The sequence below is a fragment of the Platalea leucorodia genome (assembly GCF_965183815.1).
Source record: "Platalea leucorodia genome assembly, chromosome: 14".
Classification (NCBI taxonomy): Eukaryota; Metazoa; Chordata; class Aves; order Pelecaniformes; family Threskiornithidae; genus Platalea; species Platalea leucorodia.
The window spans coordinates 7,227,464-7,349,359 of record NC_138836.1 but is presented as its reverse complement, the minus strand read 5'-3'; the positions used below and the strand labels follow the sequence as shown (position 1 = coordinate 7,349,359).

The following is a 121,896-nucleotide window of genomic DNA, read 5'->3' as shown; positions in this document are numbered from 1 at the left end:
AATAATGCCCTTTAGTTTTGCCTAGTAAAGACTGAGTAAATACAATGGCATAACTTGAGCTTCAATAAAAAACCCCCAAATGTCTTATCCTCATCCATCTAGCATTAAATACAATAGAAACAGTCTGGGGCTGAATTCTTCTGGTCACTTTGATGTTTGTTGTGGTCTCTTTATACTTAAAGAGTTTTAACTACTCATATTCATGCTCTACCTGCACAGTTTTGAACTCCTTGCACTTTTGGGTATTTTAGCACAACAACCCCTCCTTAACAGGCTCACACCTCTGCTCACCTCAAGCCCTGTCCTGCCAGGGAAGAGCTCAGAGTGGGGGCCCACAGCAGTAACCCACCCCAGCAGAGTCCGTAGCAAGGAAGAGCCAATGGTCTGCACGAAGCATGGGAGCGCTTTCACACGCGGCTGCTCCGGAACATTGGGCTGTGTCATATGGGAAGATAACATCACCTAAAGTACGTTTTACTGTCAGACGGGTGAGACACCCACGGTAGCGGGTGCTGCTGCAGCCGGAGAGCCACCGAGCACACGCGCGGCAGCACCAGCGCGAGAGTCCAAACCAACCCACGCAACGGGCAGAGCGCCTCCAGAGAGTAAGCATCACCTCAAGTACTGCAATGCTTTTCATCTTCAAAGCACATTAAAACCATCACCTAATTAATTTTTACAACAGCCCTGTACGCTCAGGTGCCTTAAACATAATCTCCATTTAGAGATACAAAAAGCCAAGGGCGATGTAATTTGTTGAAGGCCAAAAGGAGTTTGCATCTGAGGTGGGGATGGGTACTGCTTATTGCAAACAGCGGGCACCAGAAACCTCTCCAACTTCTGAGCAAAAAACTTGAAAGACCAAAGAAAGCAATTTCATCTCTTTCACTGGAACAAAGATCTAAGCAACTACACCCAGGTAGCGGCACCCAACGCAACAAAGCTGCGGGAACGGTTGCACAAAGCTTTGGTAGGTACAGCCGATCCGATGTTCTTCATGGAAACTGGTTTCTGCTTATGATGGTGAGGCTTCCACATCTGCTGCGGGGTCTCTGCATCGGCATCAAAGCCAGGAGCAAACAAACCTGGCACCTGGCAAAACAGCTCAGCACAGGGAGCAGGCTGTAACGTTTACACGTTTATCTGAAGGTTTGGGATGTTTCTTCCCGCTGCTCGGGAGGTCGGTGTAAACACGCCAGGGTTGAAAGAGTTGTTGCTTAAACTAAATTACGTGAGTTTGACAACAAAAGGTAAAATAACAAAGCATTCAGGAAAAGTAAGTCTGACTTGAAACTCTCTTAAAAACCGGGGGAATTAATGAGGGGGAGCTTGGAGACCAGCGGGGTGACGTGACAGTCCCAGTCCAACAAACGGAGCGGCTGCTGGCGACAGGGGCCGGGGACTCCCACGCCAGACGGCAGACGCTGTCCCCCAGCCGCGGGGCAGCCCCCCGCCTGCCTTTGCACCAGTGGCTGCTCTGGCTGCGCGTCCAGGGCCCCAGCGCCTACGGAGGTGACGCTAGTGCCAGGGTCGTCCTGGCTCCTCAGCTCCTCCTTTGCACGCTGTTTCTGCTCCACGTATGCAACTAAGCAGAGCTCGAGTTTGGAACATAGAATGCAAAACTTGAAAGAAATCTTGAGCATTTGAACTCTGTATTTTGCTGGTGCTTATGCTAGTAAGTCTCCAGTTTGTTTTCGGTACCCAAATAACTGACAGCTCATGCCGAGGCGGTGGGAATTTTTTCCAGTTCTCATTGCTTTGGGCTGATGGACTCCCTGCATCGCGTCGGGAGCTCTGAAGCCGCAGCGGCACATGCAGAATGGCACTTCTTCCCTGCCGGACTGTGGACGGCCGTTTCTTTTTGAAGGATCTCCTTACAGAAGTATTTTGTTGAAAAAGAAAGTTGTGCGCAGGCGCTCACCTAAGGAATTCAGTGAACAGGATATTATGGAAATGGCAGTTCATGCACTGATCCATCGTGTTTCAGAAAGGAAACATGAAGTAACTGAATTTCCTTTCTTTAAGAAGGTAGTGACTCAGCCTTTAATGTAAAAAGAAAAAAAAAAGTGAGCATTAAAATCACAAAGGACCATTTCCAAATTCTCTGGTAGCATCCCTGCTCATCCTGCTGGTGAAAGGACGGTGCAAAACCTGCTACACCTGGACGTGGAACAGAGCAAGGGGGAGATGCCTACATCAGAGCAGGCTCTATTTCTTGCAATCAAATATGGGAGGTTCTGCCCATCCTTTCTTGTGCTGTGTTGAGAGGGGAGAACAAGTTCAGCATCAGGATAACAAATAAATGGCCAGAGCTGGAACATCATTCTCGAATTTCAGTTTGGTGGCTGTGGCCCTTCCGTCCCCTACGGCTTTTATGTCGCAGCTGGAAAGAGTGCGCCTGCTCTGATTGCTCTTCATGTTCAGCAGAGTTTGCAAAAAGCCCAGGAATGCTGCAATGATTTTGTCCAGCGATGCAGAAGCTTCAGGTAAGCAGCTGCTCTTTCGCTGTTCCTCTTTTTGCAGAGCCCTTTGAGAACCAGAGGCCCGCCATATAAATTGCTCAGATTCAAATACAGATAAAACCACATTATTTTACATTTTCCTTTGGATTTACCATCTGCTTATTAACTGACTCAAGTTCCACTCCTGGCCCATTTCTTGTTACTCTTTAGATCCATTTTTCTCCTGCAAACAGCTGGCTCGGGACCTGGCCGTGCCTCTTCTCTGCTGCAGATGCTCTCCTGACCTCGGAGACGTCGCTGTCGCAGGGGAGACCGGGCGACCACAGCCTAAGGGCTACTTACGCTGGGAGTCCTTGGCACGCTCTTCCTTCTGCATCTAAGAGTGCCTTCGCTTTCCAGAAAGCAGAAATAAAAAAAGAAACAGCATTTATACTGTAAATCATAGATGTTCTTGTCGCACAGTCAGAGGGCACAGATGCTCTCACCTGACACAGGGCTTCTCCTGCATCCGAACCAGTGGCTGTAAGTCCTCCGAGGTCGCGATTCTCTTGAAGCCGAGCACCAGTGCCGGGATGTCTGCCTCGCGCCAGCAGCCTGCCTTCTCGCTGCTGAGGGTCTGCATTGAAGAACTGCTCTTTTCTTTCTTCGAGGGATCGTTATTAGAGACTGTGCCAGGCAGAACCAAATTACAGGCGAAAAACCGAGTTCCCCATTGTGTCCCGCTTCTATTTGGAGACAGCGTTTCCCGAGCGCCCAGCACTTCAGCAGAGCACAGGCGGGGAGAACAAAACCACAGTAATGTGCCTGTGCCTTTTTTCATTACGGTGAGTTTTGTTCGGCTGCGAGGCAGCCTGCGGCACGGTCCGTCATTAGGAGCATCAGGGGTGCCCGGCGTAGCACAAACCAAGGAGGAACCGCTGCCGCTTCCCAGCTCGCTTCACCTGCTGTGGTTTCACCTGGATCAAAACAAAATAAAGCTTTTAAAAAAAAACAGATTGTCCGGAATTTTTTAAGTTTAATTAATGAGACAAGTTGCCACCAACAGTTAAACTCATTCTCAGAAATCAGGTAGCTTTGTCTGTAAGCAATTACTCCACCCTCCGGAGCAGACGCAATGGCTTATAAGAAGACAGAACAGGCTTTAAAGAGGAAAAATACTCCACATTTACTGGAAATGGCATGTTTGCATCAATAAACCTGTATATAGCTGATGCACGTGCATCAGCTAACGCTAGAGCCCAGATTCTCTGCCAGGGAAGCCCTTCGACAGTAATTCAGAGCACCTAATTTAGAGGCCTGTCTCTTTCTGTGAGCTAGGAGGAGACTAAAATAAACTGTGCAAAACCCAACTTCCTTCAGCATTAACTGCTCAAAGTCTGCAGCTGCACCCAGCGGTGAAGGGTGCTCTGCCACTGCCCACGCCACGAGCTCTCTGCCACCAAAAACTTCCCTGATGTTCAAAAGCAGGGCATCATTTATCGAGATTATCAAACACAGACCAACACCAACAGCTATTTATACCTGTGTAGAAAGAAAAGAGGTTAAAACCGCTGTTGAGAATGGCAGCATTTTGCACTGCTATAAATGGTGATGCAAAATGCAAGTTCTTCAGAAGTCAGGTTTGCTCATAGCGTGCAAGACACAAATTTTACTCTGTGCCCTTATCCACTTTCTATAACAACATTCAAACTGGCTCAAAATAAAATTTCAGGAAAGAAATTTCAATCTTGGCCTAAGAGTTGGCACAGAGAATTTCAGCCCAGAATAGACTTATGGGTGGTTAGAAACCTCCGAAAAAAACAAGTTTTCTACCTGAAGCATCAAGAGACACTTAACAACAGCAGTGCCAGAGGTACAAGGATAATATATACATTGCACGCAATGCTATAGGATACTGTAATTACAGCCACGTCAGTACATACATATATTCGTTCTGACCATGAATGATACCTCGTGTTCGTAGAAAAAAGAACCAAAATGTCTATTTTAAATCAGCACAGTTCGGAGGGGGTAAATGTGCCCCATTGCTGCTGGGGCCGTGGCAGAACACAGGTATTCTTCATCAGCACGGCCGTCAGGCGCGGCAGCATCCCCCGATCCCGCGGCTGTGAAACGCTTGCCCACCACCAGCTGTGTTCCCTTCCCAGTGAATTTTGCTGTCCGGATTATGAAATATAATTTCCCGTTTTAAAAAAGCACCTCACTGGCTGACTTTGTATTACAGCATACTCTAGATATACATGTCATTTAAGGAAAATTATGCTTCCTGCTGCCGGCCCAATAAAAATATCCCTTCAGACAGAGGCTGCTACCTGTCCTTATTTAGCACTGCTTTTCTCAGAATCTCACTTTTGGAGCTGCTCAACCTCATTCAACCGTGTTTGAGAACATTTTTGCAGTGCATTCCTCCTCCTCCTTCCTCTCCCTGGCTGCCGGTAAGGCGTCAGCTTCTAGCCCTGAATATTTGGGCTTCTTCTTGCCTTGCACCCTCCATACCGGGCGTTTCCAGGTGGTCTCCTACCACATCCCAGGCTGGCTGGGACACCGCGTAGCATTGCATCCATGCCCAAAAGCCATCGGGCGCCCAGAGCCAAGGCAGGGCTTTGCCGACAGAGCAGCCGTGCAGGGGCGAAGCCCCCCGCAAAGCGACGCAGGGCTCCTTCGCCTTCAGCGCCTGTCCAGGCCCCCCGATGCCGATGTTTACCCTGAGCCACCCAAATTTGTATCATGCTAAACCGGAGAGCAAAAGATTACCGCAAGCTTTTGACAAACTCTTCAGATGTATTCACAAAGAAAACTGGCTCCAGTAATTAACTCCAGATCATATTACCCGGGGAGCTACATAAATATAATAAAGGTTTAATAAACCACCTTGACAAAAACACTCACGTGGTGGTGGTTGTACACACCGAGTGATAAAGACCATCCCTACCCCGGAGAGCTTACAGGCAGCCCTAGTCCGGCAGCGCGGAGCCTGCCTGCGGGAAGCCCTCGGACCCCCCCCGATGCTCAGCCCCCGCGCGGGACCCGGGACCCCGCTGCAGCCGCGCTCCTGCAGAAAGCCCCCGCGCAGGAGCATCCGCAGACATGGGTCTGCATCCAGGGGGAATGCAGAGCAACAAGACGTTTATGGCTGAACCCGTAATTGTGTTGTTGAATGAGCCTGCAACTCATTTTGCCGCCAAAAAAAAGCAGCAGAATGAAGGAGTCAAGGAAAAACAGTGAGAAACAAAGTCCAAAGTACAGAGCAGTGCCACAAGGTGAAAAAAAAAAAAACCTAAATGCCTACGTAAGCCGGGGAGTGAGGGACGCGGGGCAGGTGACTCGCAGGGACTGCCACCCGCCAGGCCAAAGGTTGTGCCGACAGCTACACCCAGCCAACGCCAACCCCGCCGCTGTCACCGAGCGCTGCCGCGGGGCTGGTGGCTCCAGCTCCTGGCTGCCCACAGTCCTGCCCCCACCTCTGCCTGCCTGGGAAGGAGGGAGAATCACTCCCCAAGCAGAGGGTAGCTGGCTGGCCTTTATTTAAGGCAGCTTAAAGGTGCCCTGATTTTAAAGGAACATTGAAGGGGTCATTCGATGACCTTAAAGATCCTTTCCAACCTAAATGACTCTATGATTCTATGATTTAAAATGCTTTCTCGGCTCTCGGTGCAGTGGGTGCGGTGCTTTACTCAGCCGTATGAAAAGGCTCGGATATTGGTGGATGGGCAGAATTTAGAAGAGTCTGGATTTGCTTTATTGCTCCTGTCCTCAGGATGAAGCCAACCTGCACTGCTGGGCGTTCACATGGTGCCTGGCGAGCGACCTGCAAATTTGACCACCATGGAGACTAAAGGGGGTGGATATGACCCCAAAAGGTATTTAACCATCCAACTCCCCCCGGCAGAGCGGAGCAGTCGCAGGGCTGCGAGCGCGGAGCCTGCGGCACAGCGTCAGGCTGGGGATGTACACGGGGGGAGAGGACCCAGAGCCAGCACTGCAAACCCAGCAAAGCACAAAAGATCTGGGACTGAAGACTGAACTAAGTGCTCACAACGTGCCTGAAGGGTGCATTTTGGTCCATTACTTCACCAAAGTAAACGCAGAACCTATTATACACGTACATGTATGCATGGAGTACAGATAGGAGGAAATCCAAACAGTAAGAAAGCAAGCAATATTTGTAGGATCAAAACCCACACCAGCAGCCCAGGAAAAAGCAGCCACAATGCTTAGCTCTGCGTCCACCATGCCAACCCTAACCCACGTGATAGAGGGATGGCACCTCTGATGGGGGCTTTCTGCATGCAGGGCATGTCTCGAGCACGGACATCTCTGTACAGCAACACAGCAAAAACGTGACCACATAAACTGTTATCTGGTAAAATTTCAGGCTTTTTTACAAGGGACAAAAACATCACCAAGAGCATGACCGCAAGTCTCAGAAGGAGGGACACACAATGTAAGATACGCCATATAAAACCACCTTTTCCCCCAGCTCCCAAGTAAATGATTTCCAGAGGTATGGGGCTGCTTTAGTTCATCTGTGCATTAGCCTCATATTTTTTAAAAAAAATTAAAAAATCCTGTCTGGCTCTTACATGTCATGGCTCTCCATCTGTCCCTCTTCTTTAGGTTAACAGACACGAGCATCACTCTCGCCCCTCCTGGAAGAGGGTGCTCAACCCATTATTATTACCTAGCTGGCTCTAAGACCTTATTATTGCTCAGGTTACTAAGTTGTAAGAAGGTTTTGATTATTGGCCTCTGCCACTTTCATGAGCCGCATGTACTTCTTGGGTCATTTTATCCTCTCTGAATTCCCCAGCTATCGGGCTAAAGCCACAAAGAGAGACTTTGCCAACTATCCCACCCTGCGTGCACCGGGGCGGCACAGTTTGTTTAACTTCAGCCAACTGCAACGTCCTCCTGGGCTTTTCATCCACCTACTCAAGATCTGAGGTGGAAAAATGTGCTATGAACTGATGGCTGCAAGAGAAAATGCTTGAGAAGGAGACAGGGGAAATTCAGACAAAAGGTAAAACGTGGCTGAACTCTCGGGGACCGTGTTTGGCTTTAAATGCTCGCAGCCAGCAATTCCCTTTAAACCGGGGAACAAAGGAATGCAGGATATTGCTCGGCACCGTTCAGGCCGGCGAAGAGCAGATGGTCTCTGCTCCCAGAAGCAGCTCATGCTCAGGACAGCTCGTTGTTTCTCACCTCCTCTCTCGTCAAGCCGTATTCTCCTCCTCAGCATCTGCACCCACCGTTTGCTTTGGCTTTTCTTCAAGCTCCTTCCCCAGACATCCCCTCGGGGGCACCCCTTTTTCCAGCTGGTCCCTCTTGTCTTGGAAAACTTCCTATCGTTTCTTTCTCGTAGCAAAGAGCTCTGCCTTGTCTGCCTGCCCCACAGCAGGCAGAGCCCTTAGCGTGCTTATTCCTACTTTTTTTCATTTTCAGCTTGGTAGTGTGAGACCACCGCACCCCGGGAGCATTAGGGAAACGGGTGGCATTCGCCTGTCCTCATGCGATCGCCTCTGCTTCTCTATGGGGGCTGACCACTACCTCAGCTGAAAAATGATGGGAAATTGCACAGGATACTGTCCAAGCGACAGAATCACCCTGAAAAGATCACTGCCTTGCCTACTGTCTCTAAAAGCCATCGTTACGCTCTCTCACAGGACAGACCAAGCCAAACCCTCGCTACGCTTGCCCCACAATATCCTTCCTTCTCCACAGCTCCCATTCCTATGAAGGGAGGTGATGGCTGGAAGCAGCATAATCCAACAAAAACGCGAAGCGGAACCAAAGGAAACTGAAATAGCCACTGGGTCCTTCTGCAGAGGTCCTGCTGGAGCCTGTCCCATCTCCTGCTCCATGGAAGTTGGCTGACCAAGCTCCTCTGCTCCGCTCGCTTTCATTTGCAAAGTCTATTGGTTTTGGAAGCTCCCACTTCCCAGGCACCGTGACTTCTGTCCGTCCCTGCACAGGGTTGTCATCCAAAATACACAACAGCTTCAGAGCAATAGCTACGGCACCTTCACACTGCGTGACACGCTGGGAAAACCGTGATTTTGAGCCCACAAACCTGGTCTTAGTGTTCAAGGATGTATGCGGAGGTACCAGAGGTGTTTTGGACACCAGTTTTGCTTCTGCTTCACACCATCTGTGCTTGTAACTGTTACAAACCACCCATGACCAGCATCTGAATTTTCTAAACAATTCTTAGTGAAGGGATATGAAGCAGGGGAAAACATATCCCTCCCCACCGAGATGTACGGCATTGAAATATATAAAGAAACTCTTTATATATTATATTTTTTAATATAAAACAATATTTTTTTTTAATATAAAACAACTCTGACAATGCTCATGCAAGAGTGAAGCAGGATGACTTTGAGAAGCTTCACCCCTCCAGCTCGCTGTTGTTTGTGGACAGAGCACTGGGATTAATTTTTGGCTTCTAGATTATCCACAAGCGATCGTTCACGCAAACACTGAAACCGAAGCCTCTAATTGTATTTTTACTGGACAAAACCAGCACATGACACGGCTTGCCTTCCAAGCGCCCCGATCAAAGCAAACGCTGGAAACGAAGTCGTGTCTAAAACAAATACATATTTCGGCGCAAATCTCCTGTTTACAAATGTGGAGAGGAGATTTTTCAATAGTGCCCTGAAACCACAGCATCTTTGTCCAATTTCTCTGCAGCAAATTCGTTTCTGAGCAATGAAGGAGCAAGCTGGAAGGAGGAATAAACAAACCGTAACATGTACAAAATTCAAACAACTGTATACAGACAGTAAGTACTAGAGAAAAAGTTATGGCCGGACCCAGACATAGAAATCAGATCTCTTCGTTCAGCCCCATGGATTCCCCCTCGCAGTAACCCCCTTCCCTCTGAGCTGCTCTCTCCCCAGGCACTGTGCAATACTGCCATATTTCACCGCCACGCATAACTTGATAATTTAGTTCCTAAAAAGTCATTGCACAGGGATGCACACGCCGTGGCACTACTTACTGACACCAGCTGATTGAAGTAATGTTCCCAGAGAATTTACTTATATGCGGTGGGAGACACGGGCTCACGTGAGGCCCCTCGCTGGTTCCTCTGTGCATCGCCCTGCAGCCTTTAGCTACGTAACCACTGAAGAAGCGATTTTTCTGTTCTGCTTCAGCATCTGCTCTCATGAACTAATTGCTGCACGGCAAATCAGAGTGTTTTACTGTAAACAAAACCGGCAACTCAAGTTTAAAAAATTACTTAACAAGTCCTCAGAAGACAAATGGCCTTTTCCGCAGCTTGGAAGCGCTACTGACTGGAGGAGAAGCTGGTTCGAACAGCAGAGATGGGGGCTTGAGCCTGTTACTAGACAGGAGGAGGGTGAATCCTACCTAGGGCAAAGGAGATCTGGTCATGTTGTCTGCAGAATTTAGACTTTAGAAGTAAAAACGTCTGCCGAGGGGAAACTAAACGCTGAGCTTAAAGCCTAGGCACTGTGCTGGAGCAATCGTGAACAATAAAGGCAATGAAGTCTTTTGGGACCACGGGACTCAAAGCTGATGGAAGCTGTTCACGGCACCGTGACGCACTGTCCGTGGAAGCCCACTCGCACTTACATCGGGCCACCCACCGACACCCCCACCCGGCTCTGGGGCAGGGCCGGGCACCCCGCGGGCGCCGGGGCAGGCGGCAGCCCTCACCGCCGCGGGGCAGCCCCCCAGCCTGGGGGCAGCGCTGCCTCAGGCCCCCACCTCCCCAGCCGCACCGCCTGGTCCCGCCGCGGCCTGCCAAGATCTGCCCGCCAGCTGAACTTCACACCCCCTCCAGCCCTCCGCACACGAACCGCTGTGCAGCACATGACAGACGGACAAGCCTTTGCAGGTCCCAGGCTCAGCCTAAACTCATTAAAGCCAGGAGAAAATTTCCCTCGGCATTAGCAGGGTGCTGTGCAAGGGTGCCTTAATTCTGAAGAAGGCAGCGCTGCAGCGGGCGCCCAGACCCGTGCACACCTTTGGAAAGGGGGAATAGGGAAAACATCAAAAAAACAATTAAAATGGACATGGTGCTGTTTGCTGGGTGCCAGCAGCGTGACACAGGTTTTGTTGGGCTGTCCCAGCTCGTGCATGTGATGAGGATGTCCCAGAGCACCTGATGGCACCTGGGACACAGCAAGGGACATGGCCAGCACCCTGGGAAACTGCGGAGAACAAGGACTCCATCCTCTGTAGGAAAAAAATGCCTTAAAACAACCAGGCTCTTCTTCTCACCCGATGGATGTTCTTCCAACGGTCATCCAAAAACTTAATAAAAAACCAAAGGAGCATCCCTCGTTTTGCACCTGTGTGCAAATTAGACCAACAAAAGTTTGTCAGAAAGATTAAAAGCAAATTAAAGCCATAGCCTCACCGCACATCTTTATCGAGACAAGGCCTCTGGGCTGCAGCCGGCTCGCTACGGCAATCCTCGAAGGCTGCCCGCGCTGCTGCTAATTTAGCTTATAGCTACTGAATTGTAACGCTGCCATTTGTAATGTGTTAGTTAAGGGTTTGTCAGCATTTCCATCGTAAACCTTTCATTTGGGGGATTTATTGCTTGGCTATAAGGATTTGCTCTAGCTGCAAGTTTGGCAAGCAGGCCCACGTACAGCAGCATACCTCCCTCGCCCCAAACAATCACGCCGAACATTAGAAAGTTACACAGACCCCTGATTGAGGGTTACAGCCTCCTTCAGGCTTTGGCCCTTGCAGCTAAAAATGGCAAAATCCCGAGCAACGCCAGCCTAGCGCGAGCTCAGCCACGCGGGGCCGGCTCGGAGACGGAGCGGCGCGAGGGCACGGTATAAAAATCAGCTACACTCCACGTTTTCCAGCCCAAGGAAAAAGGACGCTAGAAGTGGCAGCGCTGCTTACAATCCTGGACGTGCTCTCCATGCAACATTTACACTGGATTTTATACCTTTGGCATCAATATTTCGCTGGGGTGCAAACAAACATCCTTGGCACTAACTTAGCTGTAAATGTTTTTAAAGCGCACATTTCTTAACGCTTTTTTTTTTAATTATTCCAGTGTTCCGATAATGAAACATATATTTAATGTAAAGCGCTGCTTGAGGAAGGCCTATCTTTTCTTTTCCTCAGGGGCTTTTCCCAAGTGGGGTTCCCACGTACGGAAGGGGGTACCCATCTACCACTCCCCAGCGTACAGCTGCATTTCTGATCCGGACGGCGTCCCCATCTCCGAGGGACGTCACCGCATCGTGTCCCCCCAGCTCCTCATACGGGAAACCCCCGTGAGCCCGCAGGGGCCGAGCTGACCACCTCAGAAACCACTCCGTTTCAGACCTGGGATAAACTCCCTTCATCTGCTCTGCCTGCGAGGCGAAAAGAAAAAAAAGATTAAGAAATTGTTAATGTTACTGTAAGGTGGCCAAGAGCCGTGCTTAAGCCAGGGCACCACCGTGCTATGCAGAATGCATAACAACCCCGGCATCGTCTGAGCACAAAAGCAAGAGGTTCCTCTCCAACGGATCCTTAAAATATAAAACCAACAGAGGCAAAACGCAGCGTTATCTTTTTCCTTCTTTCTACTGTATTTTTCCACCCCGATCTCTCGGTTTCACCGTGGTGCACCAGGACGCCGCCATGGCCTTCCCCACGCCCGGCGCGGGGCGATGGGTGGTGGAGACTCTGGGTGCGCCCGCAGGTCGGCAGCGCCAGCCGGACCCGAGCGCGAGGCGGGGGCGATGGGGCTGGCTGCACCAAGACCCCCGTGGGCAACACCTCCACGCTCCCGCATTGCCCTGCACGCGGCCACCCCGCCACGGCCACCCTGCCACGGCCACCTCCCGCCGCAGCCCGACACCCGGAGCCTTTCCCGGCTCCCCAGGGAGCCTCGGGATCCCACCGGGGAAGTGTCCGCCTTGGGCGGCTGCCACCTTCCCCCCGCACCCGCTAACGGGAGAGGACAGCCAGCAGCCACCGCACCGCGCCGGGAGCACCGAGCGGCTGCGCAGCACGCAGGCAGGGATGCGGGCAGGGATGCGGGCAGGGGCGCAGGCAGGGACCTGCTCCGCGGCAGCCACAGTGGTTTGGGGAAAAAAGAAGAAAAAGGCGAGCGGCCGCGACCCGCGGCACCTCCGCGCAGCACCCCGAAACCGCAGCCGCGGCGCTCTGGCTGTTTGCGCGCTATTTGCGCGCCCGCCGCCTCCCTGGGCGTTTCCCCCCCTCCATCCCCGCGCAGCCTGCGCGCAGCCTGCGCGCAGCCTCCGCGGGCGCTTCCCCCCCGCCCCGGCCCCGCGCAGCCTCCGCGGGCGCTTCCCCCCTCCATCCCCGCGCAGCCTCCGCGGGAGCTTCCCCCCCCCCCCCGCCCCGCGCAGCCTCCGCGCAGCCTCCGCGGGCGCGCAGCCCCGCGCCGCCCCCTGCAGGAAGCGGCGCGCGGCGGGACTACAGCACCCAGGCGGCCGCGCGGCGGCCGTCGGCACCGCGCCTGCGCACTGCGCCCCCAGCTCCAAGTTTGGAGCTTTTAGCTGCCAGCCCTGGCCCATCATGTAGGTGCAGCAGAGCCTTCCCTACCATTGCAAGCAGGGGGGGAGGAAACCCCCCGCTCTGCAAGCTGCCCTGCAAAGTGTGCAATTGCACGGCCCCCCCCGCTGCAAGGAGAGCTGCTGCAGCAAGTCAGGAAAACTCCAGTTGCATGAAGATTGAGCGCTTGCAGTTTGCATCTTTGTTGCAAAACTAGCTCCAGAAGAGAGGCAAGGCAAAGTCTTTTGTGCTCCCCTCCCCCATCAAAGCAAAGGGGAAAATGTCTCAGTCGAGAGGTAAGGCTCCTACTTCTGTTCGTTGCAAATATGCAAAAAGTCGTGCATGCATTTTTAAGTGCATGCATGCATTTTTCGGGATGCAATTGCATTTTGAAGTTTGAGGCTTTCAATGGCTCTCAGTTGCATTTCCTGTTTAGTATGTGCCTTTTTGCAGACACACACACACTCACACACACAGTTCCTGTAAGGCAGGGCTTGCAGTTCAGCTGTGCATTGACGTTATTTGAATTCTTCTGCGGGGATTACTGAGCCCTTTTTGCCTTTTGCACAGTCAGGACAGATAAAGGGTGTTGAAGAGCAGATGCATTCGCTACTGTATGTATGCATGCAAAATGGGCACAATGCATGCGAATTGCAGCTAATTTCAAGTGCAAGATTAAATGAAACTTTTAAAGAAGTCCGTGGAGGAGATGAAAGGTGAAACTTGAGTGGAGTTACCAGGAATTAAATATATACCTATGTTTCCATGGGAAAGTATTGTTCTTGTGCCAGGACTGAGATCATTTTCCACCGATTTCTCCCCCCCCCCCCCCCTTTAATATTTGGTAACTTTTGGTCAGAGGCAGCAGTGGGGTTTGTAACACCAGATCGCTAAGAGCATGCAGAAGGGCTGCTTTATTTAGCATTTAGGAGCAGGGGCTCAGCACTTCGGATGGAGCGGGAGGGGCGCATTTGGGTAGGGGACAACACTGATTTTTTTTTTTTTTCCCCCTCCTTTTTTTCTTCTTCTTTTTTTTTTTTTTTTTTTTTTTTTTTGCCAGCGCTGTGGGGAAGGCTTGATCTTTGCTTTTTAACTTGATGATTATTCCGGAGTGGCTCTGCCTTGTGTCCTGCAAGGGGGGGTGGGAGGAGGTGGAAAATTTAATATTGCAAAAATGCTGTGGGAATGCAATAGTCTCTGCAAGACCAGGCTGAGATGTTTAAGGAGGAGTTGCTCTGACCATTCATTGTGAAAATACACGCATATATGTCAGCGACTGGCCACACGGATGCAGCTTTTGGAGCTTCTTTGAAATGTTTGGATTTGATATTGCATTTCGCAGCCCTCGCACGTATTGGGGAGTGGGGGGGTGAGAGACAGTGCATGGCCCGGTGGGAGAGCAGTTCCCAAACTGGGACTGGGGCTTTTTGTTGTTGTTGTTTTGTTGTTTGTTTTTGTTTTTTTTTTAAAAAACCCATCTGTGAAGTCAGTGGCCTTCTACTATAAGCTTTGCTGGGAGGACATAGGAAGGAGGTGCTTTCACAGCTCTTGCCACACAGTTTTCCTTTGTAAGAAAAATGTAAAGTTGTTGTATAATTTATTCCTAATTTGGGTTTGCTGCAGTCATCTTTTCCAGCCAAGCAGTGAATTGTAAAAGTTTCCAATAGAAAGAGCCAAGGAAGTTTGATAATGCAAAATTGAACCAAATGGTACCCACTGCCCGCTGCTGCTCACAGGAGGGTCCCTGCGAGACCCATGGAGGGGCAGGGGCTGGGCAGGGGAGCAGCCGCGTCCCGGGGGTCCCCGGAAAGCCTCGGGGTGGGAAAGGCTGAGCACGCGGGGCCGGTGCCGGGCAGGGACCTGTGCTGGTGGCCCTGCAGCCCACCCTCCCCGGGTGCCGCTTGGCTCCCGCGCTCGCCAGCACCGGCCTTGTCCGTCCTTCTCAGTACCAGGAAAATGGGAAAATAGAAGTGGCCAACCCACAAAGCATGATCTCAATGAATGGCATCATTCTTGAATCCATTTTCCGTCCATCTCACGCTCTGCAATACGAGTGTCTAAGTTTGAATTCCTTACACAGATAACTTTTCCAAGTTCAGCTGTTCAGGCTGAGGTTTTGCTCGGGAAAGGGTTTCAGCTCTGGGGTTTGCACCAGAGGTATCGTTCTTCAGGATGAATTAAGGGAGGCATAATCTGCATTTCAGGATCAGCTTTCATGTGTTGCACAGGAGGTTCCTCGTCAGCTTTCTAAAATACTGCACAGAGCTTCAGCCAGCTGCTGAGCTCTGGAGCCCTCTCCCTACTTTGAATTGTTTCCAAAGTTGTTCTGAGAATTTGCCAGAGATTTATTTTTTTTAACGCTGCTTGTCAGGGGGACAGTAATCGGGAGGGTTATTCTCTGATAAGACTTATTCCCGCCAAGGAATCTCACCTAGTTAAGAGGGCAGAACCGCTCTGGACCCTACCTGTGCCACGCGGAGAAGTGGAGGTGATCTGCTTTGTGCACAACCATAGCACAGGCTGTAGAAGATAAAACTGGCCTTGGAGTTTGGATGCAACAGTTTCATTCTGGCCCTTTCCACAGCAGGAACCAGCAGATGCCTCCAGCATCGCGCTTGCAGCGTTCAGCCGCGTTACCGGTGCCCTGATGGACTCCTTAAGACTTTGCGGTCAACAAAATACAGATCAAGTCAGAAAGACACCAGCGGGTGCAAACTCCCGCGTTTCACCCCGTGCTCATTTCTACCTTCATGCCCTCTTTTAAGCTGCAAAATGGTATTTTTAGTTGGATGGAGCAATCCATAGAAAATAAGATTTCCCCAAGCACAGCAGGTCCCCGCAGGCTGTTTCTCACCTTCAGAGAGGAGTCCGCTCCGGACAAGTGGGACTTGATGTTGATGGTAGTGCAGAAGTAGCTGAATCGTTGCCCAAATGTGGCCCATTTGGCTGTCATGACTAATAGGATATTATTCTGGAAGAGAAAAAAATGCGGAAGTCCATATTAATTACAAGCTAAACACAGTTTGAGGCTATAAATCTGAACTCTCGTGACAGCAGATACATTCAAGAGTCTTCCAAATTCATTGTAATGGGGGAATTATTCACTCACAAAGCCCACATCAGAGAAGCAACCTGCATATATGCAAATTTCTCCATTGAAATAAGAAAAGGGAAGGGGGAGCAGTTCCCATTAGAGCACTAATTCATAAATAGTACATTGAAATGAGCTCCATTTAACGAAATATTGCTGCCCATTGATCTCATTCCTAGTTCTTAGATGTTGTTGTTTCAAATACAGTTTTTTGTGCTCTAGCTGAAAAGGGATACTGAGATTATGAGAACCGCATGCCACGTGATGCTGGCTGAACGTGTGCCCTATGGACTTTGACCAAAGGCCCTGCACCTATTCAAAATACTACATTTTATGTTAAATGGGCTTTTTTTTTTCAAGCTAGAAGTCTCAGCGGAACAGATGTAAAGCCTAAATGGTAGCTTTTTTTTTTTTTAAATCCTAGGTAGGTGGCAGGTTTTTGCTAGTATAAAATTAACCCGTAAGCAGCATGAGGCTCCTGTTGGTTGTGCAATGTGCAGCTTGCCTCGTCAGCACCACCGCGCCGTTAACACACTCCCATGACATAGGCACTTGGCAAGGGCAGGCTTTGCAAGAGCATGGTGAGCAAAGCTGTGGCATGGTCAGTGAGGTGCAAGCCTAGCAAAGCCTAGTCTAGCAGCAAACAACCAATTTCAGTTCGAGTTGTTGATTTTTTTTTTTTTTTTTAAGGATACCATGTTGAATTAGTGTTCCACCCTGTTGCATGTGCTGCCTGCTCTGCTATACCACTTTTGTGATGGAGGTGCCTGTGTACTTGCTTTGAGTTAAGAGGGGTCAAACATTTATAAAGAGGTTTAAAAGTTTCATGCAATGCAATGCAATGCTGGAGGAATTAACCAGCATGAGAAAAAAGAAAACCAGCTAGCTGGGGTAGAAAGTATTAGGCTAGAAATGATGTCTGACATAAGCCAAATCACTGCTCTACACAGCTGAGCAAGTGGGAACCCAGACACCCAGTCGAGCCCCTCCAGTTGCTGCGTTTTGCTGCCTGCTCCCTCTGCACTGCACTAAGGAGGCATTTGCTTGCAATGCTGCTGGGCTCCGCGGGGAAGGAGCTCTCGCCCCCTCCGCCCCAGCCAGCAACACTGGGGCTGCAAACACCAGAGTGCATTTGCAGGGTGCCCTGTCCCCGTGTCCCGACACGGCACGACACGACAGCCAGCACCGCGCTGGTCAGGGCAGCAGCTCCCCGGTGCGAAGAAGGCTGCTCGGCAGGGACAGGAAGGCACAAGCATGTAAAAGCTCAAACTATAGAAGTAATTATAGCAATAAAAGTGATAAGTTGCAAGGAAAAAGGAGCAAAGATCTGTTTTCTCGTCCCAGCTGAAAAAAAGTTTAGGTTTCTCACTGCCACAGTAAGTGTTGCTCTTTTGTTACCTTAGTCACCAAAAAAATGGAGGTTCCTTTGGGGTGAATTCCCTCCCATGACACAGCCAGAAGTTGCTAAGGTGAGGCAAATGATACTCAATTAAAACCACAGGAGTAATTTAGAGAGATGAGACACTTCATTCCTCCAAGAGTATTGGCATTAATGGAACACAATTACCTTCAAAGTCACATGGCAGATTTGCAAATTCTGTGTACTGTGGTTGCAAATACGCAAGATGACTAAAAAGTTGCTTTTTTGTTCCAAACGACGCATGCATTTGATGTCACTCATCCATTTTCTCTTGCTGAGAAGAGCCGTAACAACACCTATAGAAGCCTCTCAGAAAAGGATTTTAAAACACCACATCTGAAACAAGCTCCGATCCCTTTTTTAAGTTGGAAAAAGAAGAAAAATAGCATGGGAGCTTTGATAGCACAGGAGTGGGAAGACACTTGCAGCCGTCTGTGAACACACTTGGAGGACCACAGTGTCTGTTACCCTGAGCACTGGGCATGGTCACGATGCCCAACCCTTTCCCATGGGGTTCCCTGCCTGCACCCCATGAACTTGCATTTCTAATGCTCGGCCTGCCCGCAGGTCTCCTCCAGCTCCAAAGGCAAAGCTCTGCATCTCACAGGGAGCTAAAGCACCCGCGGGCAGCGCTCGCTGGGCAGGTCCTGCTCAGGCGGGGCAGGTCACAGCTTTCCGATGGCAGCGAGCGGCACAAGTAATTCTGAGTAAGGGAAAGGGGTAAAATCCAGAGCACACAGGGGTCCCCTGCTGTGGTCACTCACATTTTGGGGGACGATAGGTGCATTGTACGAGTTGGCGGTGTGGCCACCAGCAGCGTCATTATATAAAGTGTTGAGTCAGTCTCCAGTGGCCGGATAAATTGCAGGACTGTTCTTTGAAGTTTAGACATGGCCAGAGCTATAATTAAAAAAAAAAAAGTTTCATTACCTGTAGAGTTACTTAGCTCCCTTCCTTAGGCCTGTCTGGGAATAGTTTAAGAGATTAGCATTATCAGCTAGAGCAATGTTAGCAGGAAAGCAGATCTAGGACCCTGGAGCTGTGCCACGTTAGATATTGTGCTCTGCGGCGGCAGAGTGGTGAAGGCCATTCAGTGCAATTTCCATATCTACTCATTGTGCAAAAAGTTTTTGTTGTTGTTGTTTTTTTTTTTTTTTTTTTTTTTTTAACTTTTGTCTTCCAAATCCACAATATTCTGCATGTTGATAAGTGTGAATGGAAAAATGTCTTCTGCTCAGTAATCCCGGCTCAGTAAAAAGCCATTTAGAGAGGGGAAGGCTGAGACTCTCGCTTGTAGGGCTTTCTTTTGTCTCAAAGACAAAATTAAAGCTATCCTTCCTTTCAAGCTAGAAATTCCTAACAGCCAGTTGATATTTCAGAGGGTTCATCCCACCATGAAAATCTCCGGGATGCTAAAGCATTGCTGAGTCACCTTTACTTTGGAGATGCTGCAAACAGATGCTGAACATCATTTATGGAAGCTCCAAGAAGCCACTTGTGCATCTTGGTCTGCTGGTGCTAGCAGAGCTGTGGCTGAGCATCGCTCTGGCTTGCATCCCATAGTCAAGTAAGGGTCTGAGTTTGTATGAGCATGGTAAGAGCAGCATCTGACTGCATCAGGAGAGCACTTTGGGGTAGGAGCTGCTCAGGCTACTTTCCCCGCACTGTTGCTGTAGGAGCAATGGCCATGGTTTATTAGGCTGCTGCAAAAAGCTGAGTGCAGTGAAGCCCAAGGAGCATTGTGCAAACAGCCGGAGGAAGCAGCCTCTGCAGCTGAGATAGAGTTTCATGTTTGTAAGAAAGATTGCAGAGAGAAGGCATCCCCCCGCCCCCAATTTGAGCAGGAAAACTTCACTGAGCAGATCTGATCCAGTTTCTTGCTGTTGCTGCTTTGTTAGCCTACTTAGCTTGCAATCTTATAATCGAGGCTAGATTTTCCTAGCTTGCACTCAAGCAGATGAAAAATCATTAGAAGAACTGAAGTCCAAGCAGCATCCACTTTTACTGCACTCAGATGAAACCAGTGGGGGAAAAAAAAAACCAAACCAGCAGAAGTTGCAGATGAGATGCCAAAGATAAGGCAGCAATAGAAAATAAGTACAAGAGTCAACACTTCAGTGTGTCTGCAGTAAGAGGCCTTTAATGAAGGCTGAATCAGCATAGACTTGGTAGCTGCTTTTGAAGGAGAATCTTTTTCTAAACAAAAATATGTAATTGCACTCAATGAAACAATGCTTATCAGTGCCAAATGGCCTCAGAGCATCATCTGGCTGTTCTTCTGTGGAAGTCCCAGGCAACATGCTTTTGTGCTTATTTTCATCGTGCAACAGGGTCTGATCCTGAAGTTCCTCATTCACGTGTTTTCAGCAAGGCTTATTTGACACTCAAGCAACAAGTTATATTATAAAAATTACAGCTTCACTCCATGTTATCATTCCTCTTAAGGATGTTTATTGCTTCTCCAGGAGTTCAAGGTCAGATATAGAAAATGACTCAAAGAAATCTTTTGTTGTTCTGACAGCTCTAAAGTAATGGAAGTCCCCATCTGGCAAAGACAAACCTTGCCAGAGTACCAGCATTGAAAGAAAGGGAGACAGAAAAGTTTAAAGGGAAACCCAGCATTGATTACTGCGTTTCTTTCCCTGGACTTGCTCCACTGTATCTGCTCTCATCACCTCTCAGCATCTCCCATCTCTCATACGCAGGAGCTCCAGTAAGAGCCCGCTAGACTTGCATGCTCACACAAGTACCTGCATGTAGGAGGTGAAGCGTTCACTCAAAAAAACCAGGGCACATGAGATGAGAAGGTCTTTTTGGCACCAGCTCTGTGCGGAGGGTTTGTGCAGCACCTAGCACTGCCCTTGGCACCAGCTCCTTGTTCCCGGGGCACTTCTCCAGTGCTGGCAACTGGCACCCATTTACAGGCACACTTTCCAGCTTTGATTTCAACACAGCCCTTTCTTCCTAGGGCTGCTTTCATTGCCTACAATTAGGGTCTCCAATGCTGCAAAAGTATGAAGAAATAAACCCTGAATTTGGCTTTGAATGGACTGGAATTGCTTTCTTTTTTCGAACAGCTGATGCTGTGGCCTTTTAAAAAGGAACTGTCAGCCTGTGGTCACAGCATTTATACCTGCTATTGCCCAGGGATTAAAGCACAGATATGTGACATTTATTGTAGTTTTATTCAAGGAGTGAAACACTTGTAGGAGCTGAGAACAGCTGTCCCCCTTCTTCCAGTTAGATGCATCATGAAGGAAAAGGCAGGGACTTCGCATGCTATCATCAAAATGCCAAAACCCCTTTGGGCAAAGCTACATCTTAAGTCGATTTGTTTAAGCACTGAGCCTCAGTACTTAGCAAAAATGCCTTAGCAGAAGCACAAGCCATAGCACAGGGCTTTTGGCAGCCCTGATGGGTCCCTGAAGGTGCAATGGGTCACCCCAGCCCCTGCACAAGGTGGCCAGGATCTGGCCAGCTGGGACCCTGTGCTGTTAGTGATGTGCAGAGATCTGAGCTTGATTTCCAAACCCCATGCAGGTTTTGGAGCTAGCAACAGGGCAGGGAAGCTGCAACAGTTTTCATCCTAAGCTTGACCACCACTGAAGTTTTGGAGATGTAGACTTAACCTGCACTTCCCTCTTGCAGGTTTGTTTCCCTGAATTGAAAGATGCTGATGGTTAATGCAGAAGCTCACTCCCAAGCAGACCTCAGTACTTAACCATACTAATTAAATGTTTTCAAAAACCACAAGATTGACCTTCACTGCATGCCCACAGATTTTTCTCTCATTTAACAAGCACAGGGCTGACAGAGTAGCCTATTAAAGGAGAAGAAAGGCAATGCTCTAGATACTGTTGTTTTTCAACCTGTTCCAAAGTGTTTTCTGCTTTTTAACTATAAAAGATGGACACCATAATCCTCTAATAACCTACCAGGAGAAACCAGGCTGGAGACAAAGAGTGCTTGGCTCAAATAAAGCACAAAGTCTGATAAAACAGTGAACATACTTATGACTGAAGTTTACGCAGATACCTATGCAACAAGCCACAACAGCCATTATATATACAGGTACTTATGTAACCGGGGAGCCGTTCTATGTGGCATAGAGTTGTCCTTTGGGAGAGACCCTCTAGAAAAAAATAAAGGCAATTAACATAGACTCTGACTTCCTTACCTTTCCCAAGGACACCAGTAATTTGCTCATTGCTAATACAACTTGGAACATCTCTACGGAGAACTTGAATTCCTGCCAAGGAATCAGTTTTACAAATTAACTAAAAGACCAGATCGGTGCAGTGCACTGCGTGAAAGGACATCGCAAAACAGCCCCCCGACAGAGCAGCATCTGAACTGGAGGCAGAGCCCAAAATAGTCCCTGGCAGCTGGGGAGGGTGACACAGACGCTGCATTCAAAGATGATTAGTAGTAAGTTGCTTTCTGGAAACAAGAAGGACTGAATTCCCAGCAGGCACCTTTGTGGCAGAGAGAAGGACCTCTGGGCTTGCACCTCTCCAGGTCTTTGCAGGGTGACAGTATGGGAACGTGCCCTTGCTCGTAGCCACCTGAGCTAGGCAGCACAGCAAGCTTGCTTCCACATAGCATGACTTCAGTTTCATTCATGTCATTAGGCAGCTTCCTTTATAGCTAAGCATGTGATATTTTTTTTTCTTTTTTCTTCCTCTCAAAAACATTTGGTACTTCCCCCGCAAGAAATCAGAAGCTTTATGTCTGATAAGAGGCTGGAACAGCTTCCTGCAATAGGAGAGCATTCCTCCTCTCGCTCTTCCTGCGTAGACCTCAGAACAATGCCAGCTCTTCCAGCATCAACAAGCATTTACTTTACCTTGTCACACACTTGTTTAGGGCCCATCCTGTGCAAGCATCTCCCCAGCCAGCACCTCCTGCAACGGGGGGGCCCTTTTTTCAGGAGCTTGCTTTAAAAAGGCATTGCTGCAGCTGAAATGCAAGGAGCAATCTGGGAGATTGAATCAGAGCCGATTCAGAGCAGCTGTAGCCAAGCAGGGCCCTCATTTGGACGAGTGGGGTCTGAAGAATTTTTTTCTTTCCCCTTAAAAGAGAAGCTAAATAGGATATTTTTCATACTCTGATCTTGAAACTACTTGTGCATGTGCTAAACTTGGAGCATATGAGTCCTTTTGCAGGAGTCAGTGGGACTGAATGTGCTTGGAGCTGAGCACACACATAAGAATTTACAAGGTTGCGGATGTATTTTGTCCTGGTTGCTAAGTAGGATGGACATTATGGACCTGTGTAGATGATTTATACTACCCTGCTTTCTCTTGGTTCCTTTTTTCCCATTTCTGCTTATCTGTTCTTGCAACTTAGAAAGCGGTATCGTATTTGCGAGTGCGTATGTATATAACTGAAACTACAGTCTTGAACCTTGCACAGGGAGTTCTATAGAGGCTTTGATAGAAAGGCTTATAAAGGGAGTTTTGTATTTACAGCTCCTGATTTAGAAGGCTGGGTGGAGAGATGTAACCTGACGGGGTTTGATCCACGTGGACATATGTGCATAGAAAAAAATCTGCCCAGTTGTGTCAGGGACAAAAATTGGGGAAAAAAAGGAGACGACTTGGTGTCTTCTGCCAGGGCACTATGCCATAATGCATTTCTTCAACGTGTCTTCCAAATTGAAATAAAATTGCATGATGAAACCTGGGAAAGGTTGTGTTGTTTACATACCGCTTGCTTTACTTTATTATGTGACATATAAGCAAGTGTATGCTCTTAGCAGGTGTCTGAAAGGAGAGCGAGAAGTTCATGCTCTCTGACCTCTGGCTAAAATCTGTTTGAACGTGAAAGAGCTTCCCTGGGAGCCCCGAGAGCTGCGCTGCATCCTGCAGACCTCCACGTGCGTGGCTTTGAGCTTCGGAGACTTCTTGCACGTGCAAAGATACATTGCTGAAGTGGCTGCAGGACCGAGACTTTATGTTCATGGTTGGACAGACTTGCTGTTGCCGTAGTGCTGGTGGAGCAGCTCCGGTTCTCACCCGTCTCTGCTGCCGGCAGTTTCTTGGAGCAGCTGCCGTTAATTGCTGACAGTGCAAACCGGGTGCAGTTATTCTCGTAGTGCCTCCTGTCCTGCTCGGTGTTGGGGTAGCGCCCAAAGTTGCAGTGCTGGAGACCTGGGTGGGTGCCGGGGCTCTGAGGGGACGTGGGCTTGGCTTTCCTGCGGTTGCCCTTGGCTTCTCGCTGTGAATAGGGTTCCTGTGTGTTTTTAAAGTAGGACCTACACGTTTGCTGGGAGGCATTGCCAGCAGAGGGAGCATGAGTTAGTTCCTCCCATCTGTGCTGTCCAGAACTGTCCAATACCATCTTTAATAATTTAGGTACAAAAATAAGCAAGTAAATAAGCTCATGAATGAAAAAAAGAACAGCAGAAGAGATCTGTCTAAGAGGGTGGCACAAAGGCAGATTGGTCGAAGTCTTGACCGTGTTGAAAACTTAATCACAATATTTGGCTGAGCCTTTACAAAAATTCCCCGTGACAAAATGTGAAGCAAGGAAGCAGATCCTCTCCTTCCATGCCAGCGCTGCGGGTGCCGCGGCATTGTGCTAATGCAGGAAAACCTCCGGGCGAGATTGCCACCAGATTTCTAATCAACTTATCTGTTTGGCCCGAGCCGCGAGTGAAGGATGAAGCATGAGCAGCGTATCCCTGGGCAGAAAATTAGGTGTTGATTTGAAATACTTCCGAGTGTTATTTGCACCACGGAAGAGGAAAGTGGTCCTAACATTATCTTCAATTCAACACGTTTAGTTGAAACAAACAGTTGCCAGCTGCCAAACAGAACAGCACAACTTGGGAACTGAGGAGAATTAATTCAGTCTAGAGGTGTCTTGTACAACTTTGGCACTATTTATTAAATATTTTCAACCCAGAGGTGCTCTTTTCCCCTGAGGAGCACAGCAGATGCTAGACCACGTGGATTAACGTAGCCCTCCTGTTCATCAGGGACCTTCTGCGGAGGGTGAGGATACTCGCTAAAGAAATGGCTTGTGGCACATTCCTCTATTTCCATGGATATTCCCATTTGACTGTTAAAGTTATTGATACTCTATAACTCGCAGAATGACAAAATCAATGGACAGCTTTCTCTCCATGGAACATAAATTGCCCATCTTGTCCTAAGGTGGCTTTACTCATGAGCAGAAAATTATAAACCCGAGTTTTATATGCAGCACATCAGCTGTAGAAGATGGCTGATAGCGATGTAGTTTAAATGTCCAACATTTACAATATGCTGAGCGAATTAAATCTGTGCTTGGTAAAATGAGACTGCTGTGGCTGCCTGGAGCAGCCGGTAACAGAAATAAAACCATAGCTCAGATTGCCCTGTGGTATTGATTAGATTTCATTCTGTCCTGCTGCGAGGGTGATGACACCGAGACCGGTATCTCACAGATAAGGTGTGATCCTGCTCAGCGAGCAAAGGAATCTGCAGAGAAATGGGGCTGCATTAACAGGCGGGGAGCAGCGGTTCAGAGCTGAAGGAGAAATAACTGTGCATGCTTTCCTGGGCACAGTGACACCCCAAAGGGCCAGTTTGCTGAGCTCCCCAGGGGAGTTCTTCCCGGCCCATCACACCCTCCTGATTTAGCAAAGGCCTGCTTTTCCCGTGGTTAAGCCTCCTGGCTCATTTTTGGCTGAACAAGCCTCAGCGCTTGCTCACGTAGCTTTGCCAGCGGATGCTACGGGGCAGCATCTCAGGCACGGGGAAGCCATGGCGAGGAGCCTGCAACCTGGCTGGCACCACCGCTTGCAGAGGGACTTCTGCCAGTGCCCGTGTGCAGGTTGTCCCTTTTGGAGGGTATGGCTGAGAAATGGGCTGAAGCCTGCAGCTGGGTACCCAGGGGACAGACACTTGCTGCAGCTATTGCAAAGGCTAAGACAACACTCTGGCACAGCCTTTACGTACATATTCCTGCTCAGCCTGACACTTAATGCAGCCTTAATAGAAATGTGTGCTCGCAGTAAGCACGTGCTTAAATGTAAGCACCATCAAGACATGAGTACCTTCATAGCTGGAGCCACGAGCCTGAATTGGGCTTTTGACTCTGCAGCACAGCAGAAATCAGCAAGCGGGTGGAAATGTCACCTTCATTTTCCAAAGCAATTTGCATTTCCCCAGGCTGGCAGCATATCTGACAGCTCCAGGAGGCCCTGGCTCGGAAAGTGTGGTGCCAGCGCTGCTGGGGCGGCTGCCCCTCGCCTGCTCTGCCCGGTGCACGGACTTGGCACCCTTTGGCATCCGGGCAGCTGGGGCAGATGCAGAAGCTGATCTGTTTTTTCAGGGGAAATGAAGCTCTGCTGCGGGTCCCTCGCTCTGCCAGCGATGCTTCCTTAAAAACACCTTGCAGGACCCGCTGGGGGAAAGTCCCAGCTGCACCAAGTGCATTTAAAAAAACTGAAAAGCAAAATTGAAGCTGGAGGGAGACCTCGAGCAAAAGGTCTGTGTGGTGGGGAGGCATCCTTATCGCCTCCCTGCAGCCAGCCCTAAGAAAGTTGGGCTTTGAGGCTCTGCAGAGCAGTGGGGAAAGGAGGTGGATGCTCCTTCACTGTGTCAAGTTTTCCAGGGAGCGGTGGGTTTGGGAAGTGTAGAAGTGTTTGTAGCTGGGCTGGGGCTGGTGGATTTAAGGCAAATCCTGCTCCCACCGTGGCTGAGGCAGACAGGGCACCTGCTTTTATGCTGCATATAGGGGACTTGCTGCTGCCTGCTAAATATTCGTATGGGAAGATGGTCAGAGCCCCGTAGCTGCATGTGGTCACTCACTGTTGTGTTTTGAGGTGAAATCTCAGTGGATAAGGGAAAGTAAAAAAAACAAGCGGCGTACTGGGAGTGATGCTCAGCTTGTGGCTGAACCCACAGCATCCCCACTCACACGTTGGCCGTGGGAGCTTCAGTCCCTCATCCATGGGGCTGCATCGCATGGGAGCACCCACCAGCCTGGCCCTTGGGAGACTTTTTAGGATGCTGCCGCTGCACTGAGGAGCAGAGCCCACCCTGCCTTCTGTGCGAGGGGCAGAGCCAGGGCTGAGAGCACGAGGTTTGGCCGAAAGTCTGGGGTAAGCCTTGCACGCCGCGATGCATGAAAGTTTGGAAAGCACTTGTGCCTGCAGCGCTCTGCTTCCGCTGCCTGCGGGCGTGGGAGGCGTCCGTCCTCCTGCCCGCGCGTTCCCCCCGTGTACGGGCAGCAGCCCACCTCCTCCGGCGCCGCTGGCAGGTGCTCTTTGGCAGGGAGAAAACAGAAATGAAGGTAGCGGCAATGAAAGCAGCCGCGTCCTCCAAATCCTCCTGCACAAAAGCCCTTTTGTTCCCCGGGTGAATTCCAAGAGCTTTTCTCCAGTTTTGATTCCAGCAAACTCCCACTGCAAGCAGACAGCCGAGGGTTTGAAAACAAAGCAGTAACTAAACCAAAAGTCCCTCATAAAAAATCCCCACGAGGGCTGGAGGCTCTTGACAAACAGCTTCCCCGGCCTGCAATTCCTGCGAATTTCCTAATTTGAGATAAGCAGCAAAGAAAACAGGCTCTGGGCTGGGGAGGCAGCGAAGCCAGCGGACCTTGGCAGAGGGAAAATACGGGCTTGATTTATGGTGTCCTGGTGACTGGAGGGAGTGACTGCCCCTGCCGCTCGCCGCCCCGGAGCTCCACTGCTGTGATTTCTCATGATAACGGGGGTGAGGGGAGAGGCCACGAGGCTCCCAGTGGCCTCTGTTGCTCCGTGGGGTCTCTGCCACCATCGCATCTTTCCCAGAGCAATGGGAGGTTGCAGCTGCCCGAATGCTGGAGGCACGGGAGCCCTGCAAGGGATGTGACCCACTCCAGCGACCACGAGGAGCAGAAAACAAAGTCCTGTTTGGCATTGCTTTGACCCCAGTAAGATCTCCCCGAGCCTTTGGCTCCCGTAACCTCACATCGGGCGTCCGCGAGTGATTTGCAGGATTTGAAGGCATTTGAGACGGCGTGATGTGGCAGTGGTTTTTCTCTGTGCGTGATGAGGAAGGCTTGGGTGCACCCATTAAATCGAGTTGATGGGTGGAAAAATAGATAGGCAAAGCAAAGTGAGAAGACGGAAGAGACTGGTTCCTACAGGATTTCCACCAGACTATTGGAGATGGGGTGTGGGTAGGCAAACCGTTGAATTTTGCATCTTGTGTTTTTATGCATGTGTCTCCACGACCATCTCTGGAGGATCCAGCATGTCTGGACCATCAAGACACAGTCGGCATGGACAGGTGTCTCCTTGCAGCTAAAGGGTGTCACAGAAGTCTCAATAGTCTCATGGGGACTGGAGTTGCTCTCCCATCCTTGGCTTGAACGACCTCAATGGGTTTGGGCCAAGGGGAATGGGATGGTGGTGTGAGCCCGTGCTGCCTTGTGCCCCCGTGCAATGTGGGCGGCATCCTTTGGCAGCTGCCAGCGTCCTCATCCATGGAAGTCCTTTGCTTTGGTGGATGTGAGTCAGAGCCCAAAGCATCACAGGTGGTTTTGTCTTAATTCATTATTGCAGCACACCTGTGTGCTAGGCGGAGAGGGGACACGCACACAAACAAGGCTTGTGCAACTTTGGGAGTTGGACTCGATGATCCTAATGGGTCCCTTCCAAGTCAAGATATTCTGTGATTCTGTGATTAACTTTCCTGTGGCCATCAACGGGGTTGTTAGAGCTGAAACTGGAGCGTGCGCATCCCGGTGCCCAGTCCCTTCCATCCACCACCTCCTCCCCTCTTCATCCAATGGGTCACGAGGCAGCGCCTGTCCCCGACAGAGCATCTCGCAGCTGGGGTGAATCAGCAGAGAACTGAGCATTTCCACTTTGCACCCGCCTGGGAGATCCCAGCACCGAGGAGGAAAGTGCTGGTCCCTGGAGAGCTGTGCAGGGGCAGGACTGGTGCTGGGGGTCAGCTCGGGACAGCCGAGCCCCAACCTGGGTGGAATTTCCATGACAGCGGTGCTCCCAGCTCTGCTGCATCAAGTGCCTTATCTGCTGGGGGGTGTTGCCCTATTTGCACAGAGGTGCTGCTGTTTGGGAGGAGCCGTGCCCTTTTCCCCAGGCCACTGAAGTTCAAGCAGCTGGATGCACACGCCAGATGAGTTCAGCCAAAGTGTTGTAACAGGATTTTTAATATTAAAGTCTCTTGTGCCCTATGCTGAAAGCCGTAGGCAGGCAAAACTCTCATATCTACCATCTCCCACTTACATTAGCACCTAAAGTACAGTAGATTTAGGGCTGTTTTGCATTGCATCTGTTTTCTAAAGAAAACCTGGCTAATCTAGAGGCTGCCTCGGCAGTGCAGGATGTCGGGGAGGACTCTGTCTTGCCTTGTCACGTCTGCAGATACTAACGTGGTCCTGGCACCAGCTCAACAGAAACATGATGGGTGGCCCCATGCTGTGCCTGCAGTCGCCTTGCTGGGATGGGGAGTGATGCTGCATCTGGGCTAGGAAGGGACATTATGTGGAAAAGCTGTTTGTTGTCACCTCCCCGTTTCCTCTGAACTGTTAGCATCAGATTGGAGCATGTGGGTGCTCTTTTGTTAGTCTGTGAGTGTGAAAATGGGCACAGAAGGCCCCCTTTCCTCTCTCACGTTGGCATTCCTGCAAGCAAACAACGGAGCGGGGTGCAAGGAACACATCACGGCAGAGTCCAGTTGGGAAGTGAAGTCTAAGGTCCTGGCAATGGAAGGTCCAAGCCAGTGTTGGAGCCCATGAAACAGCTCAGTGAGGTGGCAGCAACTTCCATGGGACACAAAAGATCATCCTAAACCATCACACCCTCTCCTGTGCAGCTGCGTTGTATTACCCCCTCCATCAGACGGCCAGTCTTCATCTCCAAACTGGCATTGGGTGTTGGTGTCCCACAAAACCTGCTGTGAGGTTGCTCCAGCACGTGATTACCCTGGTGCTCCCTGCGAGCTCCTATGGACTGGAGCTGCAGGGGAGCTCAGTTTGTGTGGTGGGGGATTACAGGAGGGTACAGAATTGGCCAGAGGCTCCGTCAGCTCCCTGCCCCCTTCCCAGACTCCCTGCAGCCCTGCATTCAGTGCATGTCTTAGCACAGGATCTCATGTCTAATCTCTATCAAAGTGTCTCTTCCGCTTCACACTCAGAAGGTCTTAACTCTTCTAAAATTTAGAGATGCACTCTTATCAGAGTGACAAACAGACTCTCGTAACCAAAATGTGCAGATAGATAAGAAGAAATTGCATCCCTCTGGTTTCTGTATTGACACGAATAAACACAGCAGCCTGCAGCCCTTTTGCAGGATGTGTTAAGAGGAAAATGGGCAGAGTAAGAGAGATTAGCCTGAATCAGGAAATTACCTTCAAAATTGAATTACTGAAGTACAGAGCTTATTGAAAGGCAGGCAAATGGGTTCTGATATTTGCACAGTTTGGTGACATTTCTGTATGTTTCTGCACTGCGGGATCCAAAGATTAGTCTGCTGGAGTCCTTATTGCAAAGCTTTCTGCTTCGCCTTCTTCCAGCCGTTTGTTCTTGTGCTGTTCAGAGCTTCACCACCAAACTGTCTCCTGCTGGAGGCCAATCTTGAGGCAGGCACGAAGGACTGACCTTGTGATTTTACCTTGCAGTAAAGCTGAAGATCCTTGTCTCCATTGTGTTTGTGCCCCAGCAGAGCTGACCTACGTCAGCTGCCGAGAGTTGAAAACGCAGCTCGCTCTTGCAGCAGAGACAGGCCCTGAGACGCAAATAACCCTGGCGTGATCCGAGCAGGCGTTGCACAAGCTCTGCTGTGCGGTTCATTCGGTGCACCTCCGTCGCTCCTTGCAAAAGCCCTGCTATTTTGGTTTGGGGCCTCTCCTGCGCTGGGTTTATTACAGGTTGCAGGATTGAGTCAGAGGAGCGAGCTGAGCCCTGCGACAAAGAGAGCCCGCGGCAGCCGCCGGCACAGCTGGGTGCTGGGGCACAGCCGCTGATGGGGCAGGACAGCGAATTACATTTTCAGCAATGTAATGTAGGTGCTAATGGTATCGGCAAGTAGTTTGGGATCAGCCGGTACATGGTTACTGGGTGAGCTGTGCCCAGGCTGTGGCATGCCATGCTCTTCTTATCTTCAGGAGCCTTGGGAATTAAAATGGAAGATGAATGCAGCATCATCTGCTCAGGCTTTGTGCCAGCAGTTCAGGGTTTCCTACTGTACAGGTTTCCAGATGTTGGTTTTCCAGACGGAGATGCAGGGGTTTTCTGTCTCCATATTTTCATTGCTCAGACTGACTTTGAGAAAAGAAAGTATCCGCCTCTGGGCTGTGGCTCTGAGGTCATCTCCTCTTTGCCAAAGCAAATTCGGTTGCACTTGGGGCGATGTGTTGGCTGGTTAAGTCTCTGGGAGGTGTCTTTAGGAGCAGGTTCCCCCTGCTCAGTGCGGCGTGTCTCAGCCATCAGTCAGAGCCGGAAAGGAGAGGCAGAGGGAAAGAGCAAGGAGAAGTGACTCAAGCACTCCATTTAGCCTGCTGGCATTTCCAGGTTTGGTATGAAATGAGATTTACTTATTTATTTATTTTTTGAGAAAAGCATCAAGAGGAGGAGCGGAGGACTAGGACTTCAGAGGAAATTAGGGCTGTCCTGTGGTACCTCTGTGCCTGGCGCAGTGTTTCACGTGTATCCTGATTCCAGTACGCGTTGGCAAAGTCCATCACAGTCACAAAAATGCTTTTGCCTTTCCTGCTTCCTGCCCCCAAAGGCGGTTCCTGGGGGGGGAAGGCTTCAGTTCTTGAGACATAAAGGTGTGAGTTGCAGCGTGGACACGGGGTGCAGTGATGGGGCTGGCAGCAGTGATGGTGCGCTCAGACCTGGATGTGCCAACGGCCACTAAGTGAGCCGGCATCTCTGCGGCACCAAAATGAGAGGAAGAAAGCCCAGAACTGGGAGATGTCTCAGCCCCACGACCGCGGCAGGCTCGGCTCTCTTCTCCTGAGCAGCCCTGAAATGAGTTGTTAAGGAAACAGATTTCAAGTTTGCCGTTTCCAAGGAGTCACTGCAAACAAGCGCGAGGGAAGACAGAGAGAAAGGGCGTGCAGGGAGCGTCCCTGTCCTGCGCAGAGGACGTACCGTGTTCCTCGTTGGAGCGTCTCCGTTTGCCTCCGACCGACCCAGTTGCTCATGGCAGTGATGGAGGAGCCGCCAGTGGTGCTTGGCCACTCCTACTTATTGACAGGGCTAAGGAGAGAGCAGCTGAATTATATTTCAAGGAGGCAAATAAAGCACAATATCCACTTCATCTCTTCCCTTGGCCTTTGATTGAAACTTCAACAGGTTTTAAGAATCTCTTGCACATTAAATACTTTTTCTGTGGCTTAATGAGGGGTTGGAAAACAGATTTTTCAGGCCCACTTCCACATTATTGATGCTTGCATGAACATCTAGCTTTTGGTTTTCTCCAGAAACTAGGGCTTGGCTAAAGCTCTGTATTTACAAACTGGGTGGTGGGCACAGCTCAGGCATTCGCCTGCCCTGACCCTGGCACCCTGCTTCGAGCATTGCACAATGTGGTTTTATGCAGCTTCACCAAAGGGATGCCAAGACACGCAACCCGACCATGAAGGCAGAAGCAGTGAAGGAACTTCCCTTGCGCCTTCCTCCCACAGCCACCAAACCACCGTCACCAACACCAGCCTCCCTATCACCTGCAGATCTGTCCCAATGTAAATGGAAAAGGCATGATCTGATCCCATACTTTGACTGCCTGTATGGCAAAATTCAAAGGCTTTCATGCAGCCAAAGCCCATGGAGGAAAGCAGTGATGATGCAGGAGGGACTGTGGTCACAGCCGTGGAGATGCCACAACCCATGGGAAGGCAAGCGGGGCTGCCTCTGGGAAGTGGCCGCCCAGGAAGACACGTTTGTACTACTAAAAGAACTAGAAGTGGCTAGTTCATCAATTTACACCCATTTCTGTTTGTTCTTTTTGACTGAGGACTTGATTTCCATTTCAGCTGGAACAGAGCCAGCTTCTAAAAACGAGTGCAGGTACAGCTCTGGCAGCATGGCTTCCCACTCATTTAAAATATACTTTGTTATCTACGTGTATTTTAATTTTTAAGCGCAACTATTTGGCAGGGAATCTCAGGCGTCTTTGCTCGATTACTGTTGTTTAGTCTAGAGGTGGTGAGTGTTTGACTGCGGGGATGCCAGGAATGCACCCGGCCTTCCCACTCCCTTACGCTTGACTGGGGCATGCCTACTTGTGGGATTCCTTGGTGGAGAGACCTGGGCAGAATTAAAGGCTTTTCACGTTGAGAACTGGTGAGCGGTGATGAGCTGCTGCTGGGGCAGATGACTGAGGACCAAAGGAGATGGGCAATCCATCACCAGCCCTTGAGCTGTCACGTGTGCCAAGATAGGTTTGTATCAGCTCTAACCATTACGTGTGCCTTAACCTTTAGTAATTTGCAAGCATAAATAATAAACCTGTGAGATGATCTTTAATACTTTTTAAAAAAATATTTTTTCCTCCTCTTTGCTCATCCTGTGTGAGACTGATGTTAAACATGAGGTTGCTACATCTTCTCCAGCAGCAGTTGCTCCAGGTGACCCTGCTCTGCCCTGGGTGCCATGAGCAGCTTTAAGATCTCTTAGTGTTCCTGTGCCTGGGTCCAGGCGTGTTAACGGGTGAAGTTCTCAGAGGTTTGGGTATTTCCACCTGGCCTGCAAGGCTTGAACTTCTCTTTGACAGCATCAAATCTACCATTGCTTTCTGAAATACGGGCTGGAACTGGGCTATGGGTAAGAGATGCCCTTTGCAATTGAAGACCAAGTCTTTGCATGAAGAGCTGTCTCCTGCTGGGCATTTCCAGGGCATCTGGGACAAAAAAAAGTTAATCTTAATTTCTTGGTTTTGCACGAACCATCTCAGTTTGCGGTTTTGCCCCAAAAGCCCCTAAGGCATGGTCACGGGTCCTTTCCCACGGCAAAGTGGGCGCAGTGGCACTTCGGTGTCAGGCGAGACGGTGGTTGTGCAGCCGTGCGGTACAGGCTCAGTCTTGCAGAGCCCACGAGATGCCGGTTCACTCTTGTTCCATGGAAACACACCAAGCAGTTCCATTCTGCCCTCATTTTAGGAGTGGGGGTTTTGCTTACACCATTGAGTACAGCTGAGAGGGGAAAAGCAGATCATTTGGCTTCCAAAACCTTTCAAGAAATCAGACAAAAAATCCTTAGGAAAGACAGGAATAGTAAATGACCCACTTTTATCTCTTAAAAAAGTGGGAGAAAGAGGCATTTCCCACCTGTGAAATTTTACCAGCAAATTATACGGTAAAGAGTGTTATTTGAAAGAAAATGTTGCTACATGGCTATTGAACACAGCTTTAATAATAAATTGTGGTGAAGACAGAACTGGTTAATATCCTTTGAAGGAAATAGGAGCTTTTTGTGGCAAGGAACCATTTACTTTGGATTATATCATAAAAAGTTTTTGACTGCAATGAAAAGTCTGGAGACTGGGGAATGGGATTTTCCTTCAGAAGCAAAAGTTTATTTTCTGTTACAGCGTATGTGGGTAGTGAATTCCTCTGTCTTCCCTGTCTTTATTATTCTCTGTTATGCTTCCTACCCTTTTGCTGTGAAACTTTGAAGTTTCCTTTTTCAATATTGATATTTAACGCTGCCCTAATTGAAAGAGGCTAGCAACATTAATCTCTCTGTACGCTCTGTCAGTGCTGGTGGGAAGAGGTTAACAAGCCCATTGGAAGTTGTATTTTTCTCCCCTCCCTCAGGAATTGGGTTTAAGACCTTCACAGGGAAGTATTTAATGTGTTTTCATTAAGTCAGGTTTTCTTTTTCCTATTACAATTTTGCTTTCAGAGCTCACTTCGTTCTCAGCATTGACTTTCCCGGGCTGGTCTAGCCAGTGCCCGTGCAGAAGGCAGGCGGGGTGGGGAGCTGGGCGCAGAAGGTTGCAGTAACGTTGCAGCTAACTGCTTGCATCGCTGCTGGCCTGATTGGGGCACTCGCCGAGAAGCAGAGAGGTTGTTTTTTTTAAAGATGGCAACTTCTCTAGCACCAGTCAGTTCAGTATTTACTGTGGGTAATTGCTTTGCTAAAAGAAAGTCGATTTAAGCTTGTGCTTCACGTTACAGATACCCTGGATGTTTTGCTGAATCAAAACTCGGTTCGGGAGATGTCTCTCAGCATCGCTCCAAACCAGTCTGTTTTTTCCCCTCAATTATTCTTAAAACTTGGCTTTTGACTCAAGTGCTTGTGGAAGCCTCTGTGTGGAAAATTGCAGGGAGAGCTCTCAAATGAGCTTGAGCTTGAAGGCTCAGAGACCAGAAAGTCACCAGTGGTTGTTTACACAGAAAACTCATGACTTTTTGGATGCTGGGGAGCAGATGTACGATCCCATCTGTTGATCAACAAGGACTGCAAACCTTTCTGCAGAAGGAGCCACGTTTAGACTTTATGCTTTGCATGATGGCTAATTGGGGCTCTCCTTACTGCAAATCCCAAGGAGCTGCAGTGAACCCCCCCGCGCTGGTGCTCAGGCCCTGGCTGGTTTGTGCCTCAGGATTGAGCCTCGTGCTGTTATTTTGGTGTCTGAGACACCCGGGGCTTCTGCACAGCTTGAACGTGGATGTCTGGTGTCTGCCATGGGTTGTGTTTGTGCTTCAGCCTGCCTCTGAGTTCGGGATTTCTTTATTTAGTCACCTGTTTTTATCAGATTTGCAATCTCCAAAAGCTCAATTTCTCTGGCAGATAGGGCTGAAATTGGCCAGTGGATTTAAACTTGCCACAAGGGACACAGACTGTCAAATACACACATGTGGTGATTTTCTTCAGGAAACGAAGCTAAAAATAATAATGATTCATAAAAACACTGTGGAAAATACTGGTTTTCTGGTGGATGGAACAGGTAACATCCAATTTTGTATGTTATTAAGCTGCCTCCACATTTTGAGCTCCTGTACAGATGACTTCCTCTGCAAACTGCAATTGAATACAGCATCGCCTTTCAAAGCCAATGTCTGCTATGGTGAACTGGGGGATTTTAGTTTGACAGTGAGATACTTGCTTGGCAGTTGTTATTGAAGAGAACTGATCTTGGGACTTCCAATTATTTTTTTTTCTTAAAAAAAAGCCCTCTAAGTGTCAGTGTTTGCCTTTGGGGAGAAACTCCTTCAAGCATGTGTGACCTGGACCATTGTTTATCGGATCAGCTGCAGAGCCTCAGCTCAGCTCCCCCCACGTGCAGCTGGGAGCTGGGGCGCGGGGCAAGGGGGGGACCCCAGCTCCTGCACCCCGCTGCAGCCCGCCACGGCGGCAGCCGCGGCTCTGCAGAGCGGTGCTGACCGCTGCTCCGTGCTTCTGGTTTTAAGGCAGTGTCATGTTCAGGATTGCTAATGCTTCCTGCAAGACACTTGCAGACACCGGCCCCAGAAGGCTTGGAGACAAGCATTTTGCATGTTGTAACAAAAGGAGCTCAGAAACTTTGCCTGATCCAGTTGAGAGGCATGGAATTGCCTGATCGCAGGCCGAGAGTTTCATTAAATACCCACGCGGTGAGCCGCGGTGCGGAGGTAATGGCTCTCCCCCTCTGCACCGTGAGCTAATCCCGCAGGAGCTGTTGGGGCTGCAGGTGCGAGTCCCGGCCAGGGCAACTCCCGTTTGCAATCCCTTCTGCTGGTGCTGTCGTGAAATCCGTGTTTCATTCTTGCTACTGTTGTTGCTTTCTTCTTTCTTGAAAAGAAAACCCCAAAGAACGTTAAACTGTGTCTGTGTCTTGGCAACTCGAATACGCGAACAGATTGTGCTTCAAAAAAATGGCAAAGTTTCAAAATATTGTATTCTGTGAAGAAGAGACAAGGAAAATAAACTCCCCAAAGTGCAGATTTTATTTCACCAGAAGGCGGAAGGCTTTTAATATTTATTTGGGTTTGGCATTTTGCTACCTAGTTCTTCTGCTGACACCACTTGTGAACCACGATAAGATTAAATGCTGTACAACCTGTTCTGGTTCACGTTCAAATTAGGTTAATTTCCAGTAGGTTCGTTCGCACCCTCCCAGAGCCGCCTGAGAGCAGGTTCCTGAGGTGCAAGTACGGCACATGGGATTGTGCAAGCAAATCCGCGAAGGAAAAAAAGAAAAAAGGAAAGAAGAGAGCAAATTTGTGCTTGTTTCTCTTTTGATCTTGTTTTTTGTGTGAAAGTCATTGTAGCAGCGTGGATGGATGGTCAATGTGTAGAAGTATGCCAAGAGATGTCTGGTGAGCGTTAGTGGGAAGATTTCAGCTCTAGCGCTAAAGAGGCAGTTCCTGCCTCTCTGTGGGCAAGTCAATGAATTTCTGCGTCTTGATTCCCATGTGCAAAATAAGGATGAAGGTACTGCTTTTCTTGTGCCCATGGCTGTCTTGTTTGCTTGAACTGCGAGAGGATGCAGGTGGGTTTTTGGAGGCAGAGAGGTCACTGGGATGGCAGACTTAGAAATTGCCAGCGAAACAGGGTTTTTGTTTGCCTGCGCTGCAAGAGCTGTATTTTTGAGATTCCTTTTTTAGCTAAAACATGACAACATCAAGAACACCGTTACCCATTTAGCATCCTGTTGGATCTGATGTGCACTTGGCACAGCTTGGGCAAGAAATGGTATCTAGAGCATCTCGCACAGCAGGGCTTGCTTCTCAGTTGTGCATTCTAGAGACCTTCGTGTACAACCAAGAAAACTAGAAGGAAAAGGGTCAAAGAACAGCTCTGCTAACCGCAGAAATTCCTCCACTTGTTTTTACAATGATTTTTACTTCCTTACAGACCAGCTTTTACCTCTTGGGAAAACTGAGAGCTATTCTTTATGCTTCTGAGTGACCTTGCTTCTTTTATTTTGCCTTTTCTGTGCTAGACTGGAAGCTCCTTGGAACAGACAATTGGCTTTTTTTTTTTTTTTTTTTTTTGCTTTTGTAAATTCGCAGCTCTGTAGATTTCTAATAACAATAGCGAGTGTGCACAGTGGTTTCCAAAAAATGCTTTTCCCATGAGGTGTCAGCTGGGTTGTCACAGCCTGTCCCATCCTGGAATGACTCTTTGCCAAAAGGAGTGAGCATGATCCTGTTTTTTGGAGCAGACAAGTTAAAAAAAAAAGAGATGGATGAAAAAAAAAAAAAAGGACTGGCAATCTGAATTGACTAATTGCTTCAAAAAGGTCATTTTCAGTTCTGGGTGCCTGCACTTTGATCTAGCACCCCTCCGCCACTGGGGCGCACAGACATCTATTGACATGAGTTTGGGTCAAGAGGAAGAACAAACTCAAACATGTATAGGTAAAGTTTGAAAGAGAGTGTTGGGAATAGAGAGTAAAACTCATGCTTAAAAGAAAGACAGTAATCGATATAAATTGTTAGGTTAAAAATGTTTAACACCTCAATTAGATGCTTGTGCCGTTTTTGGGGACCAGGGATTTTATTACACAGCCAAACAGCCAGATGTTTACCTTGGGGTTTTGGTGACATGACTTATGTTTTCAGGTTATTTTATCCATGAATTCAAAACCCCGTGCTGAAATGTGGCTGTATATGTTTAGTCATAAAAAGGTTCTTGTATTTCTCTAGTCTGCCTGGCTCTTGTGTCTGCCGGCTTGGACCCCCTTTACAGGAGAGCCTGCATTTGCACTACTTCAGAGCTTGAGCTTCATCCAGCTCCGAAAAGCTTGGCTGGTCAGTGTGAACAGAAACAAATGGCTTTGAAGCCTGCAAACTTAATTTTGCTTTATTTTTGCTGGGTTTGCACAACTTTAATGACCAAGAGGCGAAACATCCATTTAAACAGAATCAGAATCTGGTTCTGGACTTTCAGATTCAATTTTAAAAGGATTTTTAATCCTGCCAGGGTTTGCAGTTATGTATCTGGAATGGTTTAAAATCTAAGAAACATTTTAAGGGATCCTACGTGGGTAGGGCTGACGAAGGAGAAATACCTTTCACTTTGCATTTTCACATGGCCTGCCTTTGCCAGAGCTCTTGCCTGTTTTCTATACCAAGTTGGCAGCCAGAGCTTGCAGGTCTAAATGAAGCGTTACTGAACAAAGACACTTTATATTTTGAACTCTGTGCCCTGAGTCTACACCACCAGCCTGGCTGGGCATCTATGCTAAATAAGGTCAACAAATATAGGCAAGCTGTGTTTTGCAAATTAAAACAAAACAAAACAACAACAAAAAAAAGCCCTTCTTTAATTCTCCTTCTTTCTTGTTTCACAGGCAAAAAGAGAAACCCTGGGCTGAAAATTCCTAAAGAAGCATTTGAGCAACCACAGACAAGCTCCACGTAAGTCTGCAAACACTAAGGCAGAATAAAAAGAAAACCACGAACCCCAGCTGCCTTCCAGCCTTTGCTAGCGCCTGCGCTGCCACGGCCAGGGGCCGGCGGCCGGTCACGGCCAGCACCCGGGGCTCGTGCTTGCAGGTCTGGGATAATGGGGACCCTTCACGAGGAACAGGGGCAAAACACCTAGGTTAATTTTGGCACCATTAGGAAGGATAATAACAGCCTTGTATTTCTCTTGTAGCCCCAGGTACAACCAGGGGGTCTCAGCCCATCACCCTCTACCCATCACTGCCTGTGGTACGTCTCATGTGCTGCTTAATGATGTGCCCAGGAAAAGGAAAAAAACAGAATGGGCACCCAATTTTAACCGATCGGCACTTCTGCCACCCAGTTTGAGTAAGATGCGTTTGGTCAAGGCATAAAAATGCATCCCCTTCCCTACATATTCAGCCTTGCAAAAGAAAAGCCTGTGTTTTTAAGGCAATTTGTGCAACTCCAGCCTGCTTGGCTTTCTTTGCTTCCTTGAGGACTGACTTCTATTAGCCTGTTAACCCGTGCTGTATGACTTAGGTAATAGTTTACAGTGGTTTTAGACCTTTATGCCCATTTAATCCATTTTTCATACAGGCTGGCAGAGATTTGGTGCTTGCCACCTGGCTTGCCTTTCACAAAGAATTTCTCTGGGTTCCTGCACGGGGAAGTTGGATGTGAGAAATGCCAACTCCAGCAGCTTTCTTCCCAACCCTTTTTTGGGGTGACTGTGTGGATCTGGGCTGTATCTGTTGATCCTGCACAGCTAGGAGACTGGTTAGGCTGCTCAGGGCTATGAGGGCTGCTGGCCTGAAGGTGCGAGGGGATGGCCTGGGGGACGATGGGGCCTGTATTTACTCATTGAGGGAAAATTGATCTTTGTAAGGAACATTTCACATCTTTTCCCTTTTCTCTCCTGCAGGCCACCCAGAGATCTAGACTCCAAAGCCTGCATCTCTATTGGCGAGGAGGTAAGACTAGGAGTTACGGTGAGAAGACCTCTGGGGATAGGTGACAATCCTGGGCTGGCTGCTGTGGTGCTGGCTGCTTGTCCAGGCGGGCTGCTTGCGGGATTGCTTAACTTCAGCCCACAAAAAAAGGGCAGATTCATAAACACCAGCTATTAAAAAAATTGTAGCCCGTTTTGCTTGAAATGGAAGGCAGTTGCTGGATGAATAAAAGCTAAGAAGAGGCAGCCTGGGAGCTTGTGTGAGCCCTGACAGCCACCTCCAGCCACAGAGAGCCGATAGCATCTGGTGTTTGTGCTTCTCCAACAAGGGCTGTCTGCGTGGGACCGGTGGCCCCATGGCCAGCTGCAGTGTGACCTACTGGTTGTCACCGCTCTGATGAACATGCCCCCAAACGCTCACCCTTTGCATCCCATGACACCCGGGTCCCCTTCATGTTCTCCACCTTGGAAATTCCTTCCTTGCCTCAATAAGATGCAGCTAATCCCCTGGAAATAACGATTATAAAACAAGGGGATTGCTAACAGCAGATTTTACTCTCCTTTGCAGTTCCTTTGCTGATTTAAAGCCTTCGTCCAAAGTATTTCCCTTCGTTAATATTGAAGGCCATCTCATCAGGAGTCTAACTCAGGGCAGATCTTCCTGTCCTGGAAGCAAATCCTTCTGACAGCATGGAAACCAGTCCACCTGATGTTCTACAAAAATAGCAGGGAAAAAACAAAACTGAGGACAGCTATTTTGATAGGAGAAAATGGCACAGCAGAATTCATAAAAGCACTTTAAAGCTGGGCAATAAATTTATTAGGTGCAAAAGATAGGCCTTGGTGTCAGCGAGTTAATTTATGAAGTGAAATGCTCATCCAATAGTGTTTTATAATGTCTATCTTTGGATGCTTTTCTTTCATTTTGGATTTTGTATTTTCCCTGGCATGGAGCAGGGGCTGGAAGGTGGAAAGAGTGTGAGATGCCTCTGGAGCAAAATGGTGCAGCACCGAGGCAGAGAAAATGCCTGCTGCTAGAGCGAGCACCCGCTCCAAGAAAATCATTTCTCCCCTGCAGTCCCGGGGACAAGGAAAAGCTCAAGCGCTCCAAAAAGGCTCCATGCGCGGAGGCAGAGAGCCCATGTTGGACAGTGCAAAGAGAAACGCACTTGTAAAGCCCAGAACTCAGTCTTTTTTACAGACGCAGATACGTGGCTATCTCGGTGGGACTGGCATGCCATGGCTTGCATTTCCCATAGATCTGTTACCTATTTATCCAGCCAAGTTCCTTTAGGATGTGCTCCCTCTTCCACCAGCCTTTCTACACTCCCCCCTGATCCCTAGGGAAAGCCACTTTCCCTCCTTGCCCTTTAAACTTGCTGTTAAATTTAAGAGTGGCCTTGAGAGAGTCAAAGTGTTATTTTGGAGAGGGTCCTGTTGAACAGTAGGAGCAGTGTCTGGCAGTCAGAGATGCTTAAATCTCTGCTGTAACACAAAAATGTTAGTCAGGGCTCCTTTTGCAGGCGACGTAGCTGCAAGTGAATGACCGGGAGCCCGAGCGCACAGTAATGCAGTGTACGGGCCCTGCACGCCGTGGCATCCCCAGCCAGCACATTTCAGGCTGCAGGTTTTTTTCTGCTGTGCCGGCAAAAAGCGATGTGGGATTATGCACTGTGAATCAGTTCATTATAACCCGCTTCTTTCTGTAGGATGATTGACTGATGTGGTTGTGCGTTCAGCAAACAGAATGGCTGGTTTTAGTAGCGAAGGCATATTTTAAACTTCCAAAAATAATAATAAGCAAAAAATAGAGCTGCTGCACAATATTGTGGCAGAAGGGAGAAGGGCAGGTTAGAATGAAGGGCTCCAAACAAAGTCATCCTTTGTAAGGCCAGGAGAAAGAGATCTTGAATGTTAGACAAAATAAATCCTCCGTGGTTTAAAAATGGGGCACACTCAGCTGGTATTTGGCCCATCTACAGGTCTGGAGAAATAAGCTTTTACAGGCCTTAAAAAAGCCCTGGAGATATTTCCATGATTGTTTGTGGGAAGAGGAGGATGGAAGGGGAAAAAAAACAAAAAAAAGACTAAAGGTGATTCCCGGGGGAGAAGCTGCCACAGCATTTTCCATTCCAGCCCTTAGAGGACAGAGAAGCTGAAAGTGCTGGCAGCTAAAGGTGGCCGGGAGGGGCACTCGGGTGCGGGTGGCTGCGGGGACAGCATCCACCGAAGGAGCGGTCCTTCCTGCGCCCGCCCTGCTCAGGGTGCTCGGCGGTGCAGGCTCCCCGCTCATGCCGTCATGAGGCACATCCTCTCCAGAACTCTGCTAGTTACTGCACAGTCGCGAATCCTGACAACCCCTGAGGACCATGATTTTGCTTCTAGCCTCACGAACACCAATAGGGAGGGGGATGCACAGGGGTGAATTTATCTGCCAAGCAGGACTAGAGTTTAGGGGCATTTCACTCCTTGCGTAGCACGTACTCGCAGTGACCACCTTTGCGCTGATGGTTTTCTCCCCTGCAGAACTTTGAGGTGAAAGCCGATGACCTGGAGCCCATCTCCGAGCTGGGACGAGGTGCGTACGGGGTGGTGGAGAAGATGCGGCACATGCCTAGCGGGCAGATCATGGCAGTGAAGGTAGAGTGAGCCTCCCGAGGTGCTTTCTGTCTGTACCGTTGTGTGTGGATGCCCTCTGCGCTCTCATTTGTGCACATTTCTAATCTCGCTTGTTCTGACGCATGCCTTTACTGAGATTTACTTCTTTCCTTATGAAGTCCTCTTTCTACACAGGGGCAAAGAGTGCCAAGGTAGATTTGGGCCATTTAACCAAGAAAAGGGGAATGTTTTAAAAGTATGATGCTCAACGTGTTTCCAGCATTGTAGTGCATACAAACACACTGTTCACCTTTGTCTGCAATATTCCTGTTTTCGCTAGGATTTTACAAGCTATTTGCCATAATTTTTTAAATATGTGTATTTTTTTCTAATGTAGCTATACCCTCAGATTCAGGGCTCTGCACACTAATTGTAATTGTAAAGAAGAGTGTACTGTAAATTTAATTGCATAAGATAATTTTTTTCAGCTGGGACTTTTTTAGTCTCTTTGGAACAGGAAATTTTTGTTGGGATTTTCACATTTTGTATGCTACAGTGGGATCTTGATTCATGACAGGTTTGTAGATACTATTATGAAAAGTTTTCATAACAACAGTTTAGACTCATAAGCTTGCAGCTTAGGGAAACAGTCATGGGAAAATTTGTATTTTGGGAAGGACCAATTTTTGCTTGGCTGAATTTTAGCTCAAGTTTCCTTTCAGAATAAGAAAAAAGAAAAAAAAGATGCAGAGCTAGAAGCTAGGAGCAAACTGAAGGGAAATTCTTAGCTCCTCAGTTGTGGATAGACTTTGCTGTGGATGCTGGGATGTGTCTCGGGGCCTCTGTGCTCTGCGTTTGGTCTTCTTGTTTGCTTTGGTGTTCACCAAACTGCAAAGGACCTCTGCGAGTGTGATGAAAGATCTGAAGAGGGTACGGCAGGAACGTTCAGGCTATTACTTGCATCTGCGATGCTGTACAGTTTAATTCTATCACATTACTGACCTCGAGTGGCTTCGGCCAAGGAGCCTGGAATGTGTGTGTGACCTGTGTTGGACTGTGTCATGCTCCTTTGTGGTGCTTCCCAGCTGAGGGTCTCCATCTCTTCCCTGGGAGACTGGGAAGTGTCCATTTTCCAAAGCCACGGGTTGCACATGGGCTCTGGCTGCAGGGCTGGAGCCCTCTCTTGCGACCAAAGCCTGCCAATGTAAATAGATGTCCACTACAGCTCCAAAAGTCACAGGTTTCCGCCAGCCTAGAATTTGATTTCCTGCTCCTTTCTCCTCTCCCAAGCCGCAGTGACTTTTGGCTGTTGCAAAAAGACTGGCATTTGCAGGGAAGAGCAAAATCACCTGCAGTCTGGGCTGAGGTGAGAAGACCCTTTCAGCCACCACTGCCCTCTGTTGCACCGGGGTGCTCCTACCATGGGTGCTGTGCTTGTGATGTGCCTATGACAAAGAGATACGATAAAAGGGTGACACAAAGAGGTGTGGTAAAAGGGTAAAGGCGTGATATCAGGGCACTGTGGCCAGCACGGGTATGGCCGTGGCGAGTCCCCTGCGGCAGCATCAGCGTGGTACAGAGGTGCTGACAGCAAACACTAAAATGCTTTGTCTTCCAGCGGATCCGAGCCACAGTGAACAGTCAGGAGCAGAAGAGGTTATTGATGGATCTGGATATCTCCATGAGGACAGTAGATTGCCCCTTCACTGTCACCTTTTATGGGGCACTTTTCCGAGAGGTATGGCATCCTGGAGATCAGCTGCACTGCCCCCGGGAGACTGGATCCTCTCCCAGGCTCTGAATTCCCATGCCTAGACTCCTTCCAAGTGCCAGGGGTTTAATCTCCATCTAGACATGGAGACTTGGTACAATACGGATTTGCTCAATCCCAGCCTAAGGATCTGTCACGTACAGTTACTTCTTGGCGAGCGAGGAGAGACGCGGTCCCATGCGAGGAGATGCCAAGGGCAGCCAAGCCCCAGTGCCAGGAATGTGCGAGGCCCCCGTGCCGAGACGTTGGGGCTTGGTGGTGGGTTTGAGTGATGGGGACAACCGACTCACAGCCTGATCCGTTAGTGTTAATATTGTCCTGACTTGCAATGAGAAAGCCACATGGAGGAAAAGCGTGGAAAGCTCTGAAGAGCAAGATTTATTGAAGAGTTTTAAGCATAGCTCAGCAGAGCTGAACTTTTCCTGGCTGAGCATTTGCAGTGACCTGAGCATATAGGGAACCTCAGTCCCAATAACTTTCAGGACTCCTAAATCATTGGGACTCTGCTTTGGGAAAAGACAGCAGAAAATACACCCTAAATGGTAGCGGACATCACTTCATTCCAGCTGGGGAGGAGGGAAAGAGAAAGCCCAATACAGTTTTGTTGGATGGCTTTTAGAAGGCAGGGAAGAGGCAAACAGGCCAGCAAAAGGCAAGTGCCAAAGAAGACCTTTCCGTGTGAAAGGAAAGGAAAGGATGCTTCGTTCCAGTGGGCAGATATTTGCTTTCTTTATCCTCCAGGGAGATGTGTGGATTTGCATGGAGCTGATGGATACCTCACTGGACAAGTTCTACAAACACGTCATTGACAAGGGGCTGACGATTCCTGAGGACATCTTAGGAAAAATAGCCGTTTCTGTGAGTATTAGCAGGGCGAGGAGGGAAGGGAAAGGGTGTTTCTCTTCTAAACCAAGTCCTACATGACCCAGTCTCCCTGTTGTATTTGCACTGGGAAGAGCATGGTCCACGGGCCAGCCCAGATGAACATTCCTAGCTGGCTTCCACTATCTTGTCTGAAGTGATGTTATTTATAAGGCATAAATACTCCAACTGTGCCTGTACCTGTAATTGACAGGCGGCACAGCGTTAGATGTGGGGAGGACTCTGCAGCTCCTTTGCCTTCTCATTAGGGCCCTGGTGCCCCTGTGAGATCCCTGGGTAGCCACCATCACCTCGGGCTACTGTGAGGGTGCAGGACTCAGGGGAGATGTAGTTCCTTCCCTCCGAGGAGGTCTGGTGAGGATGGGGCAGGTGAAGCCAGATAGCATTTTCTCCTCATCATGGTGCTGCCAGCTGTGATTCACTCTAGATTTGTTGTTTCAGATCGTAAAAGCACTAGAACATCTACACAGTAAGCTCTCCGTGATCCACAGAGGTAAGTGCCAGGCGCACAGCCATGGCCATGCTGGTGTCTGTCTGTCCTGCGCTGTGCGCTCTCACCCTCGCAAAGGCTGGCCTTGTGGCCAGGCACAGGGCTCTCAAAATACCCGAGATAAAATGGGCCTTTGACAGCAAAAATATTCCCCAGCATCTCATGACTAGCAAACCTTAGTCAGAGGAAATGTCTGCTGGTTTGCTCTTTAAAAACTGCCTGCTGGTCCCAGCATTTCCCCGAGGTGGAGGAAAAGCGAGGTCCAGCCTCACTGGGAAACAGAGAAAGGGCTGTTTCACCCTGGGTTGCATTTCCCTAATGCATGGTCTAAATCCATGGTCTGCTTCAGCACCTCTGCAACATTAAAACAGGCTTTTCCTTCTGACCTTGGTGGGCTTTGGGTCAGGCTTTGTGAAGACTTCTCCCCTAGCTCGACGGCTCCATGTTGATGTGCAGTGAGAGGCGTCTCCATGCCAGCGTGATGCCTCGTGCAGTGATCTAACCATCCTCATCACCTTCTGTGAGCTTCCCTGAGCACGGGTGGGGCAGAATAGTTTGATACCTAAAATAGCCTCAAGTGAACTCATAAATACTCTCCTTAAACTCTTCTGACATTTCCCCCTCTAGAGCATCTCAAAGATGCCATGAACACACTTAGAAAGAAACAAATCTGCAGTGTTGCTGCTTGACACCTTTATTTTTAAAGGGTCATTTTCAATTTGTCATGAGGAGGAAAAAGCCCTCCCTGGAGTGTGTGACTGCCAGGGAAAGGAGCATCTGGAGCAGAGTTCAGCTCTAGCAGGCAGTCACATCTTGTACGTTCTGCATGTGGCTGGGGGTTGAGTTTCTGCCTTCTGTATCATTTACAGTAGGTGGAAAATGCTACTTGGCATCTGAATTTCTGTTTACTTATTTGATTTCCACTGAAAATTGTCTTATTTCAGCATAGTAACAGATGGGTGAGGATCTCAGATACCTGAAGCTTTTGATTGCAAAATGCTGATTAGAGAGCAGATGTTAATGAACTGTAACCCACCCTATTCTAATAAGCAGGACTCAAAAGCAGCTTCTGGCCTCCTTCGGATGGTGTTTCAGCTCTTCTGTTTAATAGTTTATCACATGTAGACAGAGGGCCTTCTTGCAGAAGAGACCTCTTGTTTCTGGGTGGCCAGAGGGAAAGGATTGCTCCCTTTTGAGCATCAGTGCTGGGACAAGAGAAAACAGGATAGCTGGTGCTACGTGCACTGTGTTGAGATTTCATCTGGGAGTAGCCTCGCAGGGAGCAATTGCCTGCTGTGCAGGAAAGCGCCTCTCATGGGTATCACTTACTAGCTTCTTTCTGTGCCTTAATTTCCCTTTCTGATGGTGATTATAACTGCCTTCCTGAGCATGATGCAAGTGTGAATGCACCAAGGATTATAAGGCCGTGATGGGAAGCAGATAAATCTGGCAGTAATAAATAGATGAGACACTGGCCTAATTTCCATAAGGTGTGGAGCACCCACATGCCTGCTGCTGTTCACATTGATTTCAAGCTTGGTATCCTTAAAATTAGAGGCCATTTCTAAAATCTTGATCCTTGTCTTAGTTTACTGCTCCCTCCTTCCCCTGCAACCCCTGCTCCTCTTCACCCTTTCCTGCCCACCTCTGATCCTTTCCCGATGGGTTTTTCCTTTTGCTGGCATAAGACCAGATCCAGATGGGGGCTTGCCAGAGCTCCAGCTGTTTGCGGACATCCTCTGGAGATGCCTTTAGCCCTGATGAGCTGTTCCCCTGTGAGCACTCTGATGTCTGTGGCCATCCCCTGCGTGGTGGGATACGATCGCTACATGCAGGGTTACCTCCCGTCCCCCCAAATCAGAGAGGGGAGTCTGCAAGATAAGGGACACTTGCAGGACATATGCCAGGCCCATGAGACAGTCACCTGAACTTGCAGTATCTGCAGCCAGCCGGGTTTCTGGCGTGCACAAAGTGCAGGGGTTTGCACGGGCACCTTTGGTGCCCTCTGCTGATAGGAAGCTCTTTGGCTTTTTTTGGCTTGGCACAGCCACCCATGCGTGACAGTGACTGTGGTATGTGTTCCTTCTTGCAGATGTAAAGCCCTCTAACGTGTTGATCAATACGCAGGGGCAGGTGAAAATGTGCGATTTTGGAATTAGCGGTTACCTCGTTGACTCGGTTGCTAAAACCATGGATGCAGGATGCAAACCCTACATGGCTGTAAGTTGAGCCGCGGAGAAGCTGCATGTGAAAGGTGCCATGGGAGAGCCAGAGGAACATGAGCCTGGGCATCGGGTCATCCTAAAGGGGGAAGGATCAGCCTCCGGCATGTGTCCTGGGGACTCGTTTTGGAAGATATATCCCTGAAGTTACTTGTAAAGAGGCAGAGAGGGGAGACAGATCTCATGGGTCAGATCAGATCTCCTGGGAACAGCTTTCTGCTGCCTTATCACCTCCCCGTGACCTTGAGGAAGGCTCTGTAGTTACTCCGTGTTGCATTTTTGCCATTTGCCCTGTGGAGACAATAGTACTTTCTGTCTGGGAGAAAAAACAGTCCCCAGGGGCTGGGTCCCTCGGACTCCTCCCGGGAGCTGCTGTTCAGGATTCACTCTCTGTGGAGCACTTGCACAGGGTGAAAATGGTGCTGGAGAATTGAGGCTTGTCACCCGCTACGTGCCAGATATGCCGGGTCAGCTCCACCACCCCAATTGGTACCATCTGCTTCTGGTGACCCATTTCACTGCCTGCCCTTACTGGCAAGGATGTGGGACCAGATCTGGCCCCATGGCAACCAAGGGAGCAAGCTGGTGGCATGGGCTAAGTGGTCCTGGCCTGTCTGAGGTTGGTGAGCCCTGGGTACGGGCATCGCACTGGGGCCATCCCTTTTCCTCAACCACCTTTGTCTCTGTTCACAGCCTGAAAGAATTAACCCGGAGCTGAACCAGAAGGGGTACAGCGTCAAATCTGATATCTGGAGCCTGGGGATCACAATGGTAGGGTGACCTGGGGGCTCGCAGCGATGCCAGGAGGGTTAAGTGTTGCTTGTGGATTCATTTTTGTCCCCATAGCCCCTCTGACCCTGGTGGCACTGGTTCCCTGGGAAGGTGGTGGGGTGGGAATGGGAATACAGCTCTGGGGGTATCAGGGAGCATGCCACAGGGTTGAAGGGAAGGAGGATGGAGCTGCTTTGTCAACTCCTTGCTGTCTTCAGACGCCTCGGTGGGGTGCCACCGTGGTGGGGACGACCCCGCTGTGGTGGCCGCAGGCTGCCGGGAGATGGCAGCATGGGCTAAGGCGAGGGCGTCCAGCGCCGCACGTCTGTCGCCTTGGAGCAGGTTGGATTTCAAGCACAAAAAAATACTCCCAGCACTTAGCAATTAGCAAAGTCCCCCTCAGAAAAGGAGGGATGGGTAGCGTCTCCCACGCAGCGTTTAGGGGGAATCCATCTGCTTGCGGAGTCATTTTATAGCGCAGTTACCCTTTGCAACATGGGGTTGTTTTTTAACTTCTAACCTTTCCCAGGCGACGTCTAACACGAGGGTAACGGAGGACTGAATATGGAGACTGCTCAGGGTCTCCTCAGGCCTTTTGCTGAGCGAGGTTAAGCAAGACCTTGTGGCCAGGTGGGGTGAGGAAAAGCCATGTATTTGTGCAGGGCCTAAAAAAGCACACCCGTGGGTGGGCACACAGGAATCCGAAATCCGTGAGGCAGGGGGACGAGCCATGGGGCATCCACCCCTGATGCCTGAGGCGTGGGCTCTGTCTCCCCAGATCGAGCTGGCCATCCTGCGCTTTCCCTACGACTCCTGGGGGACGCCCTTCCAGCAGCTCAAGCAGGTGGTGGAGGAGCCATCGCCGCAGCTCCCGGCAGAGAAGTTCTCGGCGGAGTTCGTCGATTTTACCTCGCAATGGTAAAATACCCCTTGGCCCCGCTCGCCCTGGTCCCGCTCACCCTGGCCCTGCTAGCCTCCATCATGCTGTGGGGAGGCTGAGGAGGGCAGGCACCGGCGGCCTCCTGCGTCCCTGTCCCCACAGGCATCTCTCTGGAGTACAACCCAAATTTTTGTATAAAACATCCCCCCGGGAGAAGGGACGGGCCTTCATGCCTTCACTGAGCCGTAAGGGCCGGGCTGGGGCCTGGTGCTGTGCAAGCAACGCGCAGCCTTTGCCAGAGCACCGGTGATGGCGGTTGTGGGGGTCTTCCCTGCTTGAGGTGGCGAGGAACAGGCTGGTCACTTTGGGGGGACACGCAGGAGGAAGGAATTTAGGCGACTTTCTCAATCCGATTGCCCCCACATCAACAGCACAGGGTGTCTGTGGCCCGGCAGCAGGGGCAGGGGCAGGCAGGCAGGGCCGCCGGGACCCTCACGTCCCCGGGGCTGGCGCGGGGCGGGGAAGGGGAGCAGGGCGCAGAATGGCTGCGTCCTCCCGCTCCCGCTCCCGGGGGACACAGCTCTGAGGGCAGGGGCGGGGCAGGGTTTGCCCCGTCGCGGCCCCCGTCGCCGGCCGTCCCGCTGCCGGGGCCCTCCGGCTGCTGTGCTGCTTTCCATGGGACTCGGGGCTGGAAGCAGCAGGAGAGTTTGGCTGTGGTGTAGGAAAAGGGTTGGAGCAGATGTGTGCTGTCTGGAGGTTGCGAGAGCTGCATAAAAGCACAGGCTCTCCCAGCACCCGAGGAGACTCACAGCTGCCCTCATCGTATGGTTCAAAGAGAGCTGGCGGCGGCCCCGCGGCTCCTGACTGCTTCTCCCTCCAGCTTCCCTGGAAACCGCCTGGGAGGCGTTTTTATTTTCCAGGCGCTGCAGTGCCATCCGCGGCTTGCCAAGTTGGCAGGTGGATGGTGGGTTTGCGTGGTAGCCAAGAAAGGACGGCAGATCGACAAATACAGAAATGTGAGACTGTTCCCAGGCTGCCAGCATCAGGGCCTGAGCCCAGCCGGCTCTGCCGTGACCCAGGAAGGGGATTATCAGCCACTCCTGCCCGGGGACTTTAAGTACCGACACTCAGATTCTTCAGAGTCTTGTTCAAACATTTTTTCGAGGTTCCCGTGATTCAGCTGCACGCCTCTCTACCGACCCGCGCTGGGGAATACCTACCCGTGCCCACACTGCTCTGTGTCTATCAGAGGTGGGAGCTGGCTTGGAAAAACCCTCTCACAGAATGCCCACCGTTTTTGCAAGGCCCACGCTGAGATTTTGGACCAGCTGCCTTTCTCCCATGCTGCTGGCTCACTACTTGTTATTGCAAAGTTGCCTGTTTGTGCCAGGCAGGCTGTTGTTCCCCACTGAATATTTTGCTTTTGCAAGCACAGTGTCTTGCAGCTATAGCTGCGGGCTTATTTAAGAGTGAGCTATCCACAGCCGTTCACAATGGTTGCAGGGAGAAGAATGACCTCACTGAGCAGCACTCGTGTCTTGAAAGCTCATGCTTTGGGGAGCACGTGGTGGTTCCTCTGTTCGCAAATCCTGTCCTCCAGGATCACTGAAGATCCCTCAACGCCAGTGGAGTGGCATGGACTCCGAACAGTGCGCTTTGGCTGCAGATTGCACTAGTTTTGTGTTGTTGGAGTCTGAGAATTTCTTCTGACACTGAACCAGGTCACATCAACTCAGTGTATGGAGACTGGCTTGGCTTAGGCCTATCTCAAATTCAAGAGGTGGCAGAGTGAGTCGCACCATCTGCTGCCTGGAGCAGCGAAAGTCTGATTACCTGTAGGCACTGCGGGGAAGTTCCGGGGATGTCTGATTCAGGATCAGATCCAAATATGGCTCTTCCTTCCTGAAGATTTACATTGATTTCAGTAACTTTTCACCAGATTTCCTGGTATTAGTAACCTGGGAACAAGGTTTTTGTTTTGTAGAGAGTCTAAATTAGGAGGATTATACCCAAATCCTGCTTCTGGGCACACCTAACCTTCACATTCACCTTAGCATCTCAGCTTGGGCTGCTTTTGAGCTCAGAGGATGTGACACATCCCGTACCTTCAGTTCAGCAATATTGGCACGTATCGTTACTAGGTTCCTCTGTTCATTCACAACATGACACTGAACATGAGCCCGCTACACACAGCAAGCAGGAAATATCTATTCAGTGTGTGTCCTCCGCTTCCTCTGGGCTCCGGCAAATCCCAGCAGAGGAGCGACTTATCATCGCCGAGGTTCTCACTTTTGTTTTGCTCAGTGTGACACCTTTTCCCCACCACCGACGTGTACGTGTGTGAAGATCTTTTCAAGTTGCTCCAAGTGTCTTTCCCCTAAATACACTGTCAGGAAGTGAGTAGAGATTACGTCCTGTCTTTTAAAAGCTATTTTCTGCTGGAGGGAAACCAAAATAACTTCCAGATACAACCCTCCAGAGCCATCTGTTGTAAGAGAGGAGAAAAAAAGGATGTCCCATGTAACCGTCCCTGCTGATAACAGCACAGTGATAAACAAATAGTTGTACACGTGCTTCAGAGCCACTCGGTCACTGCTCCCAGTCAGAGGTTGGAGGCTGTATCCATTCCCTTAGTTGCTGGCCTACTGGATAGTACCCAAAAAAACAATTGTACCTGGCGCCCAGCAACAGGCAATGTCTTGACTGGTATATATGGTGTCTCCGGATCTCGTGTTTGACCTTGATCGAGCTCACCGCACTTGTGTGTACCCGGCACTGTGTACCATACGGGGCCCATGTGCGGGCTGTGTAGGCTGTAGGTGTCCTCAAGGCCTTAAGCTGTTTGCTTAACATACGGATGAGTAGTTCAACTTACTCTATAGGGACTTGAAACCTTGCTTTTGTCATGGTATAATTTTATGGCCTTGCTTAAATTGCATACAGAATGTAACTTTTAAAATTTTCTTCTTTTTTTTTCATTGAAGCTTGAAGAAGAATTCCAAAGAACGGCCGACATACCCAGAGCTTATGGTGAGTGTGCCTGCATTAAGCAATGTTCAGAGCTGAGATGGATTACAGTGAGATGCTGAGGACAGGGTTTCCAACAGTGACGGGTGACTTGGGATACTTAGCATCTCTATTTTCATAACAGATGTGAGAATTGTGGCACTTCAGGGTCTTGGGAGGGTGACTGCAAATCAGAGATGCTCTTTGAAATGTTGTTCAGGTGCTGTTCCAGTCAGATGAAGGGAGAAAAATATGTAAAAGCAGTTAACAGATTTGCTAAGGGACAAGAATGAGGCTGTGAAGAGTCAGTTAGTGAGGTTAAAATCTTCTTCTTGGTTTTGTGTGATGGCTTCAAACACATAAGTGAAATGGATGCACCACGGATGGTCCACATGGGCTGCAGGAGCTGAGTGGCCTGCTAGGCTTTACTGTCATGGTGCTTTGGAGAGGAGACTTTTTGGACAGAGCAATTCCTGGATGTTAGGGACAGAGACGAGTCTGTGACTAATAATTCCGGTTATTGAATTTCATCTGCTGCTTAGAGACTGTTTGCTGTGAGCGTGTCTAGGACAGAGGAATAACTAAGGAAGAAAATGCTGATAAACGCTTACGACTGGGGAAACGCAAGGCAGTGCAGGGCTTTGAGGTCGGATGCACTTAACTGCTGATGAACTCCCAGCAGTGCAGACACTGGTGTATACTCAGCCAGAGCTCTGGGCTGGAGCTGGCAAGAACAGGGTCTGTGGTGAGATTTTTCTGCTGGGGCTCCACAGTTTCATGGCCTCTCTCTCTCCTGACTTTCTGGTATTGATCCAGTGCTCCTAATAGCTGGCAAAAAGCAGCAGAGCTTAGGAAGTCAGTGTTTCACTCCTGTAAGCATCTAGTCCCTTTTTACTCTCACCTGATTCACAGCTTGCTAAAGTTAGGAAGGTGCCTAACTGTTATTTCTGAAGATCCTGACCCAAATGCTTGCCTGTCCCTACATGCCCACCCCTGTCCGGTGCCACTGGCAAGATCTTCTGCGTTAAGGGTGGAAACTGCTGCAGAATTTCCTCAGGCATTGGTGCCTCCTGCCCCATAACTTGTCGGACGTGCGTTGTGCCATCCAGGGGGGCTGCCTCATCGCTACCTCACACTGCTCGGAGGCATTGGGACCTCTGTGGTGTGAAGGTGCCAGGGTTTAAGGTGCTCTCTAGCTGCAAGGCATGCTGGAAATCCATGTACCTTTTGAACGTGAGTTGTAAGCAATGAATAATTCCTGTAGCATTTCTTGCTGGGCTCTGTAATGCAATTAGACTATATATAGATCTGATTTACACACACTTTGCCCAAATACTGGTTTCAGACAAAGGGAGGCCCGAGGTTTATGGCTCTTTTTTTCCTTTTATTTTTTTTTTTTATTATTATTGAATAAATACATATATATTTTAAGCAAATTTCTGAAGTTTGCCAAATGGCCTTTTATCAAAAAGGTTCACCGGAGCAGCTCCGTCTATTGCAGCATTAATACCCATTGGCAAGCGAGCGCATTTCTATTGAATTAGGTTCTTGGATCACCTCTCCAGAGTATCTCAATGCTGTGGTATTTTATGGCTGACATGAATGTTGTGAGGTCCTGTGGTTGAGGGTTGCTGTTTTGTTGGGTTTTTTCCCTCCCTCCTCTCTCTCTTACGGCATTAAGTTGCGGTACTGGATTGGACTTGTCATTTAGACCAAGACTTCTCCCTTGCTTTCCTGTGGAATTGAGGTTTCTCATGGAAAATATGACTCTGTGCTATCTTGAGCATCAGGAAAACTGATACGGATGCTTAATTTCATTTTAAAACCCACTTCCCCAGGTGAAGTGGAGCATGAAACTACTGCAGGACTCCTCCCCGGTGGTCTGCACGTTGCATGGAGCACATCCCACCTGGCACAAGGTGTTTTGTGCTATAACCAGGCTCAGTTGTTGCAAAGGGGTTGGGTTCACTGAGAGACGGGGCTGGAGGCCACCGCTGCCACCCGTGTCATGCTTGCGGGTGCTTCTAGGCTGTGGTAGCTCTGCTTTGGGTGCGACTTAGCTGGGATGTGAAAGCAGCAGCATCACACTGGGATAATAACACAGCAGGCCATTTGGGCCATCTCTCCAAGAGTTATTCAGGACGCTTCGATTCCCGTGACTGTCTGACCCAGGGAGACCTTAAATTATGTCTGGATCCTTGCCTCAACCCATTGCAGCTCTGTTTCCCACATAATTGTGCTTCCTCTTCCTTGCTGGTTTGTCTTTGGGTCACTTCCCGGCTGCTCAGAGCTGCCTCTTTTTATTCACTGGATAACTTTCCACTCAAGACCACCTTGGAAAGTCTCTTTTCTTTGGTCTTCTTCTCCCTCCACTTGGCCACTGCCATAAATGACCACTCAAATAGCCAATGCTCAGGGGCTGAGATGAGGGGCAGTTTTGAAAAACCCTGGAAACCCCAAATTGTCTTTAAAAATCTGGCTTGAAACAAGAGGGTCAGGAATCAAACCGAGCTCCCCCAGCCTGCGTGTGGGAAGCACAACAGCATTTTGCACAGAGTGGAGGTCACCTGTGAGCCCCGCAGGGCCCCAGCTGCCTTTTGGTTCTCTCTGACACCCTCCATACAAATAAATACAATTAACTGCCAGGACAGTGGGTTTCAAACAGTGTTTGGTGATTTCAGGTGGAAGTTGGCTGATTTCAGCTGATGTGTTGCAGCCCCCGGTAGCAAACTGAATCGCTGGTGCTAGTCGAGAGGGGCTTTGCTGTTGCTGTCAGGGGGCATTTGGTTGTGTTTTTCTCTCCTTACACATATTTTTCCGTTTGTGCTGAAATGTAGGCAAGATTTTCTGGCAGGATGTCCTCCCATGTTGGTCACGATTAAGTAGTTAAACATACAGCTGCGGATGGCTTTCCAGCCGGGATGGCTTTCCTCTTTGCGGTGGTTAGGGGCAAAGTAGCCATCTCCTGCTGCGAGTATGAGCAATTGCAGGGAAGAAATGAGACTCAAAAGTCACCAGAGGGTAAATACACAGATAAAGCAGGAAGCTGAGGGAAAACCCACTGCAGTCAGCCTTCCTGCAAGGTTTTCCTTGCTCCCATTGGAGCTGGCGCGCGGTGGGGTGGGTAACCACCATCTCAGGAGGAGCACGTCTCCTCCCCGGGCACCGCAGAGCTGCGAGCCAGCGTGTGCCAAAGGGCATGACGTGCTAGAGATGGAGGCAGTGTTTTTTAATACTTTCCCTTGCTTCGAGAGCCGCCCAGCTCAGCCGTCCCAGTCAAGGCAGGGTTTAGAGGGGATCCGAGAGGGCAGGACAAATCTATAGCCTTCATGAAGTGGCCCCTTGGGCTCCCCGACTTGCCTCAGCTGCAAAACATGGAAAGCCCAACATTATGATGCTAGCAACAAAATCTTTTTCACTGTCTAGAAGATTGTCTGAAAAGATTTTAGGTTTGGTCCTCAGCGTTGTGAATAATAAACTTTTCTATTTTTTTTCTCTTTTCTTTCCCAGCAACATCCTTTCTTCACCCTGCACGAATCCAAAGAGACAGACGTCGCCTCTTTTGTCAAACTCATCCTGGGAGACTGAGAACTGGACTTGTAAATGAATTGCCCTTCTGTGGACTGGTGGGTGCAGGGGAGGGGCGCGTGGCAGGACTTGTCATGAAAGCACCAACAGAAAGTCGCTGTGTTTTGTTTTGTTTTGTTTTTATTCTGAGAAACCCCCGCCTCGCCGAAGTTTTTAAAAGGGTTCTTTGGTATCCATAGTGACATAGAACGAGCTGGTTAGTGAAATGAATTTTAATAAGGTTGGTAACCTTAAAACAAAAACAAAACAAAAAAAATTTAAAAGAGTGATTTACATATTTAATGACAGTCAAAGTCCCTCTTCCTAACCTTCTCCTCATCCCCCTTCCCTTCCCCCTGAACCAGAATTTGCTTTGTCATGGTAATAGGTGCTATGGTAGTCATGAAGTTGTATGTAGATTTATATTTTGTCCCTTCCATTATTTTAATATTTATGTTAAGTGCTTGATGGAATAGATTTCTGTTTTATATGAGAATGAATGCGTGGCGACGATGATGATGCTAAATGAGGCCACAGCAAGCAATAGTTGTAGGGCTTTGCTGGGGAAAAGGTGTTAAAGGAAAAGAGAAAGAAGAGAAGAAGTGTCTGTGTTGTGGAAAATATTTAATGTGCATCGTAAAAAGAATTTATAAACAAGGATCTCAGCTCAGCTACTCGAGCTGCTTTCGCAGGCAGGGTGCGAGGCAGCATCACTGTAAGGGAGGGAGACCTCAGCATCCCGCAAGGTCACCTCTTCTCCGGACACTGCGCTCCGAGTCCGGCTGGCACATCCTGGCCAGCCTGCTGCCTGCAGTGCACTGCCAGCCTCCTGCCCAGGGAAAGCCCCTGCCCTACGTCCCACCGACTTACTCTGCTATATCACATGGGTAATGAGGTCTGGAGTGGGAAGACATTGCTGGGATAGTGTCTGGGACAAAAGCCCCAGAGGGAAATAGATTGCCAGATAAGTTGCACAAAGATCAGGAGGAGGCTGCAGTGGTCAGTCCCCACCTGCCCACGAGCCCAGCAGCGTTGCAGCGTCTGGGGCTCCCTTGGGCTGGGGATGAGCTGCTTTGGGCCTAAAAGGGAGTTCCTCTTTCCTTTTCCACATGGGAAAGGATAACAGTCTGCACAGCACAACATCTGTGAAAAATGGGATATCTCAGTGTGAGTTTCCAGGGCTCTCGGCACTGCATCGGCAGCAATCCCTCTGTGTTTGCCCACAGACTTTGGGAGTGCTAGCGAGCTCCCCTGGAGCCTGTGCCGGCATGCGGTTTGGGCCGTATCCAGCTCTGGTCGGGATGCTGAAGGCAGCCAGGAGTGCTGGGCTCCAGCACGGGCTGCAGGTGTCCCCTACAAGAGCTGCAGCCTGGGAAACCACGCAGGGAAACCACAGCCCACCCGTACCAGGAGCTCGCTGCTGTTGGCCAGGTCCTCAGAGAAAAGCTGCTAGCCAAGGGCAGGAGCGCGGGGACTGTCGGGGTGGGAGAGGAAGACAGTAGATCACACTGCTTTTAGGTAGCATGGTTATGGTCTAGACAAAGGGGGGGGACCGTGCACTGCAAGGTGTTGCTGTGAGTCTGGAGCAAGGCCACTGGCTCCAGATTGACGCTGGTTTGACTGAGCCAAACCTGCATAGCTGCCTCACTCGGCTATGAGGTCCTTTGCCTTTGCCCGTGGCTCCTTCCCCCAGCCCTGCAAAGGAGAGTGCCTGTGTGTGCGGCTGCGCCGGAGCGTGCACGCGTGCCTTGCACCCTTCCACATGCTTCCCTTCCCCATCCATCGCTTCAGCGCAGACTCTCAGAGTCAAATCCCAACTAGAAGCATGCCTTGCTCTGCAATATTTAAGTTGTGCAGGATGTAATTCAGCCTGGGATCCAGCCCTTTCTCTGCCAGTTGAGTGGCTCCAGTCTGTTGGTGCAGATTGGGCTTCTCGACTAGCCTGAGCATCTGTTTGGGAAGTGATCCCTTGGAAGGGCTGATGGGGAGGGCAGTATTTAGAGCAGCGATTCCTGAACGGTGGTACCTCTTGCGCTAGGGACGTGCTGACCACTTTGAAGAGGTGCACATAGACACCGCCAGTGCCTGGGCTGCCACCGCCACGGCCGTGGCTGGCAGTGCCCGCAGAGGTGGCTGTGAACCCTAAAATAGTGCAACTCTGCCCTGGGGCCAGCATCGAAGGAGGTGGGGGAGCATTGCTCACGGGGATTCATTGATCCTTGTGCCCCTCAGCTGCAGAGCAGGGCGGCTTGAGGAGGGCTCACAGGAGTTGAAGTGTGGGGGTTTCCTTGCTGCGAAGAGCTCATGGGTCGTGCAGACTTTGGGGAAGAGGTTCCCCTTCCTCAGCCATGTTTCACAAGCCTGCCCGGCCCTCGGTAACGATAAGCTCTATATTCCGCTTTGTGTCGAGGGGAACCTTTCAGGTTACATTTTGTTGCGGATGAAACACAAGGATGTTTTACTTCACAGTGTAATTTTAAGAGGCCTCGCATGGCTCATAATCTGCCCTCTCATATTCCATGGTGTGTGTGTGTTTTCTCTCTCTCACTTTCTCAGAGTCGCAGAGCTGTTTTGATTGATTGTCCTCAGCTGCAGCTAAAAGTCCAGCCAGCCAGTTTATAGAGTTGGTTCCAGCATCAATTCTCGCTTTGAAAAACATGACATTTAAAACCACCCTTTGGTTTTCCTACATATGGATCTGATGCTTTTGTTAAAGATTGTTTTTGCCGCTTTTCTCCTGGAATATAAGTCTCATTTGGACACCACATCTCCTTGACCTCAGAGCACCTTTATTTCAGTGCCATTGTAATTGACAGGTTGAATTTATGAGATACTGTCAAAGTTCAGTATTAATAGCAGATATTAATGTCACCAGCGTTTTCCAATAGAAAATTAATGTCAGTGTTGTCTGCAGCTAGTAACCCTCTGAAATGTTTCCTACATGCCTTGACACTACAAGCTGAGTGCTTTCTTTTATGCTTTTTGCTCTTGCAGTGCTTGGGCCGTCTAATCCCTTTGTTTTAATGACATTACAATAGGGCACGCAACAAATCACTTCCCTCCTGATTCCCCATGACTTTGTTCCTTTAAAAGTCATTTGCGTCAGCCGAGAGTAAGTGTGAATCCGTATGACCAGTGTGATTGAGAACAGTGATCCGAGTGATCACCGCTGCGGAAGGTAGTTATGGCAGGAGAGAACTGCAGAGGCTGTCTGTCTGTCTCTGCATCCCTTGTGGCACGTGTGGACACAAAGCTTGGCCTGACCCAGGATTTTCTTAGAGAGAAGCCTGAGCTGGTGGCCTCGGTGCAGGGAGGAGAGCCAAGGACTCTTGTGTGCTTAAAAGCTCTTAAAACACGCTGGGCTACAAGATGAAAATCAGACTCTTTTCTCTTTCATTTGATTGTAACCTCTGTGAAGATGAAAAGCCTTTGGTCAGCGCTCAGAACTTTGGCTATAACGTGAGCACAGGGTTGCCTAGGACAGGCATAGTTTCTGGGACATTAAGCCTTTCCCAACAACCATGCCCCCTGCACAGCCAAGGTGTTAAGGCTTAAAGATGTTCTTCAAAAAGCTCTTTTGTTTTAAGACTGCACAGGACTGTGGGAAGCGTGTTAGATTGTCTTGAACTGGGATTTTTAAACTGCAGAAGTAGCAGGTCTTGTGCCATAGACCTGAAACAAACCAAAACCACACCAGGGAGTGGAGAAGAGAGAAAAGCTGCTCGGAGCTCAGCACTGAGCTGTGACCTGGACCAGCTGCCTGAATGAATTCCAGCACAGTTAGCCATTTGCAAGGCAGGGAGGGCCTCTCCACTCTGCCACAGGCAGTGGTTATCGAGCTGCATGAAAGATGCACAGCCCATCCCTGTGGCAGGCAGCGGGGGACCACCAGGGCATGATGTTCATCCTCTTTTTTCCTCCACCATACAGCTCCTGATGTTCCTGCAACCTCCTGGATGCTGGAGGCCTTGCCATCGCTAGAGGTCTTGAAGTGTCACTGGCTGGAAAGCTGTTTTCTGGGTCCCCAGGAGCCCACTGGTCCCTTGAACTTGAAAGAGGAGTTGGAGGGCATTTGCTGGTTACTGTTTTTAAACGCCAGGTTTGTGCTGCTGCAGTGGGTGAAATGCCCATCTTTTCTGGAGTTTTTCCAGGTGTACAAAACTTTACACAGATATCTATGTACTGTATTTCTGCATTTTTCCTGACTTTTGTCAGGTTTACTGGTGAGAAAGGAGGCATTTCTGACTTGTTAAAGAGGTGGGAACACCATTTCTGGAGGCAGCTGGCCTCCCCTGTGTGACGGAGGAGGCAATTGGGTCACTACTCAGAAAAAGCTCTAAAAAAAGCTACGCAGTTGAGCTCCCAGTTCTTCAGCAGGTGCAGGGGAGGTGGCTGTGTGCCTGTTGGGTCAGTGCTGGCTGCACCTTATCGTGGTGGGAAGGGGCTGCCAGGCTCTTCACCCATGCAGTGGAGCAGTGCCTGGTGCTGTGGGCAGAGAGATCGGCATGCACAGCCTGAGCTGGGATTTCTCCATGCTTGCTGAAAGCTAAGTATGTACCTGCATATTTCCCTTCTTTCCTAGACATTTTGGAAGAGGAAATCCTGCTCGGTCAATGCAGCATTGCTTTAGTGGCTGGTCTGATGTAGTTCAGACAAGGTTCCCACCAGCTCCCTTGTTTAATAGACCTCTTTTTTATTAAAAACAAACCCCAAACTCCTCTCTCAGAAAAGCCAGCCAAGATGATCTTTTTTTTTTCTCTCTTCCATCTTGTTCCTCTTAGAGGAACTCTGGGAGCCTGTCTTGGTGCTTTCACTCTTTCACATGCCAAAGATTGCTACATCCCTCTTAGTTACGCTCCTGCCAAACCAGATCTTATAGTCTTGCCTCAAAAATCATCCACTTCCCTGCTCCTTGGGGTTCCTTTTGTTGCTGTTGCTTTTTCATTGAATTTCCTCATGTTTATTGACATGTCTATTGTTGAGCTTCCTGGACACATGCAGCTCTCTTTTTGGGATACAGAGAAAGACAAATAATTGCCTTCACTGGTCTGCCCTGCTGTTGGGGAAATACTGTTAGTGATATGATTCCTACAGATGGGGATGGGTCTCATTTAGAGCTAGGGTCATGGAGGGTGTAAACTGGCATTGCTCCATTGGCTTGGCTGGAATAAGGCCAGTTTTGTCCAGCTGAGAATCTGTCCTTAATGTCTAAACAGTTATTACACACTAATAAAGATTAATGATTGTAAATCCCCACGGATTATACATAAAATGGCAAGTTTTACTCATTAATCTTTATTGCCATATTATAGCTGTTTATGTTAGAGGAGTCGTCTCTCTCTGTTCTGAACATGCACTTAGGAGGTGGGGGTTGAGCATGGGGGAGATGCAGGGTGGACAAAACAGACCAGATGTCCACGTGTTTTACAGTCTGTATCCTCCCCCCAAGTTGGTTGTTTCCTTGAAAGCCGTTAACCAGCAGCAAAGGATGTATCACAGAGCTTTGTCTGCTTCGCTGGCCTCTGGCTGAGCTATAAAATCCAGATTGTTTCTGGTGAGAAGGGATCAGATCTCCTAATTAATATTTCAGCTCAGCCTTTACTGGAGCAGATGGATAATATGAAATTTGACGTGCGCTCTGGCAGGGAGATTCGCTCTCCCGGACCGTGGCTGGAAGAGATGCTTTCTGTGCAGCAGGCAGATGTGTTGCAGGTTGAAAGGACGCTGCTCCTTCACATAACCCCACACCATAAAAGCAGTTGATTTTGTTAATAAAGAGGGCCAGAAAAAGCTCAGTTGAATCTCATCTTTTATGTGTTTGCAGATGCGTATAGACACAGCTAGGAGGTGGTGGTGCCAGTGGTCTGGACACAAAGATTCACGTGCTGTATAAATGAAGAGGACTCTAAAGAGAGTGTAGTAAACTGCAAGGGTGGTTTTAATGGCATAGGGACAAAACAAGTCCTCTGACAGGCAGCTGGTGTCAGTCCGCTCTGCCAAGGAAGGTCTGGAGTTGATGGGGAAGGCTGGAGCAGAAGGAGAGGGCAAAAGAGGCAGCCACAGACTCGATCGAGTACATAGCCTGGTGAGAGCAGCCTGTCTCCCCTTTCTCTTGCCATGTACATTCTCCCAGATTTGTAGGTAATGGGTTTGCTCACAAGTCCCAGATTTCCCCTGCGTCCCCACTTCCAGCAAGAGAAATAAAATCTAAAACCTGAAAGAAACCCACAAGGAAAAACTGCAAGCAAGCTGAGGCTTTTTGCCTGCTGCGTGGCCTTGTGCATTGCTGCTTCCCCTGCCGAGCTCGTCGGTGAGATTCGGAGGTCCGACTTAAACGATGGGGAAAGCATGGGAAAGGCCTCTGTAGCTGAGAAAGAAGAGGGTAAACATTGTAAGGTGGTCTCTAACTAGCCTAACGGTGGAAATATCTAATTTACAGGCCACAGGGATAAATGAATTCTTCAGGGGCCTATGCAGCCGGCAGTGCCGTTCCACTGGGAACAATTTTGGCTGCATGACGTTTATTACATGGCCTCCTTTAGTACACTCCTGGGTTGCTAGAAAGCTCTTCGCCTCCATCGACACCTTACGTCTCAGTCACCTTTATGTTTTGTATTTTACTGTCTGGGATTTTACTAGCAGCCTTTTTTCTAGGCGGTTGGTCAGAGTGAAGGCAAGGGAAAGGGGCCTCCAGCCAGCTCTCAGCAGAGCGCTTTGGGAGAAGAAGGAGCTGCCTGCCTGTTATCCAGTGCCTGCTTAACGGGAAGCCGCAGCCAGGGGCTAGCTACCCTGCAGGTATCCAGCTGAAGCGAGAGCTTCTCGTTTCGTGCTTTGCTGCCATTGCATTAAAAATCCCTTTCTGGAAGGGGAGCAGCTCTGGAGTTGCAGCAGCCTCGCTCCAACGCAGCTCGCCCTTGCCGGCAGCCGGGCTGCAGGACGGGCCGCGTTTCCTTCCTCGAAAGGCTCTTGGTTTTCTCTAAACGATGGGGCAAAAGTCCAGCGGCTGTGAGGTACCATGAGGATAAGCTGGGAAAAGCTTGGAAGCGTCTTAAGCGCTCTGGAAATAGAGATGGAAATCTCAAAAGATCAGACGTCTTTCGGCAATTTCCAAAGCTATGTGGTTTTAGCCAGACCTGAAAACCCTTCCTAGAAGTTTATTTCAGGGTATTTTGATATGTTACTTTCGCTTTTGGGCCTAGCTAAATCCAGGAAACTCAGAATAGTGAGGTTTTTAAATAAAGAGTAAACACACCCAAGTATTACTGAACCGATCAGGAAAGTTTGTTTGGTTTCTCTTACAGGAATAATTCAGGCCAGCTCAGGGTTTATGCTAATTCAGTTTGGTTTTGCCCCAGATAATTATTCTTTTTGAGAAAATAAGAGATCAGACCATGGTCTTTCCAAAACGTCGTGACCCATCACGCAAGGGTACACACCAAATTGTGCCAGAAGGCGGATGGAGATTAGTGCTACACTAAGAGTTGGCCAACATCTGATGGCTGGAAAGAGCAGTCTGGCAGCAAGGATGCCCCCGGCCTCCAAAAACATAGGTAGATACAGTTTCCCCAGGGGCTGTGCGATGGAGGTATCAGGGTCTGCCACGTCTCAGTTTTTTCCCTCTGGTGAAGATCATTCAACCATCTCAGAGCATCCTGGAACAATATCTGAAAGCCTTCGGTATTTCTCAGCTCAGCTGCATGGTTTTTGTAAGGATGGATACTGTGAAAAGTCAGGAAGGGCCAGGTGTCCTTGATTTACACAGCCAGAGTGAAGAAATGTAGATTAAGTGCCTCGTAAGAGCCAAAAAGGTGTGTTTAAAGATAAATTACAGTCTCTGTCACAGCTGTTAAGTCAGGATCAAATTTTTACACATACAGGTGCAGCTGCAGAGCTCTTTGTCCATGTTTAGCCCAGATTTAGTCATGAGTCTTGCATAAATATCTAATAGCATGGACCATGGCATTTGGTGGGCTTCTGGCAGACTGGGGCTCTACAGGCAGAAAAAAGCCCAGTTCAAAATACAGTATCGCCAAAATGAGGATTTGACTCCAAACATTTCCTATATAATCTATGTATGAAGTGAATTTCCGGAGCTCTGCCACCGTTTTGTTTCCTCCATAATTGTGAATCGAGCGGCTTAAGCTTGGTGACAGCCGTCACTGTGCCAGTGGGGCTGCTGGAAATAGTCACAACCTACAAAATAATTGGAATTTTCATTTATTTTTTAATAGCAATATGTTGGGGGGAAGCTGCTAAATGTAGTGTCTTGCAAACTGGAAATGGGTTGGAGTAAAACTTGTCATCTCTCGTAGTAAAAAATAACTGTCTAAAAATGTCTGAAATCTTCAATTTAAGGAATTACAGTTTTATTGGCAAAGATCCATGTTTAGCATCAAAATATATGAAACTTCTAGAGTTTCTGTCTTAAGGTGTGAAATCTGCTTTTTCTTGAGGTGGTGGTAAATTTGTAACAAGGATATTTCTACATACTTTCAGCTAGAAAAAAGAAAAAAAATAAGAGCACAATGGAAAAACAACCACTTCCCAGTGGTCTGCTGGTATTGAAAAGGCCCAGGGAAAGCACCTGTATTTTGAACACGTTAGAAAAGAGAAGGCTTTCCAACCTGCTGTAATGCAAATCCTTATTTTACTTTAAGATTTTTTTTTACAGTAACATCATTTGTTTTGTAACTGTGAAAGTCTCTGCTTTTCCGTACATGTGGAAGGCTGATTATTCTTTCTCATGTTCTTATTTATTATTTCTGGTACTATCCAAGTATCTCCCAGCCTGCCCTTGAGCTATATGGAATCGCTGTATTATATCCTAACAGCTGGGATGGCGAATGGCAGTAGATGGCTAATTATTATTTTAAATTATATTTATAGAAATTCAGATTTTCTTTTAGTGCCCTGGTTTTCTCTAGAATTAGGAATGGGGATAAGGAATCTTTTTTAAAAAATTTCATTTTTCAATTTTTCTTTAAACATCTCGAAGAGTTCTGAATAAACCTAGTCACTCTTTTGTTTTTAATAGGAAAAGCACCAGTTGGGTTGTAATTGTTCCTTCAAGAGGGGATTGACTAGCGTCAGGGTTCAGTTTAACTGGCAAAAGGCTCTATGTCACAACATCGTTAACCAAAAGCGCACTGGAATTCTGAGAAAATGATGATTTTCCACCTGAAAAATAAAATCTGGTTTGTGATGAACTTGGTTTGTCCAAGTCTCACGCCAGTCTCTTCTGTATCAAATGTACCTGGAGTTTTCCTTTAGCCCTCGAGCCAACGAGACTCGGGGTTGCCAGGCTTGCTTTGAAGCAGGGCTGAGGGCCACCCAGGCACCCTCGGGCCGAATATCTGGTCTGGGTATGGAGGACACGAGTCCTCCAGAAATGATGGGGCAACTAATGAACGGCTTCTTCTTGCTCTGTAAGAGATGTTGAGGTGCAATCCTGTAAGCGTGACCTCTGTGAGACAAGCAGGATTGGGGGCTCAAAACCATCAGCTTTTTGTTCTTTTTATTCCCTTTCTCCTCTTTGCAAAGGTGCCTTGCTGCTCTACTCCTTCAAAAGCCTCCCCAGCCTTTCTGATAAAGAATGCTGCGGTGCATCTGTTTTCAAACAGCTTGCATTGGTTTTCTGGTTTGTTTTTTCTTCCCCCTATGTATAAGAAATGTTGGGTAGCAGAATGTGGAATTCATTAGAAGTTCATAAAGCAGGGACCTCAGAAGGATGTGGGTATAAATGCTTTTCAGGCATCTGAGGTGAACTTTAAATGGAGCTTTGGCCCTCATTTGCTTTCTGCTTTTCAAAAACCGTTTATGAGAAAGTGGGGCTGTCAAAGCCACACATGAACTTTGCCTTCTTGCAAATAACTTGTCTCAAAGTAAATTGTCAAAATGCACAAGAAACTTGTCTCAGAGTAAATCCAGTAGCTCTACAAAGCTGGAAACGTATGTGCATGAGAGAGTGTGTATGTGTGTGAGCGTGTGTGTGTGCACGTGTTGTGCATGGGTGGGTGGAGTGAGTAAGTCTACCATTTTGGAGATTGAAAAAACACAATGCAAGTGTTTTTAAAAAAGGCAATGTAAAATATTTATTTCTTGGCAAAAGTACATCAGACCACATCTCCCATCCTTCTTTTAATTGCTTCATGTTTGTTTTTGTTGTCTAAGTCTTTGCTGGCCTGTTTCCTCTGCAGGGCTCGTTGCTACTTAGCAGCCCGTCACCTCACACAACCCCTCTCGCAGCGAGGGAGCGCATGGCACAGGGGAGCTCACAGGAGCACAGGCTCAGGAAAAGCACTGGCGTTCACATCAATGGGAGGAACAGAAAAGGTAGTATTAGATGAAAAGGCAGGACAACGCAATATGAGCGATTTTTGATTTTTAGCCTTGTCGAGGAAACACTGTCCTCATGAAAATCAAAACTGCCCACATCCTAAGGCAAGACCCTGACTCCTAGCTTTGGGGGAGGGCGGACTGGTCCAGAGACAGCAAGCTTTGAGAAAGACTCTCTCTGCCTTGGCCAGTTCTTGTGAACATGTACTGGTGGTATATTTAAAAGAAATGAGGTGCTGTCATCTTTGTGAGATGGCACCCAGGTTCTTGTCAGTGCTGGTTGAGGTCCCCTCGGGCTTTGCCCAGGGTCTGTATCAGTGCAGAGCCAGTGGGCAGGAGGCAGTGCCGCCCCGAGCTGTGACGAACCGTCGCTCCGAGCTCCTACTCCTGTCTGCAACCAGGCAAAATTTCATCAGTCAAATATTGCAAAGTTCACGGGGTCCTCCCTGCGCTCGAGTACTTCGGTGGTCGCCCGGCTGCCCACCCATACGGCTTCACGTCCGCTCCGTCTGAAACACTTCTCTTAACCTGTGTTGTCTTCATTCATCTCAAAGCCGTTCCTCGTACTATGAAGATGGTAAATAATAGGAGACTGACAGTAGGACCATGTGCGTAATGTTAGATAGCCTGTTATTTAATGTTGTTGTTGTTTTAATGAGATGCTTTTAGGATCCGTGTTGTACTGGATTAAGGATATTGGTGGAACAATCGAACTGGTATTCTTTAACCCCAGCTGCCCCAGATCCTTTCCCTCCACCCTCTTCATTTAAAACAAAATTAGATTGGGAGAATATATTTAACTTGAAAAAAATCCCCAAACCTTGCTGATGGAATAAGTTAATCTTTACTACGCTTCGATTTTATTTCTCAGGATATCCAAAGGTTTATCACTGCTGCTGAGAGAAGGGGACAGTACACCTTTTTGAAACTTCAACCACTGTAACCGTTTTCCAGATGTGTGTGTGTGTGCGCGCGTGTGCGTGTGTGTGTTAAACTCAGCACTGTGTGTGCGTGTGTTCTGCTGAATATTGTGTGCATCTATGAAATGCTTCAGACAACTGCCTGGAAGTCAAAACCAACCACCTCTTTCCAGTCATATGTTTGCCGTGACTTTTCATAACCACACTTGAACTAGTGGTCTTGGATTAAATATTCAAAGAGCAGGGCATCTTTATAGCAATGATATGTCAGTCAAATTAAGAAAAATGTACACAAAAATAAATAAATGAAATTTAAAAGTAACATGCTGTCAGTCTACCTGTATTTACCCAGTGGAAGTACTACCAGTTGTTGGGGACACGCTTTGTACTGCTTTTGCTATTCATATGGAAGGTTTTTAAGGATCATCTTACTCGTAACAGCTTATCGTACATTACTGAAAACTGAGGAATGCTCAAGCTGCTCTACAGAAATAATTGTCAGTCTTACTGCCGTTGGTTTTTCTTTCTGCGCTTCGGCTAGCGTGGCTGGCGAGAGCAGACACATCCGCATCCCGTCCAGCCCACATCAAAGGCGCGAGCCCCGGCTCCCGCCGCGGCTCTGGCAGGGCGCTGGTGCAACGAGAGGAGCTGGCTTCCTGCCCCCCCGCCCCAAAAAGCAGCTTGCCAGTGGGATGGGGGGCTTCAAGGGGCTGCAAGTGGACACAGCCTCCATGCCCAGCATTGCCTGGGGTGCGGGTCTTGGGGCTGGGCTGCCACCAACACGTGCTGTTGGGGTTGGAAGCCCGGCGGCTCGCCCAGCACCTTGCATCGATGTGGCCGAAGCGAGCGGTGGGTTTTGTGCAGCTCTCAGCTCCTGCACTCACTGGAAAATGGACACGATGCTTTGCTCTATCTATCACCAGGTCCTGGATCCAGCCCTTGATTCCACTGCCAGCCCCATCACTATTATCTGCAATTAAGCCTTGCATTTCTTTAAAGGTTAACTATTAGGCTGTGCATTTGTCATGATGCAAAGCCAATTTTCACCCTTAATTTATTAGGCTAAGTCAAATAGCATTTTGCTTGAGTAAAGCATGCTGGTCTGGGTCATACTGAAACATGAATCGCTATTTCCCTCTTTCTCATGTAAATAAAATTATGCTTCCGTTTATATTAGAATTGCCGAAAACAATATATCAGCTCCCTCTGCTGATCCTGCAGTCCCAGTTAAGGCAAAAGCACTAGTTGCAGAGCTGATGCACTAAGGAACGAACTAAACAAAAATAGCCCAGTTAATAAAATAACCTTTAAGGGCACAGAAAGGAATCAATGTTTATTGCATAGGAGAAAGCGCAGTGGCCTGGGCTGAATGCTTTCAGATTGTAGAGGGAACGTTAGCCGGCGTTGGTGATGGGAATGCCGGTGATAGGGAGATTGCCATAAAAATGTCTGAAGAGAAGAGTTGCAAGAGGCACACAACCATTTCTGGGAATCCTAAGCAAAAGAGCTGCCGAAGTTTTATCTGCACTGTGGTACGTGTGTGTGTGCGTATGTCTGTTCTGTTTAAAAGGAAGAAATTAAGAGCCATACTTTTATTTTATCAAATAAAATTACCCTTGTATGTTCAGAATATTTATGCATCAGTACTTTTTTTTTATTAGAGCTTTATCTCACTGTAATCAATTCCAAATACAAAACTATTTTTATCACTGAAGTGCAGCAGTAATTTATAAGATGTAGACGCAGACGAGATGCCAAAAGCAATTTTATGGAGCCTCTTTTGTTGTCATCTACAATGCATCAGCTCTTGCCTTCAGCCTCCCATCAATTTTAAAAGCCCCAAGACGAAAAAAAAAATAAAAAGGAGTAAGTGTACTGAAGCAGCTGCCAACCCCTAAAATAGTCCGGAGATACGTATGCACCTTTGGGATAGAGTTTGATTGAACACGGCACAATAATGTAAGCTGTGCTGAGCTTTGTAATACAATTATTTTAGTTAGCGAAATGGCAGATCTTCTTCCCTCTGTCTCCCTTGCCTACTGTATAGCATTTCATATATGTACAGAAAATGAAATTGTGAAATAATGTCCCGCATTATCACAACTAACATCACGTTGAAATGAGGAAAAGAAGTGTGAAAGTTGAGGTCCTCACAGCCGAACAGGTACTCTAGCCCTGTACAAGACAATATTTAAATGTGTCCAGCCTAAAGCATATCTTTTACGTGGTCCTTCTTTGGGTTACTTTCCCAAAACGGAGTCGCTCACACTGGGCGTGACTTGTGGGGCCAACGTTGGGTTGGCGATGGGTTCTCAGCAGTTGCAGGCACTCATTTTAATCCACTCTGACCACCACCAAAGCTAAAACTTTCTCTAAGAGAAAAGCAGATTAAGCTGGAATGAAGTCCCAAATACCTTTTAACAGCAGCAGTCTCAGGGAATTGAATTAAAAAAAGAGAATAGCCATTTTGCCGAAACAAGCATTTTCACAGGGACTCCTGCCTTTTAGTCTTGCACCTATGCAAGGCAAGGGATTTGGCTTTGCGGTTTCTGTACTAATAATGGTGATAAATTTGCTGCTAGAGGCTTTCTGAAATCCTCAAAGCTAGAAAGAGGTGGCTGCTGAAATGCCTTTGCCTCGTGGTTGTGCATGTGCGAATATACACACAATTTTGTGGATTATTTTTTCTTCACGTGGCGTAAGAGCGATCCTCTGGCATAGCAAGTAGCACTCACAGAGCAATGTCCCTGCCCTTGTGGAAAGTACGTCATCCACTGAACATGTCCTCGTTCTCTATGTATGTGGTGCGTGCTGAAATTGGAAAGACTTGATAAAGAAAAAGCAAATGCTGAGGCATAAACAATTTGCAGTCATTAGAGATGACAAAATTGAAGAGAGATGTGTTTCACAACTCTTCTTGCTAAAGATAGCCTTGAATATCTAGAATCCAGCTTTGATTTGTGACTTTTGCTGGGAAACACTTTGGCCTGACAAATGGCATTTTCCTCATACTTCTCTATGGTGACAGATGTCCAGGACTACAGACCAAGGATCTGAAGAAACTGCAGGAATTTTTTTAAGCATATAGTACCTGTTCAAATACAGTTCTTGCTCTGCAGGTTGGCTTCACTGCTGTTTGATTTCCTTGTGGCTGTGAAACTTAGCAATTAGTTTTTATAAAATGGGGCATGGAAATAAGAGTATCTGAGGTGACACACACTCTTCTGCTGCTCTGCCATCTTCTCTGTGTCACGAAAAATGTGATCATAGTTAGCCCAAGCACAGCAGCACAGTGCTCCCCTCCTCCGTCTTCTCTTTTCTCCTCTCATTTGGGATCCCTTCTGGGTCTGCAGTAATAGCTGCTTCCAAAATGCAAATATGCCAAATGAAGCACTCCAAAATCCCCATCCCAGTTTTCATGCCAGTCAGCTACTGGTGAGTGCTCGCTCCTTCCAGCAAGACCTCAGTGCCCCTCAGGAGCACCTGCAATAGCAGCACCCATGTATATGTTCATGGTTATGGTTTTTCAAACTGTATCTTTGACTTGCCCACGCAGCCATCACTTCTGCTCTCTCGAGTTATCCTGATGTTCCCTGCTACAAAGCTCCAACGCACTTTTGGTTACAGTTCTGGCTTGCTGGCTCGGCGGTGCTGAAAGTGCATGGCATGGTGCTGAAAGCAATAGATTGGAAAGTTTTTTAAGAATACATTGCGTCTAGAGGTGATGTAGTTTACTGATGTTAAAGATACAGATGTTTAATTCTGTTTCATTTCCTTGCCAAATCCTACTAATGTTATGAGCGGAACAGCCAAATTGGAAGTATTGTCAGTCTTAAAAAAGCATCCCATTTTAATACCTAATGATTGGTTTTCACATATTCGTGTTAATAGGTCTCTTTCAATATGCTTCTATTAACTATAGGTATTGAAAATAAATGGAAGAACACTACAGAACATTAACAAATTATTAATGGCGAACATTACTAAGACACCTTTCTTGTTTGCCTACCGCTTTCACATTAGAGGGCTTTTCGGAGATAATAATAATAAAAAAATCGCTCTTGAAGGAATCATTACTAAAGCATTTTGCATGCAGATTACTTCAGGCTTCAGCATTGCAACTCTCAGCTAGGTTAGGAGATGAAGGCCAAGATTTGTTGATTGAGATCAGATGGCTGGTGGCGAGAAGGGATCTAGATGAGTTAACTGGAGGGATTAAACTCCAGTCTTTTGGCTTCCATTTGGCTGTTTTATAAACTCGACCACTGGGCCAGCTAGCTGGGCTGTGTTCCCCTTGTCGCGTATGTGTGATGTTAGCAGGGCGGTTTGTAGTCTCAGCCAGTCCATCAGTATCAGCAGTCCAGACGTTCTGGGTGAGAAAGGAAAAGACAGTGTAACTGAAAGCTAAAATTAGTCCCCAAAGCGCCCGTCCGTGCACCTCCAGCTCGTGGCTGACCTACTGCCCAGCCGCTGCTGGCTGGAGCAAAACAGGGGCGAGTCCTCTCTAGCCCGGCCAGCACCTGGGTTTTTTGCTGGTTGCTGGCGTGCAGATGCCACTGGGCAGAGCCGGCGTTCCCAAGAGCTCCAGCCGCGTTTCCCTGCCCTGCCCAGGGAGAGGCATGTCTCTGCAGCACCCAAAACACAACTGATGTCCCCTGGCTGCAGCACGGCCGGCACTTTGCTGCAGGGTGACGCACCATCAGACACGCGAAGAAGAGGGGTTTGTATCGGCAATTCATGTTTGAAGACGTATCCCCACGGGAGGAGATGGAGCACGCTTTCTTCTTTCTTTCAGAGCCCTAACCTTTAATTTTACAACACTGAAATCAAGAGTGGAAATAAAGAGTCAGAGCTACTCTCTGTTTTCCTTCCCCTGCCCTCCATTATCTTCTTTCTTTTCCATCCATCCTCATTTCACATGCCTCTCAGATTGCGTCCCCCTGGTTTTCCAGTTATTTATTGACCCAGACCTAATTCCTTATTTCCAGAAATGTGTCATGAATCTTGCCTTTGAGTCATTTGCTTTTTGCTTTCCAGGCTCACCTCTTTGACCATGTTTTCCTGTAAGAGATAAGGATATAGCATTTGCGGAGTAATCGCAGCAGGATGCCTGGGTTTCATTCATAGATCTGTTGCCACTGGCTCATTATGGAAAATTAGGAGAGTTATTTCACCTTTCAGTGCCTCACCTCAGTGTCACCATCTGTAAAACAAGGCTAATAATTGCTATCTCTTCCTTGCAGGAGAACTGGGGAGCTTCGCTAATGACCATCTGCTAAATGTTCTCAGAGCCTCACATGAACATTTCTACTGAAGTGCAAATTATTATTAGAAACCAGGGATTGTTACTGGATTGATATCAAATCATTGTCGACAGCTTCTCTGCAGGGAAAACTTAGGCGCAGCCAACAAGAACAAGCTGCATGTTTTGAAGTTGTGCAGTTGATTATATTGGCTTTCATCTTCTGGTAAGAGGATCCTCTGCCATCTGAACTCTCTGATCTCTGGGAACACAATTCATCCAGTCAATCTGGAGGAAAATAAACCTCCTCAGACAAAAAAATAAAGTATCCACCTGAGATCATATGAAGATGGAAGATGTCAATTAATTCCCAGCCCCCAGTCCTTAACTCTTGTAAACCCAGTGTTTTTCTGGCCCACCAGGCAATGCTTAAGAGAATGATATAATGCATCCATTACACAGTCTCAGTATTGCAAAGAGCCTCACGAGCCTGCCTGGGCTAAATTATAATTGAAAACATGCAAATATTTTACAATGAAATTGGTGCCACTGAAGGCTTCTATGGACTGTCTGAGGGATACGTGTTGATCTCGTGGTAGCATATGGAGATTTGAGGTGCCAGGACAGATTTCAGCTGTGGCTCCTTCCCGGCACGAGCCAGCCCAGGGTGAAGGACTTCTCCGTACCACTCCTGAACCTGAACTGGTGTATTTTCACCCTAGGTCAGCCTCAAGATGCCCACCCAGCTGATGGATTTGGTCACAAACTGAATCTTCAGCCCATGTTGAGCACCATATAGATAGACAGAAACTGCCACCGGGTCATCATTGGTGTGTGCCCCATGTGCCCAAGACTCAACTGAGCTCCACTGATGACTTTACAGGGAACCACTGTCTTAAGCAAGCATGGTCTCCCCTCCTTCTAGTGTATGGGCTCATCTGTTGTGTTTTCCCTGAGCCAGAAATTGAGAGGGAGGATCACTGGAGGCTACAACCCATTACTGGGTATTCAATAGCAACACTGTCAATAGGGACAAACAGGCAGAGATGGGGCTGGAGATGGGGATAATTAGAAGGACCTAGTTGTGAGAACCAGAGCGCTCAGGTCTCCCGTGACACTAGAACTGATAATATATAAATGGTGAGGCTTAGCAACGGCCCCGAGTCTTCCCCCTCCGATACCATTACATGCCATTATGGTCACTGTCTTAGTTTGCTGGGTTTAAGAAAAATGTGTTTTAATGATGCTGTTACTATCCAAGAACATCAGCAGTGCTGTATTCACAAAACCTGTTCCGAAACAATGCTGTGAGGGCTTACAGGGAACAAAACAGGTGAGTCTGAGCTTTTGGGAGCTGCAAGGGGAATATAAATATCCCTGGTGCAACCATCTGCAGTGCACTGGGGACTCTGGAGACAGGACTGCATTCTCTTGTGCAGTGCAGAGCATATTAAAAATGGAAAAAATAGCCCAGTAATTTTTTAATTAAAAAAGGATAATAACATCTTGTGTTAAAATTTTAAAAAGCAATCTTCTACATTTAAAAATATACCTGTAAAATAATATGTGCCTTTTGGCTATTTCCTATAATATGTAACTTTGGTCACATGGCTCTCATTAAGACACCAGAAAATATCGTAAACTAGCATTTATAAGACCAACATAGGAAATTTCTGTATTTTTATTTTGAATTTATAATCCCAGTCCAAGATTTGCTGAAATATATGAAACTTTATTTGAGGTTTTGGAAATGGAATGATTTCTGAGCAAAACAGTCTTCTTTTGGTAAAAACTCCCATCTGTTCAAATTTTGACATTTTTTTCAGGCAAATATGATTTTTTTGCCTACAAATATTAAAAAAAAAATCTGGCTAAGAGCGCAGTCACTAATACTTAAAAAAATGCAATGTTATGAAATATTAACAGTTTAAGATAAAACTACTTAAAAGGCATGGCAGCATAAACGCGTGCTCTCAGCCCGGCTCTGCAGCGCTGAGGAGCGTGGCCGTGGATCCCTGCCTGTATTTAGCATTGGAGGCAAGGAAGTTTTGCTCTGAAAATGGAGAAGAACATTAAAAGCAGGGAAGATATTAACCACATCTTCTTAACACCAAGGCTTGAATAACACTACCCCAGGTAGTTAATAATTCATACTCCCCAAGCATGTAATCAGATGGAAACTTTCCTGTTTCCTCCGAGCTCACGTCTCTGGACAAAGGTCAAGCTCTAAAATTTGAAATGAAGTGGACTAATTAACTCATACAATCATGAGACAAGGGCTGATGCCCTTCATTCCTGAATAATCTAGGGATTTGGAAGCATACAACCAGGTTCAATACCAGCCTGCAAGTCTGGTTTCAGCAGCTCGATCCCGAGCGCAGCTCTTTTACAAGCAGGCTGCAGGTGGCAATACATTTATGTTCGTGTCTCGGAGCATGAGAGCGGGCCCTGAAACGCCGTGTCGGGATCAGAGCGAAGGATGTTGCTCTTGAAGAAGAAATACATCAGGAGGGAAATATGATAAGCGTAATTGCAGGGAATACAAAGAGATCAAATAAGTTTGCTTTCAGTGGGAATGGCTCATTTCTAAAGGCAGCCGCTGTGATTTTTCTGCTTCACCCTCTCAGCCCCTGCCTGGCCGCTGGCGTTTGTGCAGTGCCGCACAGGTCGTGCCGGGAGCCAGGCTAAGTCATCTGGAAGTGGAGCAGCGTCCCCCGAGATGGGCGAAACTCTGGGACGCATCAAGGAATACCTTAGAAGTAGAAAGGATAAAATGAGGCATCTTTAATTCTCCTTCCCTGGGCTCATTGTCATGTTGTTCTCCTGGGAGCAAGAATACAGACCTGCAGCTCTCCCTCCTTCCTTAAGGAAGATTAACCAGAGTAAAACTCAGATTTATTAAGTTATTATTTATAGTGTCCCTAAGTGCATTGTAGTGCCCTTACAGTGTCCATCTAGCACTCCCACTTCTCTAGGTGCTATAGCAGAGGTTTACTCATAACTAAAGGTGTGTGTAAGGGGATTTTTTGCACTGGGGTTTTGCTAATCAGCCCTGGGGCAGTGTATTTAATCCCAGGAGATGGAGGGTCACTGGGGGAGGCAGCCTGGCAGAACAGCCTGGGAACACCGGAGGGGAGAAACATCATCCCTCTCTGCATGGAGAAGTGCTTCCAAAAATGGAGCAGCTTTGCCAGGAGGGCAGGGAAAGCTGCGGGAAGGGCTCCAATATTGCACAGAAGCTCCGGTCGTAGTGGGGAGCTCGTTTGTCTAAGCCATACGGGGTCTATCTCAAAATGCAAAACAACAGGTTGTGTAAAGCTTGGGCTGCCCTGGTTCTTCAGCATCAGTCCCGCTGCCGGAGAAGTGAGTGGTGCTTTCTGCCTTTTTGTAATGGCTCTGAATCTTTAATCTCTATTAAGTGCCTCCTCTGGAAAATGGCCCTTATTTGCTATGGTGTGGGAACAGGACTATTATTAAATGGTCACAGAGAGTAATTGCTTTAAAATAATATTGCAGAACACTCACTGTGCTCTTGCTCAGTTACTCTAATAACAGGGTGATCAGCCCTGAATGATGCCACGATTAATTCACCGAGTGGAAGATGGGCTAGAGCCAACCCGAAAAGGCATTTTCCGACAGGAAAGAATACCCTGTTTTACAGAAAGACCAATGGTATTTTGGTCAAGCCACCCTTGATGAAACAGCCCAATGACACAACTTCATCTGAATGAAGTTGCTATGCCAGAGCTGTGCCTGTGGGGCATCATTGCACGTATAAATATTCATGACTGCGTCCACTGCACGTGGCCGATGCACCAAGCAGCAACCTCGTAGCAGCCGATGCCTGGCGAAGGAGATGCTACGGCCTCTCCCTGCTTTCCCCACCTCATCTTGCTCTTTTGTTTCGGCTTCCATCGCCCCTGAGTGATGCTCTCCCTCTGGTCCCCACCTCTGCCTGGCTCCCTCCTCCACCATCACCTTCTGTGAAGCCACCACAAGCCAGCTCCCATATTTGTGGGTGCGTTGATGGCAGGTGATGGGCACACGTCCAACTTAACCCTCTGCCCTCCTCCAGCTAAAGGCGGAGCTGTCCTGAGCCATTCTGAGCACAGAAACCTGCTTGATAGCACAGAGGCTTTAATCAGGGGCTGGGAGCCTGGGTGGTGCATGGACAGGACACAGCAACAGCCTCCGACCTTCATTTGGGAGTTTCCGAACTGCAGAACAGGTCGATGGGGTGATGATGGGGGAAACCAGCTACAGACGGTCTGTAATTTTCTTGCGAGGTATTTCTGTTGTTTGTGCTGATACCGGGGGGATGGAGGGGGACAGACCGAGGGGTGAAGCTGGACCCGCTCCCTGCATGAGTGCTGCCTCTCTGCTTCCATCCCTGTCCCAGCAAGCAGGTCTGCCTGCACGAAGTCCATGAGCAGGGCAAAAGGGCAAATTCAGCGATACCTTTGGCTTATCAGTGACAGAACAAATTGATACCAGACTTTTAAGAGGGTGGGGAAACGTCTCTCCATAAAAAGAATCTAAATTTACCATCGTGTTAACAATTCTGTAAGACTTTTTGGCAACTCCTAATGGAAATTTCAGGAGCAGATGGAAATATTTGGAAACGTATAGAACACATGAGCCTGCAACATCCATTTTTATTTTCTCATTGGGAGTGTGGAGTGGTTTCATGTTGCCTTTAAATTTTTTTTTTCCTTTCTCTCTTCTGGATACTAAGAAAAGCAAGAGGGGAAGCAGGCGATGGATATAGGCAGGAGGGGTTTTTTTTGGTATTGCTCACTTGATTCCCCTGTGTGGTCTGCGATGGGATTCAAGAAAACGGCACGGGTGCAAGGTTACTTGGTCCCAGGTTATTTGGGAGCTCGGCAGGAATGGGAGGGCACCTGCTAGCCTGGTTCTGTGAGGTCCAATGAGCCAATTAACCTTTTCCAATGTAAATTGAGGTGGATAACCTGTATCTACCTCCCAGGCAGCACGTGAGGTTTAATTAATGAGTGTAAAAAGGCCTCAGGGATTCTTTGATGGAAGATAATGTCAAAGTATTCAGAATGGTTTTTACCACCCTGATGGGCACTGCCCAAGGTCACAGCCCCCCTAGGAGAGGAAAATCCATGGAGGACACTGAAAAGGTGGATCAGATGTTTCTAGTCCCCATTGCCCACAGAGCAAGAAAAGCTTTTGCTTTTTAGGTCCTATAACCCATCCTAGAGCATGAAATTTGGTGCAATAGGACAGGAATCAATAACAGTAATAGACACTCTTATACACAAAAGCTGGGAAAAAAATAATAGCTCTCAGTTACCGAGTTTCTGGACCACTGCTGATCAGCAATGATCAGGAATGAATGAATATGCTGTACTTTTCCGTCTCCCCAGCGGCTTAGCAGAGCGAGGGCCAATGCACTGGCTTCACTGCTGGTCTGCTCTGGTAGATCAGCCACTACAGTTTCTTATGTGGGGAACTCATTTGGAAACCAAGGCATTTTCCAAGGTGTTTACATTGTCCTGCTTCCACCAGATCTCAGCAGCTCTTGGAATATCATAACTAAAGCCTTTAATTAGAAGAGAGACTTCTGGGGCTGGTGGTCACAGCATTCATTGCGCTTGGAAGAGGACTGATCTATTATAGCAACAGCAAACTGACCCAGGGCCAGCAGCAGTTCCGACAGTTATCACATCCATGGCTAGATGCACTTCACGATAGCGCAGGCTTTGGAAAATGAGTGCACGTTTCCCTTGAAGCTCAGGGAAATGAACCTGGGTGATGACAGAGTGACTTCTCTCACAGCCATTTGAGCAGCTAATGGAGAAAAATGAGTTGCAAATCCCTCACCGTCTCTGTACGTTGACAGTAGCATGCACAGCTTCTTCCATTTCACAGTACTGAATCAGAATATGGGACGGTTTAGAAATTGCTGCCTCTTCTGATGGGCACTGTTGTCATCCCCTGAAAGCAAATACTCTGCGGTGACAGGGAGCAGCCTCGTGGCATCGCGCAGGTAATTCAGGTGCCTGCCGTGGTGGGGGGCAGCCGTCCCCGCTGCCTTTTGCCCCTCGCCTCCCCTCGAATGCAGATAAATGATCCAGGGACAGCACTCAGCCCGTTCCCTCTCTGCTTTCACTCCACAAACTTTTTCCATAGTGGGATTAATGCAAGGGAATTGGGTTAAATTTTCTTGTATGTTGGCGGCGATACAGGACCACATCTGCCCAGACCTGCAGAAGTCGTTCAGGTCCTAAATCCTCTTCGTCGTGTCGCTTCCTAGTGATTTCTGTGGCAAAGAGACGTTGGCTGGAGAGCTTTGCAGGGTCGTGCCCGTGCCCCGTGCTGTGGAGCTGCCACCATCCTTGCTGCGGGCAGGTGTCGCTGGTTTGGTCCTGGCACCTTCGCCTTGGCCCAGAGGCAGCGGGTGCTGAGCCACAGCATCTTCAGGTTGTAACTTCTCCCTGGAAATGCTGCCCTCGGTACCTTGTAAAACACGAAGAAAGCATTTGGAGTGATTAACTGTGGGCTCTTCCTTCCTAATTGCAATGTGATCCCATGTGTGACATGGAATCTGTTATGATAATTCCTTTTTTATTGACTAGTAGTGAATAATTGTATTATAATCCCTCTGTCCCTGATAAATATGCATAACACACTTGCAACTGCTTCGAGGCAGGTTTAAACCACATGCTCACACAACTTTACCAGATGCCGTGTACTTCTATTCATCCCAAATCAGAAGAAAGAACAAACAAATTCCAAACTGTTTTAACCAAAGCTACCATCAAATATAAAAACCCAACAACTGAAATGAAAAAGCTTCTATGAGTTGAGAATAATATGTCCATGAAACCATTTGATTATAAACATATTAAATAAATCTCTGTTTTGTTCGCAAACCACTTTCTATCTCTAAAATGCTTGAAGTGAAACCATCTGAAGATAAATCTAAAACCAACCCTAATTTATTCTATTCACAAGTGCAAGGCACTCAGGTAGAACATTAATAATAAAAAGCAATTGTTTTTTTAGAAGTTAATGAATTTTAGTCAGCTAAGGAAGGAGTGTTATTCATAATGCAGACAAATGTCTTTGCCTATACCTGTGATTCATGCGCTGATGATGACTCCTCTCTTCCAGCTGTCCTTCCTCTGAGCCTCTTCACCTTTTTCTCTACCCTTTCCGGTACAGTATGTTATCAGCCAAGACTACTCACATTCAACACAGTGAGTATGAAGTGAGGGTTGTGTATGGCTAAAGCACGACTGGGTGATCTCCCCTTTCCTTGGTCGTCATCATCGAGAAGATGCTGGTATAGGAAGACTTCTCTGAATTAAGAGGGAGCCCCATGAGCTGAGCTGGAGGGGCCACAGGGGAGGGAGTGATGCCAAAACGGAGGCTCAAACCCTCTCAAACACTAGAGGGAAATTTCAGACCCCTGTGGCCCATGTGAGCTAGACCAGCTCCTGCTCACTGATGCTTTTGTCTTGTCTTTTATTAAAATCCATTCTCAGAGCTGCAGCCTGTTGCATCAAGTCCCTCCAATGCAACTCTAGTTCTTCAGCCTTTTCCTATCCATTTCGGTCTTCTCCTGTCAGCATAAATATTGCAGACCTACATTCCATCTTTTGTGCCCTATTGAAGATATTTCAGTATGAAAGCCAAAATGGCAATTTTTAAGTCTCTCCATTTTTTTCCTTGCCAGGAGGTGCTGCTGCTTCCCGCAGTGCGGGGCCAGCGCGGGAGCTGCTCCCCAGCCTGCCCCAAGGCAGAGGGGACAAGTCGTGTTTGAAAAAAGCAAATGATAAAACAAAACACAAATTCTCTCCTTCCATGGAAGTGTCTGGATTTCAGCTCCTGGGCAGAGGCTTCTGCTGGGAGAGGTCTGGAAAACTCCAGCCTGCCGGGGGGAATGGATGCAGCCCGTTAAACACCCTCCAGGTAGTATGGTAAGACGAGACTCCCCAGGCTGGCGAAAATGATGCTGGGTGCTGAGTGTTTGACAAAAAACTGGCTAGAGTTACACCAAATAGTTTCCTTGTCATCAGTCAAAATTACCCTTTCCTTCCTCTTCCTCCTCTCCCTCCTGAAATACAAGAAGATGAAAAGAAGAAGGGAGGGGGACAAGAGGAGGAAATAAGGACACTTTAAAAAGTGCAGTTGTTTCTCCTCGGAGAAGCTCTGATGACTTTGCTGTCTCCCCAAGACCACAATGCCCGTTAATGCCTGTTAATCCTGCGTGAGGTTATTTGGGAAGTGCTGGGAGCTAAAACCTTGCAGTGGACTTTGCATCTGGCCTTTACAGCATTAAACTCTGGAAACACTGAGGGGAGAAAAGACTCATTGCCATCATGAGGGATGATGTGTCTGCTGTAGAACGGGGCCAGCTGGGATCGGCCGGTGCCGGTGCCGGTGCCGGCTGGGGATGGCACAGGGCAGGGGAGGGACTGGTCCATGTGTGATGATGCTCCTGTGGGAGCTCCCGGGATGCTGCACAGCATGATGGACAGACAGACCCTTCCAGGAGCCCTTTCTGCAGCACTGCAGCACATCCCAGAGCAATTCAAATAACTTATGAATTTTATCATGGCTTTTGATTTGGCATAACTCCATCACATCAGACCAGCCCATTGGCATTCCTACCAAAGTCCAGTGGGTTTAGTTTCTCCAGATTTCCATTTTTTTAAAGAAAGCACCAAAGAGCACCAAGAGCAGCGAGACCTTGCATTTAGGGCATCTGCACCGGGTTTGGGAGATGCTCTTTCAGACACCCCATCCCTCCTTTGTGGGCTCTCCACAGCAACAATTTCTCTTCCCCACGTTGTTCAGTGCCAACCCCCCGAAGAACCATGTCTTTTCTTTTAAAGCTGTTTTTGTTTTGTTTTGTTTTGTTTTGTTTTTTTTTCTGGAGGCTAAAGAGTGTGTGAATGCATGTTGCAGGTGCAGTTTAAAGGCTCTGTGTCTCCCCGGCGTGTGCCCGGCTGTCCGGAGGAGCACCCTGGAGCACGCTGAGCGGGATTTCCACTGCCCAGAATAATTCAAAGTGGCACGAAGGAATTCTTTAAGGCAACACAGGCAATCAGCTCTAAGCAGGCACGTGAGCAGTTATCGCAGCAACAGCATGCAGATTTCGGCCAGCAAAACAAAACCGATCTAGTCAGCATTTTGGCTGTGACTTATTAAAAATGACACAAGTTAAAACACTGTCTGGCAAGGTCGGTAACTGAGACCAACTGGCTCGACTGGGAATGATCCTCCAGCAGGCTATAAAAATAAAGGTGCTCTGGGTTTTGAAGCACAGCATCCCTGGCAGAGGGATGAAAGCCTGAACTATGGAGAGGGGAGATTGCAGCAGGAGAGGCTCACTTTGATCACTCGCTCTAGGAAAATGTGCAGAGCTGCTAAAAAAGATCCCCAAGCATGCATCAGGCAGTAAAATATTTGCCACATATTGCACTGAGTGACTGGGACCCTGGCTTTTCTCACCCCGATGCAATTCCAAGACTCCCTGGAGCTGCCCTTTCCCACCGGCCCTGACCCTGCCATGCAGAGGTGTCCCAAATGGAGTGTATCCATGAAATCTGGGAGCTGCCCAGAAAATGGCATAAAAATGAATAGCGGTGTTATCTATCCCTGTGGAAGGAAGGTCGCAGCTGCCAGGGGGTTGCAAGCAGAAATGACTGTCCTGGCTGAAAACAAAACTAGTTTCCCCAGCTGCTGGGCAGAGGTGGTTTTTGGAGGATGTTTTTCCGAGATGGTCCCGGGCTCCAGGCACAGCCATCTGCCCCGACAGACAGGCATGTGCTGGTTGCTCATGGCTATGGGGAGGGCAGCGATCGGCTCCACGAGCAGAACTCGCCCAGTGACTCACCAGGACCTCAAAGCCAGATTTTCTCAGCTGCTACACATTAGCACTTTGACTTCAAGGCAGCTCTGCCGCTTCACCCCAGTCACTGACCTGGCCCCAGCAGCCCTTTTTTTTGTTTTGTTTGTGGAAAATCTGTGAGCAGATAAAAATTTCCCTAAATTTCTTGGCTTGTTTGATAACCCCCCTTTATTGATTGATTTATTTGTGTTTACTTTGGTGATGGACAGAATCTGTTCCAGTTGCAGGCAAGCTGTCTGCCTGTGACCCATCCCAGGCAAGCTGGGGATTTTTCTTTTCCTTGCTCTGGTGGATGCCTGAGTGCTTCTTTCACAAACACCAACCGGTGTAAAATGAAAAATTCAGCTTTGCCTTCTCTCCATCGTGTGATGAACTCTGGAGAGGGATGATTGTGGCTATTGCTAATTCATGTAAAGATCTGCATGAATAACTGTGGAAAATATTTGGCATTGCTCAGCCCCAGATATAACACGATTAAATATGTCTCACAATTATGCTTAGTCTAAAATTATAGGCCCTTAAATACCTTGCATACTGCTCACAGCTGGTATATCTAAATTTAGGGTTTTCATCCACTGTGAACAGTGTAGCGGGATCACGCACTATTGTTTGAGGGGACGCAGTGGGGACACTCAGGTCAACCTGCGGCAGCAACCGATGCCATTTGCTTTTCTTAACTCCTTTGCAAACCTTCGCGGCCACTTGCAGGCACCACTGCCGGGCAGGCGTTGCACAGCCATCCAGCACGGCGCGGGGATGGAGCTGCGGCTCCGGCATGCTCGTGCTCTTCCCGGGCAGCACCTGCCTGCCCGCCCGCCCCACCACCCCCGGGCACGGCTCTGCCCCTGCCCAGTGGCCTCGGGGAAGGAAAGAGCTCTTTCAACTTCTTATTTCCCAGTTGGGCTTTATTTTTCTTTCCACCACCTCTTGACCCTGGACGTGGAAATAAGGGCTGGCGTCCACAGAGCTGAGAAAGTTCTCAGCATCTTCTTTCCTTCCTGCAGACATCAAAAGGGGACTGTGGGCTCGATCGCATTTTACATCACGGCCGGTTTTGATCCTTTAACCATAGGCGACATAAATCTTCCTCTTTCTTTCTCTGTTTGGGTGTCGATTCTTTCCTGTGTTCTGAAGTTTCTCAGGAGAAAATGCAAGTGGGTTTATAAGCTGATTATCTGTCTACAGATTTTTACCTTGGTGATTCTTACCATTACTGTTAGTTGGATAATGTACTGACAGTGTTTGGAAAGGAGTCCTTTCCAAAAGGAAAGGTCCTTTCTGCAGGGTGCAGAAGGGAGAGCAGGAGCTTGAGCTTGCCAGTGACCAGACCTGATTTAGCAAACCCATGGCTGCGCTGCTGCAGTGGGGAGATGGCTCCAGCGGTTTGCTGATGCTGATAATGGTGGTGCCAACTTTTCAGCGTGGCCAGGGATGGAGAGAAGCAGAACCAGGCTCCCAAAATCATCCCCTCCGTGGATGTCCCTGGAATGAATCGGAGAAGCCCCACTGAAGCTGGGGGTGCAGGCCAAAAAATTGATATTTCTAATTTTACTCCAAGGGAGAGAAGCCATGAGCCTGGGCACCCCGTTCTCACAAAGCCTTACAGCTGCCTGGTTTGGTGATGGTGCTTCTTCCAACATCTGCTGGGTGATGGGGCAGAAATGATCCCCTTGTGTCTTCTTAGGTGAGAGGCATTTGGGCCAAGGGCTGGCTTACTCCATGTTTAAAGTGCCTGCAATCTTAAGCCTCTACATGGGCTGGGGCCTTCTTTCCCAAAGGGGTCCGCTCATGCCGCTGCCTGACCCAGGTCCCTCATTCAGAGCTTCCTTCACATCGCTGATGGAGGTTGAACGACCCAGAGGGAGGTAGGAAGGTGAGAAAAAGGTGAAGTCCAAAGAGCAAGAGTGAGCAGGGCCAGATCTCCAAATGTCGGAGCATTTCCTAGCACTAGGCTGTGTTGTTCAAGCAAGCGAGCATTGCCTGCGCCAGTGCCAACAACTTCACCTTCCATGTGCTCATCCTCAACATCCCCACAGCAACTGCAGTAACTCTTGCCTGGACAAGTTACGTTAGGAAGATATTGATGCATTTGTGCTGCCTTTTTAATCTACTGGAGAAGAAGCTATGGAAAACTAAATATATTACACGGAGGATTTTCTTTTTTCCCATGTGCATGTCTGTGAACTTGCTTTGTAGACAGGATGGGGCCCTGGACTACTAACTACCTGGAGCTGGTCACCATCGTCATCATCTTAGCACTGCCATGCTGCCCTGGGCCAGCGTGCATGTTCAGCTCAGCATCCAGCCGCAGATGTCCAGGCAGGGAGCACAAAAGCTGCACGCAGCAATTCCCCCGGCGCTGCCTACGAGCACGGCTCACCGTCACGGGTCAGCCTTGCACCCGCTTGTGCCAGGCCGGCCGTGGGGGTGAGCGGGAGCACGCACGGCCGGGCATCACCCACCGGAGGCCATTCCCTGGGCTATTTTTAATGAAGCACAATCACTTGAATGCAGAAATTTCAGTGATTTACTGCCAAGAGCATGAAAAAGAAAAAAAAAAAGTGGGAATGGGGGTGGGGGGAGGGAAGGTCATTCCAGTTTCTTCCTGCTTACACCCCTCGCAGCTTTCGGATACAGGATATCGCTGAATGGCAACCTCCATGCTGCATTTATTTTTAAGCCACTGATAGCTTTCTAAGTGACCTCGCTGTACATGAGCAACATCAGCCAAGAAGCTGTTTTTTTCCGGCCCTTCGACGTCAGATTGCTTCCTTTGACACCTCTGAGAGCCAAAAAATGGGAAGCATTCTCTTCCCAAGGTGACTTTATTTTTTTCCCCTGTGATACTACCGCCGGGTCTCTCTCAGGCTCGGGGGCCAGCGCGGCGTGAATGGCACTGCCCTGGGGACACGGCCCCGAGGTGAAAGCTGGAGGTCACTGCTTTAGGGCAAAGGTGCCCAAATTATCCACTCCCTAGGAAAAAAAATTGCCGTGGCTGCAGCCAGAGTTAGGGCAACTTCACCTCGATTTAAAGGACTCTGGCATGCACTTGTAGCATTTATTTTCCTTTTTTTTTTTTTTTTTCCCTTTTCAGGGCAGCTGGGGCTTTCCAGGATATCCCAGCTCACATCTCCGTAACCTGTTTACTGTAATCTTAGATTTAGAGCAAGTTTTTCAAGCTCATTCACAACTGAGTGAAAAATATCTACGCGCTGCTCTAGCACGAGAGGTGCTGAGACGCCAGGAAAATGCTTCACCCCCACTTTTTGAAAGCACAGGTAGTTTTAAGCAGCCTCACATGAAAATAATAATAAAGGCTTCTGGAGTCTATTTTGAACTCTGCAATGGAGCTGGGAGGGCAATTAAGCAAGTTGCTTGCTTGGTGCCTCAGTTTACCCACTTAAAAACCATGGCTTTGCACTAAGTTAATGACTGCTGCGCCCTGCAGCCTCAGTGTGATGTGGATTTTTCTATCCACTCCTCAACTGCAAACTGCCAGAGAGGTTTTTAATAAAAAAAAAAGGGAATGGTTTCAGCTAGAAGTGCAAGTGCAGGTCCCAGCTGCATCTTATTTTCTCAGAATTGGGCATATGCTTGAAAATCCCCTGGAAATTTGTAGGAAGAGCCTGGCTGGAGAATACCCTCATGGGGGCAGATGAACCTGGACAGTGCTGCTCTGCACAGCTCTCTGAGGTCGTTATGAGGCTGGAAAAAGGGGAAAACACCAGGTTGGGACATGGCCGGTTCCCATCCCTGGCTCTGCTTTGTCTCTGCCCTGCCTCCAGCACTTCAAAGCAACCAGGCGCAAAAATCTGGCTGAGAGGTATCCTTCAAAGCCGCTTCTTCCTGCGTCATTCGTCAAGGAGAGGGCAGCGGGCTCAGATATGGATTTCTGAGCTCGAAAATGTCAGAAGGAAGTGATGGACTCGGAGGAAATTCTTGCGACGGTCTAGGAGGAAACGGGAGATGTGAAAATACACGATGTATTTTCCTCCCACAAGCTGTGCGCTCTGTTTTTATTATCATAAACCTGGGCCCAGAGGATGTCAGCTTGTTTATTTATTTGTTTAAATGAGGTTTCACTCCTTATTCAAACATTCCCATGTTGGCAGCTGCTGCGCTCCCGGCCCATGTCCCGGTTCCCGTCTCCCCTCCCCTAAGGAGGGGACGTGTCAGCCCAGGCAGCGTCCTCGGCCGCCGATGAGGTGGGAGATGCTGAAGGCAGGGTGGGAGGTGGGTCCCCCCTAGGGTCCCCCTGGGCATCACAAGCTGCAGCAAGAGCCCCTTGGGCTGGTGGCAGCACCATGTCCTCATGCACGGCATGGCTGTGCTGCCTGTGCAGCCTCCCCAGGCTCACAGCTTCTCTCCCTTGGAGTAAAATTAGAAATATCAATTTTTTTGGCCTGTTCCCCTAGGTCAGTGTCCCCCTGCAGAGCAGCTCTGGCAAGTGTGTGCTGGAAATGGCACCAGTGTCCCATTTTCTGTCATTTTGAACCATCGTCAGGAATAATTGCTATGGAAAATCATGCCGCAGCATTGGGAGCCTCTGTGCACACCTAAAGCTGCTCATGTGAGCTCCCGAGGGCTTTCCATGGGCCGGCCAGGCAGTGGTGACCCATGGAGGGTCTCGTGGTGATGATGACCCCTTCCACGCCGAGCTCCGTGGACACTTAGCGTTGCTGCTCCGTAGTCCCCAATGAGGCTGAAGGACGCCCGGAGCCCTGCACGGTCCCAAATAACCTGCGCAAGACAGCAGCATGCATTGTGCCTAACCCAGCTCTTGCTTTAACCACCACGGAGATGAAGAGGAGTTTGTTTATTGCCTTGCAATGTCGGCCAGCTCAGGCCCTTGGCTGCAGCACTTCTTCCCCGGCCAAGGCGGCATTGCCCCCGCGGCGGCGGGGGGTACCCCCCGGCTGAGCCCTGCCTCTCCCGGCGGGGTCACACTGGCAGGAAGCCGCCTCTCACCCCGGCGTGGTGGGGAGCTGCGGGAGATGCACCTGGGAGGAGAAGCACTTTGCTGGAGGAAGAAAACAGGATCTAGCATATAAACAACATCCTCAATGGCTCAGCAAGTGAGTCGCTCTTTCCAGAGTCTGTTTTGGAGCCATTGTTGCAGCCCCCACGGCCCCCCCCAGCAACAAAGTGCAATTAAACCAAGATAGTAGGAGCCATCAGAGCCTGGGGATGGTGCTGCCCCGCTCCTTCTTGCAATGCTACAGCCCTGGATGGACCCAGCAAGGGTAGGTATTGCAGAGGTGGAGGGTAAGAATATTTCCCAGCTCTCTTCCAGGGTACTTCTAGTTTCAAAGAGACTGAAATACATGGGTAGGATGTGACTTCCACCCACCAGGCCCTGAATATTTAATCCGAAGTTTCATAGGGGCTGCAAGATAACAGTGAGCAATGGGGACAGAGCACCTCTTGGGACAAAGCAAAGGCTTTCCCGAGGAGTCACTCATGCTCCTTCTAGAGGCTCACTCCACAGGACTCCCCACAATGAAGATGATGATAGTTTTTCTGGCTAATGAACTTTATTTCGCATCTGTGTGGTAGAACCTCTGCATGTTTCTGGAATGGACCATCTTATATTCTGGCCTTCATGGTCATGGCATTAAGCAGAGCACCCTGCATAAATTTTGGCTATTTTTTGACTGAAAATGACTTTAATTTCATTTTCAATTTAAAAGAAAAGCCAAACAAACAACTTGTTAGTTTGTTTTTCATTACTTATTCCTTCCTTCCCTCCTGTAAAGCAGAGATAACCGAGTACAGCATTGATGGCAGCCGAAGAGTCCAAATTGCTGCAGTATCCCAACGGGATCCAACTGGACAGGGAGGGATGGCTGAGCAGTGTGGGCTATTCCTGCACCACGTCTCCCACAGCCCGAGCCCCTCTGGGCTATGGGGTGCCTCCCACCCGCCCCAGGATATTATTAGTGTCCAACATGATACGACTTGTTCCCAGATTTGTTTTCCGGTTTGTTTGGATGAGAACAAAGTGTTTTCTTAACCTTGGGAACCATCGCACTTGGCTGGGCAGAGTCCCACCAGCCCCACGAGTGGCTGGGCTGTCCTGGCACATGGAGAAGGTGGACGTCCTCCACTCCTGTAGCCTGTAGCTATCAGTAGGTATTATCCTAGTGTTATTTGCAGCGTTTCCTCTGCCAGGTTATGAGAAGCCCTGCCAGCTCCCTCCAGCACCACCCCGCAGCCCACCCAACACTCCAGCTTTTGCCAAGGTCTCCATGCAGGAACCTCTCCCCATCACCCTGCAGCCCTGTTGACCATCCTTGGGCTCCTATGTAAGGGCTGAACCCATCTCCTGCCTTGTCTGCATCCCCATCATGGCTGCTTCCCTCCAGGTCACTTCAGACAAAAGGTTAACATGAACCCATCCCCACAGGCTTAGACATGCCCATCTCCATCCATCCCCCAGATGAAATACTGCTTGCTTTCTGCCTGGACATATCAACCACTGCTGGTTTCTTTGATTTTTCCTTTTTCCCTTTTCCTCCATTTTCCTTCCTTTCCCCAAACCTTGCCATGGCAGCCCCGCCACCTCCAAGAAGACCCCATCCCACCTTGCCCTGGCTCTGGTGTCCCCGCTGGGGAGCGAAAGGTCCCCACCTGCACCCTCCCAGTCTGCCCATGGGATGCACCCTGGCCCCACCAGCCCATGAGATGCCCAGAGGGGCTGGGGCACGGGACCTCCCAAAGGGTTAAGCTGCTCCCCAGCACAGGAAACCTGCAGCCAAAGCCAGATTCCCAGGGAGGAAACATGCCATTTATTGTGGGAGAAAAGGTAAGCGAAGTGTTAACGCGATTGCCCGAGCAGAGGTCATCGGCGTATCCTGCTGCAAACTTCCTGAGTAACCTCACAGGAGAAAACAACAACCCTGGGTACGGGACGTGGTGGGTTTGTTTTTAACTCTGATTACCTTGGACCTACTTTCTCGCCGGCACTCGTGGCCGCCCACATACCCGCCCTGCAGAGCGGCCGTGGACCTGCTCGAGCACCCTCTCCTCCCTGCCGCTGCAGCGGCTGGCTCTTGGGGTTTTTTTTAATATTTCTCTTGCGTGACTGGTTGTATTTTTATGCCCTGGACTGGAGCCGGGGGGGGAGGAGAGGAGGGAAGCAAAAGGCAGCTCTGGAGGTTTCAGGCTCTTTGCGAGATGCTGCTGCTCCCTAGGAGAAGGTCTGCAGCAGGTGGGAGCGGGAGGAGCGGAGCAGCCCCACGCCAGAGCTCTGCGAAGCCACAGAAGGGAAATCCAGCAAAACTTTCTTCATTGTCTTTTTTTGCTTCTGGCTCTCGGGACATGGAGCAAAGAGGGCTGGGGGTAACTGCGGGGGTAACTGGGGGAGCAGGCTGACACTTGGGGAAACCATGAGAGGGGCTGAACTGCTGCATTGCGTTCCCCAGCCTGCAAAAGGGAGCAAAAGTGTCTCTGCTGTTTTTTCAACCCCTGATTATTATTAAAAGTAAGGTTTTTACAGTAGCTGGGGTTCCTGGAAAGAAAAAACCCACAAGTTTTAAGGTAGAAAATGCCTGAGATGCTATGCCAAAAATGATGTTTAGACAGAAATGGCTCAAAAGTTTAAAAACCGAAGTGTGAGGCAACTAGTTTTATTTACATACACGCACAAGAACAGTGGCAGGTCATGACCAGCACATGAAATTATTTCATTCAGTTCAGCATCAGTGTGTCGTTCCTTAGCAAATATTTGGTAGAAAGAGGAGACTCCTAGAAGAGGTCCATCATGAATTTTTGCTAACCTTGCAGACAAAATTGGTATGAGCTCCAGGTCTGAAGCAAGATGCTCAGCCTGGCAATCTTCATTAGAAGTCACAGTGCATACAAATGTTTCCATTTCCAGGTCTTGAGGTAATGCCAGGTCTCAGACGTTAGCAAGCTGTGCAAACCACCGAGCGAGGGTTTCTGCTGAGCTGCCAGCTCGACGGGTCTCGCACACCAGGTGTGCTGCTTCAGCTGCCACATCCCTGGACGTGGCCCAGAGCTGAGAGCTTGCTCTCCTTGCCAACAAGCAAGAGGACGGGTTGGACTTTTTAAAATGTCTGTAGTTTTGAAAACACGGACCCAACACTCGAATAGGATCAGCTCAGATGTCACTTTGGGGCATCTGCTCATTGCTGCAGGAGAAATGTCCTGGGTGAGCTTGGACTGATGGCTGGGATGCCGTCCCACGCAGAACCACCGCCACAGCAGGTGGAGAAACTGCCGAGTGTCCACCTGCCTGTGTCCTCCTGTCCTCCACAGCCATGTCCTCCTGTCCCCTTGCATTTGCCTTTCTTTATATGCCATTACCTAAGATGTAAAGTCCAAAGGTCTCAGGGCCCAGGTACCCTTGAGGAGGATTAAAGAGACTTTCAGGTTTCCTAACAGCTACTGACGCACCAGTGGTGGCCGGGTTCAAGGGACTGGGCTGAATTTTAATTCCTTCTTTTTCCTGTTTCACAGCTGTGGACCTGTTTCACAGCCACCACCATGGGGCTTCCTGTGCTCAGTATTTATTTTGCTTTGAAGGGTTTGACAAGATGAGAATATACATCCATGGACGTGATTTGGAGCCACAGGACAGCAGTGCAGCCGTACACCCTCGGAGTAATGCCTGGCTCCAGGGGAACGCAATCGATGCTGTGATTAGCTATGCTAAATTGAAATCTTATGATCTTCGGGGTGGTTACATAAAATGCCAATTAGTATGTGGTCTACATTGTTTCATATAAATGTTTTTCATTATATTTTGCTGTCAGCAAATGCTGGTGTGAAACCAGTTTTCATCCCTCATATGGCCACCATGAGGAGGTCGGGAAATGCACTAACACGGTTGGAGTCTTCCTTTAGACAGATATGTTACCTCCTTTACCCGCGCAGCATCTTTTTTTTGGGCAGTGGGATGGACACTTTCATGTTGGAAGGGACAGGCCCAGAGGTCCGGGGGCTCCTGCGGTTCCCCCAGCAATTCTGATCTGCTGCAACTGCTGTTCATTGCCTCTTCCAGTCTTGTTTTTCATATCATTGCTGTGTCGATAAAGTGCTGAGTCACAGGATCCAAGAAATACTGTGCAAAATAGCCGCAAGGGACTCCTATTTGTTAAGATGTCTGGGATGCTTCCTATTAAATAATAACAAAATGCTGTAATAATAACTTGGCAGCTCTCTGCCTTGTCAGTCTGATGCTCAGTGCGGGCTTGCTTTCCTAAAATTCCTTTAAGTATCTTGACAAATTGCATGATAGGAAGGAAGGCCGCTTCACTCTTGACTTTTGCCTGAATAAGTTCTTGTAATGAGCAACTATCTTGAAGAGATGGAAAGGATGAGAAATACATCTTTGAATCACGTTAACTGGCAATAGCGTGGGTTATTACACACTATATTTCCTGATAAAGCAGGGACAGATTATGGATTTTGCAGAGCTGTGGTCTTGGCAGGTTTCACGAGACGTGTAGGTATGGGTCAGTAGTGGCTTGTTTCACCTCTTGGGGAAGTATTACAAAACCACCTATGTTTAAAAATAAAAAGGAAAAAGCAGGAAACTTACTGCTAGCACGCTTTCCATCTACTTTGCATCCCTATTTCATGATGTCAGTTAAAAGTCTTTAGTAATGAAACGTTTTAATTCCTATACAGTGTCAAAGCCTTAAATGAATTTGCATGGGTATATCTGTGGGAACTATTTTGTCTTCATTATTTACTAAAGAAATTTGTCTGCTGCCTGCTAGATTTATCAGCTTTCCTGGCCTAGGTGGCACCAGTTGTCCCTGCTAGAGATCCCTGACGGCACAGCATGCTCTTCACAAAACTTCAGTGCTGGGAAATCTTTCCAAAAAGTATTACATTTTTTCCCCTGAATTCAGGGTAATGGAAGTTGAACCAGATGAAAGATCAAGAACATTGTGCTGACTCCAACATGTGGGGTTTTTTTGATGAGAAACGCCATGTAGAGGGTTTGTTAAAATGTTTTGCATGAGTTACTATTATACTTTGTAAATCTTCTGAACAACCTGATCCTGAGTTGCAGAATTTCAGTCTCCTGGCATTTCAGACAGTCTGTATTTGCCCATATTCTGCTTTACTGCTTTTCCTGCATTTGCTCCTTAAAAAGTCAGGGATTTTCATGTTCCCTTGGAGGTCACCTGCATTTTTGTTAGTGGCCACACTGAGGCCATCATCTCACCCCTGTTTATCAGGAGCGACTGCGGAGAGCGGTGGATGGACGCACAGCCCTGTGGGACCGGGTGATGTGGGAGGCATGGAGCAGCACCTGTACGAGGAATTACGGGGCAGATGCTCTCACTCGGGATGTGCCCGAGCCACGGTCGCTGGGGCTGGCAGAGCGTTTTGGGAGCCATCCCTGCGGGGTCACTGTGTGTCACACCCCTGCCTCGGCAGCCGCCTCTCAGGGACAGGATGCTGGTGGCGAAGCTCATCTGCCTTGTTGGGGTGGCTCTTATGGTCTTATTAGTATTTCCGAAGTAAAAGGCATCCTGTTTTTTCTCTGCATGAAAATAACACAATAAATCTTTAATAAAGCAGAGAAATCTCCAGGAAACCTGCTGCAGGAATATGTGTAAACCCAGAGGTGATAGCTGAGTTACAACACCCGACCAAACCTTTCTCCCATTCTGACAAACAAAGAACTCAAGGGACCCCGATTTCATGCCTATACATCTGAAATGCCATATAAAGCGAACACTATCACAATGCATTCCTTCACTGCTATTAAAAACACTGTCCCATTTACATTTCTGTGTTGATGAGCCGCTTTCCCCTCTGGTGGCAGAAGTGTTTTGCTGTCAGGGTAGCAGCAGGCAGCACGAGACGCGGCATGCACATCGCTCCAGGTTACGGCTTCCCTTCTCCATTATTAACACCTGAGCCACGATGGTGTGAGCCATGCTCAGCCAGCCTATCGCAGTATTTGAAGCTGCCTTCTGCATTCAGAGTTTTCCAGTGTGAATCTGATCGTTGATTGAAACGTATATGAAAACAGTGGGACGCCTCACCGAGAGCCCAACATTTCCTACTGCAAATGTTGACAGCATCGTTCTAAAAATTTTTATTATAGTTTTAAAACTGAGATTATTTTTAGAATATAAGAAATAAAGAATATAAGGTTAAATAATAATAAAGAAGATAAGAAATAAAGAAATAAAGAAACCCAGGTTTCTTTTGCGCAGGAAGATCCCAGGCTGAGATTCTGGCTTTGTAAGCTGCAGAGGTGCAGGAGCAGGATGATAAGGCGCAAGCAGTGAAACATCACACAGGTAAGGCTGAGAAGCAATTTCATCAACTGGAGACCAAAGAGGAGGAGATGGAGAGCTACACTTTTATGGCATAATAATGACACTGCGACACATGATGCACTGATGAATAGAGCAAACTGAATTCTCGATGTGTCCACCTAATTATTTCCAAGAGACATAAGGGAATATTCCTGTCGTTGTGCAAAGTCTAGATACATGCATCTCAAAAAACTGTGCAGTTCTGGTGACTCTCTTCAAGAAAAAATAATTTAAACTAGAACAGATTCAGAGAAGGTCTATTAGATGACTGGAACGTGGAATTCTTCCTATAACAGGAAAACAGGAGAGGTTGGTTTTGCTCAGCTCTGTACAATGAAGGCTCAAAATATGTATAAGAACATCAGGAAGAACCTATACGTAGTGAGAGGATCTGTAAACTATGGGAGAAGGCAAAACTCATCCTAGATGCATTGGGGAAGGTTTCTAACCATCAGAGCAAGAGGGACTGGAACAACCTTCACATACCTGTAGAAGATGCAAATCAGCCAAAAGATGGAGTTTAATCCCTTTTGAAATGGGTGTTGTGCAACGGCAAGGAGCGAACGAACGCAGTGCCACATGCAGGCTTGGCTTCACAGCTAGCGCAGAAACGTTTCTAAAAACAAATACAGTAATTTACTTTGTCCTAAACTAGCAATGAAGTCTGGGCTGCAATATGGTGAAGGGGAATTTACCACTGATTTAATATGATTAGGATTTTTTTTTGCCCAGGAGTTTGTGTCTGTCTTTTTATATTATCTGGAGGGCCGGCGTGGAGTCCTGAGTCAGGAAAACAGCTAACTTAAATTCATCCCTATTCGCAGCAGAAGTCTTTGGTTTGACTTCAGAGCGATCCATGCATGTGCTTAACATTAAGGCTCTGCTTACAGGCTGTCCTGAATAACATGCTATAGTGTATTTTGAGAACTCATTTTTACTTTTTATTACAATAATAACTTCTACAGTGACATGAATTCCAACACGAAGCACCGAGAAATAACATACCCTTCCAAATGGTTTTCCCCTTTACACTGTTATTAGAATAGAATACATATTAGGAGAACAGCATATTATAAGACAAAGCACTTTCCAGAAGGCATATTTTTCTGAACCTCACTGCAGCACAGCAGCTACTTTATAGTCAAAGATTAATTATATTACAGAGTCTGCTTCTGCAAACTGTAGTCAAATGGATCATTAAAGGGAAGGATAGCAGCGACCACTGCTAGGGTATTGCTTCCAAAGGGCCCAGCTCTTGGAGGTGCTGAGCTCCTGGAGCTTAGGTTGGCCTTTCTTTCCCTATTTCCTTTTCAAATTTCATGCTGGCGTTCCATAAAATGATGTGTTTGAAAAACTGTCCTGCTGCGATTCTGACAGTATATTGCATTACTCCAAGAGCAGAGCTACCACAGGTACTAAGCCTAGGATTATAATGAATGGCCAGTCATATGGAATGTGGAGATGTCTAATAATTCCCTTTGTGCTTATTGGTGATTACCACCTAAGCCCTAAATAGCAACGTCAGACACAAAACAAATCATACCCATAAGCCTTGATGGGGAGATAGGAAAAACCCCAGACATATTAGTCAGTGCAATAAAAACAAGGAAGGTGGAAGACAGCTCAGACTCCACCAAATGTAGGTCCATCTCTCTGCTGCTTCTCTAGCTGCTGGGAAGTTGGTTGTAGGACGGGGCAAGTGGTGGCTCACGTGGGAGTGTGCAGGAGAAGTGAGGGACCAGGGTCGCTCCTCTTGCATCACTCAGGCTCTGCACCCTGACATTCACGTTACAGGCAATTCCTGTTGAACCATGCCAGCTTTTAGACAAAATTTGCTTTAGCCATGGTGACAAAAGGTAGATTTCTTTAAGAGTAAGCTAAGAGGAAAAGTCAAACATTTACTCTCAGGCTGATGTTTTATCTCAGAGTTACCAGTGCTCTGACAACCTGAGACGCATCTCCTCTGCAGGAAGGAGATGATAAGCTCTGGCTTACTCACGCTCCTCTCTCAGCTCCTCGTCTTCAGGGGAGACGAATGATGACAAGGTTTGCACTTAAAATTAAGCTGCAGAAGGCAAAACAAAACTCAAACTCAGCTAATTTCATCTGTGGTTTAAAAAAGAAACAACAAGCAAAAAAAAAGGCAGTAAAAAAAACAATGGGAGAAATGAGCAATATCTGCCAAATAAAATCATTCACTCACTCCTCATATTAGTCAGGAGAGAAATAAACTTTTAGGAGGCCACAGGGTAAAACAGATCCCCAAGTATAGTTAGAAAACAATGAGTCAAGATCCCTGCTTGAGCTCCTTGAACTGCTCTGTATTTTCTTGGGAAACAGCACGGTGCTTCAAAATGGTACCTATGCCTTCAAGGTCCGGAAATAGATACGGTTATTTAAACCATTGAGTTAATGCAAACTACAGAAGAGATGGACTAATTGAGCCCATTTGCTGCGGGGGCGTGCGGTTGTTTGTGTCGTATCTCTGTACCGCTGCAGTGTTTGGAAACCCACCGTGACTCACCTCCACACGTGGTGGCTGAGGACAAGCAGGAGGGTACCTAGGAGTAAGCCTGAGGAGCAAGTGGTGGTTACTGGAGACACAGCTAGTGCCCTTCCTGCCAAACTTTGCTTATTTTTCTGAAAGTGGGGAAGTTTCTGGGATGGAAAGAGCGAAGAGTGGTAATCTACGGAGCATCACTCAGCCCCCAGCACTGCTGCATGTTGGAGAGGAGAAGCAGTTTGCATGCACCAGCATGCCTACGGTCAGTGAGGAGGGGATACAGCTGTAACACAGGAACACTCATGCAAATAATTTTCCATTGCAACACAAACTTCTGGGTAAATTTTTCATTTCACACAGAGGCAGCATTCCTCCAGCACACCACCCCGATTCCTCCAGCACCCCTGGACGTGCGTTACAGACCCTAATAGCATCAGGACCACATTACTGCTGTTTCCATTCCCCGTGTCAAATATCAGACCACCGCCACGGCGGGGCATGGCCGGGCATTTTCCAGATGGCCGCTCTTTGCCGTGGGGGGACCCTGAAAGTACTCCCACATTTCTTTGTGGTGCATGTTACCCCAGTCTAAATTTCACTTATTTCCATCTCAAAGACCCCGTTCTTGAGAGAGCAGAGATCTTCGTGGCCTTCTGCTTGTTGCTTTATACATTTTGGCATGTGCCTTCTCGTTTTACAATAGAGAAGCTGTTTGTGCCTCTGCAGACATATTTTGTAGGTGCAACTTAAGCAAAACTTTTGATGTGTTGGGCTTAGAGGTCACCCAAGGAATGTCAATGTTTGTCATCAGGAATACGGGCCAAGTCCTACTCACCTTCTCTGAAAAATAACCCCTTTGAAATCAGGAGAAGCACTCACAAGCACAAGGGGAAGCATTTGGGCAGTTAAAACATAAAGGTAAATTTCACATCGTGACCTTTTATTCTTTTTTTAAAATTTATTGTCTTATGGAAGTTTTTCCTCTCTCTTTTTCTCCCCTGAATTTGACACCAGTGTGGGTCAGACAAAAAGTCAGACGCCCAATAAGCATTGGAAAACTTGTCTAGAGTTCAAAGGGCTAGGAAATCTCATTTTCATTACTAATTGCTGAATATAACCTGAGTTTATGCAACTGCATCCTTCAGGGTATTGGGAAGGTGCTGAAAACACAGTAACAAGCAGCTTTGTCTTCTGGGATAAAATTAAAAAGATACTGAGAAATACAACAAATAGAGAAAAAATCCTCAGGAAAGTTGGCAAAACCTTTGTAAAGACGGTAACAGATGCCCCCAAAGAGGAAATTACAACATGTGGCAGCTGTGTTTTTTTGGTTAAGCAACTTTTTGCAAAAGTTCAAAGCATCTGGGGAAAGTGACTAGTAACAGGGTGAGACAGATTTATGGAGCCCACACATGGTAATATTTTTGTATAAAATTAGTAAAAAACCATTAGATCCCTAGCTGAAGAGATTAATTCATACAAGTTTGCATTCTTTGAAGAACAATCATATTTTGACTTTGTAAACTGGAAGAATTGAGTAATTTCTTGGATTAACTGATCACAAGAGTTGTAATCTGTAATAAGAATCCATGCAAGGCTGCCAGGCTTTGTTTCACAGAGGATTAGGGTAATGAGTTGATTTGACGTTAGCAGAATGCATCCCAGACTGCAACCCCATTACCTGGACCTAAAGGGTGGATTCAGAAAGATGAGGCAGTTCATCAAAGCCTTCAACATATTTTTTTAATACGGGAGAACTTTTTGTTTATGTAAGTTGCTGGATTGATAAATTTGGGAGAAAATCTTTGCATAAATCTATGGTGCATAGCATGGGCACTGCCTGGACCTAGCTAGCCAGCCTCCTATGTCCTACATGTGTGTATATATGTATATATATATACACACACATGTAGGACATATAAGCCTGTAGAAATGTCCTTTGTAGCCATGAAAAGGACAGTCTGCAACAGTTCACATTGCAGGTTTGTGTTTATTCTCTCTTTTTACAGCACTGTTCTGTTTTTTGTGCTTTGTGTTTTGGCGAGAGAGCCAGAAGAGACCCTGGCCATCTGCTGTCAGTGTCACCATGTGATGGAGAAGGAAGAAAGGCTCAGGTTTGTAAATGCTTTGTTTAGCAGTGATAAAGCCCTAAATTAAATTTCTAAATAAATGGTTAATATTCCTGGAGCTCAGGGAGGCTGTGGCTACCTGCAGTGATAGCAACTCAAGGTGTTTCCCTTGCTGGTTCCCTCCCCGTCCTGCAGCTCCTGCTCCTCTAGTGCTGGCACGTGCTGAGAGCCAGATCAGGGAAATGATGCTCCTTAAAATTAAACCAAATGTTATTTTGCTGCTGTGTTATTTTAAAGCCAGATCAATTCCCAGTCTGGTTCGCAGTGCAATCGCGTGGCCAGCTTGGCTGGCACAGGGGGGATCCTTGCTCGGGGTAGCAGGAGGGCGAGCAGACACTGCCAGGGAGAGGACCCGGTATCACCCTGACCACTTCATAGTGTGAAACCATGGTCTGGGGCACCTCCAGTGGGTTTGGTTTTCACCATCTTTCACCTCACCCCAAGTCTGCACCAAGTGCACGGTGGTAACACTGTAACAGCAACTATTAAAATCAATTAAGACACACCTGGATCCTTTTGCAATCATTATGGTCCAGCAGGACGTCTCCGCAGAGAACAGCCAGTTTATCACACATATTTTATTTCACATCTTCGTGAGGCTTTGGATTTTCATCCCAAGACCTTTGATGTACCTGCCCCATGCTCCCAGACTGATTAACCCTTCTTCAGATGAGCAGCACGAGGCAGGGCAAAAAACCCAACAGGTACCCCTTGTTACGTGGAGGGACGAGGAAATGCTAAATGTGCTTTCCCACCACCTCCTCCTCCTGACCTGCCTGTCCCTGGTGCGTACTGGGCATCCCTGGGGGTCACCACACCACAGTGCCCCAAATGCGCCGGTGGCCGGGGACATGCTGGTCCCCCCCGCCCCCGCGCACACAGGTGCTGCCGCACAGAGATGCATTTATAGAAGGCAAAGAGAGGCCGGAGGAAGCTGCAGTCACGCGAGCCGCATGTGGTTTAAGGAGCAAGTGCCAACATCTCTCACTCTCACTGTCCCAGCGTTGCTCCGAGGGCAACCTGATGTGCCTTTAATCTACTCTGACCACAGGACAAATGGTTTAAATAAAATCCTGCATGACTGAGTCACTCCATTTCTGGCTTTTATACGACATACTGAGGAGTGATGGTTTACTTTGCCTGAGTAACAAAATTAATATAAGAGAAACATTTTTGTTATGTGGTAACTAAGAAAAAAAAAAAGAGACGTAGAGAAATTTGGGTGGGATGTTTGTGCGTGATAAAAGGAAAATCAAAGAAAAGAAAGTAGTCACTTTTCTTGGAACAGCAGGTAAGAGTAACCACAGATAAACAGCTATCACCGACAGGACAAGGGCTCTGTTTTAGCAACTGAGTTATTTTTTGAAAGCAGAGACCTGAAACCCTGCTGCTCTCAGCCCAGCTGCAGGCAAGCTGTCATCAATGAGATACCGGCTGCCCTACGTCTGCCTGGGCAAGGTGAGGGGAGAGGCACGGGGTACGGCATTGCAGGGGAGAGGAGGACCAAGAGAAATGCCCTGGGGTCTTGGTGGGAGAGCTGACTGCAGCTACGATTGCCATTTAGCGCACGGGGGACCGACACGCGTGCGTGTTGGGGAGAGCAGAGGACTTTGCCTCCATCTGTGGTCACAGGGATGCAGCCTGGTTTGATGGTGGGTATCTGCTAGAGCCAGTTCCACCCCTGCTCGGGCTGTGGTTTGCAATAAAATGTGTTGTGAGAGGCTCTGCTCTGACTATACACCGTCACCTACTTCTTGTCCAGGACTTGTTGCCACCAAAAAAACCCCCTCAGAGCTGTGCAATTAATCTTGGTTGGGGAGTCAAGGTACTTACATCTCATTATCCTGAGCCTCATGGGAATATGCGAATAGGAGCTCAAATGAAGATTATTAAAGAATGAAGTTTAAATTCCAGCAGTGTGAGTTTCACACAACACAAGCCTATAGGAAAAGCTCTGCCTTTGTCATTCTTTTCTTTTTAATGAGAAAACTTCTAATGATTTTTGCTAAGCTTTAGGATATGTAAGGTAATATCCTGGTGTTAGTGAGAATAGCAAGAAATTCCCACTCACTTTTTGGGGCATAGAATAGTTTTCACATCGAGTAATACTTTTGCAAGGAAGGATTTGCCATGCTGGACCAGAGCGTCAATGCTTGTGGACACCTGGCTCCTTCCTTCTGCCAACAGCCTGCACCTCATAGAGATGATCTTCAAACCATCTCCTGGTCTTGCGGGTCCGGACATCCTTCCTGATTCCCTGCAGAAGAGATCAGGGCGTGAAGCTTGAGATCTCATCACCTTTGTCTTAGCACATGTGGTTGTACAGTGTTTTTAGGGTCACTTCTCTGTTGCGTTTCATCAAAATACTGGTACGTTGTGTTCGGGACGTGTTCCTAATGCCCATTGCTGCAGCGCGGCAGATCCACTTTGAAGTGGGAATTTTGGTGCTTTTACAGTAAGCGGTGCAAGAAGAAGAATGTTCCCTTTTGATGTTTATTAGTTATGAGCATTGCTGGCCCCTTTTGGAGTTGATTTCATGCATGGTCCCCTTTAAGAATCGGAAATACATTTTACCAACATTTCAAATGTTATGAAATGCAGCATTTGGTGGGAAAGGAAAAAAAGATGAGAAAAATATGGTACTTTTTCATTCTCTGAAAGAAGTTATAGCTAGAAAAAATGAACTGTATGTGGAAACTTGAAGTGATTAGCTATTACTCTACAACGTTTGCAGCTCTCTGTGTCAGGAAGCAGAGGCTCTACATGATTTTTCAGCTCTTACACAGCGCTGTAGACCATAATTTGCAGACATAGGACACGCTTATGGATATTTCTTTTACAGTGTTTTGGGGTCATAAACAAAACAAAGTAAGCAAAGACCATGAGATCCCTATGTACTTCCCTTTATTGTCTTTGGATTATGCTTTTGAAGGTGAGTCAGTGTTTATCGATATAAAAATATAAGAAACAATGCACTATCAGAGTCGTATATTTTCCCATGTGTTCATTGTCCCTTCACTTGCTGTAAAATCCATGTGATGAGGAATTAATGAGTGGACACCTGTTTTCTTGGCAGAACCTGCGCTTTATTTTTAAATTTTAAGCAGTCTCTGAAAGTGGTCACAAAGGCAAAAAACCAAACTGCCCTTGCAGATGGGAAAAGGGAGATGTTCGCTGAGCAAAGGGTAGCCCTGGTGTTGCACTGTCTTGATGTATCATTCAGAACATTCAGGCTGGCTATGAGGCAGGACTCTGTCTGATTTGTACTGAGCAGCTTCTTCTGAGGCTGGTCTGATTTGTCTCCACTTAGCAGCAACCCAGGTGTGTGAATTGGGGATACACCTCCCCGAAGAGCTGATACCAGGCAGGTACTAATGTTTCATTAACCTGTAAGACAGGAAGCATCATACCAGGACGCTAAATGCAGTTAAGTTAGTTAAGTTTTGCATAAAACACCAATCTGCTTGCAGGGCTTCTTATTCTCTCCATCTATTATTTATTTCCTCGCTCATTAACTGCTCCAGTAGCCCTAGACACTGAAATCTCGCAGCCAGATTTCTTATTTGAGAAACACTTTGTCGTTAATACATGATCTGTCATCAGATGTGCTTTGAGCAACTCCCCTTTTCTCTGCTATTCCTCAGACCTTCTGGAAGCACATACTCTATTCTGCAAGATTATGTTTACACTCAGCAAATAGGCAGGGGAATGGTCTTTTGCAAGGCAGCACTGGCCAGAATCAGTAACAGCAACACCAGTGAATCAAAAAATAGCTGTAGAAGGGAGCAAAAGAGAAAGAGCAGTGGTGAAGTCTTTTGAAATTCCTTCAAAATTGTTCTGTCAAGCTGAGATGCCTCCTGGAGGATGGTCCTACCTCCATAACCATCTGTTGAGCTTGAGGAGAAGGGAGACTCCACTCTCTGAACCATACAGAAAGTTGAGTTCATGCCCACAGTGATCCCTTCTTAAGCCTGAAATTTGTCAACTAGTGGGAAAAACAAACTCTCTGCCTATGTCTTGCTTTCTCCCTGCCTTCGATGTCTGGCAGACAGACAAATAAACCAAGTTAAAAGAGGTAATTTGCAAGAGAATTGCAAAGCTAGAAGGTGATGATAATACTATATTGGAGCAATTTTGTGTCATATGTAACCTGGAAATGGTATCAGTTTACTAGAAGTGAATAATCCATCAGGAGAGAAAAGGCAAAAGGCTCTGCTCCAGTATCTGCCAGCCTTCGGTAAATGTAAGGTTCTTCATTTAATTCTGAATTATCTTCCAGTCCAAGGATTCTGGAGTGATCACACGACTTCTTTGGGGGTGGTTTGGTTTGGTTTTTTGTTTTGGCAGGCGATGAAGCCATGAAGCCTGAACACAGGCAGAGCTTAAAGCAAAAATTCCCCACGCTACACACAGATGGATTTAACAGCCCTCCTCTTATTCACTTGTAAGTGTTTATATGGAAGGGATCCAATTTTATGACAAATTTCACTAGTTTCTAGCCAAACAAAGATCCTCTCCAGGGACATGAAATTTGGGGGTGAACAACTTTCATCAGATTTGCATAGCAGATCTGGAGTTAGAGGCATAAATAACAACTTGCGGTATCAGAAAAGCTTCTCTAGAGACCTGCTGAGGGTCTTCAATCCCAGTTCCTGCTGGCTCCAATGGAGTCCCACAAAGGTCTACATGAGCCAAGAGAGTCTTCTGCTGCTGGTGACCACAGACCTCTGGTGAGGAGCAGGCTGGTCTTGGCTCTATGGAAACCCATGAGATATTTGGGTTCTTAGTACCTTGCAGGACTGGGGCCTGTGCTGGAGTCTACAGGCTTGATCTGGATGGAAAACGAGAGGCATCTGTGTGGTGGAAACACTCTCATTGTCTGAGATGAATTCACATGTATGAAGGACTACAAAAAAATACTTATTTCTTGCTATAATTTTAGCAAGCATGGCAGGTGCACGGTGTTTTCAGAGACGTATTTTCCTCTCCTGGATAGTTTGCCTTACTTTCTTATGCACAAAGATGTCCCGAGTGCAGAAATAATCATGCATCGAGCCACTTGTGCAGGTACTGTGGGAGCAGCATGGAAACAAGTACATGGCAGGAACACAGAGAGGCTTTTGCAGGTATGAAAGCCCACCAGCAAATCTGACCAGCAAAAGCCTGCCCTCTGAACACGTGCTCATGGGACATTTTAGAAGAAAATATTTTTGCCCAGCTTTTATTTGTTTTTTTCTCCTCATGCATGTGTGTGCATGTTCAGGGGTTCATTTGTCTGCTGCACTGAATTTCAGATTTCATTTACTCCAGCTGTTCATTTCCCACCTGACATCGCATCTCTATGACTGTGGCATCAGAGCTAGTTGCTATGGGCAACGTTATGATGTCATGCAGCAACATGACTATTTCAGCTGGGGAGTATGCGGAAGCACCAGGTCTCATTTTAAACAATAATGAGCTTATTTTTTGTAGAATTACTCTTAGTTTTAATAAAAAGCAGAAAATATGGGACATACTGGCAGAATAATCTCAAAACAGAATGTTCTTGAAGTTTCCACCAAGTGTCAGCTGCTCTTTAATTAGTAACCAGAGGGACTTCGAAGAAAGTTGCTAATTATGAGCACACCATAAAAGTGTAAACACTGTGTTCCAGTTTTATAATGGCAACACCTTACTGTGGATGCAAAAATGAGCCTGGATTGGCTAATGAATGGAAAAATCATGGGATTTTTCTTGAACAGCTCACGAAGAGGCATCTGCAGTTATAAAATCAACTATTTCCTTTGGAAAAGGGATGAAAATATTTGACAAAAATACCTTCAAGGTTGGGTGGGTTTTTTTTAAATATATCCCAGGAATAATCAAGATCTGCAGTTTTTGGAAAATGAAATCATAAATCAAGACGGCTTTATTGAAAACCATCGGTACTTTCAGCATTTTATGATGCCTGAAATCTTCTTCATTCCAACTTCTTTTGTTTGCTGTTTCTGCCTTTTGAAGCTGCACTGAAAACCAGTCCCTAAGTGAGATCAATCTACTCGCTACAGTGAAAAACCTGACAAAAAGAAGCTATTTGCTGAGATCTTTGTTAGGCAATTTGACTTTAGTCCAATAGTTCTCTTTGCTGGAGAGATAATTTTATTTCTTGGTTCTGATGTTTGCACTCTCCTGCAGCTATCTCCTGTCTGAGAGCGTGGAGACGGCTGGTCCGGACTGCAGCACCCGGTCCTGGAGGATGTGGTGCATTTAGTTGCCTTTTTTCTGCTACAGCCCTACTATTAAGGCAGATAACGAGCTCCACTCAAGTTTGTGCTCCAGGTAACCCCAAGAGAAGCAGGGAAGGTGACTGAGGCATTTAAGACCAACAATTTAAGTTCTAAGTGGTTTCTGATTTAAGTCTCTCCATTTCTGCAAATCCAAGCTGGCCTCTCTCAGGCCTGATTTTCAGAAATGCTTGACAATGCTTGAATTGCTTGGAAAATGAAGGTGCTCAGCACTCCTCAAACCAGACCAAAATTGTGTCTTGTTGGGCACAAAATTCAAATTGTAATTCCCTCTCTCTTGTTTACGACCCTGAAGGAACTGGTAATCTAATGTTTGTGTCATAAAGTATTTTTAACTACTGCTTTTTTTTCTTCCTTTTTTTTTTCTTTTTTTTTTTTTTTGAGGAGGAATATATAAAAATAATCGAGAAGGAAGAAAAAGTGTTGCTGAAACATGTTTTTCCTTTACTATTAGAGCATTTGAGGGGGGTGACACCTATTCAAGGAATCATTCACAGTGATGTGGAGTGTGGCAAGCCCTCCCAAATCCTGATGCAAGTACACAGAGGTGGCAGCTATTTCCAAGTGGGCAGTACTTGCTCTTGATGTGTCCATCACCACTCACACGCTGGACTGTGACTGCTGAATAAATAAGCCAAAAATAACTATTTCCAAATATTTTGCTCTCAGCATTCAGTCCCATCATAGTAGCACAGTGACTGACAGCAAAGCTTCTGCTACAGCAAGGCTGAAACAGAGGAGTTAACAGGAGAGCACAGAGAGTGCTGCAAAGGCAAAAACAAACTACGAGCTAATTTGGAGTAAAAGGGATTCCCTGGAGGTCAGGAGATGGCTTTGAACAGGTTGAGTCATTAAATGGATGTAGGGTTGATTGATGAATCTTCATCACTCACTGCAGTGAGATGAGTGCATTACGTTGTAAGTGTGGGTTGCAGTGGATCAGTTAGAGTATGACTGTCTGCCAAAAAGACGAAGGAAGTTCATAAATTACCCCAGAGTTATGGAAACAGATCCTTTCTGCAGAGGGACCCGGGGAGCAGCAGCGTCCCTGGGTAGCCCATCTGTATCCCATAAAGAAACCGATACCTGTAATTAGTGCCATGAGTTATCACAACTGCGTGCAGCATACATACATCTCCATCCGAGAGGACAGTGCTTTGCAAGTGGGAGCATTTAATATGGAAATAACCAAGACAGCTGAAAGTACAGTTTCACTGGAAGGTTTCCAGTCAAGACGTTTGAGGCAAAAGCTTGCTGTTGCCAGTATGGGAGAAATCTAAGATTCAGAGCTGATTACATTTCCAAGAAACAAAACAGGGAAACTTGGACACCGCTGTGGAGTAGGTGCACTGGAGGTCATACCGTGCAACCTTGCAATTGGCCTTGTTTACGGCTTCTAGGTGCTCTAGTGAGGTGCCGAAGTGCCAGTCGGAAATCAGATATCTTGAGAAAATAGGATTTTGTTTGTATTCTTCAAACCGCAAGGCTGAATGGGGGAATCTGGGATCCATTTTCCCTCCCCGTGCTCCCCTGCCTCACTCTTATTGAGACTTAAACAAAAGGGCAAGGAGGCCACTGCAGAGTAAATGAGGCCCTTAATTTACCATAAAAAGAAGATGACTGGCTGTTAAGGTTTTATCGGATTACAATAAAGGCTCTTTGCACTTGGGAGACTGTGGTTTGATTCCCGGCATTGCTGGCAGGGCTGGAAATCTTAACCACAGATTATAGCAATAAGCTTCCAAATTTCCATATTCCAGCCAAGGGTGCTGCTCCCCAGCGTGGCTGCTCCCCCATGCCAGCCTTGTGCAGGCATGGTCAGGATCTGCAGCGTGCTCCTGGGGCAGGAGCTTCAGCCAGGCTCCAGGTCTCTGGGGGCATCGCTAGTCACGGTGGGGGATTCAGCCTGGGACTGCTGAGACCTTTTCGACTGTGAGATGGGAACAGGAGCAAGGTCACACTGTGCTATCATCTATTTAATTATCCAGCAAGAGTTTAAAAATAAGCTACCTTCTCCAGTATGCCTTTATATTATAACTTTTCAGATGAGAAGTCTCCTTCCTTCCTCCCGTGTGCCTCCCAGGAGCTGCCATCACAGGGTGAAGTAAGCAAAGCAGATTATGGCAAACAAAATTTCCCCTCCATGAACAAACCTTGTTGTTTTTTTCCAGCCTTAAATTTCATTAGGAAAATAATTTTATTAATATAACACATCTTCTTTCAGCCTAGAGAATGCTGGCATTTTGTTTGTCAGCTAGCAGAGGGAGCAACAGGCAGTCCCGCGTTACCAGGAATATGCAAGGGAGGAGTTTAACTGATGCTGTGCATTTGCTACCTGGAAGACATGTCTGCGTTTGAACCTGTGAAAGAGAAAGCCATTCCACCTTTTTTCTTCAACACTTTGTTGCAGTTGGTGCATAAAAAAAGTACACTCCTGTTTGTGCACAGGAAAGACGCAACTCGTTCGTGTTTCAGCACATGGCTCACCATGAATTTTTTCTCTTTCTCTGCTGTCTCTCAGTCCCATGGACTCACAGGAGGCTGAGGCTGGCTGACACCTCTGGGGACCACCTAGTGCCATGGCTCAAGGCAGGGTCACCCAGAGCAGGATGCTAAGGACCGTGTCCAGTCAGGTTTTGAGTATCTCCAAGGACAGAGACTCCACAAACTCTCTGGGCAACCTCTCTGCAATCAGCATGTCCAAAATAGGCAATTAACCCTTAAAATAATGAGCAACAAGAAGCCAAGAGAAAAGAGATTAAGCTTAGTCTCCTTGAAAAGTTATTCTCCTTGTAATGTCCTCTTTGGTTGGATGCACATAGCATGGATGCAGCCTTCAGAGCCGAATACCTTTTCCTGGGTCTGTATCACAAACGTCAAAATAACAGTAAGGTAAAATATATCCATAACGGGACGTAGACCAGTCCATAAACTATCTTTTTTCCTCCGTCATTTGACATTGCTGCTGATAAGCCTGGAGGAATCTCATGCTAAATGGCAGGGAAGCCATTACATACCTGTAAAGGGCAGTACGGATGAGATTCGCATGCACCAGTGTCCCTCACTTTACCCTTCATAACCCAAGCTGAATGTATGCTACAATATGTATGTCTGCTGGGTCCTCCTACAGGACTAAGAAAGACATTGTGGCCGGTTTCTCTCTGTTGCATCCTTCAAGGCCAACGCAGCACTTACTTCTTTTTCACAAACCAGAGATTATGCAAAGCTCCAAAGTCAAATTTTCCACAGGAAGAATCCAGAAAATGTTTTCTGTAGATAAAAACAATTATTTTCATTATAGCTTTCTAACTTCTATTTCTATAATATAATATATTTAATATATAAAAATATTAAAGAAAATATAACAAAACCAAAAAATTCAAAACAAAAGCCATTTCGAAAAGGAAACTCTAAACATTTTGCTCTGAAATAGTCAAAACAGAATATTTTGACATTGTCAGAATTTTTTCCCTCAGGTTCTCTTCCAAAACAAAATTCCAGAGGAAAAAAACATTTCATTAAGCATTTCTGCTTAACTTCCACTTCAGCCCTGCAGAATCCAACGGAACAGGTTTTTTGCAGCAACTTTTGCAGTCAGCACTTCTATACACAAACATGCACCGTGTACAGAACAAATGACCATGTACTTTGATTTGATAGATGCTTTTATGTTTTGTATTTAAATAAACTAGATATCAATTAATCAGATTAAAAACCTTGCTGGAGTCAGTCTGTAATTGATAATGATTTTTTTTTATTTTAATTTGGCTACTGCTGAAGCAGGACAATAGAGTCAGTGGATGATCAGGTTAATATTAATGAGCATAATTATCTCTCTGTTCCAAACACTGATTTTCTTGTTACCTGATGAAGGTCATGGAACAGATTTACACCTGGGTGGGAATGCAAAAGAATTTAAGAAAAAATAATTATACAATGCTCTTGAATTTCAACATGAAAATATATGTGTATATATATTTCTTTCCCAATGGGGACTCTTCCTTCAGACACAGGTCAGTATTTCGTCTCCCTGAAGATAGCCCTTAAAGGACTTGCAAGATCTGCAAAACTTTTCCAGGAATGGCTCCGTAAGCTGTCTTCTATTATCGCACACATTAGGGTTGAAAACGGAGCTTTGCCAGAGGCAGGCTCACAATATTGCAAAAAAATTCCACCCAATGAGTGGCAAGCTATAAGAAAAACAATATTGATGTATTTTCCTCTATTTGTGGTTTCTTTTGTCCACAGAGTGTTTTTTGTCTCTCAATGACGTCAAAGCAAAATTCTCTTGCAAAATGACAACTGGAAAATAACCCTGAGAATATATTGGATTTCCTAACTAGTAATTAACTAACTTGAGCTTAATGGAATGTACTATATATTTTACCAAGTCTACAGAAGATTAGTAAAACAAAAGTAATATTTTCTTTTGTTTTGATCGCAACGCTTGAGGCACAGGCAGCTTAATACTTCACAAGTAAGTGTTTTGCATTCCTAATGTTTCTGTATGCTCAAACATGTCACAGCGTCCTCATCAGAGGTGACAACAACTACACTGCGTGTCACACACTCAACCCACCGCCCTTGGGATGCACCCTTGGCATGGACAGTAACGATGCCTACAGTTAGGTGACATGCATCTCATCCTTCAAAAGAGCAATTTACCTTCTTCTAGGAGGAATGGTCTTGTATTTCCTGACTCCCTCCATCACCTGCAGAGAGACCCTTGGCCTGTCATCTAACTTCAAGCTTCCCAAAAACAGGCAAGGGGAAAAGTGCTCCCAGCGATGGTCAGCAAGAGTTGGGGGCCTTTGACAAGCCCTTTTTCCACATTTAAGTATGAAGTTGTTGCAGTCACCAGAGCTCAGTCACTAATTCAGATCACTTTATTCTTTGTTCTCCTTGGTTCTTCATTTCTGTAAAATGGGAACATTCTTAAGTACAGCATTTTATTACATGTTAATGTTTAGGGCTTTCTAAAGGAAAAAAAGTCACCTGGTTTTCACAGAACCCACTGTGTCTTTAAGACTGCCTCGCAGAAACAAAACTACAAATTTCGGCATGTGCTCCATTGTGTAATATCGGAAGGAGCAGGTTTTACTGAGATTGTCTAGGACAAGCTCAAACAACAATGGACATTTTTCTTTCCTCTATAAAAGTTTTTTTCATGACTTTACACTATTAGGTGCCATGCAGGAATGGCTAAGAACTGAGTCTCAAACCCGAATTCTAAAAGGTTCATCAAGGCTCTTTTTTGTGGTTTCAATCAGCTGTTGCTGAGGATATTCTGCCTAACACAATATGCACCAGTCTAAAAGTGTAATCACATTACATCACTGCTGATTAAGCTCACATGCAATAGACACTTGACATGGCCCCTTTCCAGGCCCATGCATAAAGAGTGAGTAAAGAAACCCGTTAGGGAGGTCAGTGCCTTTAAAACTTTATTAATTGCAGAGTAACTTAAATGCCAGTCATTCATTGCTTCGGCTGGATCGCTTGCTTCTAATTAGAGGTTGACAGCCATGGCTAAAGCAATTTCTTCTCTTAGACTCTCTGACAATGTGTTTCAGGGATCAGAAAAAAAACACTCTTCTGCATTATTTATACCTAGCTCCATAGTTCCTAGGGGACATCCACCTGGAGCTATGGAGCAGAGTACCGACACGGATTTGGTGACCTAAAATGTCTTTCTGGTCTTATTTTGGATATGACCTATTTCTTCTTCTTCCTCCTGTTTGTCCACGTGGGCCCACAATCACTGTGGGGAAAATTAAATTTCCATTTCCTGTGCATCTTCCCAGATTTAGTGAAAATATCCTTCCACTTATATCCAGTAAAATGAGACTTTGTCATCATTCGCTCTGGGCTCCTCAAAACAGACTTTTGGTTTCTTGGAAAAGATTTAGTTTTCCAGGGAGATGTTTTTTCATGATCTCAGTGAAGCACCGATGTGTTTTAATAAAATTCAATAAAGTATATATATGTCAGGGAAGATTTAATGTTGATAGTGGTGGTGTGCTTTGGAGATTCAATTATCCTTGGGTGAAAGAGACATGAACGTTACTGAGCGCACGAGTGAAAAGGGAACATTAAAAAAAAAACAGCTTTATTCAGCCAAAGTGGAAATCAGGTGAATAAATAAGAATATATTTTAGCCACAGCAGAGACTATACATGTGTTCTGCACAGCAGAGGGACCTTCCTGTCTAACAGACAACAGTGTTTTGAGATCTATGAAACAAGTGTTTTCTTGCTCATACATCAGCAAAAGCAGATGTTCAACCTGTCAAAAACAGTGGAGTTGACATTACATCTGTTGAGGAGCTGGCTGTTCAAGGTTTCTTCTGATGTGAAGTTTGTAACTGGAACAACATGATCAAAGTTGGTATGTCGGTGTGGGAAGGTCCCATCACTGCTCTCTTCCCGGGGCTTTCCAGAGCAGTGGGTTGCACTTGCAAACTCCTACCCAGGCCCTGCTAGAAACAGTGACAAAGTGGGATTTAAATAGCAAGTAGCCCCTGAGCTGGCTTGTTCTATTCTGGGTGAGCCTCAGCTCAGGGGACTATGTTCTTTTGCATTGCTCAGTGGTCAGTTCTTACTTCCTACATTTGACTCTGATCACGGGAATGTGGTCAAAATCCTGGGCTTTGTGGCAAATCCATGCTCTAGGTCAGGGGTTTTGAGAGTGTCCTTGATCTCAGCCAGCGTATCCATGAACCTGGTGTCAGCTTCGCATTTATAAGAAGACCGGAAAGTGAGAAAACAGTTTGCAAAGCTCTGCTTAGCACTCTTCCCGGCAGCTGCTGCTGCCACGGACAGCTGAGGAGGTGAGGCTAACTGAATCCAGAGTGAAGGAAACCAAGTTTTACAACCTATTCAGAAGAAGTCATTTATTTAATGGAAAGATTTGTCTACATTATTTTGGATGTTATGGTTTATACATCAAGTGCAAAATTACCCTTTCAAAGCTCTGGTATGAGGTTCAGTTTGAGTACTGTGTATTAAAAAAAAAGCCCACCCTTCCCCCACATTTGAGAAACTATTATCCCCAGGGCAGGGAAATGAATGTAAAAGGGACATTACGAAGCTGTATCCCCTGTCTGCCAGTGGTCCATGCTTACTGAGTGCTATGAAGGAAGCACACTATGCTTTCCCCACTATATCCTTGCTTTGGATAGCAAAGATGATTTGCTCTGTAGAAATCACATCTGAGCAAACCACAGCCTGCATCTGTGTCTGGTTCAAATTAATTCATAGGCCTCCAAAAATTGAGGCGTTCACTTGCTCTTGAGGATGGCAGACAAAGTCAGGGAGACTTTGTTTTCTTTACCTACCAAGAGAAGGAAGAGTGCAATGAAATTAAAATGAATTTTTCTAAAGGGCCCCTTGGAGCGAGAGATCCTTGAAAGCTAAGTGATTCAAACATGGGCCAGAACCATGCCAGCCTGCCTGGTTATCCTCAGTGTGCAGATAGTCTAGAGATGGAAACGTTTCATACTATGGAAAACAATATTGGTGAGCACTGCATGTTGCCTCTGTATAACTGCATCTGGAAAAGGGACGTCTCCTCTCCTCAAGTGTTGAGTGACATCTTACAACCTGTTTCTTTCCAGCCGACCTGGAAAATGTACACTCGGATTTCAAGGGAGAGGAAATATAAAGTGTTTTCTCATCAAACTTGGCATTATCTATTTAGCAGGCAGGCCTCTTTCTCACTGTACAGTATTTTTCCATTGTGTTGAATCAAACTTTATCTTCAACTCTGCTTCCCCATTCTAATAATAACGACGTGGCGTTCAAAGCGTAGCTTCGCAAGTGATTCATTTCCTCAATACTGTTGATTGGGACTTTACAATACTTCAAAGGTAGGCAGCAATTTGGCTTTTTAACACATTAGAGATAACATTTCTTTTGCATTGGGATGAACTCATTATGAGCTTTAGGACCGGGACCTGATTATTTGCAGACACACGGTTGCTGATAGGAATGGAGAGACGAGGTAAAGTAATAGATTGGGTAAGAACTCATTAAATGTTGAGGCAGAACAATAGGCTCTTCCAGCCTTTAACTCCTTAGATTCATCTGGATCTTTCAATCTCAGCATCCTCCAGCCACTGGAGACTAAACCAACAGTGAACTGAATGCAGAAAAAAGGTGAGGCAATTATTTCACTTTGGTAAAAATTTAATGGAATTTGTAAAATCAGAGGAAGATAACGGTTCAAGGAGTAAATTGGGTCACTGAGATTCTGACATAAGAAAAAGAGAACAAAATGGCAGAGTATGAGCTGGTAAGTGCTACCCTTTTGAGGTTGGCAATGATTTTATGAGGCACCCGAAACACAAACACCAAAAAACTTGGGAGAGTCCATCTATCAACTTTGGACCTACCTATAGATGCTCAGCTCCTCTGAGAGTCGGGGTGCTTCCATTTTAGCACCTAGATGTAGACTTCGCTGCATGTCTATGCCTTATATTCAGCTGACGCATGTTCTTTTAATATATCTTGGATTGCTTTACATGCTTGACAGGCCGTGTTTCTTTCTATTGGCTGTATACAGTGCTGCAAATGTAAAAAGCCTGCCTGCAATAGCCAACTCTTTTTCTTCTGAGGTTTATATTATCATCTTTGTCTCATTATTCCTGGATGGCTGCCCATCATTTCTTATATGGGTCTTCAAAAGATGAAAGGAGAAGGGTGTGGGAAGGGAAGAGAAAGAAAGGGAAAGAAATCTTACTTTTTCTTAGAAAAAAGAGCAAATAATTCATTGAACTGCATGGGTTTTATTATTTATGCAACATACTTTGGGTTACTAACATGTGAGTCAGCTGAGAACATATAGAAAGGAAAATAAAGATGTCTCTGCTGTCAAGGGAAAAAAAACCCTCACTACCTCATTTCTCTTCCCCCACCTCTGACGTGGCTTATGAAGAAGGACGCCCAACAGAATAGAGACAAATTAGCAGAATACAGATTGAGGGGATGGTAGCATTGGCTGCGCCTCTTGCTGCTACCTATGCGATGGAGCCGCGGGTAATGTGGTACGGGCAGCAGTGGCAGACATGGTCCCAGCTCCAAGGATGTGACACACAGCTCGTCATTGCAGAGTGAGCTTCTGCACAGCAGAAACACCAATTTTGTCTTTCAAGAGCTTTTTCTGGTGTAACTCTCAAAATCTCTCTCCTGCCAAACATTGTAAGAGCTATTAACAATTAACATCTATGCTGGTTCGGAGTTTCAGATACCCTTTAATGGGACAAATAGCCTGAGCTCCCCACATTCTCACCTGAATGCCACTGCCACCATTTCCACGTAGCGTAAGTCCATTTGCCCAGACTGCCTTGCACCTCAGCCATCGTATTTTGACGTGTCTGAAATTACCCTGGACAAAATAGCCAGTCAGTGCACCACAACAGCACTGGCGCCCAAGGAAACATATCCAATTTTTATTAATTAAGTCATAGTGTTGACTACATCAAGTTTCCAAGGCTTTGTACACTCCTGTCTTAGCTTGATCTTTTTTTTTTCTCCTTGCAGTTAATAATAACCTTTTAAACATTTTTTTCTCTTAATAACTTAGCTGAGGTGGCTTCAGTACAGCACACGGACAGAAGAGGCCAGCACTACGTATTCTTACACCCCATGCAATTACACCCTGTATATACATGCACTTAGTGCATAGGCTATTTGGTGGCTCTCCACACAGGGAAGATAAGATGCAGATGTTAAAGGTCTGGACTGTACTGTAGAGACCTCTGAGCCTCGAATAATCAGTGAACAGTTGCAGAGTTGTCTCCTTTATAGAGAATGAAATTCACAGCTGAATCCGAGTATCGGGAACCTTCAAGCCTAGGCAGAGATCTTGAAGAGGGCACGCTTACAGTGGAGGCATTTGAGAGATGGCTTTGACCTGGGGATGACATCCACCCTTCCTGCTGCTGTCGAGGACAAGCGGAGGTGATGATGCTCCAAACAGCAGTGGCACTTCCCCGCTCCCCACAGCCTCAGCTACAGGTTGCACACACAGACTAGCGAAGAGGGGGGATTTTTTTTGTTGTTGTTTCTTGCAGGTGAATTCCTAAGCCATCTGCAGAAAATTTTCCCTTCATGGCCAGGAACACATGGCCCAAGGGCTGGTGGGGGTGGGTATTTTAACTCCCTGCTCCCTCCCCCAGGCTGAACAAAGCCCTTGATTGAGAGATTGGCTTTGGACTTTGCAAGAAAAGAGCTTGGGGCTTTTGTGCGTGTGTGTGCATGTGCGTGTGTGTGTGTGTGTGTATTTTTCTTTTCTTTCCACCATACTAATGAAATTTGCAGACACAGAGAGGAAACTGAGAGTTATTTATAGGAGTGAGAGGAATGTGAGGCCTAATTGTGCTTAGTCTATTGCTAAGTATGTAATCTGTTTGCTATTAAATTTTACAGTCTTGCAGCAATGTACATAGGTTCTATTGTGGGCTTTTTTTTTTTAAGGGGAACATATATATTTGATGAAGAAAAAATACCAGGCTATGGTGCTTGCAAGCTTTAAGAACAAGTGACACAAGGCAGCATTTTAAAGGAGGCAGGGGCATTTTTAGGGTTAACTAGGTTGGGTAATTTTGGAATCTTTTTTTTTCTTAATAATCTTTTCACACTTGTAAGGTTTCTGTGTCCCTGTCCATGATGCACTGAGGTTACCGGGAGCTGCTGGCTGTTTCCACGGGAGGTGGCGAGTCCTGGTGCATGCACAGGACGAGGGTTTAGGAGCGGTGGGTTTTGCCCTCACCTCCTGGCTGGCCTTTGCTAGCTTGCTCCACCTCAGTGCCCAGCAAACCCATCTTGGCAGGTATTTGCTTCCTTTACCACTGATTTCAGTAGTGAGAGGCTGATGATAACTGGGTAAAACGCTCTGTAAGAAATGCAGAAGCAGTGAATCCTTGCATTTCTGCATGCTGTTTTACAGAGAGCCCTCTCCAGCTCTCCCGTGAGCCCCAGAGCAGCCCCGGTGCACCCTTCCCACCTGCATAAGGAGCAAGGCTGCTGCAGGCACGTTGTGGTGTGTCCTGTGCTCTTCCCAGACACCGGTGACAAGCCGAGGCAGCAGGAACGGGGACAGGGGTGCAGGGGCTCTGCCATGGGGCAGCCCTGACTGCCATTATGGAGGGGGGGACAGCAGCTCTGTGAAGCTCAGCCTGGAGCAGGGGGTTAGCCTAGGGACCTGAGCTGCTGAGCTAAGCGTCATTCCTCATGGAAAAAGAGGAAAAGTCAGGCATGCAATCTGATATAACTGCTAATATCTAGCAGGCAAAAGTCGAGCACTCAAACAGCTCTGGAGTTAGCTGCTTTTTATTGGTTATCGCTGTCCACCCATCCTGGAATATTCCATTCCTATAATTTTTGAGAGGCCCTAAAGGATCCTGTCACCTCCCCTGGGTCTAGGTTTCTTGCTTTTTCAGACAAACACTTTTCCTGGGATATTTTGCAAAATGCCACAGTGACTCACTGTTGTCAGTCCTCTTTGCTGGGATAACAACACTAAAAGGAAAAACAAATGATATTTACTCCTGGTGTCCAAAATTGGCTTTGCCACTAGTGAGCAGAATTTAGAAAGACAGAAATAGAGGCGTGATTATGGAGTGCATTGCAATTAAGAGACAGCACTGTAAGATCCTCCTTCAGGGTTACAGCTGAAAACAGAGGTGGACCGGCTCCATCCAGGCTGACTGCCCCTGAATGGGATGCAAAGCTGCTGGAAGGCCTGTGTGGCTGGGAGGGATGCAGCGTGCTGCTTACAGCTGGGCTTTCAAACCAGTCTGTCCCCTCCCAAAGGGATTAAGGGCCAGAGATAACCAGTGGCAGCAAATCAAAGGCAGGGATCGAGAACTGCAAGGCAGTGCTCTGCTCTTTAATTTGGCTGGTAAACCTGCCAGCCTGCCAGCACATATACAGGTGTGGGACAGTATCCCCTGCCATGTTTCTTGCAAGAGACTATAAAAGAAGAAGAAAAGAGACTCAAGATATACAGTGCCAGGTGGCATTTAGGGCTGAATCACTGAGAGATGTCCACTGCACATCTCCATGGAAATTGTCTAGCCCTTCTCCAGTTTGCTCGCGCTTCCCTGTCAGACCCTGCTCCTAACTCTCAAATAAATTGACTTTATTCAGTGGGAGAATGAAGACCTGTGCTGGTTACCATGTTTCTGCCAGGCCACCAGGGAAATGCTGATTCAGTGTGTGACATTTGGTGTATTTGTAGGGTAAACAGGAGAAAATGCCAGGCAGGTTATCTGCAGCAAGGCACTTGAGCCCTCCTCCATTTTGAATAAGACATGGGATGCCAGCTGGCCGCTGGCCAGTCATTTGGCCACTGACCAACTGGCTGACATTCGTTTCTTCCACACTTTACTCCTGGACCTGGTGGGAGGGGTGTTTTACAGCAGCAATTAGTTTATTCCTGGGGTAAACAGTAGAAATTGGAGGGTAATTGCGGCAAGAAGTTTGCTTCCTGTTCCAGTGTGAATAACCCGCTGGATGCCAACTGGATGTAAGCCCTCAAATCTGTAAGGCCAATTGGCAGCTGGTCTGCATTTGTCCCTCTTAGGATTTGCAGATGTATGTTGGAAAGTGTGGGAATGGGGATCCCATCAGTCCATCCATCACCGAGGCGAGCTGCAGCGCCAGCAGCCGCAGCGAGGGGCTGCTCCAGGCAGGGCACGGAGCAGCGCTGCCGTCGAGGCTCGGTGCAGGCAGGGCGAGGGCTGTGTTGGGAGGTGCCTGATGACCCAATCCCACTGCTTTCATCTCTTTCCCATCCTGAATAATGGACATCTTTCCTCCTCGCAGTCCTGCTGGGCCCTCACATACATTAGTTGGTAATACAACACTGCATGATACCGTTTTATCTCCTGTTTTGTACCCAGACCTCCTGCACCTCACCTTACACTTCTGCAACAGGACCTATACATTAGCACCGGCAAAAGCTGGGATAAAAGCTTTTATCCCAAAAGACTGGGATAAAACTGCTTTCTCACCTCAACATCTCCCCGTGTTTCCGAAGTGACTCTTAAAATTATTTAGATAGCTGCAATTTATTCCATTCAGTGTTGTCGCTACACAAACAAGGAGGATGTGTACCTCTGCTGACCCTTCCTCACAAGTCAAGCCTGACAAGTTTCCTATCCTTTTTTCTGTTTGCTTTTCTCCTCTAGTTATCCTCCTCTTTGGCAGCAGTCTCCCTTCATCATGCTGCCAGAATGGAGCATAATATACTAGAATATCTTCCTTAGATGAGTTATCAAGCAACCCAACCCTTCTTCCATCACATGCCTTATTATCTCACTTTTTTTCTTATTTCCATTGATCAGATGGATCCTCTATCTTTTTTTTTTTTGAGGTTACAATATTTTCTTTCAGGGTCTCCTTTATTATTTCGCTGTCTTCAGGCTCCTCTCAATTTTGTATCTTTACTCGTTGAAATATCCTAAAGGTTGATGTCTCCAGGCCAAGGTACACTGCACTATTTTCCAACTGGGAGGTAACAACAGCATACAATCCAAAGAAGGGACGGCTCCTCTAGCATTTCATCCTCCTTCTTCTTGGATTCAAGTAGCAGTGGTGGCTCAGAGCTGGAGGGCCAGACCACGCTCTCCATTTAGGTGGTGAAAACCCCTCAAACCATCCAGTGATTTAACTGGAGTAACACTGAGAAAAAAGAGCAGCTCAGCATGTCCAAGGACAGCTTATTCAAGTTGCTAATATTACTGACATAAGGAAATATTTATACACATTCGGACATTTTCCATTTTCACCAAGACCTCTGGAGTGTGGTTGGGAAAGGAGCCTGGAGAGCAGAATTAGGAGGGGAGGAAAGAGCGGGGTCGGTGAGTGACCATGGTTGTGCCTATATTGCCAAGGGCATTGAGCAATGCCCTTGCCGTATCACCAAAGAGAGAGGTGAAACAGAAAACTGCTGCTTACCAACATTTTTATTGAGCAGCTACGTTGTAAGATGATATGTGGGGAAGTAGATTATATTCAAGCAGAATTTGGAATAAATCTCAAACAAGTCCTTTGGCTGAAGCATCCTTGAACTCAAGATAAAGAAATTTTTATCCCTTGGATATGTTCTGTCAACTGAATGTAGCTTTGTGAAATTTATTGTTTTTGCAGAAATCAGGACGACATATTTTAGGATAGTCCAGACATCTCTGGCTGCCTGGATTTCCTCAGTTTAAGTTTGCTAGTTCCCTTCCCCCTAAAAGAAAAGAAAAACTGAGAACTTTCTTAACCTCTTTGTTGGGTACAATTTATAACAAACAAACAAGCAAACAGCCTCCATCTGGAAAAAAAATCTGGCAAAGAAAATATAGTAAGGGAGGGGGGAAAGTTTCTCTCACAGATATTAAGCTCTACTCTTTGAGATGTGTTCGTCCTTCAGAAATGAGCAGCTGTCTAAATCGTTAGGAGGTTGCTAAGGATTAAGGCTAGCCAAAATATGTTCTTTTACTGTCTTAAATTTCCTCAATGTAAAATAAATGTAAGCTAAGCTGCTCTAACTGCGGATGCTGCCACTGCTTACACAGAACGCAGTTTTGATATGGATGGATTACATCCCTTCTTAAATTGATTTGATACTTGCATGTGACCTGAGAGTGTGAACACATGATATGGCACATCTTTAAGGGGAATCAGAGTCATAAGAAAGAGCTCGGAGTCCATGTGCTTCAACTAACAGCCAGGGCAGGCTGGTTCCCAACAAGCTTTCACGCTGTAGCTATGGGACCACAGGATAATTGCACTTAACGTAAGTATTATTCCCCATGACTATTGCTCTACATATTTTTGAAGTTATTAAGAAAAGATCCTGCCCAATCTTAGCATCTTTGGGTCAGGTATAGGGTTTTGGTTCTGTACTACGCAGTCCCAGGTACACAGAGTTTCTGAGTCATAGGCGCTGCCCTTTTGCTATGATCACCAATAGTGAGGGATGATAATACCTTCTTCTGCCACCCGAGATACTTGTTTCATTCTGCTAATACTAAGCGTATGTTTATCAAAAAGGAAAAAAAAAACAGTCTTAGTTTTCCCATGGGCTCATCAGCTCTATGCTTCCTTCCATCAGAGCTGGAGATGGTCAGTATTTCGCAAGATCATCACAAAAGGCAGAAACAAGGTGAGAAGTGGTGATTTGAGGATGTGCTAATGAAGTTCCAGGTTGTGCCTTATAGTTGCAGGCATCTCTTCACTTGCCTTCTCTAGCAGTTCATTTATTCTAATATGAAATATTTATTCCTTGACTCTAAACAACTTTCTGATCCTTGGTGATGTTTTTCTGTCCTTGATGGAATTTGATGCACACTCCTTGTTATCATCACCCATAGATACTCTCAGCTTTGCCTCTGTAACTGTCATATAATAGATCTGAATGAAAAAGGGCAATATTAATCCCTATAAAGAACTCTCTATGTATCCCTTGAACCCCTATAATACTTCCAGGGAATGCATGTGGCTTTTAAAGCATTGTATTGCACTGAAATGAAACCTGCTTGAGGGAAAAAGGCTAGAAGGAACCACTGTGTGTGGAGAAGCTGTCAACCCTCTACTTGGCCTTGTTGATAAATCTGGTTCCTTCCAGCACAGCTAAAAATTAGCCAGTGGGATATGGACCCCACTGCTCTTCAACATCCTACACGGACCAGGCTGCAAGCAAGCAGCAGTGCCCATGTTGTCCATCCAGAATCCGATTCACTGTGCCAACCAGGCTGCTACTGCAGAGCAGCTCCAGGTTGCAAATATAAACAGGGAAGAAGAAAGAGTAAATGGCTGCAAGCAGCCACCTCAGTTTTGAGTACCTCCGGCTGCCTCCTCCCACCACTCCCACCTCCCAATTCCTTCTGATCCTGTACCTACAGGACGAGTGGAGCCGCAGCCAGCACAACCCAAAATCCTGGCTAAAACAGTGCTGGTCCAGCAGCAAAAGCAATTTCCATTTTCCCAGCACATGCTGTTTTGCAATCTCATCATTTCTTTGGACCTTGCTTACAGAAGGCGGCATGGCAGTGAATCAGCAAGTTAAAAAAGTTAACAACTGCAGCAGATAATTACAGCAACATCTTTACCTTGTAGAAACATCTTAAATTAGACTTCAGTTGCACATGTCAAAAATAGGACAAGTCTAGAAATCAGAAATTCAGCCTGTGTCAGTCTGGGCAGTCTGCTTTGTATCATGTGCTGAATTGGCTCAGTTGAAAGGAACAGCTGGCAAGAGGCTTTTGTTTTATTTTTATTTTTTATTTTGTAATCAATTGTAAATCAAATTCTTTCAGTTGTCTTGTGCTGCTAACAAAGGCTCTCTATTGCCAGGTTAGTGTGTTTGTGTCATTATTTTAAGTATTGTTTGGATGTGCGTATGACGCCAAATGGTGTAACTGGCCAACTGAAAGACCAGGCCAGGTGACAGTTGTTCACAGCTACATACGTGCAGGCTTTGAACTTCTAGTTGCAGACTTTTCTAGCATCCTTCCTATTAATTAGCCTTCAGGAATTAATAATTCAATAGTCCTTCCTTCTGCTGCAGCATTCTGACAACAGCGAGTGTAGCTGTTTTATTGTAGATAACAATAATAAAATATTCATAATTTAATATTCTTGTTCTCTCCCAGCAAGTGAGGCAGAAGCAGCCTAGCCAGTTCCCCTCCTAGCCAGCATCTGCTTTTAAGCTCAGCTCCTGCAACAGCCTAGACCACATCCACGCTGCTTTGGGTGTCCGTGCCTAAGTTCAGATGTCAGCTCATGAGGTGTGTCCCCATCGCTGCAGGGCCACCGTGCAAGGACAAGCCAGTTCCTTCTCATTTCCCTTAAGCTGGTAAAACCATTGATGTCAGTGAGACTACTCAAAGCGTGTAAGTCAAGCATGAATTAGGATAAATGCAAGACTGGGGTGTGCACTTGTGTTCTACTCACTTCATGTTATTTTTATTACAGCAGGGGCTTATGGGATTGCATGGTTTTGCCACATTCACACAAAAAGGCAGAAGTCCCACCCTCACCTGAAGGGAAGTGCGATATAGGAAGTTACTGTAATTACCATACAAGAAAAAAAATCTCTTGTAAGTCTGTCAGGTGATGGACATCTGGGTATAGTAATGCACTGGGATTGAGGAACGACTGACTGGTCACATTGCAGAGCATTTAGCCCCCCATACAGACCTGCCAGAGGGGTGAATAAATCCCAGGGAGTACCAAAAGGACCCTACCCAGGATATAAAAGCAGCCCTGTTCCTTCCACAGCAACTGAAAATGCTGTGTTATGGCATGTGCATTCTCATTACCCTGAGAAATGCACAGTGTGTTCCAAG

The 121,896-nt window shown here is 47.3% G+C and overlaps 1 protein-coding gene across 1 annotated transcript; it reads left to right on the top strand.

Annotated features, from left to right (window-relative positions):
- Window positions 1-12,988: 12,988 nt before the first annotated feature.
- MAP2K6 (mitogen-activated protein kinase kinase 6) lies at window positions 12,989-64,724 on the top strand. The gene is made up of 12 exons (XM_082326859.1): window positions 12,989-13,264; window positions 38,712-38,778; window positions 39,731-39,779; window positions 42,284-42,397; window positions 43,974-44,093; window positions 44,868-44,984; window positions 45,450-45,501; window positions 47,591-47,718; window positions 48,414-48,491; window positions 49,270-49,409; window positions 52,356-52,401; window positions 55,888-64,724. Exons 1-12 carry the CDS (start codon window positions 13,249-13,251, stop codon window positions 55,963-55,965), a joined length of 1,005 nt encoding a protein of 334 aa, XP_082182985.1. The 5' UTR covers window positions 12,989-13,248; the 3' UTR covers window positions 55,966-64,724.
- The last annotated feature ends 57,172 nt before the right edge of the window (window positions 64,725-121,896 follow it).

Excerpts from the sequence above, each read along its gene's own strand:
- MAP2K6 (XM_082326859.1), top strand. Across the intron at positions 38,779-39,730 it reads CAACCACAGACAAGCTCCAC|GCCACCCAGAGATCTAGACT; the intron begins GTAAGTCTGCAA and ends TCTCTCCTGCAG. Across the intron at positions 44,094-44,867 it reads ATGGGGCACTTTTCCGAGAG|GGAGATGTGTGGATTTGCAT; the intron begins GTATGGCATCCT and ends TTTATCCTCCAG.